Below are 144179 nucleotides of genomic sequence, written 5' to 3' on the forward strand. Positions count from 1 at the left end.
GTATGTATGTGTATACATACATACAGATATGTATGTGTTTATATAATATGTATGTGTTTATAACCAATCTTTTTTATTGGTTTTGGGACCACACCCAGCAGTGCTCAGGGTTTACTCATGACTCTGTGCTCAGGAAACACTCCTGGCAGGTTCAGAGGACCACGAAAGGTACTGGAAATCGAACCCAGATCAGCGGTGTGCAAGACAAGCATCTTACCCATTGTACTATCTCTGAGCCCCTATAATAACTTCTTTTTAAATAAATCCAGTCATGTCGAAGGGAATTTACCAATCTTAAAATAGCACTGCACTGTAGAACTGTCCTCCTTTGTTCATCGATTTGCTTGAGCAGGCCCAGTAACAATCTTAAAATATTGGTAAAAATCCCAAGAAAGATGAAACTCTTGAGCAGAAATCTCAGCTGCTGTCCAAGAGATATAATTTGTAGTGTGAGACCAAGTGGGTTAAAATTCAAAAGATAAATACACACAAAAATAACATTTTCCAGATACATAAGATCAAATTCAGACACCCAGATCATAATAAAATATTTTTAAATAAAAATATTTGCTCAAGCGGACCCGGCAAGCTACCGAGAGTATTCGATATGCCAGACACAGTAACAAATAAAAATATTATTCAATGAATAATGAAGACAACATGACCCATTCTCAAAGGAAAAGAAAAATCAATGTACAGCATCCTAATTTGAGTCAATCTTTTTTAATTTTTTTTATAAATTTATTTATTGAATCACCATGAGAGCAGTTACAAAGCTTTTGGGTTTAAGTCTTGGTCATACAATGATGAAACACCCGTCCCTTCACCAGTGCACATTTTCCACCACCAAAAACCCCAGTATACTCCCCTACCCCACACCTCCCCCTACCTGTGTGACAGATGATTTCCACATTACTCTCTCTCTACTTTGATTAAATTCAATATTTTGACACCAGACCCACCATTATTATTTGGGATTTTACCCCAACACTCACATTGTGCCAAAAACACAACACTAGACAATTTGTTTTCTATTGCTGATTATGAATAGCATATGATTTTGGAATTCTGAAATCTTAATAATGAAATCTGGAGGGATTTCTGCCAAAAGCCAGTGAGTTCTGAGATTTGTTTCTGAGTCTCTGGGGATTGTGGTTTAAGCAGCTTGTTGAGTAGCCAGAGAGTCCGTTGGGGGCAAAGACACCAATTTGAGTCAGTCTTGAAAGGGCAAAATAATATCAAACATTATAACCACATTCAATGGTGGAATAAGATCTACTTCTAAAGAACCAAAAGTAAATTTCAGAACTGAAAAATATCACGATCACGATCACGATCATCCTGTTGTTCGTTGATTGCCTTGAGCAGGCATCAGTAACGTCTCCTTCACCCTAGCCCTGAGATTTTTAAAAAGTGCCATATTCAAGGCTCTTTCAGGGTTAGGAGAATGAGACCCATCATTGTTACTGGTATTTGGCATATTGGGTACACCACGCAGAGTTTGCCAGACTCTGCCGTGTGGGCAGGTTACATTTGGTAGTTGCCAGGTTGTCCAAAGTAAGAATGAAATAACAAGATGTTGGGCAGCCGCAAATGTGGCCACGCGCTTCTGGGAGCTGGGTTTTATAGTCTCTGGGTCTTGGCTGTTGATGGGATTACATGGCGTGGGGGCGGGGAGGGCAGTTGGTGGGTGTGACCTCTGCCTACTGGAAGATGGAGGATCTGGATGGAGGATGCTCAGCCCCAATCCGAGCAGGCTTGGAGATCTCAGCCCCAGGACCCGCATGCCTTTGTTCCTCTGCCAGTACCTTCATGCATGTGGAGAGTGGTCTCAGCATGGTGGTGGCTGGTTCTGGAGGTCTTCAGCTGCGGGAGCTCTGCTTGGGGTAGGGAGGTAAATTCAACCCGCCCCCCTCCACAGGACCCCGGTGAGGACAGCCAGGCACAGGGGAAGGAGACTCTGCGTGGTTCTAATTTTAAATTCTCTGAATTTCATAAAACAGGAATAGAAAATTATTAAATTTAAAAATAAAGAATCCCCATTATCACTCTTTTTCTCTGCACATTTTAGGTTTCATACCTGCCACTTGCAAGTGGAGTTTCTTTTCCTTTTATAGAAATCCCTTGAATATTTCTTGGAGGGCTAGTTTAGTGAAGATAAGTAGCTTTAACTATTGTCTGAAAACGATTTTTCCCTTCCTTTATTACTCCTCAAACCTGGGTGATAACCAACCAACGGGGCAAAAAATTCTTTGGGGAGGGGCTGCCTGGAGCTGCTGGAAAGGCCCTGGGTGCAGACTGACCCTGGACTTCCATCTACAGAGCTGCACTGTCCTTTGAGCCTCTCTCCACACCTGGCACTGCACTTGAGAAGGTTTTTTTCCCACTGAGCATGTTAAATACCTTGTACCACGCCGTCTGTCCAGTAGTGTTTCTGTAATAGCATCTCTGTGTTTGATTTGTGCTATTTAATTCGAATGTACCTTGATGTGTTAGGGTGTATTTTGTTTGAAAGTCTATGAGCCCCTTTATCTGGATGTCTAGATCCTTTCTCAGTCTGCAGAATCTCTCAAATATTATTTCTTCAAGTAAACATTCTGTCCCTGGGGCCTTAGAGATAGTATAGAGGGTAAGGTGCTTGCCTTGCACGCAGCTAAACAGGGTTGGTCCACGGCACTACATATGGTTCCGCATCCAGCTGCAGTGGTCCCTGAGTACCACTGGGTGTGACCAAAACCAAAAAGAACACGGCCCCTTTCTCTCTGTCCTCATTCTGGAACTGAGAAGATGTAAATGTTCTCTGGACTCCATCCCGCTGAACTGTTACCTTCATTGTCTTTCTGATCTGTTTTGTTCCTACTGCTGTATCCCTGAACTTGCCAATTCCATTTCTGGTTCCATTCCAGTTCTGTTACTAAGGCCCTCTATCATCACTTTTTATTTCAGATTCTCTTTCCTTGGCGCTGTCATTTCTGCTTGGACTTTCCTTCTCTACTTTCTGTCACACATTCTCTCCAACTGATCTCATTTCAGTGGCGTTATTAGGACCACTGCTTTCGAGTTTACTTTGGGCAGCTTGTATAGTTCCACAGTGGAAGTAGTTCCTTCCGGGACGATGTTCCTGACCAATGGTGCAGGAAACTGCCAGCCCCCCATCATAATGTCCAGTACTCCCTGAATGTATGAACAGAGATTAGAAATTGGCAGTCACAGTTGCCAAGTCCTGGCTGTGGCACCAAGTTCAAGTGGGCCTGGGAGGTGACTGGGAGTCAAGATAGAGTAGCATCAGTCTGGGGACCCTGTGTGCCAGGCTCTGAAGGACGCCCAGGCTCTCATGTGGGCCTGAGTGTCCTCTGTCAAGTGAGCTGAGTGGAGTCTGGGGACCCTCCCAGAGGACTGGATTTAAAAGGAGCCCAGGGCTTAGTCCCAGCTGACCAAGGGGAAGATGCATGGTCTGGCTGGCAGTGGGCTGGCAAGGGAACTACCTGGTTACTCCTCAGAAGGCGGCCTACCGGGTACTTTCTGTCCTCAGGGCGCTCTCACTGGTAGCAGTCACATTGTAACTTGCAGGACCAGGTCTGTTTGGTCAACCCCAGCTAGCTCAGCTATCAGTGACGGACATGAAGCTCTCTTGGGGATTTTCCCTTCAGGGTCTGTCCACTGAGAATGAGGCTAATACAACATCTACTAATACAACATCTACCAGCACTGCTATCAGCTTAGGTGCAAGGAGTCATCAAGATGGTGCCCATTGGTAACTCCACCTCTACTGATGCCCCCTAACTGCTTACATCCCAGTCCAGTTTTGTCACTGTCACTGTCTTCCCGTTGTTCATCAATTTGCTCGAGCGGGCACCAGTAATGTCTCACAACAAATTGTGAGACTTGTTGTTACTGTGTTTGGCATATCGAATACGTCACGGGGAGCTTGCCAGGCTCTGCCGTGCAAGCAAGATACTCTCGGTAGCTTGTCGGGCTCTCCAAGAGGGGCGGAGGAATGGAACTCGGGTTGGCCATGTTGGCTGCGTGCAAGGCAAACGCCCTACCTGCTGTGCTATCGCTCCAGCCCATCCAGTTTTGTAAGTACAGGAATATAGGTGTGTCTGCTGGGTTAACGGCAACTGCCAACTGCTGCCACATAGGAAGTCCCACTCTTTACTGATATCTTCCTGACTTTTTAGCCAGTTCACAAAAAGGCATCACTCTGCCTCCACTCAGTCTGGGAGCTATTTTTATTTTTTGGTCTCAATGTAGAAGCTTCGCTATCAATATTTTGGGTCACTTTTTGTGTCATTAATCCAAGATTTAATGTGGCGATGCTGTGATCATGGGAGAAGGTAAACACCTTCCTGTTCACTACCATGGCCCTACCTATGATCAACGTAAAATATCTAACACCAGAAACTGTCCTGGGTGTCCAGGATACAAACACACACAAAATAAATAAAAAGTTTTCAGTTAATTTAACTAACAATTCTTAACTACCCATTGAAATTGATCCTGTATACAGTGCCAGTCTATAAATCTATAAATCTGTGTTAAATTTATATGCTTAGGTCAACCTTCCCTGACTCCACCCCCACCCCACTCTCACTGCTGAAAGCCCCAGCAGCTATACCCACAGTACGTGGCCATGCAACACCTCCAAATTCCACATGACTAACAGTCTACTTGAGCCTGGAGTCCGAGGTCACCAGGATCTCACCATTCTACACAGGGAGGTGATCACTGACATCAAGAGGGGTTCGGCAGGGTGATACCATTTCACCAAAACTCTTCAGTGCCACCGTCAAGAACGTCATGTGACGACTGAAATGGGAAAGAATGGGAGCAAAGATAGACAGTCAGCAACTACATCACCTCCTCTTTGCTGATGACATTGTTCTTATAACACCAAACATCAGCCAAGCGGCACAAATACTGGCCAACTTCGACCGTGAGTGTGGAAATATCGGACTACAGCTGAATCTCAGAAAGACAATGTTTATGAGAAACAGTCTCATAGTCTCGTTCTGACGCTCCATTCACTCTCAATGGGACGAACATGTCTGAATGCAACAGTTATGTGTACCTAGGTTGAGAAGTCAACATGACGAATGACCTGGCACCTGACTTGCACAGGAGGGAGAAAGCGGCTTGCAACGCCTTCAAGAACGTCGAAGAAATAGCTAAGAGGATGAAGAATCTCTGGCTCTGGGCACATCTCTTTGATTCCAGTGTTCTTCCTGCATGAACATATGCCTTAGACACCTGGGCCCTACGAAAACAGGATGAGAATGCTATTTGGGTCTTCCAAAGAAGAATCAAAAGAGCTATGCCTGGAGTAACACGCTTCACTCAAATGAGAAAAAGAATCTGGAGTTCCAACCTCCATCGACAGTCAAAAATCAGGGACACTGTCTTGTTTGCCAAAGCATCGAAAATCAGATGGGCTGGACACCTAATGAGATTTGGAGACGACCACTGGACTAGAGCCATTACCGACTGGATTCCACGGGACGTCAAAAGACCACATGGCCACCCACCTATGAGATGGCCAGACTTCTTCGTCAAGACCCTGAACGATCGGTTTGAGGCTCTTCATATTCCTAGAATGAGCAGACGCCACTGGGCTATGTTAGCACACAACTGGGATAAATGGAGACATTACTGGCGCCCACTTGAGCAAATCGATGAGTAATGGGATGTCAAGTGATCAAGTAACAGCCTAGTAGGGGCACACCAAATTAGAAGAGAAAATAACATAGGAAAGCTCAATAAACAAAAGCAGTAACACAGAAGGCTCAACTAGCAACAAACAGCTCAGTAAACCCTCAATCTTTAATGACCCCATTGTGAGATAGAATGATTTTCACAAATTTATTTAATCAAGTATTTTTTTGAAAATTCCACAGCCATTTTGTTGTAACAAGCAATATAAAATAAATCATTTTGTGCCTGCTAAGGGGACAGACTTTGGGGGTGGGTGGGAAACTGGGGACAATGGTGGAGGGAATGTCACACAATGTCAATGGTGGTGGGAACTGGTGTTAGAACAATGAATATCCAAAACAACTATATTATGAACAACTTTGTAAAGCACAGTCTCTCACCCTGTTCGTTCCATTCTAGGCCATGGGTCCCGATGTGAAGTTCTTCAGCTGATCTTCTCGGTCCTATCTTGGCATTAAAATCACCCACAATGATCTTGTAGAAGGTGTGGTCTTCTTTATAGAACTTCTCTAGCTCCATGTAGAACTTCTCGATTTCTCTTTCATCATAATGAGATGTTGGTGCGTAGACAACGAAGATAGAAACTGCAGGCAGTGAGCCACATCTATTCAAATGTAAACGTCCGATTCGGGTTGTTAGGCATTCGAATGAATCAATGCTCTTGGCCAAGTTTGTGTTGACAAGGACACCGACGCCTCCAACACCTCTTTTATCGCATGTTCCGAGGAACAATTCTTCTCCGGTGTCGAAAACGGCATGGTGAGATTCGTGCCTTCTTGTCTCGGTCAGACCAATGATGTCGTACTTGATCATTCGCGCTTGTACCATCAGGTCCTCAATGGATGCATCTGATGCTAGCATACGTGCATTGAAAGTACAGACGATCATTTTTGTCTTCCTTCGTTGTGGCAGCCTAGGTCGGCCTTGAGATTTTGTCGGCCTCTCCTTTCTCATCCTTCTCAGTGCTGCCTTGTCGGTGAAGCCTTCAGGGTCAGGTGAATGAGACCAGTTGTAGTTACTGGTTTTGGCATATCGAATACACAGCGGATAGCTTGCCAGGCTCTTTCGTGCGGGCGAAATACTCTCGGTAGCTTGCCAGTCTTTCCGAGAGGTATAGAGGCTCTTGGGGTGACCTCTAATCACCCTTGTAGGTGTTGCCATATTTGAACCCTATCAAATATGGTACGACAATTCCAGAAGATGGGTATTTAGTGTCTTATGATGTGTCGCGCGGCCGCAAGCGGCCGCGCGGGTCCGGAAACGTCCTGGAGTGTGGCGACGGCTGGGTAGTGGAAGTAGTGTCGAGAGTGGAAATCTGCCAGTGGGGTATTTATCTGGGTAGGGTGGGTCTCCTGTGCACAATTCGATCCCTGGGTGGTTGATGGAAGCAGACAGGGCAGGGTAGGGTGGGGCTCCTGATTAGAATCCCTTTGTCACCTGTGGTGGTGGGAGCAAGCAGAGAAGCTCTGTCCCTGGGTCCACCGAGCCTGGAGTCCAAGGTCTCAGAGAGTTCCACTTATCTTGTTCTGTGGGTCTTCAGTTGTGCGGGGTCTCGGCCGGAGCTGCCGCGCGGGTCTGGAAAGCGTCCTGGAGTGTGGCAACGGCTGGGTAGTGGAAGTAGTGTCTGAGTTCATCCTGTCGACCAAGACCATTCATGGTAACTCACAGTTCCAGAAGGCAGAATCTAAACGATGGACATGGGAGTCTCCTGGTGGACGATTCCACAACGAAATAGACCACATCATATTCAATCGACGGTTTTGCCTGACTGATGTCGCTGTTGTCCCAAAATTTCGAACGGGATCGGACCACCGTCTCCTTCGTGCAAAATTCTACTTCACAGAGCGGGGAGAAAGGGCTGCAAAGTTCAAAAAGAGAACTCCCAGAATGACCACCAACTGGGAACTCTTTGGTACTATTGCGGCAACATGGGAAGATACCATTGTTGACAACATTGACGAGGAATACGATCGACTGGTTCAGCACCTCCATGAATGTGCGAGGAACGCCAAGAGAGAGATAGCCACAAAAAGTCACCTATCTTCGAAAACTCTTGAGCTAATTCGCCAGCGTGGTTTGGCGCATGCCTCAGGCAACCGCAAGCTAACGTCCGAGCTTGCAAAGCAGTGCAGAGATGCGATCAAGGAAGACCTCAAAGAGAGAAGAGCAGAAGTACTGGTAGATGCGGCAGAAGCCGGGAAAAGTATTCGTAAGGCCCGCCTGTCCTTCGCCAACTATAAGACCAAGATGACTGCCCTCCCACGTCCTGATGGATCCATCACATCCTCCAGAACGGCAATGGAGAAGATTATCCATGACTTCTACTCAAATCTCTTCGATAGCCATGTCCACTTGCCGACATACCAAATTCCACAGGATGGGTATGTCGTTCCTAACGTTCTCCCTTCCGAAATCCGACACGCCATTTCGTTGGTAAAGAAGCAAACAGCACCCGGCCCAGACAAGGTCAGACCTGAACACCTGAAGAACCTGCCGTCAGTACTCATCAATACACTGGCTCGGCTCTTCACTCGCTACCTGTCTGAATGCAAGGTTCCGTCCCAATGGAAAACCAGCAGGACCGTACTACTGTTCAAGAAGGGAGACATCCATGACATTGGCAACTATCGCCCAATCTGCCTATTGTCTGTCATCTACAAGCTGTTCACTCGAGTCATCCTGAATAGGATTGGCAGAACACTAGATGAAGGACAACCATGCGAGCAAGCCGGGTTCTGCAAAGGATTCAGCACCATCGACCATATCCACATGGTAACCAAGCTCATTGAGGTTTCTCGGGAGTTCAAGATGCCGCTCTGCTTAACGTTCATTGATTTAAAGAAGGCTTTTGATTCTGTTGAGACGGAAGCGGTCATTGAAGCCCTAGCCAATCAGGGCATTCAAGCCCAATACATCAGGATCCTCCGTGAGCTGTATTGCGGATTCACTACCAGGATCTCACCATTCTACAAAGAAGTGATCGTTGATGTCAAGAGAGGGGTTTGGCAGGGTGATACCATTTCACCGAAACTCTTCAGTGCCACCCTCGAGAACATCATGCGACGACTGGAATGGGAAGGAATGGGAGTGAAGATAGATGGTCGGCAACTACACCACCTCCGCTTTGCTGATGACATTGTTTTAATAACACCAAACATCAGCCAAGCGGCACAAATGCTGGCCGACTTTGACCGTGAGTGTGGAAAGGTAGGACTACAGCTGAATCTTACGAAGACAATGTTTATGAGAAACAGCCTTGTTCCTGATGCCCCATTCGCTCTCAATGGAACGACCATCTCCGAATGCAACAGCTATGTCTACCTAGGTCGAGAGGTCAACATGACAAATGACCTGGCACCCGAGCTGCGCAGGAGGAAGAGAGCGGCTTGGAACGCCTTCAAGAACGTCGAAGAAATAGCTAAGAGGACGAAGAACCTCCGGCTCCGGGCACATCTCTTTGATTCCACTGTTCTTCCTGCATTAACATATGCCTCAGAGACCTGGGCCCTACGCAAACAAGATGAGAACGCCATTCAGGTCTCCCAAAGAAGAATAGAAAGAGCTATGCTTGGAATATCACGTTTCACTCAAATGAGAGAACGAATCCGGAGTTCTGACATCCGTCGACGATCAAGGATCAGGGACGCTGTCTCATATGCCAAGGTGTCGAAAATCAGATGGGCTGGTCACGTAATGAGATTTAAAGACGACCGTTGGACTAGAGCTGTAACTGACTGGATTCCACGGGATGTCAAGAGACCGCGTGGCCGCCCACCTATCAGATGGTCAGACTTCTTTGTCAAGATCATGAACGATCGGTTTGAGGCCCTCCATGTTCCCGGAGCGAAGAGATGCCATTGGGCTACACTAGCACGCGACAGGGACAAATGGAGACGTTACTGGCGCCCGCTCGAGCAAATCGACGACTAACGGGAAGTTAAGTGATTAAGTGATTGTAAAGCACAGCGTTAAAGGTTTTATTTTTAAAAATTTAATTTATAAGTTTGGATCACATTATATTTAGACCCCATCCCACTTTGGGATTTTATTCAACATACCAACTTCTGACATTTGCATTTAAGAAAAGCAGGCAACAAGGGGTTTTGTGTTTTTTGTTTTGTTTTTGTTTTGTATGGTATCTACTACCATACAGTTACAGAGTTTTATTATTGTCTACCTTAATGTAAATGAGCAAGTACTCAACCACAGGGAAGCCCTGAAAGGGGTCATTTAAATGCAAATGTCACAGGTCACGTGAATACTGTTGAGTATTTCAAGGACACTCCACACACCTCTGAAGCAGCCAAAATACAAAATTGAATTATTCTACTATTCAGAATAAATCTCTGAATCCTTTTCCCAATCTGGCATTCTGCTTCCATCTATATGATCCTAGTGGTCCACAATTTATCCATGCAGAAACTCTTGTCCAAGCACAAATCCTTGGAAGTTTTTAGTTGGAGTGTAATTTATGTGCCCAGTCATAATATCTTGAAAATATTAGAAAAAGTCAATATTATGAAAAGCTTTCCCTTGTATCTTTTTTGAAATTCTTTCTCCAGCTTAACCCAATTTCCTAAATCACTTAGAGACCTTTAAACAAAATGAAATCCTAATGATGTCTCTGCCATGAATAATTAATTGTTCATGTACAAGCTTCTCAACAAAATCCATTCTCATTCGATTAGAGGTATTCCCAAGATATGTGAGTTCATTATGGACATTTTTACCTCCTCTGTATATCTTTCTTTGTCCATCTTATCTGTGACAGTGATCTGAGGTTCCATCACCCTGGCAGTCGTCCAACAAGAAAGAATGGGAAGAAAGTGTGATCGAAGACTTTTGAGAAGTCTTACTTTAAAACATGAGTTTCTGAGAGCCAGAAGTACACCCTTGGCACAGGACTGGGTGTGGTCCAACAAAACAAAACAAAAAACACAAAACCCCTGGAATTTAATAGAGTAAACAAACAACAAAGAGTTGAACTTACCTGGGGAAGGAAAGGTAGTTTGGGTTTTCAGAGTGAGAAAAGATGTATTGATCTGTCTTAGAAACAGACTTCATCTGAATTTTCTGTCTTCCATGACCAGAAAGCCTTGAGAAAAAAACAAACATTCTAACAGAACAGCTTGTCACTTCTTTTTAGATGGAAAGAAAAGTTTAGTCACAAAGGGAGAAAAACTTTAGAGGCCATTCCCCTCCACACTATCCCCCCACCAACACACACACACACACACACACACACACACACACACAACAGCTGGGCACAGCTGGAAACTCTGTTCTAGGCCCTGGACAATAAAGTGCCTTGTTCTTATCCTTTCCATTCTTCTCTCCAACATCCCCATACACAAATGTATTCATTCATTTATTCATTCATCCCAACAGCATTACTGAAGTGAATCAGAATATTAAATCTGTGTTTGAATTTTAAGAACTAATCTAGAAGAAAAGGAACTCATACACAAATTAATGATCTGATTGGCAGGAGCCCCTCAGGGCATAGAAAGACTGGCTTCCGAGATCCTGGGGTCACCTGTAGGCCTCTTTTATTTTCTAGGTGTTTAAAACATTTCGCATTATGTAGTAATATATAAAGGTGAGGTTCCTACATTTTTTCTCATTAAAATTTGAATTTTGAAATGATTTCAGTCTTAACCAAGAAGTTGCAACAATAGTATAAAGACTGAAACTTTCCCAGCTTCCCCACACACTACTTTCTTATAGACACAGTACAGTATCAAAACAAGATGAGCTTTGGGGCTGGAGCGATAGCACAGTGGGTAGGGTGTTTGCCTTGCACGCAGCCAACATGGCCGACCCAGGTTCGATTCCCAGCATTCCATATGGTCCCCCCGAGCACCGCCAGGAGTAATTCCTGAGTGCATGAGCCAGGAGTAACCCCTGAGCATCGCCGGGTGTGACCCAAAAAGAAAAAAAAAAAAACAAGATGAGCTTAGAAGCAGTACTATTAAGTAGGCCACAGACCACAATCAAGTGTTGCCTTTTTCCATTCCTGGATCACCATTCATGACCATGAATTCAGGATCCATATTAGTTTATATTTAGATCATTTCATCTCCTGTATCCCCAGTTAAAGGAAGTTCCAGTCATCTTTCATTTCCTTTTTGAAGAAGAATCCAAGTAAAAAGTTAAACCTATTGAATTTATCTCCCCCCAGAAAGTGCCCCTAATTATAGTCTCCAAAACATAGGAAGGCCCTGGATGTGGATTCTAAAATCCAGACCAATCAGTAACCTCAAACAAGTCCCAGCAAAGGCAGGAGGTTGGTGAAAATGTGGCTGAGTGGGCAGGAAGTGCCCCATGTGGGATGCAGACAAACCAAGATTTTTCGTTTAGACTCCTCAGCATTTTCCAAACTGCCAGCCTCTAGACGACTAGAATCCTCACCTCTTTGGAAGCAGGGAAGGCCCATGGGGACAAATGTATGCCTAAGCCACTAAGTGAGGCTTGGGGTAGCCAGGTTCAAGCCAGGGCTGTGAGAGCAAAGCCGTGACTGTCATCTCTAATGTGCCAGAGCTGACCACAGCGTTCTCCAAGCTAAATTCTGAGGAATTTAGCGTCAAAAACCAGACTGCCAGAGCCAAGGGCTGGCTTCCTTTTTCCCCTGCTTTCTGCGAAGTAGCATTCTGCCCTCCAGTGCCCCAACTTTTAAGTGAGTCTCAGTGGGGCCGGGGCTGGAGACATACTTGGTGGTACACCACCACCTAGTGCTCAAAGGAATCAAGTACAAGCTTCCGCGTGCCCTCCCCCAGGCTGCTGGAGACAGTGGCACTTAGCAGAGGCCAACAAGCTTGAAGCAGCACCCTTGTCATTGATTAGCTTTGATTTGTTTGAAGAGGCAGTGTGGTTGAAAGGGAAGAGGCAAAGACCAGAAAAATATTCTTTCCCTATTCTCGTGGGACTTTCTCAACCTTTCCATGTCTCTGAGGCATATTTTCCTCATTTAAAATGGGTCATATAATACTTAAGGTTATTATAACACAGGTCAATACTGGATTCCTCAAGGAAAGCCTCTTCAACAAGTGGTGCTGGGTAAACTGAATAGCTACCTGCAAAAAAAAAAAAAATGAACTCTGACCTCTAATGCCAGGCACAAAAGTCTGATCAAAGTGGATTAAAGACCTCAATATCAGACATGAATTCATAAGGTACATAGAGGAAAATGTAGGCACTACTCTCCACGACATTGAAGCTAAAAACATCTTTAAGGACGAAACAGCACTGATCATGCAAGTGGAAGCAAACATAAACAAACGGAACTACATCAAACTAAAAAGCTTCTGCACTTCAAAAGAAACAGTGACCAAAATACAGAAAAAGCCCACAGAATGGGAAAGAATATTTACCCAATACCCATCTGATAAGGGATTAATACCCAGGATATACAAGACACTAGTAGAATTTTACAAGGAAAAAACCTCCAACCCCATCAAAAAATGGGAAGAATGAACAGAAGTTTCCTCAAAAAAGAAATACAAATGGCCAAGAGGCACATTTAAAAATGCTCCACATCGCTAGCCATCGGAGAGATGCAAATCAAAACAACAATGAGGTATCATCTCACACCACAGAGACTGGCACACATTCAAAAGAACAAAAGCAACCAGTGCTGCGTGGATGTGGGGAAAAAGGGACACTCTTTCACTGTTGGTGGGAATGCTCACTAGTCTAGCCTTTCTGGAAAAAAATATGAACAGTCCTTCAAAAACTAGAAGTTGAGCTTCCATATGACCCCGCAATACCACTTCTGGGAATATATTCCGAGGATGCAAAAAAGCACAGTAGAAATGAGATCTGTACCTATATGTTCATTGCAGCACTGTTCAAAATAGCCAAAATCTGGAAATAACCCAAGTGCCCTAGAACAGATGACTGGTTAAAGAAACTTTGGTACACTACACAATGGAATACTATGCAGCTCTCAGGAGAGATGAAGTCATGAACTTTGCTTATAAATGGATAGACATGGAGAGGATCATGCTAAGTGAAATGAGTCAGAGAGGAACAGACATAGAAGGACTGCACTCATTTGTGGAGTATAAAACAACATAACATGAAGCTGACACCTAAGGATAGTGGATACATGGGACAGATAAATTGCTCCATAGCTGGAAGACTGCCTCATGAGCAAAGGGGAGAAGGCAGCTGGAATAGAGAAGGGACCACTAAGAAAAAGATGGCTGGAGGAATCGGTCGGGATGGGCGATGTGTGCAGAAAGTGGATAAAGGACCAAAATTTATAACCTCTCAGGGTCTGTATTGCAAACCATAATATCCAAAAGTAGAGAGAGATAACGGGGAATCATGTCTACCATGGAGGCAGGGGGAGGGTGGGAAAGGGGGGGGTATACCGGGGATATTGGTAGTGGAGAATGTGCACTGGTGCAGGGATGGGTGTTTGATCATTGTGTGATTGTAACCCAAACATGAAAGCTTGTAACTTTCTCACGGTGATTCAATAAAATTTAAAAAAAAAAAATACTGGGTTCCTAGTAGACTTCCAAAAGCATGTATTCCCTCCTGTTCTCCTCTCCACCTGAATGTGCACGGAGAATTCCCATAATGACCTAGTTACCCAAATCAAAGATAGTTTATAAATGATGGTATTCATCCAAAAGTCCAATTGTAAAAAGTGGAGGCCACACTGCGCAGTGACTGGTGAGAGCAGCACGTACCAGGGTACTGCCCCACCTCAGTACCAGCACTGCTGAGCTTCTATCTGCAAAACCGCCCCCTGGGAGGCTGTGAGGATATCTGGACCTGCAAAGTACTTAGAACAAGAAGCACATTACAGTGTTCTATTACTAACATTTCTTAATTGTGCTGATCCAAAAAGGCAAGGGTGAGGGATCGGGGCTCTGAGCTAGAATTTAATCTATAAAGAAAATGTGATATTTATTGTCCTCTTGAATGTTTCCTCTTCCCCTACACACCATGCACACGTATGCACATACACCTGTTTCTTCAAACACTACTAGACTTGTTAGCTGTGAGAAATGTCGATGGATTTCTGCAGGGATGGGCAGTCTTTCTGATCTTCACAGACCGCTCAGATGTCTCCAGAAAGTGCCTCGTCCAGAGGAAGTGAACCAGGATTCTTGTCATTGTGAAATATTCCTCTTAGCCCTGAAAGCTTCTAATCTTCAGGTCTGCATTGGATCACACCAGCTTCTGTTGGCTATCACTTGATAATTCTTTCTCCAACCTTTTACTGGCAACCTTTTTGTATTATATTTAAGGTGTGCCATTTTAATGTCTCAAAGAATTTTTTATTCAAGCTGACAGTCATCAAATTCTAACATTTAGTCCACTTACATATGCTTGAAGTATTGATGCAATTAGGCTAAAACCTATCTTACTGTTTTCCATTTATTCCCATCTATTTATGCTTTCTTGCCTTCTTTTGGATTTTTCAGTCTCATAATACTTACATTGATTTATTCGTTTAGAATGATAGAAAGTGATGTGCCCTACTTTATTAATTTCTAATATAAAATAGTGCCTTCACCACTTCTACTCCCAATACATATTCAAAAACCTCCAAATATCAATTCCATTAATCTCATATTCATCTTACATGCTATTTTTTATCTTGAGTCTGGCACCTTGGACCATTCGGCCATCCTCGAGTTGGAGCGATAGCACAGCGGGTAGGGTGTTTGCCTTGCACACAGACGACCTGGGCTCAATTCCTCCGCCCCTCTGGAGAGCCGGCAAGTTATCGAGAGTATCTCGCCCGCACGACAAAGCTGGCAAGCACCCGATAATGCAATAATGTTACCCGATAAGCTACCTGATATGCCAAAAACAGTAACAAGTCTCACAATTTGTTGTGAGATGTTACTGGTGCCCGCTCGAGAAAATCGATGAACAATGGGAGGACAGTGCTACGGGACAGAGCTATCTTACTTAAGTGCTTCATATACTGGAGACCTCAGAAAATCAAAGTATTGCTTTGTGGAAATATTTTTAGATTTATACTTTCATTATTCTCTTGCTTTCTGAATTTCAAAGCTGTGATCTGTAATAACTTCCCTTTTCTACTAGTATGTCCGATACCTTGCAATGACAATGAAGTATTTTGTCTGAAAGCCTTTTAACGGATTTTTGCTGGTTTTCTTTGGATCCCTTAAAAAGATCACCTCTTACGTTTAACTGCCTTGAAAGTAATCTATATTTTTTCCCTGGCTACTTAAAGTAAAGTAAAGTAAAGTAAAGGCCCTCCCGTTGATCATCGATTTGCTCGAGCGGGCCCAGTAACATCTCCATTGGAGACTTTGTTGTTACTGTGTCTGGCATATCGAATACTCTCGGTAGCTTGCCAGGCTCTCCGAGAGGGGCGGAGGAATCGAACTCGGGTCGGCCATGTTGGCTGCGTGCAAGGCAAACACCCTACCCGCTGTGCTATCGCTCCAGCCCTGGCTACTTAAAAGACTTGTATTTGGCTTTGGGTCTTTTCTTTGAAGTGGGGTGGGTTTGGGGACGCCTGGTGGTCTTCTGTGCTTACTCCTGGCTCTGAGCTCAGGGATCACTCCCGGTACTATTCAGGTAACCATATGGGGTACCAGGGATCAAATCCAGGTCAGCTACCTGCAAGGCAAGCACCCTGTCCACTGTATTATCTCTCCAGTCCATCTTTTCAACAATTTTACTGTGACATAATCACATGTGATTTTCTATGAATTTATCTTGCTTAAATGCCAAAAGCTTTCTTAAATGTTTCACTGCCATAAATTCTGGAAAATTCTTAGCTGTTAAATAAACATTGTCTCTATTAATACTGTCTACCTCATTGTTCCTCAACATCCATCAGAACATTTTCTTACCTGTCACTTGTTTATTCTCTTAGGTCATCATCAAAGTCATCTACTGATCTCTTAAATTCAGACAGGGTCCTTTTGGTGAAAACTTGGGTCCTTCCCAGAGTCAGGATGGGCAATCTCCCCCTCATCTCTATAAACTCACTTCCAACCCCATAGAGACAGAAGCCCAGGCAGCCACACTCATCACCCCCACACCACATGAGCCCATCTACAGCCCTGCCCCAAAGATTCGTATTTACATCTCAAAAGAGATCAACTAGACCAGATACACTGACCCCAGCTGAGCCCTTCATGGCTATCTCAGGAGGGCCAAGTTTCCACTGCCCAGCAAAATACTGTGGATTTTCTGGAGCACTTGGCCACACTGAGGCTGTGACATCTGCAAACTCTCTAATCCTAACATCCCAGTAGAAGCACACAAGACTGGATGGAATGGAATGTAGAAGCCAACTAATCTCAACTAACAAGAATATTAACACAGAAGGTTCAAGTAGCAACAGTAGCTTAGTAAACCCTCAGACAAGGACTTAATGTCCCCATGGTGAGATACAATTTTCACAAATTTTTATTTACTTAAGTATTTTTTGATCATCCCATTATCATTTACTGATAACAAGCAATTTAAAATAAATTATTTTTGGCCTGCTATGGGGGCAGGCCTGAGGGGTGGTTGGAAAAACAGAGGTAATGGTGGATGAAGAGCTCAAAGGTGGAACTAGTGTTGAAAACCTAAATGCCTGTAACAAAAACATCATGAACAACTTTGTAAACCATGGCATTTAAAGAAAAAAAATTCAGCTTTAATATTTTTTTCAGCTCTAGAGTTTTTATATAGGTCCCAGTTCTCTGTTAAAAGTTTTCCATCATCACCTAGACCATTCTCACTGGTGTCATTTTGATTTGCATTTCCCTAGATAATGAGGTTTTTTTTTTCCCATGTACTGATTACCTCTATGTCTCTATGTCTTCTTTGGAGACATAAACTTGTTCTGCTGTTTTCCCCATATTTATTAAGTTTTCTTGTTTAAATTTTATTAGTTCTTTATGTATCTTGGTTATTAGTCCTTTGTCAGACATATAGAGTGGAAATATTCACTCCCATTCATTATAATGGCTTCATTTTAATAATAAATTCCTCTGACGTGCAGAAGCTTTTTAGTTAGATGTAAACCCATTTTTCTTTCTTTTTATTTCTCCTCTTCTCAAATCCAAATCCCAGGATGAAGGGAAGAGAGACATACTAAAGCCTATAATAGAGTGATTTACCTGTGTTTTTCTTCAATAGATTTTGTTGTTGTTGAGTCACATCTGGCAGTGCTCTGGGCTTACTCCTAGCTCTATGCTCAGTGGATCACTCTTTTTTGGGGGGTTGGGGTCACACCCAGAGATACACAGGGGCTACTCCTGGCTCTTCACTCAGGAATTACTCCTAGTGGTGCTCGGGAGACCATATGGGATACTGGGAATCAAACCCAGGTCAGCCATGTGCAAGGCAAACGCCCTACCCACTGTGCTATCACTCCAGCCCCTCAGGCATCGGGGACTTTATGTGGTATTGTGGATTGAACATGGGTCAGCCACATAGAAGAAAGCTCCCTACCTGCTGTACTATCTCTCTACCCCCCTTCAATACTTTTTATAGTTTCGAGTATAATATTCAAGTCTTTCATTCACTTTGAATTAACTTTTGTGTATGGTATGAGACAGGACATCTTTTTGTATGTGGATATTCAGTTTTCTCAACACCATTTACTGCAGAGATTTTCTTTTATTCTATGTTCTTTAGTATATGTGCTGCCGAAGCAAGCACGTTCTTAGTGGAGTATTATCATTTTTAAACTAAATTTTAAAAGCAATCTCTTTAAAATAATGTTTCATTAATAAGTGCCTTTTAATTAACATGTCAAGTCATTATATACAGAAAAATCTTTTATAGATTCTGCCATAAAGGTATTTTTTTCTCACCCCAACATTATAAAAGTATTAATGTTTTCTATTAGTATTCCCGATGGTTCAATTGTTCATACTTAATCCCATCTTGAATGAAATCTATAAACAGAAACCTAAATTTACTTTTCAAAGGGTTAACCTGTTTGTTTCATCTTGAAATGTTCTTTTTGGGTCACATCCGGCAGTGCACAGGGTTTACTCCTGGCTCTGCTCAAGAATTACTCCTGGCAGTGCTCAAGGGAACATATGGGATACTGGGTATTGAACCCAGGACGGCCTCATACAAGGCAAATGCCCTACCCACTGTACTATCATTCCAGTCCTTAAGGGTGCTTTCTTACCTCCTAATAATCAATCACATACTGGTTATCCCACAGAACTTTACATTTCATGAGATAAAACAGAAGGGCTTCTGTAGAAGGCTCTCCTCTCTTCGTGTGTTCAATCTGAGTTACCTGCCCTGTAAGATATCATTGCCTTCCTCATGAAATACTGAGCTGGATTTCACAGGCATTTTTTTCCCATATTGTCTGTTTATTACACATAAGACTATATATACCAAAAACAAAACAGAAAATGTGACTAGGACACAATTGTTAAATATATACATATGTGCCAACTGCATTTTTAAAAGAACTACTGAGAGCTCTGACTACTTGTAAACAAATAGCATCGGGATAGAAGTGAAAATAGCCTAGAAGACTTTAGTCAACCTTTCAAAACAACTACTGATTTTACACCAAATTTTTGCATGTGAAGAGTACATTATTAAAGAATTTGAACAAATCTCCTATAAACAGTTTTACCATAATTGACCGTTTATTTTTAAAAATTACAGGGAGTGATTTCCAACATCTTATTCTATAAAAGTACTGCTGTATCAAACATTAATCACTAGTAATTCCACTGAAGAGCTGCCTTACATCTGTTAAGATACTAATTCCAATTGATGGGATATATGCCCTTAAAATAAGTTTTCATTTATCCGAATGTCAAAACTAAGGAGACTTAACTGAAATGTACTGCTTTATGGCTAGGCAAAATGCTATTAGTATATTTTCGGTAAATAATATTCTTTATTTAAACTATGAAGTCACTGTTTATAACTTTCAGGACAATTCACAAAAAAATAGACACATTTATTCAAATTACACACTGAAGAGCAGGGGGAGGGCTACTGACTACAGATATCTCCACATGAAGCAGCTCCTTAAAGAAACCAGACATACAAATAGGGCATAATACGCATAATTAATAAAATCTTGAAGACCAATATGTTACACTATTGTTGTTAGAATTTTTTTTTAAAAAATCACACACTTAGCAGTCCATTGTGCTTAAAATATCCATATGCATGAGAAGCTCAAAGAAAAAAACACCTCTATACATGATGAAAAGAAAGTAATAAATTTTTTTGAAATTGCACTGTTATTTAAAACACTTTGCTAAAGTCAAGCCCTCCCTTTGCAGCTGGCACAGTTTTTCAGGTTTAATTGGCAACCTGGGGAGGCCCCTCTGGTATCAGTGAAGTAAAGAAGGTGGTGATAAAAGACCAAGCTGACGCCATCAGTCCAGGCCTCTGCACTGCACTGGCATCTTCACCTGCATCTTCTCCGCTGTCGTCTTCAAGCCCATCATCCATAAGACGTTCCTTCCAAACAAAACGAGAAACAGATTCCTAAGTAATCTGAAGAGATAGCACTGTCATAATAGAAAAGAGGTTCAGTTCTTCCTTGCAGAAAAAAGGAATAGGGACATGTAAAAAAAAAAATGTGGTACATGTCTGTTCATTACATATCTTTCAGTCCATATAGATCAGTTCTAAAAAAAACAAGAACAAAAACAAAAGATCAGTTCTTCAGTGTTCAAGATCAAAGGGGTAACTGCCAATTACTACAATAAATTGTCACCAGGTGCATCACTTTTTCAGAAGAAGATTATTAGCAGGGCTGGAGAGAGCTCAGTGGCTGGAGTGGAGTGCCTGCCTGGATTATGAAAGTTAAATCCCTGACACTGAGCACAGTGTCCTGGTCCTCCGAGCACAGCCAGGTATTGCCCTGAAGGCCTACGAGTACAACTGGATGTGTCCTGATCATACCCCACACTGCTGGGCCTGAGTAGCATCACAGAGCTGGGTTCAAGCAATGAACCACCAGGCTCACACAGCCAGGCCGAGTATCACCAGGAATGGCACTAAGCACTGCTTCAAAGACACCCACCACCCCAACCCCACAAAAAAGAATGTTAGCTCTTTCTTCCACTTAAATCTACAACTGATTCCCTGTCATACTCCAAGTTCTTCCTAATGAAACCACAATTTAAATGTCAATTTTTCTTCATGTGCCGTTCCACCAATAAATACTCAAGGGAACACACAGTGGCTGATCATGTTGATGCCACAGAATGCTGAGGAGAAACTTCTATACTGAAAAATGCGAAACCTCACTCACATACCATTTCTTCAAGTTCTAGATTGTTTGCATTTTGCCCCTCATTGTTAACTTCAGCATTATTGTTAGGAGCCTGCTGCTGACCACCTTCTTGCCTGAAAGGAAACCATCCAGCTTGGTGTCTGTTCAGTAAAAATGAAGAAGAAAGAAAGTTACCACAATTTTTATTTGTAACGCTAGAAATTTGTAACCCTGTTCTACTGGAAGTAAAATAAACAAAAGACCAAACTTCCTACTTTAGGCCAAGGACTGACACTCTGAGTATTGAGAGCATTATAAAAATCAATGTGAGTCTGAAAGTCTACCACAGTATTAACTCTTTATGCTAGCTAGTGAAGATTTATCAGGAGTCACATAAAATCTTTTGATATTTTTCAAAACAAAATTCGATTAGATATTTGTTTGAGCCCTGAGAAAAAAAAAGATAACAGAAACTAAAAAAAATTTTTTTAATCAGATCTATACCTAAAGGACTCAGTGCTGACAATAATAAAAAAAGACATCCTAAGCAAACGTACAAGGCGTATTTCCCGCAAGTTCTAAACAGCTGATGAGTGTGTCTCCATATAAATAACAACTGATATAATACGTGGAATGTGAACAGGTTCTAGGCAATTCTGATGAACATTCTTATGAGATTTTGTCCTGGATTTATCCATTATACTCCCCTGGTCTTAGCCAGATACCTAAAGCCTACTACTCATATTGCTCCATATTCATGACTCACGTAACATACATCACGCTCCATAGTGAAAGGTTCCCGAAATTAAAAGTCACAACGCAGTTAATGAGCATCACTCACAAATAGACCAGCAGCATGGCTCCCATTACCATGATGAACCGACTGAAAGAAGAGTAGAAGTACACGATGCTGAGGAGGATTGCAGCGCGTGAAAAGGTATACATCCAGTCCAGCCAGTCTCGATTAAAGTCTTCTTCATTCAGTACTGGACCTCCCTGGGCATTCATCTGAACATTTTCATTCATGGGTCGATTATCCTGGGCCATGAGGTTGGGAGCTGGTGGGGGCTCATTGCCAGGAACACGAGCCAAATGTAGAGGCTGGGAAACAGCAGGCTGAGCTGTACTGGCATTTGATGTGGCATGGGCCGAAACTGCAGCTTGACTGAAATAGTTGCCAAAAAATATTCAAAGAAAACAAAATTTTACCACATCATGTCCTATTTTCAAAAGGTTCCTAGGGAACTATACCTTCCCCCCCCCATATCTAATAGAGAACTGCCACAACTTTTGTACTCCATGTGGTAGAGAAGCACAAAGCCAAGTTCAACAGAACAGGAGAGACAAAAACAATGGCCAGCATAGGAAAGAACACGCTAGTGTTTCAGGAAACTAGTCTGGCAAATAAGAGAATTAATTACAGACTTGAAAATGTTTTCTTTAAAGAACCGAATCTGGTTCTATACTATGGTTAACTAAAATGGGTGGGGGGAGGTACAGAGATAAAAGCTGAAAATATTATTAAGTTTTTTCTCTTTCACTAAATTACTGTATGAGGGACAATGCTTTCCACTAAGGAACTCTTGCTACGGTACATCCCTACATCCCCCACACCTCCTTCAGACCCATGTTTTAAAATATTTGCCCAAAAACGTACATTATAATCCATCCTGTCTGCCTACTACTAGTGATAATAGTGTTGTTATTATTTTAAAATTGTGCTGTACTATGCAATAGCACACCAGATAAGGCGTTTGCCTTGCACGCGGCCAACATGGCCGACCCAGGTTCGATTTCTCCACTCCTCTCGGAGAGCCCGGCAAGTTACTGAGGGTATCTCGCCAGCACGGCAAAGCCTGGCAAGCTCCCCGTGATGTATTTAATATGCCAAAATCAGTAACAACAAGTCTCACAATTTGTTGTGAGACGTTACTAGTGCCCACTCGAGCAAATCTATGAACAACAGGAGGACAGTGCTACAGTGCTACTACAGCCCAGCTAACTCTTTGACTCAATCCTGACTTTAGAGAATTGCAGTGACTACTGGCAACAGAAGTCCTTGCCAATTCATAAAAACCTGTGGTTCTGAAGTCTGCTTATAGTTTGTTTGAAAGAAAAAAATCTTGTAAAATGATCCCCAGTAAAATAATTCATCTGTATTTGCTTTAAATTAACCAGCATAGTAGCATGAACTTGCAGTGAACTGATAATAAATGTGAAAGTGAGTGATAAGCACACAGGGAATAATTTTTACTATCCTACCTTTTTTAATATAATCTTTTTATGGGCTGGAGCGATACCACAGTGGGTAGGGCATTTGCCTTGCACACAGCCAACATGGCTGACTTGAGTTCGATTCCTCAGCCCCTCTGGGAAGGCCTGGCAAGCTACCGAGAGTATCTCGCCCGCACAGCAAAGCCTGGCAACTACCCATGACGTATTCAATATGCCAAACACAGTAACAAGTTTCACAATGGAGACGTTACTGGTCCCGCTCGAGCGAACAACGGGAGGGCAGTGGCAGTAGCAATCATTTTATAATTAAAAGGTTTGAAAAATTAAAGGTAAAAGGTAAAGGCCCTCCCGTTGATTGTCAATTTGCTCGAGCGGGCCCAGTAACGTCTCCATTGGAGACTTTGTTGTTACTGTGTTTGGCATATCAAATACTCTCGGTAGCTTGCCGGGGTTGGAGCGATAGCACAGCGGGTAGGGCGTTCGCCTTACAAGCGGCCAACATGGCCGACCCGAGTTCGATTCCTCCGCCCCTCTCGGAGAGCCCGGCAAGCTACCGAGAGTATTCGATATGCCAGACACAGTAACAACAAAGTCTCCAATGGAGACGTTACTGGGTCCGCTCGAGCAAATCGACGATCAACAGGAGGGCTACAAAAGCCTATTTAAGTCAAAGACCTTGTGTGCTAGTACCAGTCTCTGTATAGGGTTTCTCAGTTTCCAAAATGATCAATTCATAAATTTTGATTAACATGTGAGTTATACTTCATCAAGTGAGAGCTTGAGGCTCAAAAGTTAAATGCTATACATAAAATTATATTACTGAATAGTTAACTGCATAAGCCTCACTTATCTTACAGGTCTGAGATGTCTAAATGAGAACAGGGTTATAAAGTATCCAACAGACTACTGAACACAAAATGAATATGGTAACTACTAACATATTATACTATATATGTGTGTGTGTGTGTGTATACATACTATATATGTGTATATGTATATATACACACACACCATATTATATGGAGCAACAGGTAAGGTCAAGTCTTCCTAAATTAAGGAGTTATGCAAAACAGAACTAGGATGTGAAGTTCATAAAGTAGGTTATCCTTATGCTAGAGGTTAAGGAAAAATATCACAGCAGACAAGAAAGTCATTTGGGGGCTTGGAGAGTGGAGAGGAAATTACTAATTTAGTAGTAGTACTACAAAATAGAGCAAAGAGTCTAAAAGGAGAGTGATGAAAAGGTGTTTTCCATTTTTAAAAATAAGGAAAATGGATTACACAGAATACAAAATGAGTAATCAAAAAGGCAGAAAGAGGGGCCAGAGTGACAGTACAGTGGATAAGGCACTTGTCGTGCATGTGGCCGACCTGGGTTCAATCCCCAGCACCCCATAATGGTCCACTGTGCACCACTAGGAGTAATTCCTGAGCTGAGAGCCAGGAGTAACGCCTGAGCATGTCCAGGTGTGGCTCCAAAACAAAAACAAAACAAACTAAAAATAACAGCATCGTAGGCACAAAAAGCATAGAATATTAAGATGCTACAGATGTTAACTGGAAGACCAAAGAAAGCAAAGAAACTATACTTGGTGCTCTGACTATTCCATGCCCATCAGGAAGATTTAGAGAACAACCTGAGTGAGTACATTAACAGGAGCCTTACACATCAAGACAAAGCCTCTCTGAATTGCTCCACAGCTTAAAAGTTGGCTTCACATGCTGGGGGAAAAGGCAGTTCAGATAGAGAGGAGACCACCAAGTAAAGGGTTCTTAGAGGGCCCGCTCGGGATGGGAGATGCGTTCTGAAAACAGACTGTAGACCAAACACGATGGCCACTCAATACCTCTCTTGCAAACCACAATACTCAAAGAGAGAGAGAGATAGAGAGAGCAAGAGGGAATGCCCTGCCACAGAGGCGGGGCAGGGTGGAGGGGACGGGTTGGGGGTGGTGGGAGGGATGCTGGGACCACTGGTGGTGGAAAATGGGCACTGGTGGAGGGATGGGTACTGAGCATTGTATGACTGAAATGTAACCATGAAAGTTTGTAAGTCTGTAACTGCACCTCATGGGGATCCATTACAAAAAATAAATATAATAAAATAAAGACAAAGTGTTCCTGACATATTTTTTTTCTATACAGCTTTTTATTCCACTTCCCATCTCTTAATGTAAATTTTTTATGCCTGCCATAAAACTTTCCTAAGTTTCTTTCTTCCTCTTAAATAAATGCAATGCTATATTTAATAAAGCATCTGAATACTGCCAAGTATAATTAAGAGAAATAAAGCAGGCTTAGCTAATGTGAACTGGATGTCAAGGCATTTTGTTTTAATCAAATAATTTTAATATCTCCTGAGATATTTGCAAATCCCTTCTCAGAATTTTAATTCATTTATATATATGTTTATGTGTGTGTGTGTGAGAGAGTGAAATCCCAATTAATTGTAGAATAGAGAAGAAATTAAGGCAAACAGCCCAGTAAGAAAACGTACTCAAAATTACTTACTATTGCATATAATACTGCTGAGCATACATCTGTTGCCACCAAAGAATCTGCAGTGGGCTGAAGGCAGGATACACTGGGAATCCAGCTGGGATTGCTTGCCCCGGAAGCTGGTTGTCTACATTTCTGCAATGAAGAGGTAAAGTATAAATTTTCTAAAGGCGCAAAACATTTCTGCTTTCATTACTAAATAATCATGGAATTTTTCTTACACCATTAATGTACACTGAGTAAGTATTTACCTATTTTCATTTTTATTCTCCTTTACTCCAAACTCTGAATCAACTCCACAGTGTATAATGTTGACGTTTATAGAAATTTATCTATAGCAAGACATTTGCAAATTAATGCAGAATGAATATTTTTTAACTTTCTTCATATTGCTTGAGTTTTATTAGCTGAAATGAGTTTGGCCCACCCAGAGATGAGAATAATGAAGATTCATAAACTTTAATTTTATATTCTAGAAACTACTAAGACACAATTCCTAATAACTGATTATAGAAATCTAATTTTAGAAGAGCTTGGGAGGCAAAAATTTAGCAACAAACAATAGTTTTGGCAACTTGGTGCTAGCTAACGCATCAGCTCCCCTTCATATTACCTAAATCTCCCTCATCCTTGAAGGAGTGATGAGAGCCATACAATGACTCTCATTTTCAGATCTTTTGACTACCTCCTAACTCCAGCCCTCTACACTACCCAAGGTTTCCTTCACAGAAAATTATGGAAAAAAGCAAAAGCACCTAGGAGGCCTTTCCAGCCCTTGAGAACCATGTTTTGTAAGAGGAGGAAAATAAACTTAACCCGGACGATCCTTTCTAAAAATGTCAATTAGTAGGAAATCCTGAAAAGAAAGCCATACCACTGGAACAGAAGAGTATTACATCTATGCAGAATGATCTTGGGGGAGCCTAAGAATGATCTCAGGGGAGCCTAGAGAGATAGTACAATAAATGGGTTTCTTGTCTTGCCCAGGTTCAACATGGGTTCAATCTCCAGCACCCTATATGGTCCGCTGAACCTGCAAGGTGTGATCCAAGTATAGCCCAAAAAGACAATTTTTTTTAAAAATCAGAATTTTCATCAGCAAGCTGATACATCTGAGAATATATGAAAATTAGCTAAACATTATTACTAACAACAATGACTATTAATCTAGATGGAGTTTTAAATTTCCTGAGCATTCCCAAATAAGAACAAACCCATTTCCCTGAAAGTAAAACTTCACCAATCTCCGCTACCAGAAAAAAATATGCCTCACACAAGTCCACTATTTCAATTACCAAACAGGAAGGCTAAGCTTTGTCATTATTTGTAAAGGTAAAGGGAAGAAAAGGCTACTAACAATTACTTCAAAAAATTACTATGGTATTCCCACTTCACTTTACTGCTATCGAGAACTCAAAAATCACCAAAAACACACTGTCAAGAAACAAATAACTCCAATAACTGTCCCCAGAGACGTCCTCCCTTTCTTCTCCAATAAGTTAAACACTCCTTGATTACCTGATTACTTGGACAAACTCCAAGCCAAATTTGGCATACTGTAACTTTCCATTATCACTCTTCTGACAAGATATTATACTGTTGACACTCTCAAAAAGTAGTAATTTTTGATACAAAATTAGTTATTATTAAAATATACAATACTTTTTCACCAAGAGCCACCATATGACACAGCAATTCCACTTTTTGGTGTCTGCCCCAAGGACAAAAAACCATTCATTCCAAAGGGCATACACACACCATTATTCATTGCAGCATTCAGTGCAATGCTAAGATTTGGAGTCAACCTAGATGTACAACATCAGATCAGGGGGTCATGAAAATCTAGTATATGTATGCAATGGAATACTACTCAGCTGTAAACAATGATGAAACCATGCAATTTGCTGCAACATGGATAGAAATGAAGATATGTTAAATTAAGTAAGCCAGAAGAAAAAGGATAAATACATGACTATCACTTATATGTGGTATTTAGAATAACCAGACGAGGAAATGCAATGTTAAAGTGGGAATAAACCGCACTCTTCCATTTTATGAAATATAAAATGCAAGACCTCTGGTTACAGAATACAGGGTAGAGACAGAGAAGAAACAGGGGTCAGAGGTCAAGAGGATTTGGGTTTATTTGTGGTGTTAATAGGGGAAAGTTAAATATCTAAACCACAGAGTCAACAGCACTGAAAACATGAGACCCAAACTTTTACAACCAATATAAAAAGGTGCCTTTCAAGACAGCAGACTGCAGGTGGGAGGGGACCTGGGGACACCGGTGAAGGGAAGCTGTCACTGGTGGTGGGGTTGGTGCTGAAATGGTGTAAATTGTCCAAATCCCAACTACGAATAACGCTGTGAAACACTTTAATGAAACAAAAAATTTAAAAATGTATATGTACAATACCTAAGTAAACATGAAATCATTTAACATTCTATAGGCTCAATCATTAACATTAAAGAAAATTATTTGCAGCTCAGAAATAATTATCAATTTGGTAGTAAGGTAAAGGAGTTTAATGCTGCAATTTATTACAAATATTCAAATATGAGCCAGAGAAGAAGAAACAGTGGATAGGATGCTGGTTTTGCATGTAGTCAACCCAGCTTCAATTCCTGCAATCGCCGGCACCACTCCAGAAGAGATTCCTGAGTAGACCAGACTGGGCACAAAAGCCAAAAAAAAATTAAATAAATAAAGGTTGATCCAAATAGAAACAAGACATTTCAAAGACTAAAAGAAACAAAAACATCCTATTTTGTTACTTTATGTTCCCCAGATGAATGCAATCTTCCTATGTCTATCCCTTTCTTTCTGAGTCATTTCGCTTAACATGATACTTTCCATGTAGTACCACTTGTATGTAAATTTCATGACTTCGTCTTTTCTAACAGCTACACAGTACTCCATTGTGTAAATGTACCAAAGTTTCTTTAACCAGTCATCTGTTCTCGGGCACTCAGGTTTTTTCCAGATTCTGGCAATTGTAAAATAGGTGACTAACACCCAAGAATGGCCGAGATTAGTACCAGGAATTTTACTCCATGGCTTGGAGGCCAACCACACATGCTAGGGGAAAAGGCAGCTCAGACAGAGAAGGGAACACCAAATAAAGTGTGTTGGGAGGATCCTCCCAGGATGGGAGAAGCATGCTGAAAGTAGACTATAGACCAAACATGACTGTCACCCATTGCTTCTTTTACAAACCACAACACCCAATAAGAGAGAGAGAACAAAAGGGACTGCCCTGCCACAGAGTCAGGGGGAGATGGGGGTGGGGATGGGGGGTGGGAGGGATACTGGGATCCGTGGTGGTGGGAAATGGGCACTGGTGGAGGGATGGGTATTTGATCACTGTATAATTGAAACCCAAGCACAAAAATTTGTAAGTCTACAACTGTACCTCATGATGTCTCACTAATAAAAATTTTTAAAATTAAAAATTAATGAAAAAATAAAAACAAAAACAAATGAACTTGCATCAAGTATAAATCAATAGTACAACCATAAAGAATTAATTATTCTACTTCTATCATAAGAAACTGCTTTGAAACATCTCTACCTTTTACCTTATTACCTTAGGTGAGTGAATATGAGAACTTTTGCAGCCATAAGGTTGTTAAATTATATATAGTACAAATATGGAATAATAAAAACCACCTACATAGAATAATAAAACACTGAAATTGGACTAATATTGAGTAAGAAACAAACTTGTATGGTGTAAACACACAAAAATTTGAGTCAATTTGTTCTCTGTTGGTCACTTACCATATATTTCACAAAATGATTTTACAAATTCATAGCCGTATTACATAATCTGAAAGCAACTTATATGAGTTTATAGGTAATCTGGAGATACAGGAAAATACTACATGATAAAGAAAACCAAATATGGAGCACCATGGAAGATTAGGGCAGAAAAGTCATTAATTAAAATAGATAAAGCAATAACAGCAGTACACTGTCCTCCCATTGTTCATCGATTTGCTCAAGCGGGCCCAGTAACGTCTCCATTGTGAGACTTCTTGTTACTGTGTTTGGCATTTCGAATACGTCACAGGGAGCTTGCCAGGCTTTGCCATGCGGGCAAGATACTCTCGGTAGCTTGCTGGGCTCTCCAAGAGGGGCAAAGGAATCAAACCCAGCTCAGCAGGGCCGGCCGCGCACAAGGCAAACACCCTTGAGACTAAGGAACATCAAATATAGTATGACAATATCTTTGAGTACCAAGTCGATCAAAACAATAAAAAGGCATCTGAGTGTCACCATACATAGAGGCAGACTGGGGGAGTAGGAGATGAGCAGGTGGAAAATTGGGGGGTATTGAAACATTCTATGACTGAAAGCCAATCATGAACAACTTTGTAACTGTGATTACATGGTGATTCAATTGGGAAAAAAAGGCATCTGAAAATAGCTCAAAGAGCTGCGCACATATAAGGCATGTGTGGATCCAGTGTGATTCTCTGCATGGAGCAGTGGTCCAGCCCTAAGGTTCTCCGAGCACTGCTGGGATGGTCCCTGGTAGCCTGCAGTAGTACCAAACTAAGCAGCTCTCATCAGGTCCACATTGCAGGCCATGTACCACAAAGAGTGGCCCTTGGGCTCTGAGCACTTTTGGTGAGGCTCCCCAAAATATTTTAGTAAAGAAAAAAATGGTTACAAATTTAACTACTATAAAAATCGACATTTATATAACATTAAAGAATTTTTTTATATTGTTGAGTGTTTTAACGATATTCTATTAAAGTTTTTATGGCCTATTATCGATTAAAGATATATAGTAAAGTGTTTTCTGATAAAACAACATAATATCTAATTGTTTATCCCAGTTCAAGATTTAAAAAAAAAAAAAGAGGAGGAAGAGGGGGAAAAATCAGAATCTGTTAACAGTTGATGTTGGTCTTAGGCAAATCACTTAATCACTTAACTTCCCGTTAATCTACGATTTGCTCGAGCGGGCGCCAGTAACGTCTCCATTTGTCCCTGTCACGTGCTAGTGTAGCCCAATAGCATCTGTTCGCTCTGGGAACATGAAGAGCCTCAAACCGATCGTTCATGATCTTCAGGAAGAAGTCTGACCATCTGGTAGGTGGGCGGCCACGCGGTCTTTTGACATCCCATGGAATCCAGTCAGTAACAGCTCTAGTCCAGCAGTCGTCTTTAAATCTCATTACGTGACCAGCCCATCTCATTTTTGACACCTTGGCAAATGAGACAGCATCCCTGATTCTTGATCGTCGACGGATGTCGGAACTCCGGATTTTTTCTCTCATTTGAGTGAAACGTGGTATTCTAAGCATAGCTCTTTCTATTCTTCTTTGGGAGACCTGAATGGCGTTCTCATCCTGTTTGCGTAGGGCCCAGGTCTCTGAGGCATATGTTAATGCAGGAAGAACAGTGGAATCAAAGAGATGTGCCCGGAGCCGGAGGTTCTTCGTCCTCTTAGCTATTTCTTCGATGTTCTTGTAGGCGTTCCAAGCCGCTCTCTTCCTCCTGCACAGCTCGGGTGCCAGGTCATTTGTCATATTGACTTCTCGACCTAGGTACACATAGCTGTTGCATTTGGAGATGGTCGTTCCGTTGAGAGCAAATGGGGCATCAGGAACGAGGCTGTTTCTCATAAACATTGTCTTCGTAAGATTCAGCTGTAGTCCGACCTTTCCACACTCACGGTCAAAGTCGGCCAGCATTTGTGCCGCTTGGCTGATGTTTGGTGTTATTAAAACAATGCCATCAGCAAAGCGGAGGTGGTGTAATTGCCGACCATCTATCTTCACTCCCATTCCTTCCCATTCCAGTCGTCGCATGTTCTCGAGGGTGGCACTGAAGAGTTTCGGTGAAATGGTATCACCCTGCCGAACCCCTCTCTTGACATCAACGATCACTTCTTTGTAGAATGGTGAGATCCTGGTAGTGAATCCGCAATACAGGTCACGGAGGATCTTGATGTATTGGGCTTGAATGCCCTGATTGGCTAGGGCTTCAATGACCGCTTCCGTCTCAACAGAATCAAAGGCTTTCTTTAAATCAATGAACATTAAACAGAGCGGCATCTTGAACTCCCGAGAAACCTCAATGAGTTTGGTTATTGTGTGGATATGGTCGATGGTGCTGAATCCTTTGCAGAACACGGCTTGCTCACATGCTTGTCCTTCATCTAGTGTTCTGCCAATCCTACTTAGGATGACTCGAGTGAACAACTTGTAGATGACAGACATCTGACAGATGACAGACAGGCAGATCGGGCGATAGTTGCCAATGTCATGGATGTCTCCCTTCTTGAACAGTAGTACGGTCCTGCTGGTTTTCCATTGGGACGGAACCTTGCATTCAGACAGGTAGCGAGTGAAGAGCCGAGCCAGTGTATTGATGAGTACTGATGGCCGGTTCTTCAGGTGTTCAGGTCTGACCTTGTCTGGGCTGGGTGCTGTTTGTCTTAGGCAAATGGAGCTGGAAAATTATTATTTTCTGGGTTTTTTTTTCATGTTTAAAAGGTACCTTAAGTTTCATTTTTTAAGTTCAAGTCATGAAAATACACTGTCAATATACATAAATATCAGTAAGTTACTGACTCAATTATAGTAGTCTATATAATCGAATATAATGCATTTGATAAATAATGGGACAACTTGTGCCATGAAGTGTAGAATGAAAAATAGAGGCAAGGCCTGAGTGGGAAGAGCACTTGCCTTGCACCTGGCCTACTGGGGTTCAATCCTCAGTACCCCATATTATCCCCTGAAATCCTCCAGAAAAGATCCTTGAGAACAGAACCAAGGAGTAAACTCTGAGCACAGTCAGGAATGGTCAACAAAACAAAAATGCAAGCTACTGTGTATAATGCAAGCAGACCTGTAAACATAGTGTTAACACAATTTGTCTCTGAAGTAACACAGGGGAATAGTTATGACAACTATAAAACTAAAATATTATATACCATAATCTGCAACAACTGTAACAGTCACCTCAGAGAAAGACAGTTATGTAACTACAAAACAGAATAATGGCTTGCCTCTTTTTTAAAAATACTGTCGCCGTCACCATCCTCCCGTTGTATTACCCCATAGAAAGTAACAAAAGTTAAAAATTCCTGTTTACACTTCTGTTTGTGACAAAAACAGGGACTGAGCTCTGCTGATTACCACATCCCAGCATTTAACGTAAATTGGTGTGTTGAACATCTTCATATAAGCAGCAAGAAAATTATCAACTAATTATTGCTCTTAACTTGCATATTTCTTTTAATTTTTAAACATTAAATAAATGAAAACATAGTAAAAATTAACACAACTATCATTTCTTAATACAAAGAAAGGATAGTGGAAGAGCACTAAATGTTAAGTCATCTAAATTCTTTCTCCCCTAACTTGACTACTTTTTCTCCCCCAAAAATACTGTTTTTATAAACCAAAACAAGAGGGACTTGGGCATTTTGGGGGCATTTTTTAGGGTTTTTTGTCTTGTAGAGAGTCAAACAAAATACCAGAGATATAGGGAAAATCTTATTTATTATTTTATTCCAAGAGTTTGGGGGGTTTTCCTTGTTTCTGTTTGCAATTATTTCTAAACATAGAAAACATCGTGGTCAAGAGGACAATTGACACTGTTTCTATCTGCCTGGTTTTATGAGATGTGTTCTGTAAGCATGTCCATGACCTGCCTTGCACTATGTGCACATAAGAATCTGTAGAACTTCCTGTTGCTGGGGACCCTGCTGTGGCTGATCTCCACGTCCCAGGCATGTTGGGGTTTGCTCTGTTGATCCATCCAGCGTGTTTTAGGTTTCTCACCACTACTGTGTCACTATCGGTGTCTGTTTTCAGGTCTGTTAGCAGTTGTAAATATTTTGTTGGCCTGTGCTTCTCAGGAGCATGTATGTTTAGGAGTGAGTTGATGTACTGATCTCTTGATCATTAAGAAATGACCACCCTGTCCCATACAGCTTTTTTTAATTGGACCTCTATATTATCTCATTCAAATATGGCAGCTCAGCCTCTTTAAAAGAACTGTAACCACAATGAGATACCATCTCACACCTCAGAGACTGGCCCACATTCAAAAGAACAAAAGCAACCGATGCTGGCGTGGATGTGGCGAGAAAGGGACCCTCCTTCACTGTTGGTGGGAATGTCCACTGGTTCAGCCCTTCTGGAAAACAGTATGGACGATTCTCAAAAAATTAGAAATTGAGCTCCCATTTGACCCAGCAATACCACTCCTGGGAATATATCCCAGAGAGGCAAAAATGTATAGTCGAAGTGACATCTGCACTTGTTTGTTCATTGCAGCACTCTTTACAATAGCCAGAAACTGGAAGAAACCTGAATGCCCACGAACAGATGACTGGTTAAAGAAACTTTGGTACATCTACACAATGGAGTACTATGTAGCTGTTAGAAAAGATGAAGTCATGAAATTTACATACAAGTGGTACAATATGGAAAGTATCATGCTAAGCGAAATGAGTCAGAAAGAGAGGGATAGACATAGAAAGATTGCATTCATCTGGGGGATATAAAGTAACAAAGTATGAGATAATACCCAAGAATAGCTGAGATCAGCACCAGGAGGATTACTCCATAACTTAGAGGCCAGCCGGGTATCCTAGAGGAAAGGGCAGTTCAGATAGAGAAGGGAGCACCAAATAAAGGATGTTTGGAGGATCCTCCCAGGAGGGGAGATGCATGTCGAAAGTAGACTATGGACTGAACATGTTTGCCACTCAATTCCTCTTTTGCAGACCACAACACCCAAAAGGAGAGAGAGATCACAGGGGATTGCCCTGCCACAGAGGCAGGGGGGGATGGGAGGATGGGGGTGGGGGGGATATTATCCATGGTGGTGGAAAATGGGCACTGGTGGATGGATGGGTATCTGATCATTGTATAATTGAAACCAAAGCACAAAAAATTGTAAATCTACAACTGAAAAAAAAAATAAAATAAAATAAAATAAAGGGAAAAAAAAAAAGAACTGTTTGCCTGTATGATTATCTTCCAGTTTTGACTTTTAGCATATTTACTGACTGTTCAGATATGTCTCTTGTAGGCAGCAGAAAGCTGGGGCCGTTCTGATCCATTCTACCACTGTCTCTTGACTGGTGAATTCGGGACACTGACAATTACACAGACACTGAGTCACTGAATTTAGTGCCATCATTCTATAGAATAACATGTTTGTGAAGTTTCTCTTGTGTTTTGATGAAGCTGCTTTACTGCTTTTTGCAAAATTGGTTTCAAGGCTATGAACTTTCTAATCATCCCTTAAAATCTGAGTGAAAATCAGGATGGATAGAATAATTTTGGTGAGGATTTTATTCAACTGAGTTGTCGTACTTTATGCCACTATTCTCTTTTGACTTATAAAGTCTCCTCTGATCGACCTCTGAATCTTACATCTGAATCTGAATCCTTTGTATGTAAATTCCTTCTTCAATCTTGTTGCTTTCAATATTCCATCTCTGTAACTGGCTTTTATCTTTCTGATTACCATATATCTTGGAGTTTTTCTATTTGGGTCTATTTTGGCTGGGACCCCTTGAATCTAAGATACCTACACTGATCAATGCTAAAAAATTCTTAAGATTTTTTTTCTTTTTCTGTTTTTGTTTTTGGGTCACACCCAGCAATGCACAGGAATTACTCCTGGCTTTGCACTCAGAATTACTCCTGGCAGTGCTCAAGGGACCATATGGGATGCTGGGAATCAAACGCAGGTTGGCCGCGTGCAAGGCAAATGCCCTACCCTCTATTCTTCATCGAATTCCCCTTCCCCTTCCACAGGGACTCCCAGGGCTGCCTTCCTTTACTCCTGTGATACTCTTTAGTTGGGGTGCTCACAGGCCACCAATTCACACTTCCTGGTCATGGTGTTCACACATCTTTAGTGGTATTCATGGGGTCTCACTCAATTTAGCTGTGGTACTCAAACATCTGTGCGTGGGTGTGTGAGGCTGACCTGAAAGCACAATAATCTAGTTGTGGGGTTACTAGAAACCACCTGCGTCATAAGGCAACCTAGACAACAGGATGCCGGAATCATCACAATTGGCACATGTGACAGCACTGGGAACTGAACTCTCAACCTTAACAGTAAGTCATTGAGCTGGCCTCTGGACCCAGTGAATGCATTTAGTAGTTATTAGCTGTTAGAGAGTCCAGCCCAATGCCTATAGGTTACAGCCACTAAGTACTCAGGGCAACCAGGACAACTCCAAGTAGTGCTTTAGGGCCAAGGCAATGCTGAGGTCCTAAGCCAGAAACTCACACAGGCAAAGCATGTGCTCTGTCACTTTGAATCACATCCCCAGATCACAGTACAAGTTTTGGGGCAAGAGAGGTCATACCTAGCAGTGCTTGGGGACCATATACAGCGCCAAGAATTCAAGAGAATTGCCTTATCTCCTGTATTATCTCTCCAGTCCAATACAAACACTTTACTAAAATTTTGCAATTATCTTCAAGTCCAAAAGCCAGAACAACACTTTGACCTAGAAATCATCCCCTTCTCAGAATCTATTCTGAAAGAATAACTGCTAATACATAAGTACATCTAAAAATGCTAACTCTGATAATGTTCAGTGTGGAAAAATTATTACACCTGAACACTTATGATAGAAGGCTGCCCTCTTCTGTCACAGGATTAAACACGCACTCTTAGACATAAACTAACAGGGCAGCCAGATGCAAGCTCACACTGAGTTACAAAGCTGAGGAATTTGGTAAGCCAACCCCAACCTTTAGCATTCTGAGCTTGTTTGGAGGTTCTAGTGGGGACTGAGGCACTACTCATCCACCTCAATCACAGAATGCTGTGTGTGTCTAGGGAAGGTAAGCTTACAGCTTGAGGAAGGACAAAGATGAAGCAGTGAGGTAGCCAGCCAAAACAGTGAAATTAACCCAATGGTTAATGGAGTGACAGATGTTACAATCAGATTGTGTGCACATCCAACCTTTTATGTTTTAAAACTAGTCATGGTTAAAGTATTAAATACCAGAGAAATCAGCAGAAGCTACAAATTATCTTTATTTCTCCTCCAGAAAAAGACAGTTGTGAAGCATTTACCATCACAGCACTATAACTTGGAAATTCCTCCCCATTCCAACTCTGTGGAGCGTGGCTAGGTGACTTGTTTTAGCTAGTGGGATGGTGGTGAAATTTGACACATGCAGAGATTTTAAATGAGCTCAGGGCTTACTTCTCTTCTTGTTTTCCTGGCATCTGCAATTAAAAGAACATGTGATGTCCTAGAACATGTGGAGTTACTGGTCCACAAGAGAATGACAAGCAAGAAACAGACCTTAACTAAATCTACATTCTGAGGCAGAGCCGTCCTGAGTGACTAAACTTGTCAGTCCTTGAGCAGGAAAAAGAAACTTGTCGTATTAAGTCACTGCAATTCAGAAGTAAAACCAATAGATGAACTCCTCAATGACAGAGATGGACCAACTAGTCTACTCTGGTGATAAAGAATCATACAGACTTTAAATGCTATAGATGTTTATTTTATCTGGTATGTCCAGGTGATGTTGCAAGTTATTCTGTTTTCTGTTTGAGAAATTTTGGGGGGCGGGGGGTTGGTTTGTTTTTTCTTCTGGTTTGGGGCCACACCTGGCTGTGCTCAGAGCTTATTCCTGGATCTTATGCTCAAGGATCCCTCATGACAGGTCTCAGGGCACTATATGGTGTGCTGGGGACTGCATCTGGCTCGCCACGTGCAAGCACTCTAACCACAGTACTATCACTCTGGCCTCATGCTGCAGGTTTGGTTTTTTGGGGTTTTTTTTAAGGATTTAGAAAACAGTGATCTATTTTAAAAGTATACTTTAAAAAGCATTTTGAATATTACAAAAATGTCATAATGGTTATTTCTCGGCAGGGGTTATAAACACTGTTTTCTGAAAGTAAGTTTTTTGGTTTGCAGCAATCATTTTCTGAAAATAAAAGGTTTCTTATGTACTTTTAAAAAGGCTCAATCTCATCTATATACTTGCCTTGAGAGGAAAAGCTTCATACTTAAAAAACCGAACAAAAATGAGTTTTACTTTGCGATATATTAAGCCTTGTGTTTTCTACACTACATGAATTAAATGCTCTTGTGAAAGTATTTGCATATTTATGCTCAACATCCCATGGCTGCTCTTAGCTCTTACACTCCATTCTGGGGTCCTAGAAATATCTCCATTTCCAAGCTCACCATCACAGATTTGGATCATTGTCACATACTCAGTCCCATAGCTTGAGAGTCAATGTGGAGTGATCATCACTACGGATATGCATGCTTAAATTATTTTGAATTTGTCTGAACAGGGTATCCGGTAAAGTCCTTTGGTTTCAGACATACCCCTGACAAAACCATACTCTCCAAGGCCTTCTCTGAACTCTGAGCGCTGTGCTACCATTGTGGGCTGCATATACTCCCAGAAATGCCTCATTCAAGAGGTCTGCTATAACTGCATAATACAAGGCAGCCAAGATAAAGTGTTCTCAATATAAGTGTTAGTTAGCATATCCTTATACTTCATCGGATTTACCTGATGTTACTGAACCTGGCTGATCAGATACTCCTCCAGAACATCTTAAAATAGAGGCCACATCCACAGGCACTAGGGGCACAGAGCCACTCCAAGTAGAGCTCTAGAGGCAATGCAATGCCAAAGATTCAAATAAGTGCTTTGCCTAGGCAAAGCTTGTGCTCTACCACTTGGGGTAAAAAAAAAAGGTCTTTCCAGGCAAGACCTTTTTATTTTTTAAGAACAGATTATTATACCCCACTAAATGCTCTCATTCACACATCTATTCCCCAGAAAACATTAATATGAGTATTTAGTATACAAACACCTAAATCCTTGCTATTCAAGGAGTGGTGTAAGACAAGTATCAGCATTACCTGAGAGCTTCTTACAAATGCAGACGCTCCAAATCCAGACAGACAGAATCAAAGCACACCCTTCACACCCCTCACACCAACAGCCTATGGCCCTGGAAAGTGTTGCCCATGCTTCTGTGGTGTGTCCAGCCTTTGCACTACTCTACTTAGCCTTCTCAATCTCAAGCCTGACTAGCAGTGAATAAATGCTAATGAGCTCAGAAGAAACATCAGTAAGGTCAGATGAACTGATTTTTCCGAAGTCCACAAAGTAACTTTGCCCACTACTACACTCACCCTTGCATCACGTACGGGATCTGATGACTCTGTGCTGGGTCGGTTGGTGCTTGTGGAACAGTTCGTTGCCTCAACCCATCTGAGGAAGAACTGGCAGCTAAAGGCAAGTTTTCTTGACCAGGTGATGGAGCTGTTGATCCTGATTGATCTGCACTCTACAAAAATGTAATCAATTTTTCAAAATTTAATTAACTATAACCATGAGTACAACATATTGCTAAAAATATTTATGAAATTCCTCTGCAAAATGACGAAGTTTTAGTTTACAATCTGAATTTTGTACCAAGAGTAGACAGACATTTTAAGCGATGAAAATGAAAAGATTTCAGATTATCAAAACTACTTTGTTATACAACACTACGTTTTTCAATTAGGCTGAGTAATAACTATATATTTGAGAGAGAGAGAGAGAGAGAGAGAGAGAGAGAGAGAAAGAAAGAAAGAAAAAGAGAGAGAGAGAGAAAGAAAAAGAAAAGAACAGCTGGGGCCAGAGCGATAGCATGGCAGGTTGGCCTTTGCCTTGCCTGCAGCCAATTCGGATTCAATCCCCAGAATCCCACATAGTCCCTTGGGCACCACCACAAGTGTTTCCTAAGGACAGAGCTAAAAGTAACCTGTGATCATTGCCAGGTGAAACCCAAAAAGACAAAAAATAATGAAATAAAATAAAAATTAAAAAACAGCTTACTAAATTGTGACGATTAAAGTCACAGATGTTTAATACATACAGTGCTGAGCAGATGATACAAATGACTTTTTTAAATATGTTAGATGCCTGGGACTATGCAACAATGCTAGTGGTAACCCAGGGGTTTAAAATAGTAAGGAAAAATGCTTGGAATCAATAAAAACTCTCTAATGTACATGACCTACCATTCCCTTTCCAGGGAAAAAAGGATCCAGTGGCTGGGGCCGGAGCAATAGTAGAGTGGGGAGGAGTATGCCTTTTACATGACCAGGGTTCGATCCTTGGCATCCCAAATGGTCCCCCAAAACACCACAAGGAGTAACCCCTGAGCATCACCGGTGTGATCCAAAAACAACAACGACGAAGACCCAGTGGTCCCTGGAAACCTGAACAAACCAAAAGATGAACCTACCTGCCCTCAGGATCCTACCAAACTCCCAGAAGTTGTTTACCTCACCTGGGTGGTTCTGGTACTTCCCAGGGGCAACACTGTTCACTTTGGGAAAGAGTGGTCTGAAGCCTGGTGTTACGGAGCTACTGAGTCTTAAGGGTCCACATGAGCTCTCAAGAAAGTCTCAGCTTTCATACCAAAAAAAAAAAAAAAAAACCAGACTGAACTAGAATTTCAAGATTCCTTTCAGTTCATTTATGGGGTGGGGTTGTTCAATCAGGATTTTTTGTTTTCCATATTCAAATTCTGTCAGTTCTTCGCAACAGCTTTAAACCATACAGCCCCTTGATTGTCCTACTTGAGAGCAATCTGCCTTCGAGGGACGGGTTCGTTTGTAAATTTGTTATACGGGTTCGTTTCTATGTTCAAGGCGCAGCAGCAACAGCTACAGCCCTGTGCAGAGCTCGAGACAATGACACCTTGCACAGCTTCTGACCGCTACAGGCTGGGTCTGATTCTAGCACCCTCCCAAGTCTGCTCATAGTCATCTGATCTGCCCTGCTACCCTGTTTTTAAGAAGATGGCGTATGCTCTTGCATGTCTTGAAGCTTTGTCACCAAAAAGGACACTGGTCTTTTGCAAAATTAACGAAAGTTTTCTTTAAAAATACTATTCCACACAAAAAAGAGAACAAGTGCTTTATTAGGGAGTCCGATTCTTAGTGACATAAATCAGGAAAGACTTCTTTCTTGACAAGATTTCATCTTATACGGACCACCATAATATGGTAATCAGGGACAGAGAGATAATACAGGATATAAGGCACTTGCCTGGCACACAGCTGGCACCAGCATCACATACGGTCAGTCCCCCAAGCATCATTACCCCAAGAGTGACTCCTGGACAGAGCCAGGAGCAAGTCCTTAGTTATCATTGGGTGTGGCCCCCAAACTAATAATAGTAGTAAGAAGTTCATTTATGGGGCTAGAGCAATAGTATAGCAGGTAGGGCACCTGCCTTGCACGCAGCTAACCGGTTTCAATCCCTGGCACCCTATATGATGACCTAATCACCACCAGGAGTGCTTCCTGAGCTCAGAACTAGGAGTAAGCCCTGAGCATCACCAGGAATAGCCAAAGCCAAAGTAAAAAATAAGTTCATTTATAACTTAGGAGAAAAGCCCAGCCATTTGGCACCACTGAAAAGTGTCTTTAGAACAAATAATTTCAGACTTTATTAAGTAACTCATCCTCTATTCAATTTTCTTACTAAGGGGTACTGGTACTGGTACGGGAACTGGGGACGGCCATCAGAGCCAAGACTGACTGTGCTCCAGGGCCACACGGCCTACCTTTGGCACACTCTGACAGTCATACGGTGCTAGGAGTCAGACAGGGCCTGCACTCTACCACCAGGGCATCTCCACAGTCCCATTAGATAATTTCTAAAACATTTTTAAATCACATTGAAATTTCTCAACCACAAAAATTAATGAGAACTTAACTAAATTTGTGTTTGATACTTTATTTCCTAACAGTCCTTGGAAAGATAAATATAGACACTAATCACACAAAAATCATGGCTAACTTGAGTTGCCCAAAACATTAACTTTAGGCTTACTCTTCAAAACCCTATCCTCCCCTGAACACATATCACACTTGCCTAGTCTTTTTCTGGTTGTTTATTTTCACTCTGGAGCAACCTATGTTCTCTTTGAGCATGCACTTTTCTCTCCCTTTGCACCTTTCTAAATAAGTTTCAATAAAAACTATCTTGCTTCATACACACAGACACACACACACACACACACATACACAGAGCCCCAATCTCAAAAGCCAGTGGCTCCAGCTGCTATCTGTTATCTGTTGGGGTCTCAGTAGCCAACCTGAGACTTTGACCAAATCCCCTGTCCCTGAAAGCAAGAGCCGGCCCTGTTTACAGGTGTTTGCTCCAGCACTCCACACACTTAGGCACTCTGGTTGAGAATGAATGTCATAACAGTTACCATTTGCCTGAGCTGACACACCTGGCCCTGAGAGTGGGAGATGTAAATCATTACTAACATCTGTACTGAGTCAGACGAGGTGAATGTGATACACGTGGATTGTCCCCTGAAATGTATGTATAAAAACCCCTGTGTGAGAGCTAATAATAAACGGATTGCTGACTGATCACCAAGCTTTCCCCCCTCCACATGGTTCTTTCTCTGAGGGGGCTGGAGTCTGCCATTTCGCGGAGGGCCAGGGCAGGGGCTTCTCTCCTACCCACTCCCTCTTCTATAGGGAGTAAGTCCAGCAATTCCAGGGAATAGTACTTCAGTGTGCCGGGGTCAACTGGCCAGGGCCCCGACATCTGGCACCCGAACGGGAACAGTGTGGACGTGGACAGTGCAGATGTCGCTGAAGCAAGGTATGACCCCCTGATCGCCCCGAATCCATGCAGTAAAATAGGCGACTGCACTGGAGATACCCAGCTGGTAATTCAGGCAGGGGAATAAATGGGCACTGAGGCTCTGCCCCCTGATAGTGAGGTACACTATCAGAAGAGTCCTCCTCGAGACAGGACTATTTTGGTCAATTCCCATTTTGTTTTCGCTTTTCCCCCCACCTATGGAGTGCCTAGCATCTATCATATCCATGTTTCGCCGCAGGGGCATCTTCATCATCCTTCTTTTGGCATCTTGCCTCATTCTTGCTGTGTGTTTTTTCGAGCCGACAATGTCCACCTTTCTCCCCGCAGACACGGGTCGGGCACTTAAATGCCACTAGGGCTCCCACCGCTTGAAGATTCCCACAATAAGATAAGGGTGTCACAGCTGTGAGTCCCAGATTCACTCGCGTCCCCCCCCACCCCCCACCCTACCTCCCCCATCCCACCCCCGCAGAAGAAAAACTGTGCAACTGGCAGGTACTCGTTGACAAGCATTCCACTCGTCACCATTTATTGTGGACGCTGCTGAACCTCTCCTCTGTATTCTCTCCTTTGCCTCAGTGGTCTCCTAGTAGAACCAACAGCTATCCTGACCTTCTCGACCCCACTCAATTTCCCAGTATCATGGGCAACTCCATTCAGAAGGTGCAACGCCCAGGTTTGAAAGATTTGCACTATCTGCTCAAGAGCCAGGAGCTAGAATTTTCTGAAGATAGGGCATCTAAGATTTGGGGCTCTATCCTTAGTGTGTCTCCTTGAGTTACTACTGGGGACCTCTTCTCATGGGACACCTGGGACCAGGTAGAGAAGCTTGTTATAGAACAGGCCAAAAATACAGGCAAAAATCCCCCACCAGGTTTGTATGCGACAGTAGCAGCCCTAAAAGCATGCCTCCGGGAGGAAAGAGTGCATCTCTCCTAATACTAAGCAAGCAGCCTTTTCAGGGCCACCCTTCACTGATCAGGATATAGAGGATGAAATAGCCAACGAGATTTTTAGGGGAGACAGACCTGAACCCTCTCGCCCCACTGCCCCTCCAGAAGGAGCCTCTGCTCCCTTTTCCAACCCGAGACTGGAGGATTACTGGGGTGCTTTCTTTAAGGAAGAATGCCACACACAGGCAGATAGTAATTCTGGTGCCCAACCCCCCATCCCCATAACATATGGGCAGCTGTCAGGGACTGCAGATCAGTGGAGCACAGGCCTCCAGCAGGCTACCATCCCGAACCCTTATTGAGATTAGGTTCATGCTCTAGTGTTATCAGCCTGTTGGCAGCTTGAAGAGGATCCCACTGAGGCTCCCCCAGGTGGACTGCAACAAAAGATAGGGGAAGACCTCCTAACCTTTGTTAACAGGGTCCAAAAGAACATCGAGCACAAGTTTCCCCAGGGAATCTGAGAGATCAGTTTATCAAACTGTTGGTATGGGATGGCATGACTACGGAGCATAGGACCACTTACACAGGAATGAAAACCGGCTCCAGACAATTGGATATGTGCTACCCAAGATTTAGCATCATCTACGCAGCAGATCCAGGCGCTAGCCACAGCCTTGGAGAATCTTGGAGAATCAAAATGATGGCTTTACAGAAACTCTGGCAGGTGCAATGCAAGCTCAAATGGAGTCTATGACACACTCTCCCAGGCCTCTGTGTCACTAACACCTACCTAGAGATCCTCCCCACCCCGCCTCCACAAGGCAATGGAGAGGCCCAGACCCACTCATTATCTCTGGTCGAGGCTTTGGGTGTGTGTTCCCGATTTCTGAACCCTAACCTATCTGGGTGCCTGCAAGGGCCCTCAAATATGTAGATCCTAACAATACCCAGGGGTGTGATGATGCCCCTAAGGAGAATATCCCTTCTGCTTAATTTCTAGATGGCATTCCCCTTCTGGATCATGACATTCCTTGCTGTCACAGTAGATGCCACCTGACACCAGCCGTAGAAGCCACCTGACACAACCTCACCTGGAAACTCAGTGACAGATTGGTGGTCTCAACCACAGAACAACATCCGGCTAGGACCTGGTTCCTGACGATCAAATGTGATCTATGGATGTAAAGCTCCAGGGCCTAAAGTGGGGATCCAAAGGCATTTTTTTAAAAAAAAAAGTTTAATGAAAAAGACACAGCGCAACACAAGTGGGATGTCCAGGGGCCCCCAAAACCAGATCAACAGAACCCCTGTGGCCTTCCAAAGGGCAGACAGCAACCAGACTCCAGGTCCACAGGGCAAGCGGCCCCTCAAATGAGATCAGCAATGTTCATGGGCATCTCGTCGATCTGGGTGGAGTAGTACTGCTCTATGTCCCTGAGGATGCGGATGTCGTCATTCTTCACAAAGTTGATGGCCACACCCTTGCGGCCGTAGCGGCCCGACCTCCCGATTCTGTGGATATACAGCTCCCGGTTGTTGGGTAGGTCGTAGTTGATGATGAGGGATACCTGGGGGACATCCAGGCCCCGGGCCCACATGTCTGTAGAGATGAGCACGCGGCTGGCTCCCGAGCGGAATTCCTTCATGATGGACTCGCGCTCCTTCTGCGGCATGTCTCCGTGCATGGATGACACAGTGAAGTTGGCCTCGCGCAACTTCTGCGTCAGCCAGTCCACCTTCCGCTTGGTGTTGCAGAAGATGACAGCCTGTGTGATGATGAGCGTGTCATACAGATCACAAAATGTGTCGAACTTCCACTCCTCTCTCTCCACTGCCACAAAGAACTGCTGGATGCCCTCCAGGGTCAGCTCATCACGCTTCACCAGGATGCGGATGGGGTCAGTCATAAACTTGTTTGTCATCTCCAGGACCTCAAGGGGCAGCGTGGCGCTGATGAGCACCACCTGCGTGGCCGGGGGCAGGTAGCGGTACACGTCATAGATCTGTTCTTTGAAGCCTTTATTCAGCATTTCATCAGCTTCATCCAAAACCAGGATCTTGATAGCACGTGCCCTCAAGCTTCTGCGCCAAATCATATCAAAGACCCGTCCTGGTGTGCCGGCCACCACATGCTGCCCGTAGTCCAGCTTCCGGATGTCCTCTCCCACGTTGGTGCCCCCGATGCAGGCATGGCACTGGACATTCATGTAGTCGCCCAGAGCAAGCAAGCCCTTCTGGATCTGCACAGCCAACTCTCTCGTCGGGGCCAAGATCAGAGCCTGCGTCTCCCGGACCTGAATGTCCAGGCACTGGAGCACTGAAATACTGAAGGTGGCCGTCTTGCCAGTACCAGACTGAGACTGTGCGATGACGTCTCTGCCTTTGATGATCAGCTTGATGGCTCGCTGCTGGATGGCAGATGGCTTCTCAAAACCGTAGGTGTAGATGCCGCGCAGCAGGTCCTCCCGCAGGCCCATGGTGTCGAACGTGGGGGTCACGTCCACCTCCTCGCTTGTCTCGAACTCCACTTTGGTCATGCCCTCCTCCTTGCGCAGCCACTTTCGCACCGAGCTCGATGTCGCCATCATGGCCATGGCCTCCCTGATGTGAATCCGCCACGAGCGCGCGCAACCCGACCTGACTCCCAACAATCAAATTTGATCTATGGATGTCAAGGTCCAGGGCCTAAAGTGGGAATCCAAAGGCATTATTTTTATGTGTGCCCAGGAAAAAGAAACTATGGGAGATGTGGAGTTGTATCAGATTATGTATCATCTCGTATCTTAGGTTTAAGAGCTGGGACTGCATTAGTACTGGATATATAGGTCAGTAGCCACAGTCCAAAAATGATCTTATTAAGGTTTCAAAAACATAGGGTGGGTTAGATTGGGGAAAAATGTAAGGGAAAGTGTTTACCTGTGAAACTGAGCTTTACTGGGATAGGGAAAACAGCCACCAGCTGGTACTCCGGGAATACCTAGGGACTTAGACTGTATGCTACAGGCACCGATCCAGGTGTGGTGTTTATGCTGACCACACCGGAGCTGTATGTGATTCTACGGCTAAATTGCGAGATGGGTTCGCTAAGCAAAAAAGAGAACATGAGGCGCAAGAAGGATGGTTTGAGAGATGGTTTGGCATGTCACCCTGGTTTACCACACTTGTGTCTGCCTTGGCCAGGCCAGTCTTTACTATTGCTACTTGTAACACTTGGGCCATGCATGTATTGTAAAACGCTTTGTTCAGATAAGAACCCAATTTGGGGCCCTGGTGATGCTCAGCCATGCAGTAGATAAACCTGCAGACCCTCAACCAGGAGATGCGGCCTGGTTGTGTGTGGTCATGGAAAGTTCGAGAAAGTGCAACATTGCTGCCACGTGGGGAGAAATGCTGGGTCGAGAGCCAGAGACAGGTAAGGCCTCAGAGGAGGCAACCTAAGATAAGGCCCGATCCCCAGCGTGAGGCGTCTGGGTGGCCCTCGGCAGCTGGCTCTTATATAAAAGAAAAAAGAGGGAGATGTTGGGGTCTCAGCAGCCAGCCTGAGACTTTGACCAAATCCCCTACCCCCGAAAGCAAGAGCTGACCCTGTTTACGGGGCCCAGGGGCTTGCTGCAGCTCTCCACACACTTACTCACTCTGGTTGAGGATGAGGGCCGTAACAGTTACCATTTGCCTGAGTTGATACACCCGGATAGTACTCCAGTGTGCCGAGGTCGACTGGCCAGGACCCCAATAGTTATCTACACTTAGATTTTAGAAAAAGAAAGATAATCAGAAACTCAGATAACTCACAGAACTACTGCTGCTGGCCGCCAATGCTTCACAGCTTTCTCCACTGGTGCTGGACTCTGAGGAACAGCGAGGAAGCCGAGTAGTACACACTAGATGAAACAGATGATACTCATCTTGCTGAAATTAAAGAGCACATTTAAAGGCAACACTGGGAAATCCACAATTCACAAAAATCTTATCTCAAAACTTAATTTTCTTTATAAAATCACTTTATTTAGTGGTTATTTAAATAAATATTTTAGCATTTGGTGTTCTTGTGAATACTTTCACATTGAGTATTTATTAGGTACAATATTATTAGGTGTTAAGGACTCAATATATGCTATATAAAAAGTATTACTCTGCATACCAAGGAATCCTAAATAATGTTGTAAATCTGTGTCAAGAAAATTATTTTACTATACAAAACAACCATTCTGCTATTAGAACTGTGAGTCACAATGAAGTTTATGCCTATAAACTTTTGAATAGTAAAAATTTTTCTAAAACTTGATTTTATAGTTATAATTAAGTCAGTGATTTTAAGTGATTAATTAAGTCAGATACTTCACAATAATCTTATTTGCTTCCATTTTAGCAAGACACATAATTTTTCTTAACTCAAAACTTTTATCTGAGATAAACAAAAAGGGTATATCTGAATAACATGCATGTGTTTTCATAAACCCTATGGAATTTTCCTACGACTGAAAGAATTTAACTTAGCTCAAAACACATTTACATTTAAGCATAACACAAAATGGAAAAGGAGAATAAAAGACAGAAATCAAGTAGATAGCAACTTTAAAAAAGAAAAGCACAAGGTCTAAAAGATATAAAATCCTATTATTGATAGTACTGTAAGACTGTCAACTGCAGTTACTAAATAAAATAGTAAGTCCAAAAAAAAAAGTAAATCCAATAATAAAGGGGCAAAAAGAAAAGATGCCCAACTAATAAAAGAGAGAAATCTACTAGACAGAACTCAGCAGCCTCCTAGAATAACCCTGGACACATGCTTCCTTCTGAGGTAAGTCCAGGAAGTTCAAGAATCAGTTCCTTCCCATAAAAAGGCTCATGAGAATTATAAGGGTGAGAAAGACTAAGAGTACAATTCAAGAAATAAGTCTTTTACACAATGTGAGAAGCACAGGGGCTGGAGAAATAGTACAGTGAGTAGGGTGCTTGCCTTGTAGACAGCAAAACTGGGTTCTCTCCCCAGTATCCCATATGGTACCCTGAGCTTGGCCAGGAGCGATTCCTTTACACAGAGTCAGGAATAAGCTCTGAGCACTGCTGGGTGTGGCCCAAAAATAAAAACAAAACAGATAAATAAATCAGTTAATGAGATGAAACTAATAGCAGCATTTATCAAAAAGAGTAAAACAGTACACCACTGAGAGAAAAGCAATTCAGGTCTATTCAAAATGCAAACAAATTCAAATATCTGTTCAAAATTGAACTTTTTACAAATGCAGCTGTTTTGTCTGGCTTGGATTTTATGCCACGTCCAGCTGTGCTCAGGGCTTACTTCTGGTTCTGCACTTAAGGGTCACTCCTAGCAGAACTCAGGGAACCATATGGAGCACCAGAGATCAAACACAATTTGGGGGCTGGAGCGATAGCACAGCGGGTAGTGCATTTGCCTTGCACACGGTCAACTCGCATTCAATTCCCAGCATCCCATATGGTCCTCTGAGCACCGCCAGGGGTAATTCCTGAGTGCAGTGCCAAGAGTAACCCCTGTGCATCACCAGGTGTGACCCAAAAAGCAAAAAAAAAAAAAAAAAAAAAAAAAAAAAATCTGGCTGTGTGCATTGCAAATGTCCTACCCACTGTATTATTGCTCCAGTCCCCCAACTGCTTTACACAGTGTACAACAATCCTCTGGTGCTAGTATCCACCAAAAGGCCAACTGGCTAAGAAATGGTCCCTGGGTCCCCTGAGCACTGCCTTTCCCAAGAAAGGGTCTTTTGAGTCTTCTCCATTGTTTCATTTACATTTTTAATCTAAAAGTATGTGTGATCTATTCTCTTTTAAAAACAATTAGAACAATTTATAGTTTAATTGATCAACCAATGAATTAAGTTTTAGTCAATCTGGTTTTTTGATTGAATACCACTTCCGTCAGCAAAGACCTTTTTAGAGTATTCTTGTGAAGACTATCCCTGCTTATTATTTCAATAAAGATACAAAAGGGGAAGCATGAAGGAGGAAAAAAATAGACCAGGTAGCTCACAGATCAGATTGTTAAGGCAATGGAACTATTCTATACAATACTAAAATCCACAGAATATGCTACAGCAAGAGTGAACCCTAACAAGACTACAGGCTTTTAGGGTCAGAGCTATAGTACAACTGGTAGGGCGCTTGCTTGCCTTACACATGGCCGACCCAGGTTCAGTCTCCAACATGCTATATGGTCCCCCAAGAACCTCCAAGAGTGATCCCTGAGCACTGTCTGGTGTGGCCCAAAAACAAAAATTAAAAAAATAAAATAACTATAGAGTTCAGATGACCGTGACTAAGACAGTGTTGCTTAACCAATTCTAACAAATGAACCCGGAGGTGGAATGCTGACGCCAGGGAAGCTGTGCACAGGTGCAAGTATACTGGAAATCCAGCACCCCTTCTGCTCGTTTGCTGCACATCTAAAACTGTTCTTTCTCAACAGACTTTCAGTTTTTAGAACAGTTTTAGAGGAAGGAGGCAGAGAGGAAGGGAGTTATTGCAAATTCCACTATTTTTGAAAGAGTTTATTACCATTTGACAACCTGAAATTACATGACCAAAATAAAAACACTTTGGCAAAGTCACTCTGGCAAACTTAAAATGCCAATTATCAAGGCCGGAACTATTACAGGGGGTAGGGCATTCTTCTTGCACCCAGCTGACCTCAGCATCCCACATGGTCCCCTAAAGCACTGCCAAGGGTAAATTACTGAACAAAGAGACAGACGTAACCACTAAGCATCGCCTGGTGTGCCCCCCAAGCCAAATAAGTTAGTTAAATGTCAGCTACCTAAACAGAAGGGTCAAACTGGCCTGAGTTTAAGTTCTCCACAGGTAGACAGAAACACACAGGAAAGGATAGAGATTTTCTAAATCAAAAGCCTGATATCCAGAACATTAAGAACAAAGCCAGAAGCCTGCATTTGTCTTACATGCAGCTGACCCCAATTCAGATCCCAGGCATGACATATGGTCCCTGAGCACCAACAGGGGTCAGCTCAGAGCCAGGAGGAAGCCCCAAGCACTGCCACCCAGTGTGCCCCACCCACACACCATTAAGACAAAGGGGTCAGCTCGGAGCCAGAAGGAACACACACACACACACACACACACACACACACACACACACACCATTAAGACAAAGGGTCAGCAGCTCGCAGCCAGGAGAAAGCCCCAAGCACTGCCACCCAGTGTGGCCCCCTACACACACACACACACCATTAAGACAAAGATTTATAGCAAAACACAAAAATTAATGTTTTCAATTTTCTGCTACAATCACAAACAAAAAGCACCTCAAATGCAGAAATGTTCTAGGAATATAAATCCCTGTCATGAATGTAAGCTAAAAATAGCCATGAAATTAACTATCATGAGATGACTGTTAAAAATGCATGTTGAAATACCTATTAGTTCTGAGCACCAGCATTCAATGTTTTCTCATTAGACCAAAATTTTCCAGACCTGAAACTCCTAAGCAACTCACATTAATGTGTCCAAGACAGGGCTCCATAGCTCAGGGGTTAGAGCACTGAGTCTTATGAAATGTCCAACATGCGAATGCTGTCAATGAAATCCTTCCCTAATAAATACTACTCTTGTACTAATTTGATAGTGTTTTCTTGTACAAGATGATCAATAACTAAACAAAAACATGTAATTCTATATAAAGATTTAACTATCAGATGTATATACAAAACTAAACCAGAACTAATCCAGTTTAAAGAGTATACAATACTTACTTTTCTGAGAATGTCTTTCAGCTGCAGATGATCTGAAAGCAATCTGCCCGAGTACACCAGCCTCTGATCCTTTGGTGGCTAAGAAATTAAACAAAGAATTCAACTTTATCTAATCATTCAAACTGGAGATTGAGAAAAGCCTAAACAGGAGTAAAGTTCACTTTATACAAAAAACAAGCAGTCAAACATAATTTAAGAATTCTCCCCCAAATTCCTCTTGATCGTCGATTTGCTCGAGCGGGCCCAGTAACGTCTCCATTGGAGGCTTTGTTGTTACTGTGTCTGGCATATCAAATACTCTCGGTAGCTTGCCGGGCTCTCCAAGAGGGGCGGAGGAATCGAACCTGGGTTGGCCTTGTTGGCCGCTTGTAAGGCGAATGCCCTACCACTGTGCTATAAAATGATGGCTTATCAATTGTAGATAAACACAATTGAGATAATTACACTTTGAAGCAAAAAGAAAAAAAGGGCAAAATGGTAGTCTTTTCAGTCGAGGCATATGTTTGACTATGCGGAGATATTCTAGACTACAAAGGATGGCTGCACTTCATTGCTAATGGGCTAAGGTCACAAGTCAGAGCTGATCACAAGTCCTGAGCAGGACTTGGGACACAAGCCTTGCACACACCTATGTTGGCCTCGATTCTTAGCACAAGCCACCACCCTCCCACTATAGCCACGTGTAGCCCCAGAAGCCCCAAGTATCACTGGGGTGGCACCAAAGTACCACATACTCAGGTGCTAGTATCCACCAAAAGGCCAACTGGCTAAGTAAACAATGAGAAATGGCCCCTGGGTCCCCTGAACACTGCCCTTCCCAAGAAAGGGTCTTTGAGTCTTCTACATTGTTTCATTTACATTTTTAATCTAAAAGTATGCATGATCTATTCTTTTTAAAAAAACAATTAGAACAATTTATAGTTTTAATTGACAAACCACTGAATTAAAAAGTTTTAGTCAATCTGGTTTTTATTATTTCTGCTATCATTATCACTATCACTATCCTCCCGTTGTTCATCGACTTGCTGGAGCGGGCCCAGTAACACTGTGAAACTTGTTACTATGTTTGGCATATTCCTTTTTCAGGAATCTTTGAAATTTTGTTTTTTAATATTGCACATCTTTGAGCATTATAAGGGTCCCTTTAAGATGGCGACTGCCTTCTGAGTCTGATTATTCGGGGGAGACTGGGAGCCACACCCAGAGTGCTCAGGGCTCCAGCACGAAGAAAACGCACTTGGGTGCTCAAGCTCTCCAGTCCCTGTAGTTCTGAGGGCCTCCACAGTCCCCACCAGGCTGACCACAGCCTCTTCTGCATTCAAAAAGAGCACACAGGTTCATCCTCCATATTGCCTGCTCCAGAGGCTTGATGCTTTCTCTCCTTTTCTTAGGGGAGAGGCTGAGAAATTCAGGCCACTCCTTTACCAGCTACTCTCTGGTTTTATTGTTTTGTTTTGCGTGCTAAAGAACCAACCCATAGACCCCAAGACATGTATGCAAACGGGTGCTACAGCTGTTCTGGTGACCTAACATGCTCAACAAGTAAGGTAGCAAGCTGCAACAAGGAAGCACCTTGCCCTCGGTACTCTCCATGCCTCGGTGACTTTTTAAATAGAATGAATCTACATATCCGCTTTCTACATGGCAATCTACAGTTTACTATTAAGTTTAATGGCAATAAATCATGTACTTTATCACAACTATCACTTGTGAACAGGATGAAATTAAAATATGCCAGATAATGACAGAGTCTTCAAAGAAACTCATAACTGGAGAACTGTCATGTAACTCACTTTTAGGACAATCAGCTAATAAAGAGGAATTGAAATCACTGGTAAAACTTGTATTAAGAGACAGTATAGCAGGTAGGGCACTTATACAGCCACCTGTGTTCAATCCCTGGCACCACGTATGGTCCCCCGATTACCACCCTGAGTGTTCTCTTGAGTACAGAGTTTGAAGTAAGTCCTGAGCACTGCCAAGTGTGACACAAAAACAAACACAAAAACAAATCAAAGATTTTAAAGAACTAGTCCTCAAACTATAGACCCAGTCTGAAATATACAAATAATCACATAGCCTTTAATAGCTCCAAATCTATTTCATCTATAATACATCTGACTAAAATAGCATTCATTACCAGTAACCCAGAAATGTTAATCCCTAAAGTCTTACTTTTTAAATAGTCTTCCACTAAATAGAAAAGCAGGGGTATGGTTAAGCAAGTTTCTGAGCAGGAGAAGGAAAAGACCCAATGGCTCCAAGCAAAAGGTTCTGACTAAAAGAGAAGACAGGGCAAGTGCATCAGCAGCCTGACCTAGATCAAAAGCTGCAGTTAATATCGGACTGGCGCATGGCTGAACAGACTGGGGTAAACCGAAGGGGGTCGGTTGGTCAGGGGCCCGCCCAAGCAGGGCCCCCGGCAGCCCCTGCTTCCACAATCCAAAAATCACCCCCATACTCTCGGCCTGACTCCACCTTATGAGGATGGACCTCACCAAGAGAGAGAGGTGTGGTGGCAGTAGGGAAATTGGGGCATTGGTGGTAGGAAATGTACACAGGCTAGACCAGTGTTGGAACATTGTAGGACTGAACCCAATCAAGAACTCTGTAACTGTATCTCATGGTGACTCAATTTTTTAAAAAAATTAAAGATATATGCATACCTATAATCTTCACAGTGCTTATAAGTACAATCAGGAAATAATCCAAATAAATTTCCATTCCATTATACAAGCCAGAGTTCTTCAGAACTCTTGGTGGTGGTACAGTAACAATGCCCATCAAAACATAAAGATTTCAACCCTACTGTAACAACCACGTTTCCTAAACTATAATAAAAATTAAAAAACAAATGCATATATATCTGCAGTGGCACTCAATTCCCAATTCTACAAATCTTTCCTTCAGTAGGAAAGATCCCACTTTCATAATATGAACTACAGGCTGTAATTATGTTCATGTTTGTTTCTGTTGGTGGCACAAAAAGTGTCAAAAGTCCAGAATCAATATCTGTATCATTATCTTTGTTCTCAAACCCAAGCACTGTGCCTGACAAAGAGGCTAAAAAGTAATTTGTTTAAAGAGGTTCTAGATTCCAAACAGTTGTAAGAATGGAGATGAAACAGCCATAAAACACAGTATTTGAATATTTGCTGGTACAAAATTCATCTTGTTCTTTTCAGTAAAGGGTACTGATATTAGCAGACTGCCCTCAAGAAGCAATCATGCACTATTATCTTTGCCCTAATTTTTCTCTAAATCAATACTTAACTCCAAGTGAACTTTTCTCTTTCCAAAATATATCAAAAACAAAAAAAATGGCTGACAAAGTGAAAAAACTGAAACTCTTATAAACTGCTGGTGCAAATCTGAAATACAAAACCTGCTGTGGAAAAGCTGGGCAGCTGCTCAAAAAGTTCAACACAGAGTTACACTATGACTCAAAAAACATACCCAATTTCATTCCGAGGTATCTACTAAAGACAATAAAAACATATGTCACACAAAATCTTGTATAAGATCATCATAGCTTCATTCATAATAGCCAAGAAGTAGAAGCAACCCAAATATGGACCAACTGCTGAAGCTGATCCCACAAAATACATACACATACACAATGTAGTACTATTCAGACATTCAAAGTGTCACAGTACTGATACACGCCATATAGCATGAACCTTGTCCATGTTTGGCTGAGTTAGAGGGTCAGATACTATAGGACATATAGACAATCACATTTACATCTGCAGCAGTGTCCTCCCATTGTTCATCAACTTGCTCGAGCGGGCACCAGTAACGTCTCACAAATTGTGAGACTTGTTACTGTGTTTGGCATGTCACATACGTCACGGGTAGCTTGCCAGGCTTTGCCGTGCAGGCTGAGATACTCTCAGTAGCTTGCTGGGCTCTCCAAGAGGGGCAAAGGAACTGAACCCAGGTGGCCAAGTTGGTCACGCGCAAGGCAAATGCCTTAATTTCCAAAATAGGAAAATCTACTGAGAAGGAGATTTGTGGTTATCAAAGACTAGGAAATGACAACAATGAATGACTGCTAAAAGAATGTTTCTTTGGGGAGTAATAAAAATGTTCTGAACTAGAGTTATTATGCAAGTATATCTGAGCACTAAAAATCACTGATTTGTATACATTAAAGGGTGAGCTTTATGAAATGAGAATTATAACTCAATAAGAAATTACACTAATGCTAAGCCATTCATAGACGGCCTGCTTCTGGGTTACGGTTTCATAGTAGCAGAACAGCTCCCTCGCGGTAATCCACTGAAGGTCAGCCCTTGACACAAGAGTTTGCAAAGAAACAAACCAAAGGAAAAAAAACTACACTGAATTGCAAATGAACACAGGTAATCAGATGTTGTAAAAGACTTTTCATTTTACCATAATTAAAACCAGAGAAAAAAATTGACATGCCGAAGTTATGTCAGATGATTTGGATGTTTTTTTTCTTGTTTTGTTTCAGGGCTACGCCAGAATAAACTTGGAGCTTATGCCTGGCTCTATGCTCAGGTAACATTCCCAGCAGTATTCAGGGGCCATAGAGAGTACCAGGGATCAACCTGGGTTTGGCCAAGTGTAATGCAAGTGCCTAAAACAACACCCCCCCCCCCCATAAGACTCTGGTCCAGGGTGTTTCTTTAATCATTTGGGCGGGGGGGCGAGGGGGGAGTGTCACACCCAATGATGCTCAGGAATTACTCCTGGTGGTATAGGATGGACCATATGGGATGCCAGGATCAAATCCAGGTGGGCCGCATGCATGGCAAATGTACTACCCACTGTACTATCATTCCAGCCCTGTTTTTAATCACTTTAAAAAAGAAAAAATAAAAGGAAAAAATCTCTTTAGCTCAAATTTTTTGACTTAGTATCACTGTCATCCCGTTGTTCATTCATTTACTAAAGCGGGTGCCAGTAACGTCTCCATTCATCCCAGTCCTGAGATTTTGGCAACCTATCCTTACTTGTCTTTCCCAATGCTGCTGTATTGGAGGCTCTATGAGACCCATTATTGTTACTGTTTTTTTGGCATATCAAATACGCCACAGGTAGCTTGCCAGGCTCTGTCACACAGGCGGGATACTCACAGGTAGCTTGCCGGGCTCTCCAAGAGGCATATATATATTTCCCTCTATGATTTGTTGCCTACTGTCTGACTCCCATCAAATATGGTATAATTATGAAAAATGGGTAGGTAGGGAGTGTCTTTTGATGTGTTGCGCGGTCGACCGGGGCTGGAGTGATAGCACAGCGGGCAGGGCATACCAGGTTCAACTCCCAACATCCCATATGGTCCCCTGAGCACCGCCAGGAGTAATTCCTGAGTGCATGGTGATTTATTACATAAAAAATAAAATTTAAAAATTAAATTTACTTATATTTCCTCCTAATATAACCAGAAAAAATTATTCAAATACATCAAGCAACTGGAATTGTAATTTTCAAGAATGGGAAAACTCAAATTCTTGGTCTGCTTTCCTGAAATTATCTGTCAACTTCTAAGGCCATCTTGCCAAGATCACTTTACACAAGAGCTGCATCTCTAGAGAGAAATTATTCTAATTATTCTACAACAGTTTGTATTCTAACTACACATAAGTAGAGTCTTTGAGAGTTTCTCATTATTCTGCATACACACTCTTAGGATGCTAGGGTCTTTAGAGAGGGCTTTCTAAACTTCTCCACATGGAGCCCCTTTTTGCCTGAGAAAGGTTGCACAGGCAAGTCCTGCCAGAAACAGCTCAGATTCATGATGCAGTTAATTTTGGACTGATTGTTGATCATAACACATTCAGAAACCTTAAACTACTGTCACCATACTCAACTCTGCTATCCCCTATGGGGTCATGAACTACAATTTAAGAAGCTAGACTTTACAGCAGAGGGTTGTTTTAAGGATATTTGTTTTGTTTCTTTTGCATGTTGAAGAAAAGAAAGCACCTCCTGTAGAGCTCAAGTGTCGCCCAGCACCACAAACCAAAAGCATTTGAGTGTTATATTTCTTTCTGAGTGCTGAGTATGAGATGATGTCTAATGATATACTTACATTTAAAGTATTAAAGAATTCAGTAGATTAAATTCAGCTGGTAAATCTAAAGTGCTTATTAAATTATCAATTAAAGGTCTCTACTAAAGAGATTAGCTACACAGATTTTCATACTGTATTCTTTCCGTTACCATCACCAATTTTCTTCCTGTCACTCGCACCCTAATCCAAGCCAACAAATCCTTTCTCAGATACTGCCTCTCACTAGCTACCTCTGCTGCTTTACCCTACATGAGCAGCTGATGGAGTAAAGCACAGAAACCAAACAACTCTATCAGGAACATCCTGCCCAAAAGCACTGAATAGTCCAAAGACAGGAATTACAGCATTCCAGATAAAAGCAACATTCCAGCTGCTTTAACCTAATTGCCCAAAAAGTTCTATTGCCCAATTAAAATTACTAAAACCCAAGGTAAGAAAAGTTTACCTGATACCATCATCATGAACTGGTGCACTTCCCAGTTTTTACACCAATTATAAACACCACTGGAAGACAAAACTGCACAAATGTTCAAGACTTTAGGGACTTTTATATGACTGTAAACTTTTATAGAAAGGGCAACTTTCTTACTTCATTACTGGAAAATACCCCCCCCCCCCCTTTTAGAGCCCATTGTGGATCTTTTAACAATCATTAGCATATCTTTAGCTGGGGGGTGGGGGGGAGGGCAAGCACTACCGTGATTCCTGAGCAAGAGAGATAGTACAAGGGTTTGAAAAAAGCACTTGTCTTGCACCCTGGTGGTATCCCTGACAACACATATGGTCCCCTGGACACTGCCAGGAGTAATCCCTGAGCACAGAGCTAGGAGTAAGCCCTTGTATCAAAGGGAGTGGCCGAAAACGGAAGGAAGAATGAAAGGAATTCTCCTGCTTGCCTAAAATTATGTCCCTGTGAACCTTTTCTTTAAACAGCTATATAAGCTCACCCTGACTCCATACCCTGACCATACCCTTCTGGAGTCCCTCCAGCACACAGTACATTCCTGTGTAAGTCACATAACAGACTTAAAGGTCTCTATTTCCCAATAAACCTGAACTCTGTAATTTAGGTATCACGGAGATCACAGCACACAGGACACTTGTCCTGCGAGCGGTCAAGCCCAGGTTCAATCATCAACACCACACATGGGCAGATGCACATAAAATATCACTGTGCCAATTATCTGTAATCAAATCAGCATCTAAGTATAAACTTTAAAATTTACACAGTTACATGTGCAACAAGATTCCATTAGCAGCATACAGTCAACGCCTGATTCTTGCAGCGCGCCTGGAACAACTTCTAATCTCCTTCCTTCTTCCTCCTGAACCTCCTAGTCATTTCCCAACGTGTCGCTGTCCATTCCTGTCCCATGAAGACCCTTGGAAGCATACTGAACACTGCCATCAGTCTTTCTCCTTTCTGGAGTCCTCTGCCGTGACCCAGCAGCAATGAAGTCCTGAGCCTGCTCCCCCCTCTACCACCCCTATCAGCCCATGTTAAGAAAAGATCTGTTAAATTCCAAAAAGCACTTGGACACCTAAGCTCAAAACCAATCCTTAGTCACTGCAAGTGATAGGACTTAAACTTCCTTTACCTGTTAATGTTGCAAAATGTTCTTCTAAGCAACCTTGTAAAGCAAACTTTTTTTTTTTTGCTTTTTTTGGGTCACACCCAGCAATGCTCTGGGGGTGCTCCTGGCTGTGCACTCAGGAATTACTTTTGGCGGTGCATGGGGGAACCATATGGGATGCCGGGGGTCAAGCCCGGGTTGGCCACATGCAAGGCAAATGCCCTCCCCACTGTACTATCGCTCTAGCCCCCCCGTTGAGCAAACTAACACTTCAATTCCAATGTCCAAGATTTCAGGGTTTATTAAAGAGTTAATCTGCTGAAACAATACTTCAATTCCCAAGTGATGAGTTAGGATGTAAGCTAATCAAATCTAGTAACAATATAAGGTTTTCGGTAAAGCTCTAAGAAAATAACCTTCCCCTGATCTACCCAATCTTATTAACCTAGAAATTAACTAGATGTCACTTAGAGAAAACTTGAAGAAAAAAAGTCAGGTTTGCACAAGGTTAGATAATCAATAAACTGCAGATTATTTGATCCAGATTAAGTGTCCCCAGTATGTACAAGTAGCAAGAGTGACACAGTGGGGGTGTAAGGAAGTTTCAAACTGATCTGGTACCCGACAGCTGACTTACCCACACCCATGAGCACCAACATGCCTCCAGTTGTGTGGTTAGGACTGAACTCTTTGCCCAAAAAGCCAAAGTAGGTAAGAGTTACACACTTTCAGGCGTTTTCATAAAATAAAAAGTTTCAGAATAGGGAAACATCTTGGTCCATCCACATCAAGTTCCTTATGGTTTAATTACACAATGAAGACACATAAATAACTAATGAGGTATTCCAGCTATATTACAAGCTACCTTTAACTTTCGATTCTAACTATTCTTTGAAGTCAAAGAGCTGTGTTCCACTTCAAAGCTAATTATATGCGGTAGAAAATCTTTTGTAAAGCAAAAAAATTTATAACAAATTGCTATCCTGTAAATCTTAATTTTTAAAGAATAAATCAAAGTCCACAAGATTGTCCCAAGTATTAAACACCTTAAGGGTTGGGTTTTTTTTTTTTTAATTTCCCTGCTAAGAGCTGACAGGACAATACAGGAGTTAAGGTGGTTCCATTGCGCACAGCCAAGGGTTGGATTCCTTGCATTACATATGGTTCCCCAAGCTCAGTCAGGGGTGATACCTGAGCACAGAACCAGGAATAAGCCATGAGCACAGACAGACAAGTACCTATCTGGAGGTGACTCCCCATCAAAAATTAAATATTTCCCTGGTAACATTTGTATCCCATACTGCTGACAAATCCAGCTAATGCCAACTGTTTTCTAAATCTCCTTTTTTGTTTTGTTTTCAGCATAACTGCCCTATTCTTAACCTATAAATCTCCAGGCTTAACTAAATTTATGATGTATTTTAAATTTGGGGGTCACACCCGGCCATGCTCGGGGGTCACTCCTGGCCCTGCACTCCGGAATCACTGACGGTGTTTGGGGGAACCATATGGGAGGCAAAGACCAAACCCTGTAGAGCACCTGCCAGACATATGCCCTCCCCGCTGTACTATCTCTCCAACCCCAAAAGGCCTAACTAATTTTAATATGCAATACTGACGAAGCTCAAACTCATGAATAATATCTTCATGTAGGCCAGGCACATCCTCCTTTTCTTACGTGCACTAAATAAGTTAAGCCTGAAAAGCCGTCACCTTCCACCAGATTCCGCTTCAATAACCGTGACGAATACCAGTATCTCCCACCCCCAAATCCAAGCCTATTAATTAAATAATCACTGAGCAACGGTCATTCAGAATGAAGGTCCTCCACCACGGAGGCTGTGACCTCTCCAACTCTCATCTACTCTAGCACACCCAACGATTCCAGCGCGTCCTCCGAGCCAGCCGTGTCCTTTCCAATCCGACTGGGGACCTAAGACTCTGCTGGACTTACCCAGCCACGTTCTCAGAGGGACCAACAGCATCAGTCTTATTTATACATAGTCCGGTCATCTCAAAAAGATGCACACGATGGTGGAATTAAACGGACCCAATTCCTCTGCAGGAAAAATCGCGGATGGGGGCCGGGGGGGGGGGGGGGCGTTAGAGACGCAGGACCACGAGCCTCACGCCCACCCCGAGGACAAAGCGGCGGCGCGAGGGCCGCCATGCCGGGGCGGGTGGTCGCGGGACTTACGGGCCTGTTGGGGTACACGTGGGACAGGTGCGCCTTGAGGCGGCCCACGGTCCAGTCGGCGAAGCAGCGAACGGTCTGGTCGCGGAACTTGTGATTCGGCGACTTAACGACGAGCGTCACGGGGCTCTGCGGCCCGGCGCGGTCCATGGCGGCCCCGGCGCGCCGGGCGGATGACAGCGCTGCGGCGGGCGGCGCTCAGGGCGCAGCGTCCGAGCGGCTCCGGCGGGCGGCGGGCGCGACCAAGGCCATCGCCGGCGGCGGGGGTGGTGGGCAGGCGCGCCAGGTCCGGACTGCGGGGTCGGCGGCGGGGCGCGACCCGCCCGCCCAGACGCAACAAGGCCCGCTACGCAGCGCGCCCAGCAGCAGGCCCGCGCCGCCGCCCGCCGCGCCGCGCGGCGCCTCGGACACGCGCCCGGGCTCCCGAGCCCCCGGCCGGCCGCCGCGACGGCGGGGCGGCGCCGCTCGGGCGGCCGCGGAGCGGGGGGGCGGGGACGGACCGAGCCGCTCGGGCTCGGGGCGAGCGCGGTGACGGCTCCCGGCCCCCTCGGAAGCCGGAAGGCGCCCGGCGGAAGTGCGTCACGCGCGGCCCCGCCGCTCCCGGGCGCTCACGCGGCACTTCCGGGTTGGCTTCGGCGCTTCCGCCCGGCGGCGCTCGGGCCTCGAGGCGCTTCTTGCAGTCGTGGCTGCTTCCCCGTGGCCCGCGGCCGGGAGCTGCCGAGGCCTCGCTCTGCAAAAGATGATGCCCGGCCGGCCTGCTGCTGACTCCCAGGGGTTCAGGGGCCCGCTGTAAAGTGGGGCGTTGGCACGATTTCTTGTACGCATGGCAAAGCACCTAGGAGGTGCCAGGGTGCTTTGTTGGAGAGCTCGGAACCCGACGCGCTCATCTGCAACCCGCCCCTCCTCCGTTTCCCGGTGATCCCGGCCAGCCTCTGAGGCTCGGGCCACGTCTGTCTGTGGGCGTGCCAGTCTTGCTTGGGGCAGGGACCGGCTGCACCGACCCCGCTCCTCCGTGTGGCCACTACCGTTTCTTTGTCTAGACCTTCCCTTTCCTGGGCTCGCAGAGCTGAGTCCGCGCACACTGGCCGGTTTGACCGTAGGAGCGGTAGACTGGCGTGCATTCCCCTAGCTCCAGGCTTTTGCTCAGGAGAAGGTGCAGACCCTTGGGGCCTTTGGAGAATCTGCACCTACAAGGGCAGGGGGTAGAGGCTCCACTGGGCTGGAGACCCAGAAGGAAAGCAAAAACCCTTTCCCTGCCGGCCTTCGCACTCAGCTACTAAGGACAGCTGTCAGCCCTCCCGTGCCCAGGCTCTTCCCAACCTAGTGGAGGCTCCTTTATTATGCTGTATTAGAAAACCCTTCTACTATCTATCCTTCCCAGTTCTTCAGAAATGAAGGAGGCAGGAGCTTCTTTTTAAACCATCGCGGTGGTGCATATAAGAGGCAAACTGACCAGTCTTTATCAATCTGATAGGTCTTTAGGTGATCTGATCAGATAATGCAGCGGGTAGGGCATTTGTCTGGCGCACATCTGATGGTTCGACGCTCACGGTTCCACCATGGCACCCATATAGTCCCCTGAGCCAGGACCAAGCCCTGAGCACAGCTGGGTGTGGCCACAAAACAAAAACTTTCCGTGGGAGAGCTGCTAGAGAGAAGCTGCTGTTGACAGCTGCTGGGATCCCTGTTTTAAACACTGCTGTAAATAAAGAGCTGTGTAGCACTGAAGAAAACTAGCTGTTGACTGTTCTTACCAGAAGCCAAAAGCTAGACGTTTTGCATTGTAGTACTTAGTGGAACCTTAACTTAATTCCACATAAAAATATTCGAGACCCCCTTGCATTGAGGGGCAGGTTTTGGCAAGGTCTAGCCAAGAATAGAAATGCTGTGGGACCGTCAAGAGGTCTTAGTTCTGCAGACCAGAGTCCATCCTTGTTCCAGTCACTTCCTTCCTGGAGGCGGATAATGCCCAGAATAGCAAAAGCTCTGGTTTAGTGGTGAAACAGTGGATGAAACAGTGGGTGATACAGGATGCAGAGAAGAAAAATGGAAAAAGGATCTTTTATATAATCTTTATGCACCGGGAGTCCAGGCTGCCTGCCCTGAGATCTTTTTTGTCCAATTCCTATTTAACCCCTGAACTCTCCAGGACCACCGCCACCCAACTCCATAACTTATCTGTGATTGTTGATATTAAATAAGTTTAACTATATTAGCTAGCTAATTAGCTAGCTAAATCAGGGTAACTTTTACCCATAGAGTAGCCTTCTTTGTTAACAAAGTAAAATAGAATTTTAAGAAAATTATGAAGAAAAATTGATTAACAATAACTATGGGGTGTTTATTTACTTCAGATTCTTTTCTTAATTTTTGGGTAGAAGAACCCCTAAAAAAATTAATGTATCCTATGCAATTTCAGTTTATTTGAATTTATTTAAATAAAGTCGTTATTACTGAGTTTTCCTTAGTTAAATTTGAATTCTTCCACACACAAAAAAAAATACTTGTATGGTGTGTATAATATGCTTGCCATATTTTGTTTTGTTTGTGGGTTTGGGATTTATTTATTTAGCTGGAGCAATAGCACAGTGGTAGGGTGTTTGCCCTGCGCACGGCCCGCCCGGCCTGGCCGAGCCAGGTTCAATTCCTCCGCCCCTCTCAGAGAGCCCGGCAAGCTACCGAGAGTATCTCGCCAGCACGGCAAAACCTGGCAAGCTACCTGTGATGTATTCAATATGCTAAACACAGTAACAAGTCTCACAATGGAGAGGTTACTGGGCCTGCTCTAGCAAATGTATTTATTTATTCTGGATAGCTATCAGAAGGGAAAGCTTCAGTCAAGTAATTGTTCCTCCAATTGCAAGTTTTAAAGATATGAGCCTCTAATTACCGATCTGTTTTCACATACTTGTCTTAAAAACAAAAAAGATGCTGTACCATAAAGCATCCAATCACATTTTAATCAAGTTTATTATTTTAAAAATGAAATGTGAAGTCTGGCAAATGAACTCATTTCAGAACTATACTTTCCAGATCTTAATTCACCCCAGATGTTTGATTATAAAGTATATTGTAAAAAAGGAAAGAAGGAAAACCACACATACTTTAAATGTCATATGGATGATGTGTGAATGATGTCATCTAATGAATTCTCAGGACAGTACTGAGATGTGCTAAGAACAGAGAAGCTTAGAAAAGCTGAGTCTTGCCCAAACTGAAACACACAGTTTCACACTGTGAATGTCACACAACTAGTGACTTCCAAGTCAAGTTATAAGTCCACTATAAGGTACAGTTTTGCTACAGTAAATCTTATTTGAAGATCTTTATATCAGAACACATTCAAGAGGAAAATTATTTCAGTACCAACATCTTAGGGGTCATCTAAATCAATTTTCAGTCTGTATAGATAGTATAGCAGTTTGGATCCCCAGCACTGCATATGGTCCCCTGGCACAGCCAGGGCTGATACCTGAGCACAGAGCTAGGAGCTAGAACAGCCAGTTGTAGCCCAAACCCTCCTGTCCATCTCTGCAAATAAATAAATAACTTTTCCATATACTGTGAGAATCACCACATCTCTGAAGGCCAACCAGCCAACTTAACAAACCAGTGTGGTTTAACTCAGTGTTGGTGCATATGTGGATGCCCCGTTATACAGACGGCATGGCTAAAGATGTCTCACCCTTGCATGTCCCCTATGCACAATCATTTGTAAAATTGGTTTAGTGAGAAGGAAAAACTTGAAAATTAGCTTGTTGATCATTTCAAACTTAATTTATATTGGGGAAAAAAGATTTATTTCAATTCAGTAATGTATAACTCATGATTATTAAGTGGTAGTTTTTGTCTGGAATAAGTCATTTATTTTTATGCCATTTTAAAAAACATTTTATAGTGCTGGCTGGCCCTCCCAAAGGTGGCAAACGTCTCTTTTAGATTTTTTTATAATGACACTTCTACCTTTATTTTCAAATAAGGATTTATAATATCCCCTACATTATTTTCACTGATCAATTCACTTTATTTTATTTTTTTTCCTTTTTGGGTCACACCTGGCGATGCACAGGAGTTACTCTTGGTTCATGCACTCAGGAATTACTCCTGGTGGTGCTCGGGGGACCATATGGGATGCTGGGAATCGAACCTAGGTCAGCTGTGTGCAAGGCAAACGCCCTACCTGCTGTGCTATTGCTCCAGCCCCTGATCAATTCACTGTAATGAGTCAAGAAAATAGGTAACTTTTTCTCTAGGTGTTTGTTCCAGACAAGTCATTTCTTAATGTAATTATTTATAATGAACTGATGGATAACTCTTTCTCTAAATGTTAAAATATTAAATAATGCACCTCTGATGTTTATTACTACTCATTTATAAGTGAAGTCCTGCATACTATGTCACAACTCTTCTGTACCACTTAAAATTATTTACTCTTACTGTACCACAAATAGTTTTTTCTTTCTGTAAATGTTTCAGTCAAAAGGACACTCATACAATAATTGCAAATATGAGATGCTGAAGCCATCTGACAATTCCATCACAATGTTGTGCACATGTGTCTTCACTATCTTTGCATTTTTTTCTGGCATAAATATCGTTATAGTAGATACAGATACTCATGGCAAAGACAGTTTATATAAATTTTTTCCATATCTACCTATTATTCTATCCCTCTGGCCCAAGTTATTTTGGTCTCAATAATATATATATTATTTATATATATTATATATATAATATATATATATAAACAAACTGTCCTCCCATTATTCATCAATTTGCTCGAGCTGGCCGAGTATTGTCTCCCTTTTGAGACTTGTTGTTACTGTGTTTGGCATATCAAATACGTCACGGGTAGCTTGCCAGGCTTTGCCATATGGGCAAGATACTCTCGGAGGGATGGAGGAATCAAACCCAGTTCGGCCGGGCTGGCTGCGCACAAGGCAAACTCCCTACTCACTGTGCTATTGCTCCAGCCTATATATATATATAGGCTGCCCTCGGGGCTGGCTGCCCTCAACGGGCCCCCTTGTAGAGGGGCAGGTTGAGTTTCCCTCCCCGCCCCGAGGATATCCCCAGCAGCTGAAGACCTTCGGAACCAGTCACAGCCATGCTTAAGACCACTCTCCACACGTTCAGACGAGCCTCACGCATGAAGGAACCTGCAGGGGAACCCAGGTGTGCAGGATCCAGGGCTGAGATCTCCAAGCCTGCTGGGATCAGCACTGGGCCTCCTCTACCCAGATCTCCCATCTTCCAGTTGCTAGGCGTTACACCCACCAACTGCCCCCAGCACCGTGTTTTATTTATTTATGTATTTATTTATTGAATCACTGTGGGAAAATTACAAAGCTTTCAGGTTTAAGTCTCAGTTATGCAATGATCAAACACATTTCCCTTCACCAGTACTTATTTTTCACCACCAAGAACCCCAATATACCCCCCCTGCCACCCCTACCAATGCCTGTGAGGCAGATGAATTCTACCTAACACTCTATCTACTTTGATTACATTCATTATTTCGACAAAAGATGCACCATTATTGTTTAGAGTTCACACCCAACAATCAGAACTGCTAAAAGGCATTGTGAAATAATGTTTTTTCTACAGTTAGTTATAAGAACCATATGATGTTGCGCAGCCACGATAGCAGCAGCGCGAATTTGGATTTCTGATATTTAAGTAAAATATTAAGCCTGGAGGTATTTTGCCATGAGTCCAATTATGAGATTGGTATCTTTGGCTCTAGAGCCATGACCATGCCAGAGAGCCACTTGTGTGGGGCAACTTGTGACCTCAGTAGGGCGTGAAGGATGAGCCAGGAATGCCTCCGTTTCCACGAGGTTTCAGTTGCCCTTGTCACCACCAGCTCATACCTGGCTTTCCAAAAGGCTCCGAGGAGGCCGCCATCTTGCTGTACAGGGGGAAAAAGGCAGAAGGGAGCAACATTCCTTCCCTCCCGGGCAGGCATGGTACCGTTAACATATAGTCCATTCATTTTTCTGCCGCAACCTGGCACCGTGTTATCCCATCAATGGCCAAGACCCAGGAACTATAAAACCCAGCTCCCATAAGAAGACCACATTCGTGGCCTCTCACTCTTGGAGAACCAGACAGGCTAACGAGTGAATCCTGCCCACAAAGCAGAATCTGGCAAGTTCCCCATGGTGTATTCGATATGCCAAAACCCAGTAACAATGATGGGTCTCATTCCCCTGACCCTGAAGGAACCTCCAATGTGACACTTGCTAAAATCTCAGGGCTAGGACAAACGAAAAGGTTACCGAAGCCTGGTCAAGGAAATCGAACAAACGAATCACAGTGATACAGTGATATATATTTCCTCTTAGGGTCACATCCAGCTATGCTCAGGGGTTACTCTTGGATCTGCACTCAGAGATTACTCCTTGAGGTGCTCAGGGGAACATATGGAAGACCGAGGATCAAACCCAGGTGGGCCAAATGCAAGGCAAATGCCCTACCCACTGTACTATTGCTCTGGCCCCTCAATATTTCTTTTTCTGGCCTGCAATTATAGTTTTATTAGATGAACTGTCTTATTTCCATATCAATACCTATATTCAAAATGGCAAAACTTTAATTAAAAATGCTAATGACTATGTTTATACATTTATTTGCTACTCAATAGGGCAATAGAAATAAATTATATAGACATAATGTTATAATGTGCGTTGTAGTATAGTGTAAATATAAAATAAAATATAAAATTATAAGCTAAATCAGTCAACAATTCCAGCAAAAGTAGCAACAGAAATGGCTGTTCTTCCAAAATTTTTTACATTTTAGTAAATGCCATCCTACAAAAGTAGAGCACTATTCATTGTGCATATTCAAACAATAAAATACAAAAGGACCTCGCGGCTCTCTTACCCTGTTTTCGGTAGTCTCAGCTGCTTCCCCTTTGGAGTTGATGGCGAAGGGAGGGCGAAGGAGGAAAAGAGGGCCAGGCTGGTTGGTATCAATTGCTGTTTATTCCAATCTCCTCTCTATTCTCCTCTGATTCTCCTTCGGCTTCTCTCTCTCTCTGAATTCCCCCAGCCCACTCTTACAGCCTAGTTTATATAGAAATCATGTAGGGTGGGGATACAAAGGTGGGGTTGAAGTTAACAAATCAACAAAGAGAGGTAAAGCCACTCCTCCAGGAGATTAACTCAAGGACAAAATCTCATCTAAGGAGATTACTCCACCCTAGATCCACCCAGTGGATCTCCACCTTGAGATCCACTCAAGGGTGGGATTCCATTCCGGGTATGTTGCTTTCTTCTTTCCCCAGCTAGTAATCCACTTAAATAGCACTGTAGCACTGTCCTCCAATTGTTCATCGATTTGCTCGAACGGGCCCAGTAACGTCTCCATCGTGAGACTTCTTGTTACTGTGTTTGGCATATTGAATACGTCACGGGTAGCTTGCCAGGCTTTGCCGTGTGGGCAAGATACTCTTGGTAGCTTGCTGGGCTCTCCGAGAGGGGTGGAGGAATCGAATCCACTTAAATAGTTGTAGTAAATTTACTTTTAATATTTCTAGCAATGTCTTTTTGTATGAGCACAGTGAGAGATATATCAAACTTAAAGTTTGGTTCTTTCTGAGGACATCTCCCTATATATTCCAGACCACAGTCCTCAGGCCCGGTTAGTCTTCCTAACCCCTGCAGGGTCCTTATTCAGTTACCTCTTTTGGGTCATGACAAAATGTGTGCATGACCATGCTCTTGACTTATAATTAAGTATTGTGGCGCTTTGGCTGGCCCATTTCAGTGCCAGGATAGCTCACAGCTTGCCCTGGGTACATTCAGTCCCTCATCGGGACCCTGCTTTTGGAGTGCTAGGCAACTAAGGGCACCTGAGGCTTAAGTAAAGAAAGCAGATGTCTAGGAGTGAATATTATTTGGAGTCCATTAACTCCCAAGTTACGAAAGCATAATATTAACTGTTTTCCTGTATCCATACAAAAAGGACATTGCTCTAAAGTAAACTATGCAAAATATTGGGAAAAGCAATATATTTCTTTAATTTTTATTAGTGAAACACCATGAGGTACAGTTGTAGATCTACAAATCTCTGCACTTGGGTTTCAATTATACAATGATCAAATACCCATCCCTCCACCAGTGCCCATTTTCCACCACCACGGATCCCAGTATTCCTCCCACCCCCATTCCCCCCCTCCCACCCTGCCTCTGTGGCAGAGCATTCCCTTTTGTTCTTTCTCTCTTATTGGGTGTTGTGGTTTGCAAAAGAGGCATTGAGTGTCAATCATGTTTGGTCTACAGTCTACTTTCAACATGCTTCTCCCATCCTGGGAGATCCTCCCAACACCCTTTATTTGGTGCTCCCTTCCCTATCTGAGCTCCCTTTTCCCCTAGCATGTGTGGCTGATCTCCAAGCCATGGAGTAAACCTCCTAGTACTTATCTCGCTACTCTTGGGTGTTGGTCTCCTATTTTGTTACTTTATGTCCCCCAGATGAATGCAATCTTTCTATGTCTATCCCTCTCTTTCTGACTCATTTCACTTATCATGATACTTTCCATGTAGTACCACTTGTATGTAAATTTCATGACTTCATCTTTTCTAACAGCTACATAGTACTCCATTGTGTAGATGTACCAAAGATTCTTTAACCAGTCATCTGTTCTCGGGCACTCAGGTTTTTTCCAGATTCTGGCTATTGTAAAGAGTGCTACAATAAACAAACAATTGCAGATGTCACTTCGACTATACATTTTTGCCTCTCTGGGTTATATTCCCAGGAGTGGTATGCTGGATCAAATGGGAGCTCAATTTCTAATTTTTTGAGAATCATCCATACTGTTTTCCAAAAGGGCTGAACCAGTCGGCATTCAGTGTCCCTTTCTCACCACATCCGAGCCAGCACCGGTTCCTTTTGTTCTTTTGGATGTGGGCCAGTTTCTGTGGTGTGAAATGACATCTCATTGTGGTTTTGATCTGCATCTCTCTGATGATTAATGATGTAGAGCATTTTCTCATGTGCCGGGAAAAGCAATATTTAACTTACAATATGCCAAACACAGTAACAACAAAGTCTCACGATGGAGACGTTACTGGGCCTGCTCGAGAAAATCGATGAACAACGGGAGGACAGTGACACACACTGACAATACAAGTTCAGTTTCCTTAGAAGGATCTGACCTTACAAGTTAACAAAATCTGATTAGAGGGAAAAGGTGATTAACGGTTGGGGAGGAAAGCACAGAGAAGAGGTTACAGATAAAGAAATGGGAGTGTCTCCAGAGCATTTAAACCTAAGCTCTCTGTGGCAAGGGAGAAAGGACATACTAATGTTTTCCTAAAATGTTTAGAGCTATACTCCAACAATGCATGAGATGTCAGATGGTCAGAAACAAATCACAGTGTAGGCATCAATGTGTCCAGAGAGAGACCAAGCACTGTAATTCTCACCGTGACCAGTTACTCAACAGCCATGCTCATAGTAAGCGAATTAAAATTTGCATTCCTATAATTTGTCGTTAGGTCATTTTTCTCCTCTTGATCAATCTATATTTTATCCCACATGCTTTACATTTTTAAAATGAATTCAATATTCTCCATCTTCTGAATAAATGGTCCAAGATCCTTGACTATCTTTAAAGTTTCTAAGATACACAATACACTAAATCACTTTGGGACACTATAATTTTTATATCATTCACAAAATGTGGTAACTATCGTAAGCATTAACACATTGTGATTTTCCTAGAATAATCTTCATAATTTCTGTATTAGTAGGAATTTTTATAAGCAAGATTTTCTGCTTTTTAGTAACTAGCAAGTTAGCACTTAGTAACCATTTGATTAATACAGGGTCTAATTAATCTGATGATTCAATCTACTGATTTATAATAATGTTTGGGAAAAGCTGTGATTAAATAGCATCTCTCTGACTTTCTTTAGGTGACCAGAAAAATTGAAGGTGAGGAGAGGCAAATATCTTACATTTCTACTTTTTAGAAAAACATTGCTAAAGAAATCATGGTCCACTGTTTGGGGAGCATAACTGTAGGTTCTGTTTTGGGTCTCAATTTGTCAGCTGGCACTCAGCTATCAGAAAGATTGCCAGAGCTAAGCAATGACCTCCCATGGAGGCTCACTCACTAAGCTGCCAAGTCAGGTGGGTTATTGGCATAAACTTTAGTCTCTGCCCACATGGGCCTACCCACAAAATTTCCTGAGTGAGAGCGTGGTAGCTGAACTATCCCAGAATGAAAGAGCCAGGAAACCAAGGCAGAAATAACAGTGCCTTTTATGACTTCACCTTGGAAATCACACGTTGTCACCTACTTGGTGTTCTACTGGTCACAAAGCCCAGTCTCAGTATGGGGAGAGCACACGGTCAGGCACGGTAAGCACATGGTAATTTCCCACAGAGCCCTTGGTAGCAGTGTCCTTCACCTCCATGTTCCAGGAAGCCTCTCTTGCACAATTTTAGGAAACTCCTATAAAAAACTTTATTGTGGGACACCAGTACAACATCTTCCATGGATACTTTTCTTTGAAACCCTTTAGGAAGCTCTGCAAATTCAGTGAACTTCTTTAACTCCAACTAAGTCACAACTTCCAGACTTCTTCAATGAAGGCCTAGCTCACTCAACGAGCAGAGCTAATCCCTTATCTGATCACGATCAGGATCACGATTACAATCATCCTGTTGTTCGTCGATTGCCTGGAGCAGGCCCCAGTAACATCTCCTTCGTCCTAGCCCTGAGATTTTAAAGTGCCATATTCAAGGCTCTTTCAGGATTAGGAGAATGAGATTCATCATTGTTACTGGTATTTGGCATATTGGGTACGCCATGGGGAGTTTGCCAGACTCTGCCATGTGGGCAGGTTACATTCAGTAGCCTGCCAGATTGTCCAAAGAATGAGATAATAACCCACTTCCGGGAGCTGGGTTTTATAGTCTCTGGGTCTTGGCCATTGATGGGATTACATGGGCCGGGGAGAGGGGGAGGGGGGAGGAGAGTGTCAGTTGGTGGGTGTGACCTCTGCCTACTGGAAGATGGAGGATCTGGGTGGAGGATGCTCAGCCCCGATCCGAGAAAGCTTGGAGATCTCAGCCCCGGGACCCTCATGCCTTTGTTCCTCAGCTGATACCTTCATGTGTGTGGAGAGTGGTCTCAGCATGGTAGTGGCTGGTTCTGGAGGTCTCCTGCCCCCACGCCTGGCTGTCTTCACCGGGGCCCCTTGAGGGGGCAGGTTGAGTTTCCCTCCCCGCCCCAAGCAGAGCTCTGGCAGCCAAAGACCTCCAGAACCAGCCCTTATCTGGTACTATGACTTTATTCTTTAGAATACTCTCTGCTCCTTGCTAGCCATCTCTTCATCGTGCCAATTTCTATTGTAAGTAATAATGCTTTAGATTTAACCTGTCTGTTCAGAACACTGATTTCTGTCTTTTGGATGGATCGGGACTGGCAAAGTACTAGCATCAGTATCAGTCCGAAGAGATAGACAATAAATTGGCAAATTGCTTTGGTCATGCTTTTTGGCTGAGTTCCTCCTTGGCAGGAAGTGAGCTGAGGGTATTACAGCAGGTCTTTGAATATGAACATTTGAATCACAGTATAGTTTACTATAGCATTGATGAGAAAAGCCCATCTAGGCTAACACTGACAAAATGCTTATATTCGAGAACATGATTTCATGAGTTGACTTGAAGTTGCAGTTTCCAAAAACTTATCAATGATATTAAGTGAGAATTTGGTGTGGTTGTGGTAACAAACCAACAGAAGCAAGGCCTTGTGCAGTGGTCACTGTCCTCAAACATTAGTGCAACTGAGATGAACACAAGGACAGCAGTACAGGACAGATTCTTCTCAGCATGCCTTAGTACTTACAGAAGGAAAGCAGGCTACTGTAAACTCTCAGCTAAGCCATAGCCTAAGACCAAAATGCTTTCATGACAGCTATCAAAGAAGCTTCTAGCTCTTCCAGGGACTAGGGTGATATAGTTTCCAACTATATCAACTATATCAAGTACAAATTTTTATGGTGTGGGTTGGTTAATAATAGCGGGTTTTGTCCCAAAAATTTTTGGTGCAAATTAGTGCACTAAATGGGATAATGGAACTAAATAGCTCAAGCTCGAGGCCCTGAGTTTGATCCCTGGCATGACATAATCCATGAGCAGTATACTTCACAGAAACAGATGCATGTACTATCCAGGAAGGTATAAGCTTGCAAACAAAATAGTATAAAGCTACACAGATTAAACGTTCTAATCTATGTCAGCAGAAATCTGGGGAATATGCATGGGCTGTATCCTAAGAGTGTTAGATATGATGGGAGTGGGGTCCCCGGGCGACATGTGAAGTGGGGAGGAGCCAGGCATAGCTTAGGGAAGGGAATCGACTGCTTTCTCTCCATCCACCTCTCCCACCAGGGGAATAGCTGGGAAATCTAGAATTGATGAGTCTGCTATGAGGCTCAATTTTTTGAAGAAAGAAGTCAGTCCTAGGCCTTACCCAGGTCTTTCAGGTTCTGGCCTTTTCCCCAGAGTAAAGAATTTTAGGAGAAAATGAGCTATGAAGTATAACAGGTTTTACTTGGGAGTTTTGAGGAAGGAGAAAGAGAAAGAGAGAGAGAGAGAGAGAGAGAGAGAGAAGAGAGAGAGAGAGAGAGCGGGAGAGAGAGAGAGAGTAATGTGCTTGAGAGAACATAGGCTCCTCCAGAGTAGAGAGGGAGTCTCAGAACACATCCCATCATTAGATACAGAAGTATGAAAACACACATCTCAAGAGCAGAGATGCTGGCTACACATGTGCTCAGGTACCACATGTGCTAGGCAGTGATACATGGGCACAGGCAACACCTGGGCTAGGGCAGCAGGTGCACGTGCTCTTTTGTTCAAGTTGGCTTTTGTAGGGCTTTCCTGGCCCACTCCATGTTGGGTTCTCTGTCTTGGTTACAAGTCCACTGGCAGAGTGGTTGCAATGTAAGAAATGGGAGCAGTGGATGGTCTTTGAAATTCCTTTCCTGGATCCTGCTTGAGCTTCTCACGGAGGGGGTCCAGCCTTCTCTGGGTCTGTACTGGCACCAGCTAAAGATCTAATATGCCTTAGTTCCTGTGTCCACAAGGTGCGTTTGGGGGCTATTGGTTTTATTACTTCCCCAAAATTCATTGTTGAGGGCAGGGCGCCCTTCTCGATAAATCTGCTTACTTGCTTCAAGCAGGTGAGGATAAAATAAAGTACAAAGTTGTTTCAAATTAATTGATATGGCATACTTCCTGGTGATTTCAGATTAAGTTTGCTGACTTATTTAGCTGAAGATAGCTCTCACAATTTTTAAACAATTTATTGACTGATGTACTTAAACCTAGATTTACCCATGGTTTACATTTAATAGATCCGAGATAGCAGTTTTCTTGGCATAATAGAGACAAAAGATGGCTTAAGGAGAAAGAAATATCATTGTGTCATATATTGCCTTCATGCCAACGGATTTCTTTCAGTGTTCCCCGAGAAGGTCTGAAGATATTACTTCACTGAAGCATTGAAGCATTGAAGCACTGAAGCACTGTATGCTGAAGAGCAGAAAGTCTAAATGTCTACATTTACACTAATAAGATTTGTTCTGGGAACCATGATAAAGGAGACTAGTAATTTTAAGATGCAGCTGCATCTAAAGAGTTTACAGGTTTAGAGAAACAGTACAGATACACAAGTGATTGAGTGTAAGATAAATACAGTAAGAAAGTGTCCCAGGTCCCTTTGCAAACCCAGACTATTTATGACTCGACCAAAAGTAGAAGAGGAAAGTGAGGGAAAGGTATGTGATTTGCTGAATCAACGTGGGTGGGAGGCCATTGCAAAAGGCAAAGAGTTTAACTGAATGTGATTCTTCCTTTCCTTAGCCTTTCTTAACTTTTCCTCACACTTACGTTTGATGTTTATGTTGAAGGAACGTATTCATGTAGGTTATATGTTCCTTAAAACTCTGTTTCGGATGTTTGGGTCCCCAAGTCTCAATACAGTCATAAGGTGGGAACCAGTTGCACTCCGGCGAATGTTACCCCCATGACCAGATTACGTGTTTCCTCTCCCTTTCAATGCCTGCATTTCACTCTGCCCTGCTGTAGGGCAGCCACCTCATCATATGCTCATTATCATATTTTTTTATTTTGAAATTTTTATTAGTGAAACACCATGAGGTAGAGTTGTAGACTTACAAATTTTTGTGCTTGGGTTTTACTTATACAATGATCGAGTACCCATCCTCCACCAGTGCCCATTCTCCACCACCACTAATCCCATCCCCCATCACCCCATCCCACCCTGCCTCTGTGGCAGGGCATTCCCCTCTGTTCTCTCTCTCCTTTTGGGTGCTGTGGTTTGCAAAAGAGGAATTGAGTGGCAATCATGTTTGGTCTATAGTCTACTTTCAGCATGCATCTCCCATCCTGGGCGGATCTTCCCAACACCTTTATTTGGTGCTCCCTTCTCTAGCTGAGCTGCCTTTACCCCTAGAGTGTGCGGCTGGCCTCCAAACCAAGTCTCTTTATTTATTTATTTATTTATTTATTTATTTTACAGTTATAGACTTACAAATTTTTGTGCTTGGGTTTCAGTTATACAATGATCAAGTACCCATCCCTACACCAGCGCCCATCCTCCACCACCACGGGTCTCAGCATCCCTCCCACCTCCCATCCCTCCCATCCCACCCTGCCTCTGTGGCAGGGCATTCCCCCTTGCTCTCTCTCTCTTCTTTTGGGTCCTGTGTTTTGCAAGAGAGGCATTGAGTGGCGATCATGTTTGGTCTATAGTCTACTTTCAGCATGCTTCTCCCACCCTGGGAGGAACCTCAACAACACCCTTTATTTGGTGCTCTCTTCTCTATCTAAGCTTCCTTTTCCCCTAGCATGTGTGGCTGGCCTCCAAGTCATGGAGCAAAATTCCTGGTACTAATCTCAGCCACTCCTGGGTGTTAGCCTCCCATTTTGTTGCTTTATGTTCCCCAGATGAATGCAATCTTTCTGTGTCTGTCCCGCTCTTTCCAACTCATTTTGCTTAACATGATACTTTCCATGTAGTACCACTTGTATGTAAATTTCATGACTTCATCTTTTCTAACAGATACATAGTGCTCCATTGTGTAAATATACCAAAGTTTCTTTAACCAGTCATCTGTTCTTGGGCATTCAGGTTTTTTTTCAGATTCTGGCTATTGTAAAGAGTGCTGCAATGAACAAACAATTGCAGATGTCACTTGGACTATACGTTTTTGCCTCTCTGGGGTATATTCGAGGGACTACAGTAATTTCATATGTTAACAATACCTTCCTATTTATTTTGCTAAAATTGTGTGACAATCTGGGATCAACAGAATAATTAATTAACTTGGCTGTCAGGAAGGAGAGACAGCGGGGCTGGAGCGATAGCACAGCAGGTAGGGCTCCTGTCTTGCACACAGTTGACCCGGGTTCGAGTTCCAGCTTTCCATATGGTCTCCTGAGCACTGCCAAGAGTGATTCCTGAGTGCAGAGCCAGGAGTAACCCCTGTGCATCGCCCGGTGTGACACAAAAAGAAAAAAAAAAAGGAGAGACAGCTAAATCAAACACACCAGAAAGTTTGACTCCTTCATTCACACATCCAAAACATATGGAACTTGAGAGATTTTGTACTTTTTATCTAATCTGGAAACTTTTTGCCTAAAATATGAATATAAAATTTTAGTTCCAAAACTGGTCGAGTGCAAAGGTCAAAGGTCCTGAGAAGAACGTGAAGAATGTTTGGCTGAGTCAAAAAAGAAAAAAAAAGGTTGTATTTGTTTGTTTGTTTGTTCGTTTTGCTTCTTAGTTTCTTTTGGGGGGCATTACTCTTTGTAATGCCCAGTGGTTTGTAAACTAGTTAGCATTGAAGTACCAAGCTAATTTTGACTAACCAAACAGTGCTAAATTTCAGACTTTAGAGAATAGCAGGACAGTGCTTGAGTACAGTAGTTGCAATATTGGTTCTGGAAGAATGTAGGCACTCATCTCCTGGAAGGGTTCCATGTTTCACAGCCTTGACAATGCACAGGGTCAGAAGCTTGGTCATGTTTCAAGAATCTGTAACTAGCGTTACCCTGCAATGAAGACAAAGCAGGGGCTGCTGCTAACGGCAGAGTGGAGTGCTGTGTGCTGCTGGATCTCTCCAAACCCCTGCAAAATAACCCCTGACCCCACATTCAAGTTATCCTCCTGTTCTTCTCTATCTGTGCTTTTACAGGAAAACCATTGTTTTTATCACAGGATAATTTTCTCTTGGTAAGTCAGTCTGTCTTCCTGACTAGAATGTGAGTTCCCTTAGGCTCGTTTTAGGTTAATTACACTTCATAACTCTCCACGGTTTGCCACTGGTAGTCTTTAAAATACTAAAAAATAATCCAAAGCTTGTTAAATTCCTTAACTGTTTTTTAATCACTGCTGACTGGTACAATCCATGTTGCATAATTTAGTATCTACTACAACGATAACGCCTTTATAAAGAACTGGGAAATGAGCTGCACAGAAGTAATTGGAACAAGGTCAGCCACTTAGTAATTGATAAAGCTGTTGATAGGACCCAATTAATTTCATAGTACTTCCTATTTGTAGTTAAGACAAGACTACATTTAATTTCCATTGATCCGTGAATTTTATTCAACCATCTTAAGTCCTCACTCCTGTTCAGTAACAGCTGGGAGACCTAGAGAATTACAGGATAGAAATGGGTGGGTCTTATTGAGATACATCACAAGTTTGGCACAAAGGCCAGAGAACCATCAAGGGAACAAAGCTCAGAAATGATGGAGGAAGGAAGTCCCTCTTCAGGCATTTCCTAGGATTTTTGTTTTGTTTTGCTTTGTTGTGTTTGTATGTTTGCTGGGGCTGAGAGTTTGGGGGACACATTCAGTAGTGCTCCTTGCTGCTGCTGGTGGGGAGTTCAGAGCTCTCTCCTGGAGGTGCTCAGGGGACCATGCAGTGGTTGGGACCTGCATGCAAAGCACACAATCCAGTCTGCTGAGCCATCTGTTCAGCCCTCTCCTAGGACTCTGTGCGTCTATTGTTATTGTACATAAAGCTGAAATATCTACAATTGTGCAAATAGCACAGCGGGTAGGGCGTTCGCCTTACAAGCGGCCAACATGGCCGACCCGAGTTCGATTCCTCCGCCCCTCTCGGAGAGCCCGGCAAGCTACCGAGAGTATTCGATATGCCAGACACAGTAACAACAAAGTCTCCAATGGAGACGTTACTGGGCCCGCTCGAGCAAATCGACGATCAACGGGAGGGCCTTTACCTTTACCTTTACCTTATCTACAATTAATTATGTTTGCGGTTTCTTAATGTGTCCTGCAATTCACATTAATTCTCGCAGCTAGCACAATGCACAAACCGAGTGATCCACCACTAAGAGTCGGTGGATCACTGACTCCCCGCCCCGACCAGGGTTCCGGCAGCAAAGACCTCCAGGACCAGCCACCACCATGCTGAGACCACTCTCCACACACCTGAAGGTACCGGCAGAGGATCAAAGGCAAGTGGGACCGGGGGCTGAGATCTCCAAGCCTACTCGGATCGGAGCTGAGCATCCTCCACCCAGATCCTCCGAATTCCAGTAGGCGGGGGTCACACCCACCAATTGGTCCCCTGGCGCCGTGTAATCCCATCAACGGCCACGACCCAGAGACTATAAAAACCAGCTCCCGGAACCGCACGGCCGCATTTGCGGCCACGTGACATCTTATTATGACATCTTATTATGACATCTTATTATCTCATTCCTACTTTGGACAAACTGGCAGGCTACTGAATGTAGCCTGCCCACACGGCAGAGTCTGGCAAACTCCCTGTGGCGTACCCAATGTGCCAAATACCAGTAACAATGATGGTTCTCATTCTCCTAAAGAGTCTTGAATATAATCTCAGGGCTAGGATGAAGGAGACATTACTGGGGCCTGCTCGAGGCAATCGACGAATAACAGGATGGTCGTGATTCGTCGTGATTCTATTTTCTGTCTACTCGCTGCTTAACATAATTTTTAGCATTTTATAAAGTTAACCATCAGGAAAGAACAATGTTGAGGCACCTTCCTTTAAAACCACCTATATTTTAGGGTACCAAGGAGCTAATGAAAGTAAGCTTAAATAAAAAGAAAAGTCAATATAAATTGGTACTTTTCCTTGGATTCCTGAGAGATGATCTCTTGATTTTTTCTCCTTTCTACAGTTGTGCACCAGTTTTTTTTTCAAAAATCTTTTTAGAAACCTCTTTTGGATACAAGGTCTTATTTTTGCTGATTAGTTCTTTCTCCTTTTGATCACTAACTACTTATTTCCCCCTATTTTTTGGTTCACACCTGGCAGTGCTCAGGGATCACTTCTTGTAGGGTTCAGAGGAACCATATGTGGTGCTGGGTATCAAACCCATGTCCAGCACATTCAGGGCAAGTTCTTTACCTGCTCTACTATCTCTCTGGCCCTTAGTCATTTATTTTGTGGGAAGGATATAAGAGATTCTGAGTCCCAAGTTTTCAAAAATAAAATCCTTCCACTCAAGTTACATCTCCAAAGAAAATATACAAGAAGCCTGGGTAAGGCAAGTCAATGAATGAACGTTATTGTCAGGAGGCTTTTTTGCAAACACCACTAATTAACAAAATGCAGAGAAGTTATTAAGAATCTGAGGCATTGATGGAGGATGCTGACCCTGGTGGGGGTGCTTGAAATCAGAACACTGGATGCTTGAAACTCTATTATCAACAACTTTGTAAATTGTGGAAGACGGAGTGGAGGAAGAGACTAGACTCTGGAATCATACTAATTGCTGTGTGTGAATGTGGCTCTGTCACTGTTTAGTCTTGTCTTATGTAAGGAATTTCATGTGTAGGACCCTTTGTATAAAACAGTTATGGAGTCAGAGAGAGAAAGAGAGTTCAGTGGCAACCTGGGTTCAATCTCTGGCATCAGGTAGTGGCCCGAGTACCACTGAGAACAATCCAGAGCACTAAGTCATGTGTAGTCTCCCATCCACCCCTACTGCACACATGAAAAAAGAAAAGAGAGTAACTTCTACTGCATAATGCTATGAAGTTTAAAAAATGTGCCCAAAAGTCAAAAAATAAAATAAAATAGAAGAAGTACCTGGCACATAGTAAGTGCTAATAGGTGGGAATTGCTTGATGAGGATGCATATATGACCTCAAACATTGTAGCAACCACCCAAAGAAAAGGGGGCATAAAAATTAATGATAAAAGTAAAAAGAAATCCAGAGGGTAGGACAGTAAGTAAGATGCTTGTCTTGCACACAGCCAATCTGGGTTTGATCCCTTGCACTGCATATGGTCTCCTGAGGTTCACCAGGGGTGATTTCTGAGTGCAGAGCTAGTGGTAAGCTCTGAGCGTCACTGGGTGTTGCTCCAAAACAAAAAAAAAACAAAAATGTTTACAGAAATCCTTTGTAAGTGAAAAAATAGATTTCTAAAATTATGCACGAATACTATAATTACTAATTTTTAAACCAATATCAGTACATGAAATAATGATAAAAACATGTTGCACTGTAGCACTGTCCGCCCATTGTTCATTGATTTGTTGGAGCAGGCACCAGTAACATCTCCAGTGTGAGACTCGTTTTTACTGTTTTTGGTATATCGAATGTGTCATGGATAGCTTGCCAGGCTTTGCTGTGCGGACGGAATACTCTCAGTAGCTTGCTGGGCTCTCCGAGAGGGGTGGAGGAATCGAACCCAGGTCGGCCGCGTGCAAGGCAAATGCCCTACCCACTATGCTATTGCTCCGGCCCATAAAAACATGCATAAAATAAAAATGGCGAGATATCATAAAAATGGGCTGGAGCGATAGCACAGCGGGTAGGGCGTTTGCCTTGCATGCAGCCAACAGGCCGACCCGAGTTCGATTCCTCCACCTCTCTTGGAGAGTCCGGCAAGCTACTGAGAGTATCCTGCCCGCACGGCAAAGCCTCGCAAGCTCCCCGTGACACATTCAATATGCCAAACACAGAAACAAGTCTCACAATGTTACTGGGCCCGCTGGAGCAAATCGATGAACAATGGGAGGACAGTGATACAGTGATCATAAAAATAATTGTAACATGAGGTCAGAGAGATAGTACAACAGAAAGGTGCTTGCCTTACATGTGACTGACCCAAGTTCGAAGCCCTGCACCCCAAGTAGCCCCCCAAGCTCCATCAGGAGTGACCCCTAAGCACAGAACAGGAGTAAACCCTGAGCACCACTGGTTGTGGTCCAAACATAAAACAAAACAAAACAACTAAGAGAGTGAGATTATACAAGTTAGATTAAAATTTTTAATAAAGTCCAGTTCAATTTGTTTTAAATAGTGGCTAGAGCAATAGTACAGTCGGTAGGTATTTGCCTTGCATGTGACAAACCCAGGTTTGATCCCTGGCTTACCATATGGTCCTAGAGCATCGCCAGGAGTAACTCCTGAGCATTATCAGGTGTAACCCAAAAACAAAAAGCAAAAAAAAAATAATTTTGAATAAAAGAAAATCATAGTGGTTATAAAAATCCTATGAAGTATTGATTTTATAATGTTCTTTAAAGGATTGATTATAAAGCATACTTCTAATAAAGGAATATTAAAATTCTAACTAAAAGGCCCTTGTTGTCAAGCTACTCAAAAGAAAGAGGCTAATTTTTTATAGGAAAAGAATAATCTTTTGTTTTCATTGATATTTACAGGTAAAGAAAATTGAATTTTAATTGTATGGCATATCCACACATCTTCACCCATTCGTCCATACGGCTCCATCATGGCTCTCTGGTTGATATCAGTGTCAACATCCAGCCCGCACAACCCTTGGTCTCCAAGGGCCACATCAAACGCCAGCACAGCATCTGCTGTCAAGGAAGTCACCCTCCAAGAAGAGCACGAACCCGAGATAACGTTCATGAGCTACAGCCCGTCCCTGAGCGCACCTTCCCAATCACTGCCAGCAGACCTGAGCCCCGCTGACCCATAGGTGCATGGGGAAGGTGGCTTCCCTTTTAGGACAGCGCAGGCCCTGCCGTACTTCATAGCTCACAATTCTGCAAATCGTCACAGGCAGTGAACTCGCTAAGAGCCAGGGGGCAAGAGTGCGATGGACTGAGCGCACACTTGTCCCAGCATTGAAGCCCTTACGCATCCCTGTACCACCAGGACCCCTTGAGCCGGAGCTGAGAGCAGACGATCCCCACAGCAGCACCACTGCTGTGTGTAAGTTCTAGAGAGGAAACTCAGGTAAGGTTTTAGCACTGTCACGGGATAGTGTGGGCGGGATACTCTCAGTAGCTTGCCAGCTCTCCGAGATGGATGGAGGAATCAAACCTGGGTCCTCTGCGTGCAAGGCAAATGCCCTACCCACTGTGCTATAGCTCCAGCCCCCCAAAGTTAGATCTTAAATAAATTATTTTGTATTGTTTGTTACAAAAAATCCACTAAAAATGATCCAAACAAGTTTCCTTAGAGGAAAGTGAGTGAAGATTGTTGTACCTCACCCTGGAAACATTAAGCTTTTGTATAACAGATTACTAACACGTTGTTCCACTGTTCCAGGTTGGGCCTTGTGTGCTAATATATATATATATATATGTATATATATATATACATATATATATTATATACACACACATTATCAAGACCGGTTACCTTCTACTTTACACCCCATCAAATGTGGTATGCTACTCCTGGTACATCAGTGGCTTAAAGAATGAGATGTAGCTCCAGGAATTCAAAATTTTAAATAGGTTGACAGAGCTGGAGTTAAATGTTTAACTGAATGGTGACTTTGGAATCCGGAGGCATCGCTGCAGCTTGTGACTCTCTTCCAAGATTCAATATAATTTATATGATTTGCATTTCTCCTTATGTTTTGAGGATCTATGCAGCACACAGTTGTGTGTGTGTGTCATTTCCCCCTTCTCGTCCCTCTTGTTGGGTTCATGACAGGAAAGCTGGAAGTCTGCTTCGGTGCACAGGAGATTGTACACTTTGCTGTGGCACCAGCAAATCACAAATGGCAGTGCCACTGGGATTGTACCCAGCATTCAGAGTAACCCTGGGACTCAAACTAGTCACCTCATGCCAGCTAGAGAGGTGCTCTGCCACTAAACTATATCCCTTTGCCCCCAATACATTATATATAATGTATGCATTATATATATATATATATATATATATATATACACTACCTCCACTACCCAGCCGCCGCCACACTCCAGGACGCTTTCTGGACATCATAAGACACTAAATACCCATCTTCCGGAATTGTCATACCATATTTGATAGGGTTCAAATATGGTAACACCTATGAGGGCGATTACAGGTCTCCCCAAAAGCCTCTATCCCTCTCGGAAAGACTGGCAAGATACCGAGAGTATTCCACCCACACGGAAGAGCCTGGCAAGCTATCCGTTGTGTATTCGATGTGCCAAAACCAGTAACTACAACTGGTCTCATTCACCTGACGCTGAAGTCTTCACTGACATGGCAGCACTGAGAAGGATGAGAAAGGAGAGGCCGATAAAATCTCAAGGCCGAACTAGGCTGCCACAACGAAGGAAGACAAAAATGATTGTCTGTACTTTCAATGCACGTACGCTAGCATCAGATGCATCCATCGAGGACCTGATGGTACAAGCGCGAATGATCAAGTACGACATCATTGGTCTGACCGAGACAAGAAGGCACTAATCCCACCATGCCGTTTTCGACACTGGAGAAGAATTGTTCCTCAGAACATGCGATAAAAGAGGTGTCGGAGGCGTTGGTGTCCTTGTCAACACAAACTTGGCCATGAGCATTGATTCATTCGAATGCCTAACAACCCGAATCGGACGTTTACATTTGAATAGATGTGGCTCACTGCCGGCAGTTTCTATCTTCGTTGCCTACGCATCAACATCTAATTATGATAAAGGAGAAATTGAGAAGTTCTACATGGAGCTGGAGAAGTACTATAAAGAAGACCACACCTTCTACAAGATCATTGTGGGTGATTTTAATGCCAAGATAGGACCGAGAAGATCAGCTGAAGAACTTCACATCGGGACCCATGGCCTAGAATGGAACGAACAGGGTGACAGACTGTCTGAGTTCATCATGTCGACCAAGACCATCCATGGTAACTCACAGTTCCAGAAGGCAGAATCTAAACATTGGACATGGGAGTCTCCTGGTGGACGATTCCACAATGAAATAGACCACATGTATTCAATCGACGGTTTTGCCTGAACGATGTCGCTGTTGTCCCAAAATTCTGAACGGGATCGGACCACCGTCTCCTTCGTGCAAAATTCTACTTCACAGAGCAGGGGAAAAGGGTTGGAAAGTTTAAAAAGAGAACTCCCAGAACGACCACCAACTGGGAGCTCTTTGGCACTATTGCGGCAACATGGGAAGATGCCATTGTTGACAACATTGACGAGGAATACGATTGACTGGTACAGCACCTCTATGAATGTGCGAGGAATGCCAAGAGAGAGATAGCCACAAAAAAACGCCTGTCTTCAAAAACTCTTGAGCTTATTCACCAACGTGGTTTGGCGCATGCCTCAGGCAACCGTAAGCTAACGTCCGAGCTCTCAAAGCAGTGCAGAGGTGCGATCAAGGAAGACCTCAAAGAGAGAAGAGCAGAAGTGCTGGTAGATGCAGCAGAAGCCGGGAAAAGTATTCGTAACGCCCGCCTGTCCTTTGCCAACTACAAGACCAAGATGACTGTCCTCCGACGTCCTGATGGATCCATCACATCCTCCAGAACAGCAATGGAGAAGATTATCCATGACTTCTACTCAAATCTCTTCGATAGCCATATCCACTTGCCGACATACCAAATTCCACAGGATGGATATGTCGTTCCCAACGTTCTCCCTTCTGAAATCCGACACGCCATTTCGTCGGTAAAGAAACAAACAGCACCCGGCCCATACAAGGTCAGACCTGAACACCTGAAGAACCTGCCATCAGTACTAATCAATACTTGAGCTCAGCTCTTCACACGCTACCTGTCTGAATGCAAGGTTCCGTCCCAATGTAAAACCAGCAGAACTGTACTACTGTTCAAGAAGGGAGACATACATGTCATTGGCAACTATCGCCCGATCTGCCTATTGTCGGTCATCTACAAGTTGTTCACTCGAGTCATCCTAAATAGGATTGGCAGAACACTAGATGAAGGACAACCATGCGAGCAAGCCGGGTTCTGCAAAGGATTCAGCACCATTGACCATATCCACATGATAACCAAGCTCATTGAGGTTTCTCGGGAGTTCAAGATGCTGCTCTGTCTAACGTTCATTGATTTAAAGAAGGCCTTTGATTCTGTTGAGACAGAAGCAGTCATGGAAGCCCTAGCCAATCAGGGCATACAAACTCAATACATCAGGATCCTTTGTGAGCTGTATTGTGGATTCACTACCAGGATCTCACCATTCTACAAAGAAGTAATCATCCATATCAAGAGAGGGGTTCGGCATGGTGATACCATTTCACCAAAACTCTTCAGTGCCACCCTCGAGAACATCATGCGACGACTGGAATGGGAAGGAATGGGAGTGAAGATAGATGGTCGGCAACTACACCACCTCCGCTTTGCTGATGACATTGTTTTAATAACACCAAACATCAGCCAAGCGGCACAAATGCTGGCCGACTTTGACCGTGAGTGTGGAAAGGTCGGACTACAGCTGAATCTTACGAAGACAATGTTTATGAGAAACAGCCTCGTTCCTGATGCCCCATTCGCTCTCAACGGAACGACCATCTCCGAATGCAACAGCTATGTGTACCTAGGTCGAGAAGTCAACATGACAAATGACCTGGCACCCGAGCTGCGCAGGAGGAAGAGAGTCGCTTGGAATGCCTTCAAGAACATCAAAGAAATAGCTAAGAGGACGAAGAGCCTCCGGCTCCGGGCACATCTCTTTGATTCCACTGTTCTTCCTGCATTAACATATGCCTCAGAGACCTGGGCCCTACACAAACAGGATGAGAACGCAATTCAGGTCTCCCAAAGAGGAATTGAAAGAGCTATGCTTGGAATATCACGTTTCACTCATATGAGAGAAAGAATCCTGAGTTCTGACATCCGTTGACGATCAAGAATCAGGGATGCTGTCTCATTTGCCAAGGTGTCAAAAATCAGATGGGCCGGTCACGTAATGAGATTTAAAGATGACCGCTGGACTAGAGCTGTTATCGACTGGATTCCACAGGATGTCAAAAGACCGCGTGGCTGCCCACCTATCAGATGGTCAGACTTCTTCATCAAGATCATGAAGGATCGGTTTGAGGCTCTTCATGTTCCTTGCACGCAGCCAACATGGCTGACCCGAGTTCGATTCCTCCGCCCCTCTCGGAGAGCCCGGCAAGCTACTGAGAGTATTGGATATGCCAGACACAGTAACAACAAAATCTCCAATGGAGATGTTACTGGGCCCGCTCGAGCAAATCGATGATAAACGGGAGGGCCTTTACCTTTACCTTACCATGTTCCCAGAGTGAACAGATGTCATTGGGCTACACTAGCACGAGACAGGGTCAAATGGAGATGTTACTGGTGCCCGCTCGAGCAAATCGATGACTAACAGGAAGTTAAGTGATTAAGTGATATATATATATATACATATAAAATATTTCATATCTCAGCCTGATGGAGCTGGGACAACCAGAACCATCTGGAGGTACTGGAGGGCCATGCAAAGCTGGAGAACTCAGGACTGGAGTAAGGCATTCTGCGCACCAGTCTCTGTTTTGGTTCTTTTGTTTTATTTTCTTTTGCTTTGTTTTGGGATTGCTCAGCAATGTTCAGGAATTACTCCTGGCTATGCACTCAGAGATCACTTCTGGTGGTGTTCAGGTTACCATATGGGATGTTGGGAATCAACCCAGGTTAGCCGTATGTAATGCAAATGCCCTCCCCGCTGTGCTATCACTTCAGCCCCTGCACCCTAGTATCTGAACTCACTCGTTTCTCCCTGATTCATCTTTCACTGCTATCACTTCACTTAATCACTTAATCCCCGTTATTATTCATCAATTTACTCGAGCGGGTGCCAGTAACGTCTCCATTCATCCCGGTTGTGTGCTAGCGTAGCCCAATGGTATCTGTTTGTTCTAGGAACATGCAGAGCCTCAAACCGATCATTCAAGGTCTTGACGAAGAAGTCTGACCATCTTGTAGGTGGGCGTCCACGTGATCTTTTGATGTCCTGTGGAATCCAATCAGTAATGGCTCTAGTCCAGCGGTTGTCTGTAAACCTCATTACATGTCCAGCCCATCTGATTTTTGATATCTTGGCAAATGAGACAGCATTCCTGATTCTTGAGCATTAACGGAGATCAGAACTCCGGATTCTATCTCTCATTTGAGTGAATCGTGATATTCCAAGCATAGCTCTTTTTTTTTTTTTTATGCTTCTTTTTTTTTTTTATAATTTATTTATTTATTGAATCACTGTGGGAAAAGTTACAGAGCTTTCGGGTTTAGGTCTCAGTCATGTAGATACCGAACACATTTCCCTTTGCCAATACTCATTTTTAACCCCGAACCCCAATAGACCCCCACCTTCCACCCCTCCCAATTCTTGTGAGGCAGATGAGTTCTAGTTAATACTCTATCTACTTTGACTAGATAGATTATTTCGATAGAAGATGCACAATTATTGTTTAGAGTTTACGACCCACCCCCCCCCCCCAATCAGACATGCTGAAACAGCGTTGTGAAATGATTTGCTTTCTACAACTTGGTTTAAGAATAAAATAATGTCGCGCGGCCGCGATAGCGGCCGCGCGGTTTTAAATTTCTGCTATTTTACTTATTGACCCTGGAAGAATTTCTATTAAAAGTTAGCTAGTTAAGAGATTGGTTTCTGTGCCCTGGAGTCGTGGCCGTGCCGGAGAGCCGCTCGTGGGGGGCAGCTGGCGACCTCGGTGGGGCGTGGGGGACGGCCCACAGAGCCCCCCTTCCCATGAGGTCCCCGCCGCTCCCCCCCCGAGCCCGGCTCAAACCTGCTTTCCACAAGGCTCCCGTGCGGCCGCCATCTTTCTTTCCAGAGAGGAGCGGGCGGGCTGGTCAACGCCCTTCCCCCTCCGGGCAGGCTTGGTGGCGCGGATCAACACAAGTCCATTTCAAGCATAGCTCTTTCGATTCCTCTTTGAGAGACCCAAATAGCCTTCTCATCCTGTTTTCGTAGGGTCCAGGTCTCTGAGGCATATGTTAATGCAGGAAGAACAGTGGAATCAAAGGGATGTGCTCGTAGCTGGAGGTTCTTTGTCCTTTTAGTTATTTCTTCAAGGCTCTTGAAGGCATTCCAAGCCGCTCTCTTCCTCCTGCACAACTCAGGTGCCAGGTCATTCATCATGTTGATTTCTCGACCTAGGTATATATAACTGTTGCATTCGGAGATGGTGGTTCCATTGAGAGCAAATGGAGCGTCAGGAACAAGGCTGTTTCTCATAAACATTGTCTTCGTAAGATTCAGCTGTAGTCCGACCTTTCCACACTCACGGTCAAAGTCGGCCAGCATTTGTGCCGCTTGACTGATGTTTGGTGTTATTAGAACGATGTCATCAGCAAAGCGGAGGTGGTGTAGTTGCCGACCATCTATCTTCACTCCCATTCCTTCCCATTCCAGTCGTCGCATGATGTTCTCGAGGGTGGCACTGAAGAGTTTTGGTGAAATGGTATCACCATGCCGAACCCCTCTCTTGATACGGATGATTACTTCTTTGTAGAATGGTGAGATCCTGGTAGTGAATCCACAATACAGCTCACGAAGGATCCTGATGTATTGAGTTTGTACGCCCTGATTGGCTAGGGCTTCCATGACTGCTTCTGTCTCAACAGAATCAAAGGCCTTCTTTAAATCAATGAACGTTAGACAGAGCGGCATCTTGAACTCCCAAGAAACCTCAATGAGCTTAGTAATCGTGTGCATATGGTCTATGGTACTGAATCCTTTTCGGAATCCGGCTTGTTCACATGGTTGTCCTTCATCTAGTGTTCTGCTAATCCTATTCAGGATGACTCGAGTGAACAGTTTGTAGATGACAGACAATAGGCAGATTGGGCGATAGTTGCCAATGTCGTGAATGTCTCCCTTCTTGTATAGTAGTACAGTCCTGCTGGTTTTCCATTGGGATGGAACCTTGCATTCAGACAGGTAGCGTGTGAAGAGCCGAGCCAGTGTATTGATGATTACTGATGGTAAGTTCTTCAGGTGTTCAGGTCTGATCTTGTCTGGGCCATGTGCTCTTTGTTTCTTTACCGACGAGATGGCATGTTGGATTTCGGAAGGGAGAACATTGGGAACGACATATCCATCATGTGGTATGTGGTATGTGGGCAAGTGGACGTGGCTATTAAAGAGATCTGAGTAGAAGTCATGAATAATCTTCTCCATTGCCCTTCTGGAAGATGTGATAGATCCATCATGATGTCGGAGGGCAATCAACTTGGTCTTGTAGTTGGTGAAGGACAGGCGGGCATTACGAATGCTTTTCCCAGCTTCTGCCGCATCTACCAGCACTGCTGCTCTCCTGTTTTTGAGGTCATCCTTGATGGCTTCTCTGCATTGTTTTGCCAGCTCGGATGTTCGTTTGTGGTTGCCTGAGGCATGTGCAAAGCCACGTTGGCGAATAAGTTCAAGAGTGTTCGAAGAAAGGCGGTTTTTTGTGGTTATCTCTCTCTTGGCATTCCTCGCACAATAATGGAGGTGCTGAATCATTTGATCGTATTCCTCATCAATGTTGTCAACATCTTCCCATGTTGCTGCAACAGAGCCAAAGAGCTCCCAGTTGGTGGTCATTCTGGGAGTTCTCTTTTTAAACCTTGCATTCTTTTCTCCTTGTTCTGTGAGGTAGAATTTTGCACGAAGGAGATGGTGGTCTGATCCCGTTTGGAATTTTGGGACAACAGCAACATCGGTTAGGCAAAACTGCGGATTGAATATGATGTGGTCTATTTCATTGTGGAACCGTCCATCGGGAGACTCCCATGTCCAACGTTTAGATTCAGCCTTTTGGAACTGTGAGTTACCATGGAAGGTCTTGGTTGACATGATGAACTCAGACAGTCTGTCACCCTGTTCGTTCCATTCTAGACCATGGGTCACGATGTGGAGTTCATCGGCTGATCTTCTTGGTCCTATCTAGGCATTAAAATCACCGACAATGATCTTGTAGAAGGTGTGATCTTCTTTATAGAACTTCTCCAGCTCCATGTAGAATTTCTCAGTTTCTCTTTCACCATAACTGGATGTTGGTGCATAGACAACAAAGATAGAAACTTCCGGTAGTGAGCCACATCTATTCAAGTGTAATCATCCGATTCGGGTTGTTAGGCATTCGAATGAATCAATGCTCGTGGCTAAGTTTATGTTGACAAGGATACCGACACCACCGATGCCTCTTTTATCACATGTTCCAAGGAAGAGTTCTTCTCCAGTGTCGAAAACTGCATGATGTGATTGATGTCTTCTCGTTTCGGTCAGACCAATGATGTCGTACTTGATCTTTCGCGCTTGTACCATCAGGTCTTCAATGGATGCAGCAGATGCCAGCGTATGAGCATTAAAAGTACAGACGACCATTTTTGTCTTTCTTCATTTTGGCAGCCTATTTCTGCCTTGGGATTTTATCATCCTCTCCTTCCACATCCTTCTCGACTCTGCCGTATTCAGGGTCAGGGGAATGAGATCCATTTATTACTGGATTTGGCATATCAATTTGGTCTATTTGGCATAGACCACGGATAGCTTGCCAGGCTCTGCCATGCGAGTGGGATATTTAAAGGTACCCTGAAAACTTAGAGAAAAGTAAATAAATAGTCGCGCGGCCTGCAAATGCGGCCGCGAGCTCCCGGGAGCTTGTTGTGATAGTCTCTGTATCCTGGCCGTTGTTGGGGTTACACGGCAGTTGATGGGTGTAACTGTCTAGCTACTGACAGGTCCAGTCCCAAACCGTGCAGGCTTGGAGATCTCAGCCCCGGGTCACACACACCTGGGTTCCTCTGCCAGTTATTTTATGCGTGAGGCTCATTCAAGTGTGTGGAGAGTGGTCCCAGTATGGCCTTGGCTGGGGCCTGGAGGTCTTCAGCTGTTGGGCCCTGACGAGGACAGTCAGGCACAGGGTAGGATGCTATAGTCATCTAAAATCAGTGCCTCTTATGTTTATGTTTTCAAACTCCCAAGCAAGACTTGGACCAGGCCTCTACTGACAATACTGAGCCTGAGCCTGATGGCTGGTTCCTGGGGTCAGCAACACTGGGAGCAGGGGGAGCCACACCCAGAGATAAGTGTAGGCTCCCTGCATGTGAGGAATCAGACTTGGTGCCTTGAGCGTCTCCCTAGACCTAGTATTCATTTCTTTGCTCTCACGATGATCTAAAATCATTGTCTACATCTATTTAAAAAACAATGATTTAAAGTGAATAACTAAGTAAGTACATTTATTTATCTTAATTTCTTTTTAATTGAATCACTGTGAGATAGACCCTTACAACACTGTTCATTATTGGGTTTCAGTCATACAGTGTTCCAACACCCATCCCTCCACCAGTGTACATTTCCCAGCACCACAAGTGTCCCCATTTTCCCTCCCATCAGCCCCCCCAGCCTGCCTCTATAGTAGATGCTTCTATCTATCTATCTATCTATCTATCTACCTATCTATCTATCATCTATCTCCTTCCAGGCATTGCGATTTGCAATACACATAACTAAAGGTTATCAGATATATATCCCTTTACCTACTTATAAGGGCTGGAGCGATAGCACAGCGGTGGGGCGTTTGCCTTGCACGCAGCCAACATGGCCGACCCGAGTTTGATTCCTCCTCCCCTCTCGGAGAAGCCTGGCAAGCTACGGAGAGTATCTCGCCCGCACGGCAAAGTCTGGCAAGCTTCCTGTGACGTATTCGATATGCCAAACACAGTAACAAGAAGCCTCACGATGGAGACATTACTGGGCCCGCTCGAGCAAATCGATGAACAATGGGAGGACCGTGACCATGACCGTGACCTACTTTTAACACTCAGTTCTTGTCCAACATGACAATTTTCAGCTCTTATTTTCATACTGGTTCTTTCTCTATCTTACCTACCCTTCACCCCAAACACCCTTGTGGTTGATTCCAATCATTGACCAATTCTCCTAGTCCATGTTTTCCCTAGTCATGGATATTAGTCTTCTAATATCTATCAATTTATCTACCTATCTACCACAAATAAATGCAGTCATTTTATATCTGTCCCTCTCCTGATTCACTTCACTCAGCATGGTACTCTCTATGTCTATTCATTTATGGGAAAATTTTATGACTTCATTTTCCCTCATAATATTCCATCGTGTAGATGTAAAATAGTTTCTTTATTCAGTCATCTGTTCTTGGACACTCAGGTTGTTTTCAGATTCTGGCTATGGTGAATAGTGCTTTAATGAAAACTGGAGTGAAGATGGTATTTCTTCTGTGTGTTTTTGAGCACACAAGATATATTCCCAGAAGAGGTATTGCTGGGTCAAATGGAAACTTAATTTCTAGTTGTATGAGGAATGTCCATATTGTTTTCAAAAAAAGCTGGAACAGTTGGCATTCCTACCAACAATGAAGGAGAGTCCCTTTTTCCCCGCATCCCTTCCAGCACTGGTTGTTCTTGTTCTTTTCGATGTGCCAATCTCTGTGGTGTGAGATGATTCTCACTGTTGTTTTGATCTGAACTTCCCTGATAATTAGTGATGAAGAGCCTTTTTTCCTGTGGTTTTTGGATATTTGAATTTCTTCTTTGAGAAAAGTTTCTGTTCATTTCTTCACCTTTTATTTTGATGGGGTTGGATTTTTTTTCTTGTAGCGTTCAACAGTGCCTTGTAAATATTTGATATTAGCCCCTTATTAGATAGAAGGTTTGGGGTGAATAAACTTTCCCATTATGAAGGCTGTCTTTGTATCTTGGTCACTTTTTCTTTTGAGGTGCAGAAGCTCCTTAGTTTAAAGTAGTCCAGTTATCTTTGCTTCCACTTGCTTGATCAGTGTTGTTTCATCTTTGAAGATACCTTTAACTTCAATTTCATGGAGGGTTTTGCATACCTTTTCTTCCATGCACCTTATAGATTTGGGTCTAATGTTGAGGTCTTTAATCCATTTTGATCTGACTTTTGTGCAGGGCATTCGATAGAGGTCTGAGTCCATTCTTTTGCATGTAGCAGTCCAGTTTTGCCAGCCCCACTTGTTAAAGAAGCTTCCCTTGCTCCACTTCATATTTCTTGCTCCCTAATCAAAGATTAAATGATAATATATTTGAGGGTGTATGTCAGGATATTCAACCCCGTTCCATTGGTCTTCAGGTATGTCTTTATTCAAATACCATGATGTTTTAATTACTACTGCTGTGTATTACAGTTGAAGTTGGGGAAGGTAATGTCACCCATCTTCTTTTTTCCCAAGAATTACCTTAGTTATTCATGTGGGTTTATTATTCCATATGAATTTTAAGTCTCTGGTCTTGGCCATTGATGGGATTACCTGGCACCGGGGGCAGTTGGTGGGTGTGACGCCTGCCTACTGTAAGATGGGGGATCTGGGTAGAGGATGCTCAGCCCCGATCCAAGCAGGCTTGGAGATCTCTGACCCGAGACCTACATGCCTGGGTTCCTTTGCTGGTTCCTTCATGCATGAGGCTTGTCCGGACAGCATGGCTGTGGCTGGTTGTGGAGGTCTTCGGCTGCCAGGGATCTGCTTGGGGGTGGGGAGGGAAACTCAACCCGCCCCCTCCAAGGGGCCCTGGTGAGGACAGCCAAGCGCAGGGGCAGGAGACTCTGTGCTGTTCTCTTCTGGGAGCTGAGTTTTATATCAACGGCCAAGACCAGAGACTATAAAACCCAGCTCCTGAAAGTGCGCTGCCGCATTCACGGCCATGCAACGTCTTATTTTCTCGTTCTTACTTTGGACAACCTGGCAGGCTACCAAATGGCAGAGTCTGGCAAACTCCCTGTGGCATACTCAATATGTCAAGTACCAGTAACAATGATGGGTCTCATTCTCCTAACCCTGAAAGAGCACTTCTCAGGGCTAGGATGAAGGAGATGTTACTGGTGCCTGCTTGAAGCAATCGATGAACAGCAGGATGACTGTGATCGTGATGAATTTCAAGAAAGTTTAATCAGTTTCTTTGTTTTGTTTTGTTTTGTTTTTGCTAAAAAAAGGTCACACCTAAAAGGTCACACCCGGAGATGCACAGGGGTTACTTCTGGCTCATTCACTCAGGAATTACTCCTGGCGGTGCTGAGAGGACCATATGGGATGCTGGGAATTGAATCCGGGTTGGCTGCGTGCAAGGCAAATGCCCTACCCGTTGTGCTATCACTCCAGCCCCCTGTTTGATCAATTTCTTTGAAATTTATTTTTTATTAAAACCAGAATCTCCTGCCCCTGTGCCTGGCTGTCTTCCCCAGAGCCCCTTGGAGGGGGGCGGGTTGATTTTCCCTCCCTGTCCTGAGCAGAGCCCCAGCAGCTGAAGACCTCTGGAACCCACAGCCATGCTCAAGACCACTCTCCGCATACTTGGACAAGCCTCATGCGTGAAGGAACCAGCAGAGGAACCCAGGAGTGTGGGACTGGGGCTGAGATCTCCAAGCCTGCTCGGATCAGGACTGAGCTTCCTCTACCCAGATCCCCCATCTTCCAGTGCCTAGACAGTTACACCCACCAACTATTCCCTCGCCGTGTAATCCCATCAACAGTCAAGATCCAGAGATTATAAAACCAAGCTCTAGGAAGTGCGAGGCTGCATTTGCAGCCATGCAACCTCTTATTGTCTAGTTCTTGTTCTCTGAGAGCCTGGCAAGCTCCCCGTGGTATATTCTATATGCCAAAAACAATAACAACAAGTCTCACAATGGAGACATTACTGGTGCCCGCTCGAGCAAATTGGTGAACAATGGGAGGTCAGTGCTACAGTGCTACAGTGCTACCTTTGGGGCATATTTGGGTGGTGGTGTTGAAATTCAAAACAATGATGGTGAGAAGGTGTAATGGTGGTAGGATTGGTGTTGGAATATTGAATGTAATAAATTATTGTGAACAATTCTAAAAAATAATAAAATTAAATTAAAATTTTAAAAATGTTATATTGAACAAAATCCCTTTTTACCTAAAAATTGTGTTATAAGTTCAGCAACTATATAATAGTAGGTCAGCAGTCATCTCAAATGCCTTGCATACTGCCCCACTGATCACCTGGCTTTGCAGATTTAGCACTGTAGCCCTACCTGGGGCCCTCTTCCACTAGCTGCCTATGTCCCTCACACAGGCTGGTGATTCTCCAGAAAACTTCTGAAGAGAAGCACAGGAAACCCTAAACAACTGGTTAGGGATGGCAAATGCTCATAGCAGCACTATTCACAATAGCCCAAGTCTGGAAATAAGACCTAGTGTCCAAGAACAGATGACTGGATAAACAAACTCTGCTGCATATACACAGTAAAATAGTGCATGGTCATAAGAAAAGATGAAATTCTACAATTTGCTGCCACATGAATGGAGCCAGAGATGACTTTGCTCAGTAGAGAGACACCAATGGTATTTCTCATCTGTGAGAGATCACTTGATCACTTGACATCCCATTACTCATTGATTTGCTTGAGCTGGCGCCAATAACATCTCCATTCATCCCTGTCGTGCACTAATGTAGTCCAATGGCGTATGCTCGTTCTAGGAACACAAGAGCCTCAAACCAATCATTCAGGGTCTTGACGAAGAAGTCTGACCATCTCATAGGTGGGCGGCCACGCAATCTTTTGACGTCCCGTGGAATCCAGTCGGTAGTGGTTCTAGTCCAGGTAATGGTTGTCTCCAAATCTCATTACGTATCCAGCCAATCTGATTTTCGATGCCTTGGAAAACAAGACAGCATTCCTGACCATCGACAGAGGTCGAAACTCCAGATTCTTTCTCAGATTTGAGTGAAGCGAAAGACTCCAAGCATAGCTCTTTTGATTCCTCTTTGGGAGACCAGAATAGCGTTCTCATCATGTTTGCGTAGGGCCCAGGTCTCTGAGACATATGTTAATGCAGAAAGAACATTGGAATTGAAGAGATGTGCCCGGAGCTGGAGGTTCTTTGTCCTTTTAGCTATTTCTTCAACGTTCTTGAAGGCGTTCCAAGCTGCTCTCTTCCTCCTGAGCAACTCAGGTGCCAGGTCATTTGTCATGTTGAGTTCTCGACCTAGGTACACATAACTGTTGCATTAGGAGATGTTCGTCCCATTGAGAGTGAATGGAACGTCAGGAACGAGATTGTTTCTCATAAACATTGTCTTCGTGAGATTCAGCTGTAATCCGACCTTTCCACACTCATGGTCGAAGTCGTCCAGCATTTGTGCTACTTGGCTGATGTTTGGTATTATAAGAACAATTCGGGTTGTTAGGCATTCAAATGAATGAATGTTTATGGCCAAGCTTGTGTTGACATCACTGAAGCCTCTTTTGTCCCATGTTCCGAGGAATAGTTCTTCTCTAGTGTTGAAAATGGCATGATGTGTTTGATGCCTTCTCATCTCGGTCAGACCAATGATGTGCTTGATCTTTTGCACTTGCACCATCAGATGGATGAATCCGATGTAAGCATACGTGCATTGAAAGTACAGACAGTCATTTTTGTCTTTCTTCATCGTGACAGCCTAGGTCAGCCTTGAGATTTTATCAGCTTCTCCTTCCTCATCCTTCTTAACGCTGCCATATTGGTGGCTCTTTCAGGGTCAGGGGAATGAGACCCATTGTACTTACTGGTTTGGGCATATTGAATACACTTGCTTGCCAGGTTCTGCCATGTCGGCGGAACACTCTCGGTAGCTTGCCAGGCTTTCCGAGAGGGATAGAGGCTATTAGGGCGGCCTCTAATTGTCCTTGCAGGTGTTCCCATAGTTCAAACCACATTTCAACGCAATCAAATATGGCGCGGTAATCTTGAATTAAGTGTTTTATGATGTGTCCGGAAAGCGTCCTAGAGTGTGTCGGCGGCCGTGTAGTGGAGGTAGTGGAGGTAATGGAGGTCTGCCGGGCTGCTGGGAGCAGGCAGAGGATCTCTGATCCTGGGTTCATTGAGCCTGGAGTTCGAGGTCACAGAGTGAGATATAAAGAGACAAAGTAGAGGAGAAACCCATGCCCAGAGGCAATAAAAGGAAGAGCAGGAGAATTGGCATTGAACAGGAAGCTTGCCAGTGGGGTGGTGAAGGGAGGGTCAGGGAAGAGAACCCTATGACAATGGAGAAGGGAAATGGTCACTGGCCTGAGGAGTGCAGTGCTGGAAGGTGGGAAAGCATTATGCCTTATCAGTAACAGGGCTGTAAATATTACAGCATCTATAATTAAAAAAAAAAAAGTGCTTGTCATAAACACAGGGTGAGGAGGGAAACTGGGTACGTTGGAGGAAAGTGGATACTGGAGAAGTAGACACTGGAAGTGGACACTGAATTGTCAACACTGAATTGGTGTTGACATATTGTATGCTTGAAACCCAGTCATGAAAAACTCTGTAATTCATGGTGACAAAATGAAAAATAAGATTTTCTTTTTAAGGTTCATCATACATATTATTAAGGAATAGTTTCTGAAAATGTACAAGTCAAAGTATTAATAGGGAAATTGTGGTGAGAATTTTACATCTTTTTGCTTATTAGATTTAAAAATTTTAACAACAGCATGATCGTGATCATGATCTATTTGATATAAAAATGTTATATTTTATATTTAAATTTTTATTTTGGTTTTGGGCCACATTTGTGTTGCGCAAGGCTTCCTCCTGGTTCTAAACTCAGGGATGACTCTTGGCAGTGCTGGGAGACCATTTGTGGGCATTTATAATTTTTTTTTTATTAGTGAAACACCATGAGGTACAGTTGTAGATTTACAATTTTTTGTGCTTGGGTTTGATTATACAATGATCAGATAGCCATCCCTCCACCAGTGCCCATTTTCAACCACCATGGATAATATCCCCCCCACCCCATCCCCCCATCCCCCCCTGCCTCTGTGGCAGGGCAATCCCCTGTGTTCTCTAACTCCTTTTGGGTGTTGTGGTCTGCAAAAGAGGCATTGAGTGGCAAACATGTTCAGTCCATAGTCTACTTTCGACATGCATCTCCCCTCCTGGGAGGATCCTCCAAACATCCTTTATTTGGTGCTCCCTTCTCTATCTGAACTGCCCTTTCCTCTAGGATACCCGGCTGGCCTCTAAGTTATGGAGTAATCCTCCTGGTGCTGATCTCAGCTATTCTTGGGTATTATCTCATACTTTGTTACTTTATATCCCCCAGATGAATGCAATCTTTCTATGTCTATCCCTCTCTTTCTGACTCATTTTGCTTAGCATGACACTTTCCATGTTGTACCACTTGTATGTAAATTTCATGACTTCATCTTTTCTAACAACTACATAGTACTCCATTGTGTAGATGTACCAAAGTTTCTTTAACCAGTCATCTGTTCTTGGGCATTCAGGTTTCTTCCAGTTTCTGGCTATTGTAAAGAGTGCTGCAATGAACAAACAAGTGCAGATGTCAATTCGACTGTACATTTTTGCCTCTCTGGGATATATTCCCAGGAGTGGTATTGCTGGGTCAAATGGGAGCTCAATTTCTAATTTTTTGAGAATCGTCCATACTGTTTTCCAGAAGGGCTGAACCAGTCGACATTCCCACCAACAGTGAAGGAGTGTCCCTTTCTCGCCACATCCGCGCCAGCATTGGTTGCTTTTGTTCTTTTGAATGTGGGCCAGTCTCTGAGGTGTGAGATGGTATCTCATTGTGGTTTTGACCTGCATCTCCCTGATGATTAATGATGTAGAGCACTTTCTCATGTGCTCTTTTGCCATTCGGATTTCTTCTTTGAGAAAGTTTCTATTCATTTCATTGCCCCATTTTTGGATGGGGTTGGATGTTTTCTTCTTGTGGAGTTTAACCAGTATTTTGTATATCCTGGATATCAACCTCTTGTCAGATGTGTACTCGGCGAATATCCTTTCCCATTCTGTAGACTGTCTTTGTATTTTGGTCACTGTTTCTTTGGAGGTGCAGAAGCTTCTTAGTTTAAGATAGTCCCATTTATCTATCTCTGTTTTCACTTGCTCAGCCAGTGGCGTGGCATCTTTGAAGATACCATTAGCTTCAATGTCATGTAGGGTTTTGCCAACTTTGTCTTCAATGTACCTTATGGTTTCTGGTCTGATGTTGAGGTCTTTAATCCATTTTGATCTTACTTTTGTACATGGTGTTAGGCAGAGTTCTGAGCCCATTTTTTGCATGTAGCCGTCCAGGTCTGCCAGCACAATTTGTTAAAGAGGCTTTCCTTACTCCACTTCACATTACTTGCACCTTTATCAAAGATTAGATGATCATATGATTGAGGGGAGATGTCAGTGTATTCAACCCTGTTCCATTGGTCTGCAGTTCTGCCTTTGTTCCAGTACCATGCTGTTTTAATTATTACTGCTTTGTAGTACAGTTTGAAGTTCGGGAGGTTGAGTCCTCCCATTTTCTTTTTCCCAAGAATTGCTTTAGCTATTCGTGGGGGCTTATTGTTCCATATAAATTTCAGGAGTGTTTGCTCCATTTCTTGGAAGAATGTCATGGCTATCCTTATAGGGATTGCATTGAATTTATACAATGCTTTCAGTAGTATTGCCATTTTGACAATGTTAAGTCTCCCGACCCATGAGCAGGGGATATCTTTCCATTTCCTCATGTCCTCTTTTATTTCCTGAAGTAGCGTTTTGTAGTTTTCTTTGGACAGGTCCTTTACTTCCTTAGTTAAGCTGATTCCTAAGTACTTGATTTTCTGGGGAACAATTGTGAACGGGATTGTTTTTTTCATGTTGCTTTCTTCTGTCTCACTGTTTGCATATAGGAAAGCCATGGACTTTTGGGTATTGATTTTATAGCCTGCAACTTTACTATACGAGTCTATTGTTTCTAGGAGTTTTTTGGTGGAGGTTATTGGGTTCTCTAAGTATAGTATCATATCATCTGCAAATAGTGAGAGCTTGATTTCTTCCTTTCCTACCTGAATGCCCTTAATATCTTTTTCTTGCCTAATCGCTATTGCAAGTACTTCCAATACTATATTAAACAGCAGTTGAGAGAGTGGGCATCCTTGTCTCGTCCCTGATCTTAGAGGGAAGGCTCTCAGTTTTTCCCCATTGAGGATGATGCTTGCTGTAGGCTTGTGGTAGATGGCTTTAATTATGTTGAGGAAGGTCCCCTCTATACCCATTTTGGCTAGGGTTTTCATCATAAAGGGATGCTGGATCTTGTCAAATGCTTTCTCTGCATCTATTGATATAATCATATGCTTTTTATCTTTTCTTTTGTTGATATGATGGATTATGTTGATTGATTTCTGAATGTTGAACCATCCTTGCATCCCTGGGATGAATCCAACTTGGTCATGGTGTATGATCTTTTTGATGAGTAGTTGGATTCTATTTGCTAGTAGTTTGTTGAGGATCTTTGCATCTGTGTTCATCAGGGATATCGGCCTGTAATTCTCTTTCTTTGTGGTATCTCTGTCTGCTTTCGGTATCAGTGTGATATTTGCTTCGTAGAAACTGTTTGGAAGTGTTTTTGATATTTCAATTTCGTGGAAAATCTTAAAGAGAATTGGGAGTAAGTCCTCTTTAAAGATTTGGAAGAATTCACTAGTGAATCCATCCTGGCCAGGACTTTTGTGCTTGGGGAGACTTTTTATTACCATTTCAATTTCCTTGATGGTGATAGGTCTGTTCAGGTATTCCAGGTCTTCTTGGTTCAGCCTTGGGAGTCTGTAGGAGTCTAGGAATTTATCCATTTCCTCGAGGTTTTGATGTTCCGTGGCATACAGTTTCTCAAAGTACTCCCTGAGGATCCTTTGAATTTCTGTAGTTTCTGTTGTAATGACCCCCTTCTCATTTTTGATTCGGTTTATTAGAATCTTCTCTTTCCCTTTCTTTGTGAGTTTTGCTAGAGGCTTATCGATCTTGTTAATTTTCTCGAAGAACCTTGGTTTCCTTGATCTTTCAGATTGTTTTTTGGGTTTCCATCTCGTTAATCTCTGCTCTGAGTTTTATTATTTCCTTTCTCCTGTTCGGGTTGTGCTCCTTTTTTTGGTCCTTCTCCAAGCTCTTAAGCTGTTAGGTTAGGTTATTTATGTGTGCTCGCTCCTCCTTCCTGAGGAATGCTTGTAGAGCTATAAACTTTCCTCTTAACACAGCTTTTGCTGTGTCCCATAAGTTTTGGTAACTCGTGTTTTCATTTTCATTCGTTTCTAGGAATCTTTTGATTTCCTCTTTGACTTCCTGTCTAAGCCACTCGTTGTTCAATAGAGCACTGTTTAATTTCCAGGTGTTTGATTTAGTTTTCTCTTTTTGTATGTGATTTACTTCTAATTTCAGCGCATTATGGTCTGAGAAGATTGTCGATACAATCTCTATATTCTTAATTTTTTGGAGGCATGTTTTGTGGCTCAGCATGTGGTCTATCTTGGAGAATGTTCCATGTACGCTTGAGAAGAATGTGTATTCAGCTTTTTGTGGATGAAGTGTCCTGTATATATCTACTAAGTCCCTTTCTTCCATTGTTTCCCTCAGATGAAGTATGTCCTGCTAAGCTTGAGTCTGATTGATCTATCAAGAGGTGACAAAGCAGTGTTGAAGTCTCCCACTAGTATTGCGTTGCTATTGATGTCTTTTTCCAAATCTATGAGTAGTTGTTTTAAGTACTTTGCTGGTCTCTCATTAGGTGCATATATTATTATTATTGTAAGTTCTTCCTGTTGTACAGATCCTTTGATCAATAAGAAATGGCCTTCACTATCTCTTATGACCTTCCTCACTCTGAAATCGATGTGGTCTGATATTAGGATGGCTACTCCAGCTTTTTTATGGGAGCTGTTTGCCTGTAGGATTGTTTTCCAGCCTTTGACTCTGAGTCTGTGTTTGCTTTAACTATTGAGATGCGTTTCTTGCAGGCAGCAGAATGTTGGGGTCAATTTTCTAATCCATTCTGCCAGTCTATGTCTGTTAATTGGTGCGTTTAGCCCATTGACATAGAGAGAGATTATTGTTATGGGATTTTGTCCCATTGTTCTGTTGAAATTTGGTGTATTTGAGGGGCCTTTCTTGCCTTAAAGTAGCCCATTTAGTTGTTCTTGTAACCACGGTTTTGAGTCTATGAAGTTCCTGAGCTGTTGTTTGTCTGTGAAACTGTGTGTTGTTCCTTCTATTATGAATGAGAGTCTTGCTGGGTAAAGTATTTTTTGGGAGGCATTTATTTCATTGAGTTTTTTCACTATGTCCCACCACTGTTTTCGGGCCATAAGGGTTTCATCAGAAAAATCAGCTGTGAATTTTAAGGATGCTCCTTTGTAAGAGATTTCTTTCTTCGATCTTGCTGCTTTCAGAATTTTGTCTCTGTCTAAGGTTTTGGTCATTTTGATCAGAATGTGTCTTGGGGTATTTTTATTCGGATTTCTTCTAGCTGGTACCCTTCGGTCCTCCTGAATATGGTTACAAGTTTTCTTCAGCTCTGGAAACGTTGTAGCAATGATGTCTTTGACAGTTTCTTCTTCATCAAGGTTTTCTTCCTGTACCTCTGGGACTCCAATAATTCTTATGTTACCCCTTTTGGCTTCATCACGATCTTCTCTTGCCATCTGTTCCCGAATTGTGAGTCTCTTTTCCATTTTCTGCTCTTTTCTGGAGAGTCTCTGAACTTCATCTTCGAGCTCACTGATTCTGTTCTCAGCAGCTGTTACTCTGCTGCTGAGGCCTTCCACTGAGTTTTTCAATTCGCCTACAAGATTTTTCAGGTCTGACATTTCTGATTGCATTTTCCTCATTTCTGCCTTCAAATCCTCTTGTATTCTATTGGCATTGCTTTCCATTGTTTCTTTTAGTTCCCTAAGCATCCTAAGTAGCTCCCTCCTGAATTCCTTGTCTGAGAGGTTGTCAAGCACTGCAGTACTGTTGGTGTCATCTGGGCTAGACTCTTCAATAAGAAAGTTTGGTGGGCTTTTACCTTGCTTTACCATTGTGAAAAGTGTGGTTTAGTCCTTCACATTCACTGTTACTATTCTACTTGATATGCAGTGTGAGTTAAGATAGGCTTATGAGTTATTGGCTACTGTGTTTCTAGTGACTGAGCTAAACTAGAGAAGTTTCCATCTAAGAAGGTAGCTTATGGTTCCTATGGCATATGTAGTGGGAAAATATTTCGCGGCCGCATTAGTGGCCGCGGCTCCGGAAAGAGTCCCTGGCACTGAGCCAGGAGTTGGGAACGTTGATGGAGCTAGCTGTGCATGCGCAGAGAGGGTCCCAGGCCCTTGGGGGTGGGCTGTACCTGGTTGGAATAGGAGCCGTTCAGCTTGGTTGCCCAGAGCTGGGCCTCCGTGCCCATCCCACGCAGATTAGGGGAGAAAACCGGCTTTCTAGGAGGTGGAGCTAGTTGTGCATGCGCACAGAGGGTCCCAGGCCCTTGGGGGCGGGCTGTACCTGGTTGGAATAGGAGCCGTTCAGCTTGGTTGCCCAGAGCTGGGCCTCTGTGCATTTATAATTTTTTAAATGTTCACTTATCCTTTGATTAACTTGCAGGTCTTTGGGAATTCTCAGCTTTGACCTTTTAGATTTTTTTTATGTAGGAGTACTGCATTTATTGACCTTTTAGATTTTTAAATAATATATATGTCTTATAAGAACAAGTTCTCCTCAGATGAGCTCATATTCTGAATAATTAATATTTTGTTTATTGACAAATTTGGTGTAATAAGATGACCTCGGACTTTAAGTCTTATGTTTCAGTCTATAAAGAAAACTTTCTATAAAAAAATTCTTCTTCAATAAAAGTTGGCATTTCTAGATAAGTACCAGGAGATTTACTCCATGGCTTGGAGGCCAGCCACACATGCTAGGAGAATAGGCAGCTCAAATAGAGAAGGGAGCACCAAATAAAGGATATTGGGAGGATCCTCCCAGGATGGGAGAAGCATGCTGAAAGTAGACTATAGACCGAACATGATTGCCACTCAGTGCCTCTCTTGCAAACCAAAGGACCCAAAAGGAGAAAGAGAGAACAAGGGGGAATGCCCTGCCACAGAGGCAGGGTGGGATGGGGGGGATGGGTTGTGGGAGGGATACTGGAATCCGCGGTGGTGGAAAATAGGCATTTTGGAGGTATGGGTACTTGATCATTGTATGATTGAAACCCAAGCACAAAAAATTTGTAAGTCTACAACTGTACCTCATGGTGTTTCACTAATAAATTTTTTTTTTAAAAGTTGGTATTAAAAGCCCATGAAGGGGCCGGAGTGATAGCACAGTGAGGAGGGCATTTGCCTTGCACGTGGCCATCCCAGCATTCCATATGGTCCCCCCAAAACCGCCAGGAGTAATTCCTGAGTGCAGAGCCAGGAGTCACCCCTGAGCATTGCCCGGTGTGACCCAAAAAGCAGGAAAAAAAAGTCCATGAAGGGGCTGGAGTGATATAGCACAGCGGGTAGGGCACAGTGGGGAGGGCGTTTGCCTTGCACGTGGCCAACCGGGGTTTGATTCCCAGCATCACATATGGTCTCTCGAGCACCACCAGGAGTAATTCCTGAGTGCAGAGCCAGAAGTAACCTCTGTGCATTGCTGGGTATGACCCAAAAAGAAAAAAGTTTTAAAAGTCCATAAAACAAAAAAACTGCCCACACCCACAGCTACCCCATTCCTACTTCTGAGGCTTCCATCCCAGAATATGAATATAAATGTTCTTCGATTATTTTTTGGGCCATCCCTGGCTCTTTTCAAGACCAACTCCTGCCTCTGTGCTTAGAAATCACTCTTAGTGAGGATCAAGGAACAAAAAAACTTTTGTCAAGAACAAAAGTCAGGTCCAGATGTGTTCGCTTAGTGAACCTTAAAAAAGAACTTACTACCTCTACCTCTGACGCACTTCCAAAATGTCAAAGAATCAGGAACAATTACTAAACAGCCTTTTTAAAACCAACATCATCCTAGTTCCAAAAACAAAAGAATTAATAAAGAATAAACTTCAGGCCAATATCCCTGATAAATATTCATGGAAAGATTCTCAACAAAATTTTAGCAAACTTCTGATGGGTGTGGTGTTAGAATTATATGCATGAGAAACCATTATTAATAGCATTGTAAACAACAGACTCTCAACAAAAAAAACTAATTAAACTGAATACAACAATATATAAAAAAAATCAAGCACCATGATTAAGTGGGATCCCATGATAAAAATAGGATTCAATATTTACAGATCAACGTACTTACAAAGTGATGCACCATATAAACAAAGGAAAGATTGAAATCACATGACCATACTTATAAATTCAGAGAAAGTTTTCAACAAGATTAAAATAATTTATGATTTAAAGTAACCACAACAAAATAGTAATAGAAGGAACATGCTTCAAGATATTAACAGCCATTTACAATAAACCCTCAGCCAACACTCCTACTCAGTGGTGAAAAATCTGAAAGTCTTCCCTCTGAGATCATGCTCAAGTGAAAAATGTCTACTTTTTCCACAATTATTTAATATAGTTTTGAAAGTCCTCACCATGGCAACCAGGCAAGGTGAAACAACAACACCCAAAAAAATCAATGGCATCCAAATTGAAAATGAAGTTACTATCACCATGCACAAATAACATAATAATATACACAAAACACACCTCCACTAAAAATAAAAATTTTAAAAAGCCTTTTAGAAACAGACCAGTTCAGCAAAGTATCAATTTACAAAATACACAAAAATCTGTTGCAATTCTATCCACTAACAGCAAACTAGTAGAGAAAGAAACCAAAAAGATGACACTTTTAAAAAGTGTGCCAAAGCTTCAAGTGCCTAGGAATCAATTAAACAAAACAGGTGAAAGACTTATGGTAGAAAACTGAGTCACATTTAAAAGAATTAAAGAGGACACCAGGAAACAAACGCTTGTGGATTGGAAGGATTAATTTGTCAAAATGACCATCCTTACCAAAACATTAGACAGATTCAATGTCATTTCCATGAAAATTTCAATTGCATTCTTCAAGAACTTGAAGCAAATGCTGCTAAAACTTGTATGGAATCATCAAACTCCCCAGATAGTCAAATAAATTCTGAAAAAAAAAAAGTGGGAGAAGGGAGAGAGTAACTTGAGTGAAACATGCCCTGCAGGCAACCAACTCCAATTCAACTCCAGTGCTCTCCTTGACACTGACAGAAGTGATCCCTGAAAGTAATGCAAGGAGTATCCTAAGCACTGCAGGTGACCCCCCCATAGATGATGAGAGGAATTGCATTCTCTGATCTTAAATCATACTATCAACGCAGTGTGATACTAGAATAAAGAGACTTTCAAACTGATGGAATAAAATCGAGTCCAAAGCTAAAACCTCAGATTTATGAACAGTTATTCTCCACCCAGATCCTCCATCTTCCAGTAGGCAGGGGTCACACCCACCAACTGACATCCCCCCCCCCCCCACCCTGTGCCAACGGCCAAGACCCAGAGACTATAAAACCCAGCTCCCAGAAGCACTCAGCCACATTCACGGCCATGCGACATCTTATTATCTCATTCTTACTTTGGACAACCTGGCAGGCTACTTGAATGTAACCTGCCCACACAGCAGAGTTTGGCAAACTCCCCGTGGAGTACCCAATATGCCAAATATCAGTAACAATGATGGGTCTCATTCTCCTAACCCTGAAAGAGCCTTGAATATGGCACTTTAAAATCTCAGGGCTAGGACAAAGGAGATGTTACTGGGGCCTGCTCGAGGCAATCCATGAACAACAGGATGATCATGATCGTGATCGTGAATCTCTAAAAAGGATCTGAATTCATGAAGTGAAACAAAGAAAATCTCTTCAACAAATGGTGTTATGTAAATAGGAGAGCCACACAAACAAAATTAAACTGGTTCATATCTCATATCATACTTGATCACTTGATCACTTGACATCCTGTTACTCATCGATTTGCTTGAGCGGTTGCCAGTAACGTCTCCATTCGTCTCTGTCAAGTGCTAGTGTAGACGATGGCGTCTGCTTGCTCCAGGAACACGTAGAGCCTCAAATGATTCGTTCAGGTTCTTGACAAAGAAGTCTGACCATCTTGTAGAAGGGCAGTTATGCGACCCTTTGACATCCCGTGAAATCCATTCAGTAATGGCTCTAGTCCAGCGGTCATCTCCAAATCGCATTACATGTCCAACACATCTGATTTTCGATGCCTTGGCAAACGAGACTTTAAAATGATGTCTTGATTCGCAATCGTTGATGGAGGTCGGAACTCCGGATTCCTTCTCTCACTTGAGTGAAGCATGATACTCCAAGCATAACTCTTTCGATTCCTCTTTGGGAGATCCAAATAGTGTTCTTATCCAGTTTTCGTAGGGCCCAGGTCTCTGAGGCATATGTTAATGCAAGAAGAATGGTGGAGTCAAAGAGATGTGCCTGGAGCCGTAGGTTCTTCGTTCTCTAGCAATTTCTTCAACACTCTTTTTTTTTCTTCATCTCTGGCCTGTGTTTATTTTTTTTAAAGTGAAAGTAAGTTATAATGGCCTAAGAGAGTTGCAGGTTAGGGTTTTTTGTTTGTTTGTTTCTGATTTTTTTTTTAATTATTTATTGGATCACTGTGGGCAAAGTTACAAAGCTTTCAGGTTTAGGTCTCAGTCATGCAAATATCAAGCACATTTCCCTTTACCAATACTTATTTTTTACCCCGAAGAACCCCAATAAAACCCCACCCCCCACCCCTCCCAGTGCCTGCGAGGCAGATGAATTCTAGTTGGCACTCTATCTGCTTTGCTTAGATTCATTGTTTCAATAAAAGATGCACCACTATTATTTAGAGTTTACCCCCCCCCCAATCAGACATGCTGAAAAAGCATTGTGAAGTGATTCGCTTTCTACAGCTGGGTTCAAGAATTAAATGTTGGTTTTGGATTTCCGCTATTTTACTAATTAACCCTGGAAGTATTTCTACTGAGAGTCAGATAATTAAGACATTGGTTTCTGTGCTCTGGAGCCATGGCCGTGCCGGAGAGCCGCTCGTGGGGGGCAACTGGTGACCTCGGTAGGGCGTGAAGGACGGACCAGAACGCCCCCCTTCCCATGAGGTTTTAGTCGCCCCCAGCACCCGGCTCATACCTGCTCTCCACAAGGCTCCCATGCGGCCGCCATCTTTCTTTCCAGAGAGGAGAGGGGTTCGGGTGCTGTTCACTTCTTGACCGATAAAATGGTGTGTCAGATTTTGGAAGGAAGAATGTTGGGAACAACATATCCATCCTGCGGAATTTGGTATGTGGGCACGTAGATGTGGCTATTGAAGAGATCAGAGTAGAAATCATGGATTATCTTCTCCATTGCCCTTCTGGAAGATGTGATAGATCCATCACGACGTTGAAGGGTAGTCATCTTGGTCTTGTAGTTGGCGAAGGACAGGCGGGCGTTGCGAATGCTTTTCCCAGCTTCTACCACATCGGCCAGCACTGCTGCTCTTCTCTCTTTGAGGTTTTCCTTTATCACTTCTCTGCACTGGTTTGCGAGCTTGAACATTCTCTTGTGGTTTGCCTGAGACTCGCGCCAAACCATGTTGGCGAATGAGCTTGAGAGTTTCTGAAGACAGGTGTCTTTCTGTGGCTTTCTCTCAGCATTCCTTGCACAGTCATGGAGGTGCTGAACCAGTCGATCGTATTCTCCAATGTCATCAATGATGGCATCTTTTCATGTTGCCACAATAGTGCCAAAGAGCTCCCAGTTGGCGGGAGTTCTGGGAGTTCTCTTCTTAATCTTTGCAGCCCTTTCTCCCCACTCTGTCAAGTAGAATTTTGCAAGGAGACAGTGGTTCAATTCCGTTTGGAATTTTGAGACAACAGCGACATTTGTTAGGCAAAACTGTTGGTTTAATATCACGGTCACGGTCCTCCCATTGTTCATATATTTGCTCGAGCAGGCCCAGTAACATCTCCATCATGAGACTTATTGTTACTGTGTTTGGTATATCGAGTACCTCATGGGTAGCTTGCCAGGCTCTGCAGTGTGGGCGAGATACTCTCGGTAGCTTGCCGGGCTCTCCGAGAGGGGCGGAAGAATCGAACTCAGGTCAGCCATGTTGGCTGAGTGCAAGGCAAACACCCTACTGCTGTGCTATCGCTCTGTGGTCAGTTTCGCTGTGGAACTGGGAGAGTCACATGTTCAACATTTAGATTCATCCTTCTGGAACTCTGAGTTACCATGGATGATCTTGGTCAACATGTCTCTCATCCTGCTCCATTCTAGGTCATGGGTCCCAATGTGGAGTTTTTCAGCTGATCTTCTTGGCCCTAACTTGGCATTAAAAGCTTCTTGGCCCTAACTTGGCATTAAAATCACCGACAATGATCTTGTAGAAGGTGTGATCTTCTTTATAGAACTTCTCCAGCTCCATGTAGAACCTCTCAATTTCTTCTTTATCATAATTGGATGTTGGTGCGTAGGCAATGAAGATAGAAACTGTCGGCAGTGAGCCACATCTATTCAAGTGTAATCGTATGATTCGGGTTGTTAGGCATTCGAATGAATCAATGCTCATGGCCAAGTTCGTGTTGACAAGGACACTGACACCACTGATGCCTGTTTTGTCACATGTTCCAAGGAAGAGTTCTTCTCCAGTGTCGAAAATGGCATGATGTGATCGATGCCTTCTTGATTCAGTCAGACCAATGATGTCGTACTTGATCTTCCGTGCTTGCACCATCAAGTCCTCGATGGATGCTTCCAATGCCAGCATACTTGCATTGAAAGTACAGACAGTCACTACCTCCACTACCCAGCCACTGCCATGCTTCAGGCCACTTTCCCGACTGCTCCGGCCAAGTCTCACGCATGAGTGAAGCCCCACAGAACCAGGTAAAGCGAAACTTTGTGACCTTAGACTCAAGGCTCAATGGGACCCAGAAACAGAGATCCTCTGCCTACTTCCACCAGTCTCCAGTGACCCAGGGATCACACCCAGAAGCCCCACTCTGCCAGAGCCAGATAAATACCTCACCCGCCGACCTCCACTATCTCCACTACCCAGCTGCCGCCATGCTCCAGGCCACTTTCTGGACCGCATCACTTGATCACTTGACTTCCTGTTAATCGTCGATTTGCTCGAGAGGGCGCCAGTAACGTCTCCATTTGTCCCTGTCGCGTGCTAGTGTAGCCCAATGGCGTCTGTTCGCTCTGGGAACATGAAGAGCCTCAAACCGATCATTCATGATCTTGATGACCATCTGGTAGGTGGGCGGCCACGCGGTCTTTTAACATCCTGTGGAATCCAGTCGGTAACAGCTCTAGTCCAACGGTCGTCTTTAAATCTCATTACGTGACCAGCCCATCTGATTTTCGACACCTTGGCAGATGAGACAGCGTCCCTGATTCTTGATCGTCGACGGATGTCAGAACTCCGGATTCTTTCTCTCATTTGAGTGAAACGTGATATTCCAAGCATAGCTCTTTCTATTCCTCTTTGGGAGACCCGAATAGCGTTCTCATCCTGTTTGTGTAGGGCTCAGGTCTCTGAGGCATATGTTAATGCAGGAAGAACAGTGGAATCAAAGAGATGTGCCCAGAGCCAGATGTTCTTCATCCTCTTAGCTATTTCTTCAACGTTCTTGAAGGCGTTCCAAGCCACCCTCTTCCTCCTGCGCATCTTGGGTGGCAGGTCATTTGTCATGTTGACTTCTCGACCTAGGTACACATAGCTGTTGCATTCGGAGATGGTCGTTCCGTTGAGAGCGAATGGGGCATCAGGAACGAGGCTGTTTCTCATGAACATTGTTTTCGTAAGATTCAGCTGTAGTCCTACCTTTCCACACTCACGGTCAAAGTCGGCCAGCATTTGTGCCACTTGGCTGATGTTTGATGTTATTAAAACAATGTCATCAGCAAAGCGGAGGTGGTGTAGTTGCCGACCATCTATCTTCACTCCCATTCCTTCCCATTCCAGTCATCGCATGTTCTCGAGGGTGGCACTGAAGAGTTTCGGTGAAATGGTATCACCCTGCCGAACCCCTCTCTTGACATCAATGATTACTTCTTTGTAGAATGGTGAGATCCTGGTAGTGAATCCGTAATACAGCTCACAGAGGATCTTGATGTATTGAGCTTGAATGCCCTGATTGGCTAGTGCTTCAATGACCACTTCCGTCTCAACAAAATCAAAGGCCTTCTTTAAATCAATGAACGTTAGACAGAGCGGCATCTTGAACTCCCGAGAAACCTCAGTGAACTTGGTTATCGTGTGCATATGGTCGATGGTGCTGAATCCTTTGCGATCCGGCTTGCTCGCATGGTTGTCCGGACCGCATAAGACACTTAATATCCATTTTTCATTATTACCGCACCATATTTGATGGGGTTAAAATATGGTTTGAACCATGGGAATACCTGCAAGGGTAATTAGTGGCCACCCTAAAAGCCTCTATCTCTCTCAGAGAACCCAGCAAGCTACCAAGAGTATCCCGTCCACATGGCAGAGCCTGACAAGCTATCTGTGGCGTATTCAATATGCCAAAAACAGTAAATACAATGGGTCTCATTCCCCTGACCCTGAAAAAGCCCCCAATATGGCAGCGTTAAGAAGGATGAGCAAGGAGAAGCTAATAAAATCTCAGGGCCAAACTGGATTGCCAAAACAAAGGTAAAGGTAAAGGCCCTCCCATTGATCGTCGATTTGCTCAAGCGGGCCCAGTAACGTCTCCATTGGAGACTTTGTTGTTACTGTGTTTGGCATATCGAATACTCTCGGTAGCTTGCCGGGCTCTCCGAGAGGGGCGGAGGAATCGAACTCGGGTCAGCCATGTTGGCCGCTTGTAAGGCGAACGCCCTACCGCTGTGCTATCGCTCCAGCCCGCCAAAACAAAAAAGGACTAAAATTACTGTTTCATACCATACTGTCACTGTCCTCCCATTGTTCATCAATTTGCTTGAGCACATTGTGAGACTTGTTACTCTGTTTGGCATATCGAATACGTCATGGTTAGCTTGCCAGGCTTTTCCATGCAGGTGAGATACTCTCGGTAGCTTGCCAGGTTCTCCGAGAGGGGCAGAGGAATCGAACTCGGGTCAGCCATGTCGGCCACATGCAAGGCAAATGCCCTACCCGGTGTGCTATCGCTCCAGCCCAACACAAAAGTTAATTCAAAGTAGGTTACAGGGGCTTATCTTGCATGTGGCCAACCCAGTTCAATCCCTGGCACTTCATATGGTTACCCCAAGCTTTCCAGGAGTGATCACTGAGCACAGAGCCAGGAATGAACTCCTAGCTCCACCAGGAGTGGCCTCCAAACCAAAGTAGAGGAAAACATAGAGGAAAACATAGGCAGGACTCTGCAGGATATGAACCTCAGAGGGGTCATAAGTGAATAGACATCCAGAGGGGTAATAAGTGAGTAGACATCATTGGAAAAGACAACAAGAACTAAATTAACAAATGGGACTACATCAAACTCAAGGAATTTTGCACAGCAAGGCAAATTTGAACTAAAATCAAAGAACACCCTACTAAATAGGAAAAGAAAACTGCACTAAATATATCATATGAAGAACTAATATCCAAGATATATAAAGCACTCACAAACTCAACAATTACAACAAACAGTAATCTCATAATAAATGGAAAGAAGAAAGTCTGAGAGTGTGTCATTCTGAAAACGGGGATCATTTGCAAATGTCCCTCACTGATGCAACTGGTTTTTCAATACCTTTTCTAAGTTTGATAAACGTCATCTCATAAAAGTGTCAGAAATGATGGGGGGCCAGTATAGGGGGTCAAACTCTTGCATGCTCACACATACAAGGCAAGTATACTCTATGGATAAGCTGCATTCCTGGTCCTAACATATGTTGGGGTTTTTTATTTTGGGGTGGGAGAAGGGGCACCAAACCCAGCAATACTGGGGACTACTCTGGCTCAGGGAGGCAGGCCCCTCATTACACATGCTTTCACATTTTGACTACCCTTGAGGGTTATGGGGGAGGTTTCTTGAAACTCTGCAACTATAAAACAACAAGTTCAACACTATTGCAAATTACAATACTTCAGTTTAAATGATCAATCAATCACAACTTATTTCATGTCCTTGGACACTCATGATTTTCATTTGATCGCATTTCATAGGAATGGAAAAAGGCTTTTTGTTTTAGATGAACAGCGCTGTGCTAGGCAAGTTCAGTTTGTTTCAGCCGCCTTCAGAGTCTGAGGAGACCTGGAGATGCAGCTCCAAAGGCTGAGGAGGTGCCCTTTGTGCAAAGCAGGAGGCTTGGATTGGGTCTGGAACCACACGGCCCCAGGGCGCTGAGGGAGCAACCCTGAGCACAAATTCAGAAGTAGTCTGTGAGCATCACTCAATGTACCCCAGCTCCCCCCAAAAGAAATCGTATGAAGTATAATGATTGTACTTGAATATAGCTTGCTGATCATTTTTATAGAGGAAGGTGGTTGTAGCTTTTCATATTTAAAGAATACAAATGCACAGCTTCCCTTTTTTATTTTTAAAGCCAGAAATGTGTTCTGCATATCACAAGTAGCTACTTCAAGGATAGTCTTTTTTAATTATTTTTATTTTTATCAAATTTATAATTAGCTGTATTTAGTGGCTTATTTTTAAGAAGATATGTGTGAAACACCATAAAATACACCATGAAAATCTCTCGTTCTGCAGTTAATGACTTTGGCCACTGAGTGGCGCCACTGCATCACACCATTCTCCCTGCCTCTGGCAGCGTACTGGGAATACAGGACCCGTGGTGGTGGAAAATGGGCACTGGTGGAGGGATTGGTATTTGATCATTGTATAATTGAAATCCAAGCACAAAAATTTTTAAGTTTACAACTGTACCTCATGTTGTTTCACTAATAAAAATTTTTTAAAAATTTAAAAATAATAAAAAGCACCACTAGCCACAGTGAGGACCAGACATAGCATGCCAAAAACAACAACAAAAAAGAAGATGCAGAGCAAGGTTTTGTTGAGAGGATACTCAACTGGGATGAGAGGCGGCATTTACATTTTAGACATTTTACTTGGAAAAAGCTCTCCGCTGATGTATGCAAGTTGTATTATGTTCTTTGATAAATGGACAGTTGGCATGCTGAGCGGAAAGAAAAACTCAATTTTCCGCCTCAAGTTCCTAGAGCAATTTCTTACTCCATTTTTAAAAATCAAAACTATTTTGCCTCTTCCCTGAGTATGATAATAAAAGAACTCAGTGGAGAGCAGGACAAGCTGCCAGATATAGGGATGGAGTTGTTCTCCTTTGGGAAGGTAGAAGGCTCCGTTGCTGATAGCCTGTATTCTGATAAGGCTAGAGCCAAAAGAATGAGAACACCCCACAGACAAGGTATGTTGCCTTCTGGTAAGGGATCTCTCAGGCTGGCACTACCTGGATAGCAGTTCCAGGAGCAGCCTGACTTTATAGTTCCGGATGCCAGTGTCTAGCACGTGAAGCATTTATGCTAAAGTGTTCCTCTATCCTCTTTAACTGTAGTTTGTCTATCTCAAGCCTATCACTTTCTTCTGTAATCTTTGTTCTTTTTGCAATATCTTCTTCTCATTTTAATATTTTCTTGTCCAGTTCTGAGTGTTTGGTCGAGCATATAATTTCTGAATGAGAGTCATTGTTTGTTAAAAAAAAAAAAAACTCTGCTTCAGCCCTGAATCATTCCATCAGAGGAAAGGAATTCCAGAAATCTAATATAAATGGTTGGAAGTTTGAGATAGCCCTAACTGTGAATATAGTTAAATACTCGAGCAAGTAACCACTGCTTTTTAAAACATGAATTACTGCTTAAGTCATTTACTGACCCTCTTGGGGATACTAATAGATGAGATTAAGTTTCAAAAAATATATTTGAAGTTAAATGGCAGTGAAATTAGAGAGAACATGTTTTTGATTCTACAAACTATAAATAGAGTAACTAAAAACAGAACTTGGTCTAGAGGACAGAACTTCAAGTGAGAAAGTGAAGTTTAAATATGAGGTCGCCTTATCAGTAAGAGTCAGTCATGAGTTAGAGAAAATGTCATTTTAAATATACACAGCTAATGAGGGAGAATCATTAGTGCTGGGTCTCAGATCCTGGGTTTGCGGATGATCTAATAACCTATGATTCACAGTTTTCTGCAGCAGGGGAGAGGAATGAAGAATCTGATAACTGATTAGGAAAATGGATCTCAGCTATGCTACAACCAAAAGAAAATAAATTCAGCAAAATCTCAACATCCCGACCATGGTTTATATTTTTGGACAGGTCAAATCTGTTTTCTGGACATCACATCTATCAATAGTAATATATATTGGCCACACCCAGCATGACTTAGGACTTTCTCCTGGTTTTGCACTCAGAAAAAAATTGCTCAAGGGACCATATATGGGGCCAGGAAACAAACCCTGTTCAGCCACAAGCAGGCAAGTGCCCTTCCTGCTGTACTATCTCTCAGACTCCGTAAATGTTTTTGGAATAAGATTCAGCATAGACTGAGTCCATTGGGAAACCAGTTTATATTAGGGTTATCAAGCTCTTGATTGGAACTTAATCAATAATAGTCTTCATTCCTATCCTGTGCTAATTAAAAACTTATGAATGTTTTATCTTAAATATTTCTGAATGTCCATTGCAATTTGTGAAAATGTGCAGTCTCTCAGCAACTTAGGTCCTCAGTTCTTTTTCTCTCTTCCTCCTTTCTTTTTATTTTAATAATGTGGTGCTTCCAGAACCCATAAAGAATCATAAAAGAACTTCCAGTACTAGTACACATCATTCAGTCAAATTTTAAGCTTTTCCTTATTTGCTTAGATTATTATTTTAAACAAAGAAAACATTCCAACTGCAGATGCAGTCCTTGGTACAATCCTCTCTCCTCTTCTGCTTTCCTCATCATCCTTTCCTAGAAGTAAACAGTCCAACCTGTTTTTCTCCATTCATCATCAATCTTCATTTGTTCCCATTTAGACCTGCAGCTCAGGTTTCTCTGCTGTGGTTCAGTTCGACTGAGCAAACATTCGCCATCTAGTGGAAAGAATGAGGAATTTCAGTCTTTCAAGGGGGGGGGGGGGGACAATAAAATTTTGTCAAAAAAACACATGTTAAAGTTACAGATATCCCTTGCTGCTCCACAAAACAGCCTTAATCATATAGACTTTGCAAACTATAGCTAACCAAGTAGGCAAATTCCTTTTAAAATTTTATTAGGAGTGATTCTTGGGAGGTATTTATTAATGAAGCGGGATGGCTTCTTAAGCTCTCTCATACAGCATGTAGGGCACGCACTACCCAAAGGGGAGGACGCAGAAGACTGGATCTTGTCGGGCAGAACTCTCGGACACCGTTTTCTCACTCCCGGAGGCTCTCATCTCATTCCCACACACCTTTGATTTTAAGTTTGGGGGTCACACTGGGTACTCAGGGCTCTGAGCTCAGGGATGGCTCCTGGTGGGTGGGCTCAGGGGGCCCGATGCAGCTCCGGGGTTGTACTGGGTTTAGGGGCCCATGAGCCGAGTGCTGCCCCTAAACCGTCTCTCCAGTCCCTGTTTATTCTTGCTTACTCCTCGGAATCACTGCGCTTAGATTGTCTCAACCCTTTCCTGTAGCTCTTTCCTTGTAGTCAGTTCCCGGTTCCCCACTCAGACTTAGTCACTCTGCTCTATCTCTGGGTGTATTTTGCTTGAAGCCATAGACTGATGAACAGAGAAAACACTTTCAATCCGTTCCCCAGATGCTGCCATTGTGGAATTTACCTAATAACATCCCAATAACGTCCTAATACCTAATACCGTCCATGTGAGGGGCCTGGCCAGGAGACCTGCCCTGCACGCCCAGCTCTAATGCCACTGCAAGGAGACCGTGAGAAGCACGAGGCACCCCTGGAAATTCAGAGAGCAGGAGACAGCACTTGGGAAAGGGAGCCAGGTGTGGGAATCCTCAAAGAAAGGGTTGTCGAGGTTGGAATCCCCAGCTTAAGTGCCAGCACTAGGCCCGGAGAGTTGGGAAAAGGGCCAATACGGGTCAGACCGAGAGGAGACACCATGGTTGGTTCTACCTGTATGTGGTCGCAGACGTGTGCCGGCAAAGGCGCTGACAGCTGTCGCGAGGGGCAGAGGACAGGAGAGCTGGAGAAACACAGCAGCGGAAGAAAACACCAAGGGAGAGCCCCGAGGTGCGGCCGAGGACGTGGACAGCAGAACTGGCAGAGGCGCTGGGCCAGGCCAGCCCCAGGCATGGTGCAGAGGTTTCAGAGGTGGAGCAGGGGCAGCTTCTGGCAGGCCAGGCCAGATCGGCCAGTTCGCAAAGGTGGCCCTGGGCTCAGACTCAGGAAGTTTGCGGCAACCGAGAGGGAACCAACAGGAGGCGAGCCCGGGTGGTGATGGTCAGGGCTAGCAGAGATGGGCAGCAGATGGTGATTCTGTGTGCCCGACTCTCCTCAGCAGAGCCAGGCGAGAATCTGAGTCCATCCAAGCCCGAGTGGATTCTAATCTCATGCTGCACAGGCTGCTCACCCCCTGGCTGCACTGGCAGCGTTCCTGCTGAAACGGGGCAGGCTGACCTGGACATGTCCAGCAGAGGGACAGGGGAAGGCAACACCATGAAATGGCTCTTCACAACTGGTCCACATGGATGAAGGCTGGAAAACCTCAAGGACATTTAACTGATAGTGTTGAGATTTCCCTAGCTTGGTATTAAGAAGCCATTTTCCAGAGACGATTCATTTCAATGATCATATTTGTATCTATTTTCCACTGAATTTAACTTATATTAAATGGTACTTGCTGATCAGTACCATTTGAGCGCAGTCTTTTTCTTTGTACAAAAAATTTAAAGATTATTCATGTCCAGACTGAAAATTAAACAGGCTAAGAGTCTTCATCTAAAACCAAACAATCGGCAAATCATAAGTTAGAATTTACAGTTCATAGTGAAACAATAACTTGTTAGCAAAAACAAGATGGTCAGCAGGTAAAGAAGGAAACCCTTTCTCAGTTGTAACTACAGATGGCAAATTTTGTGTCATTTCACATTTTTTCCAAGAGACATTTATGACTTTCCTAAGACAGAAAGACAAATTAAATGGGAAACAACCCTAGTTGATTAATAATAAACTCATTGTACTCCCTTCTTATGGCATTAATATGAAATCTTTAACTAACCTGTGATACAGCCGAACAGTATGATGAGCACACACTTTTCAAAAGATTTTTTTTAAGTTTCTGTTACTTCATTCTAGCTGAGTATTACTACGTCTTGAGTCATGGCAGCTGGGAATCTTGTCAGAACAGCAAGTTAGCTGCTATTCGCAGAATATCTGGTCCTTCCCACCCCCAAACATACACAAAAGATTTTTGTCATTCTTGGCATCAGACAGTAGACTAGCAAGACAAGCCTGCAGAACTCGACACGCAGAATGTCCCTCCACCTGTTTTGTGCTGTGAGACAGACTCCCAAGTGTCAGGCTCTGTGGAAGGCTGTTTCCCTGAATGGCAGCTGAATGTGCCAGCAGGATCCTTGGCAGCCATGCCAGCTACTGAAGCTGGGCATTCAGGAATGATAAATAGAGAAAAGAAACTCGAGCAAACAGCTTCCTGGAACACTGAGAACCTGAATGGGAAACTGAAAACTACCAGATTCTCCCTATTCTTACACCAGTTGAGGTCAGATTTCCAAGATCGTCTTCATTCTAATCTCTCCCAGCCCCCCTACCCACCACACATATACTATCCTATGGCAGTGTGTGATGTTAATAAAAATTAGTATAAAAATTAACTCCATAAACTAAGGGCGAGAGATTGTTTTCATCTCAGAAGAGTGTTCTGGCTGTCATGCCCTTGCTAGGGAACTCCCCAACCCCCATTTGAAAGGTCCAACTTCACACCATGAATCAAGTCAGACCAAGATGGAGAGGCCCAGTCGTCAGACAAGCACCTCCTTATTATGGACCTCGAAGGGACCATTCCTTGGCTGAGTGGTCTTGGCTACTGAATTGGGTTTTATTCTCTGTGATTTCAGAAAACCAGGACTAGTTTGGCCACTGCCCGCATGGCAGACAAAGTCTCCTCCCTCAGGTCATCCTGAGAGTAGGGGACACAGTCAGGACTGACTCAGCCAGACACTAATACCTTGTAAGGTGGGAGCAAAGACCTGGGAGACTCTAGCTTCCATATGCTATTCTCTCTGGCGTCCTTGTAACACCGGTTCCACGCCCAAGAAGCTTAGCTGCTCAGGAAGTTAACAACCACTCTTGAGAGGTCAGAGGAGAAATTCAACAACTGTTTTCAGATGTCAGGAAGCTCCAGAATAATTATATGTTTAAGGAGTCAGAGCGATAGCACAGCGGGTAGGGCGTTCGCCTTACACGCGGCCAACATGGCCGACCCGAGTTCGATTCCTCCGCCCCTCTCAGAGAGCCCAGCAAGCTACCGAGAGTATTCGATATGCCAGACACAGTACCAACAAAGTCTCCAATGGAGACGTTACTGGGCCCGCTCGAGCAAATCGACGATCAACGGGAGGGCCTTTACCTTTACCTTTAAGGAGTCAGAGATAGCAGAGGATACTTTGGTCAATCCCAGCATCACATGACCCCAACCCACCCCCCAAAAACATTGCTGTGTGCCCTAGTGCTGCACCCCAGACTGCTGGCCTTATCCTAGTGAGCACTGTGAGAGGGGGCCTTCACACCTGCCACCAGCCCCCAGAGAGAGACAGAGAGAAAGAGAGACAGATAGAGACAGAGAAAGAAAGAAAGAAAAAAGAAAGAGAGAGAGAGAGAGAGAGAGAGAGAGAGAGAGAGAGAGAGAGAGAGAGAAGCAGAGGGTTCTCCAGAGAGGGAAAAAGCCCCAAATAGTAATTGTTTACTCAAACTAAAGCCTTAAAGCCTCAACTATGACTTATAGTTAAAAGAAAAATCTTCATCCCTTGTTTTCCTCTTGGGAAGATGGGTTTATTATAATTTGACAAATACATTTACTTATAAACAAAATCCTTCCTACAGAGTCTCGGTTGTAGTGCTTAGAAACACAGTCATCTGGAAAGCTTGTTTTCCTAGAATATTTACAAACAGTGACTGCCTTTCTGTTCTATGCTGTATCTATTCTAGTCAGAGTTAACACTTTGGGAAGATTGTTGGGGAGAAAGCAAGGAAACTTCCTGAGCTGCTTACACAGCCTCCTCTGAGGGCCCCAGGTCCCAAACACTGGCTCCATCTGCCGGAACTGGAGACACCAGAGAAATCAGGAAGAATTCAGCATTGCTGCAGGGGGTGAAGTGCCAGAGCTGAGAATTTTTCTAAGGCTTGACCAAGCAGAGGCAGAATCAATGCTCGGATCCAGACCTGAGACAGGAGAAGAGCAACCCTGGTGTCAGCCCGCTTCTCTTCCATTAGCCAGAACAACACTGCTTGTTTTCCATTGGCACAAAGACACACTTATTTGTCAGATCATCAGTCATCGCTCCTGGAGCTCCCGAATGTCAGATTCTCTGCCAAGCGCTAGGCATACAAAGACTAGCCAGACTCCTGGTGCCATCACCAGGATGGTCAAAACCTGACATTAAGTGACTCTTTGGTGGCTGCCTGGTGAGCCAGAGTTTCATTTTCCAGTGGCAGAAAGAGGGAAAGGGCGCCACTAAGGGCCTGTGTAGGCTGCCCAGGGGAGCGTGGGCACTGGTGGGGCTGGAGCAGCTCTTGAACACACCTGCCTTCAGGCCTCCCTCACCATAGGATACTTGAGTGTGTTTCCTCTCTTGGTTTGTGCAAACATGCAAGGGCTGGTGTAAGATCAAAAGACACTGGTTGAGACAGCACCTTGGAAAACCCAGTCCCAGGCCTCTGGTGCTGGCTCACTCCAGGCTGCGCCAGGCGACCGGGCCACACCCAGAGGTCTGGGGGTGGGGGCACAGGGCCCCGGAAGGCTGTGAGCCGTAAGTTGTGCCAGTCTTGCACCCCAGGCTTCTCAGTCCCACTCTGCCTTTAAACTGGGACAGTTCGCAGGTTGATGCTCATTCTGAGTTCTCAAAGAGAAGATGCTCACAAATGAAGACTAGGAGAAAGGCCAGGACAGACACAGGGGTGTGGGAACTGTGGGTGATGGGGTGCAGTGACTGTGCATCAAGGCCAGGAACACTGACAACATGTTTTCTGAACTAATTACAATAGTGGAAACCACATGCCTTAGGTGGGGTGGGGGTGGGGTGCTTGGAAGGAGGATTGGGCCATACCCAGCAGTGCTCAAGGATTACTTTTGGCTCTAAGCTCAGGAATCACTCTTGGAGGTGCTTAGAGGACCATACGGGATGCTGGAGGTGGAAACTAGGTTGACCACGTGCAAGGCAAGCTCCTTACCCATGGGATTATTGCTATGACTCTGTTTTTGTTTTTGGGTTTTGGTTTATTTTTTATCATCATTTAGGTAATATGGTTATCTAGCTTGCTTCTTTTTGAGGGAGGGGATACAATCAGCTGGATTCAGGACTTGACAAGACTAGTAGTCTTGACAAGACTAGGGAGGGGTAACAATATATGGTGCTGGGGATTGAATCAGGGCTGTGTACATGCGAGGCAAGTGTCTTCCCCACTGTACGATGTCTCTAGCCCCAAACTTAGTACTTTGTTTTAAAACCAAAAACCAACTGTTCTGTAGCTTGAGATGAATATACATACCTACACACATGATAAAGTTACATAGAACAACTTCATGTAAAATGTAATACCTGTTATATTGGAGAAATCTAAATTAGATCAACTGGATGATATCAAAGTCAACTTCTGGTTGTGAAAGGTACTACAGTTTTGCCTGATATTAGAGTCAATCAGATATACAGTATCTCTGCATTATTTCCATCCAACTACATGCCAATCTATAATTACCCCTAAACATCATTTGAATTAAAAATAAGTAAATCAATCAGGCTCTTAGTGTGAATTTTCATCCTGTCATTTTCCTCTTCCTAAAATCTCAGAGTGCCCAAACAATTGTCTACTTATGGTCACCACTGAGCTCATATAGCATCCCTGTTAAAAACATATAAATTCTACTAGGAAGCTTTTTATCAGAAGTAATAGAAAATAGAAAAGTAACAGAATATATTCCACACTGAGACATTCTGGGTGCGCTGGCTCATTTGTTCAGCTGCTCAGTAGCAACCACAAGATTCCCTGCTTTCCACCTGTCTCCCCAACCATCCACAATACCTTCACTTGTTCTTCAAGCTCCCAAAGGACCCTCAAGATCACTGTTATTGTGTATGTTCCATGTAGGAGTAAACATTATTTTTTTCATAAGTCCCATTTTCAGAACAATGAAATATTTCTAATAATCTGTCAGTCTTTTTTGCCCACTCATTTTTGTTGACCAGGACTGGGTTGAGGTAGGAGTCACTGTCACTGTCCTCCCGTTGCTCATCGATTTGCTGGAGTGGACCCAGTAATGACTCCATTGTGACAATTGTTACTGTGATTGGCATATCACATACGTCACGGGTAGCTTGCCAGGCTTTGCCGTGTGGGCGAGATACTCTCGGTAGTTTGCTGGGCTCTCCGAGAGGGGCGGAGGAATCGAACTCGGGTTGCCCATGTTGGCCACTTGCAAGGCAAATGCCCTACCCGCTGTGCTAGAATATAAAAGTTACTGAGAGAGACAATTACTAGAAGAGGAAAGAAACACCCAGAATTTATGCAGTGACGGACTTCTGAGAGTGAAGAAACTCAGGAGAGTGCTAATTGGTCATGTTGCATGCTCAGTGATCACACCTTTTTCCTCATTAAGGTTGAAATATACACTTATTCACACACTCCCCACCCACTTCAATAGCCGCATGAAAGGGAAATAATGATACACCTTATGTGTAAGCAAACCTGCAATCTCAGTATGCCACTGGGGGCCAGCACCACCCAGACTAGCCCAGCCACCCCATGACTATTCCCCGCCTTAGTGTCACCCTCTAAAATCATTGCCCCAAATTCCAGCAGGCAGACCACGCCTGAGAGGACTGTACACAAACCTCAGGTGTGTTACACTTAATAACCCCTTTTACTTTCTATATCCACGCTATCTTGTCTGAGAAGTCTGTCTTGAAGGAAGACAAACATCCTGGAGCCCAGTTAGAGGCCCCACAAGTCCCTTTCCTTCTACTTGAAGAAGTAAAACTGTGGGACCAGAGCTATAGTGCAGTGGAGAAGGCATTTGCTTTGCATCTGGGGTTTGATCTCTGGCACCGCATACAGTCCCCTGAGTCCACCAGGAGTAATTCCTAAGTGCAGAGCAAGGATGAGCCCCTGAGCACCACTGGGAGTGGCCAAAAAGAAAAGAAAATCTGTGAAACCTCCCCCCCCCCCAGTCTAGTCTGCAGCTCCCCGACATTTTAGGCTCCTGGGTGGAGAACATGTTTCCTGGCGTGCAGATCAAGTGGGATTGAGCAGAACCAGAGATCCCTATGCAGAGCACTTCCTAGAATGAAGAAGGCCAACCTGGATTCTTCTTTAATTCCTCTGGCCTCCCAGAGACCGGACATCCAGCAACAAAGCTATATGCACATCCTTGGGGAGTCGCTGGCCAGGAATGGAGTCCTTTAGGTGGGAGACAGTCACAGCTGAGAAGACCAGGCCTTGCCAGACACCCATTACCACAGCCCGCCACCACAGGGATGGCAGCTGTCTCCTGAGTCCCAGGCACTTCTTTCAATGACACAGCCAGTGATCTGGCCCAAGAAACTTCAGGGCAAGCACAGAAGATGAAAACTGAGTAGGCAGCAAGGGAGACACGACTATCAAAAGAGTACTTTTATGGCCAGTTCAACACCCTGGGACAGAAGGGTCTGACTTGCCACATTTTCTGAGTTCTGGGAACTCAGAACTTGGAAGGGAGCAACGGAAAGAAATTGCCATGGCAGAACCCAGACAATGCAGAATGTGCTTCCTCCCTGGAAACTCATGGACTATCCTTGGTTAGAGCCAGGAATGTTCAACACTTGTTCTGTATGGATGCATGGACCAGGACTTGGCAACATGCTCTCTCTCTCTCTCTCTCTCTCTTACACACAGACACACTCAGACACACACATGCATGTTAATGTGTATACATACAAGCATGCTCACACATGCACACACAAGCATGCACAAGCACACACACTATTTTTTTTTAATAATGTAAAGGTACTGCTATTTGTTCAGCCATTGATTAAGCTGATTGAATTGGGCATAAACTCCACATTAATTTTTTTAAAATATATCACCATGAGATAGACTTTTTAAAATTGTATTTAAATTGTATTTTAAATTTTTAAAAATTGTATCACCATGAGATAGACAAAGCTTCCATGTTTGAGATTCAGCTATACAATGGTGAAACATCCATCCCTCCACCAGCGCATATTTTCTACCACCCACATCCCAGTCCTCACCCTGCCTACATGGCAGACAATTTCCCCAATACTCTAATTTTGGGCACTATGTTTTGCTTGAAATTTCCCACCACCATTCAAACCTACTTGCCAGGGGCAGACACTAGATAATTTATTTTCTATTGCTCATCTTGAATATCATGAGAGCTCGCACGGCCACGATTATAAATGTAAATTTCTAGATTGTAAATGGTTGGGTTCCAGAGACATTTCTATTTGGCAGAAATCCATTTTGGGAACTGGAAGTCTTTGGGCCAGGGCTGTTGGTGCGCTAAGGTGACATCCAAAGGCAAATTATAGGCGTGACAGCCAGTCTTCTGGGCATGTTGGGACCCAGGGAGGGGCAGCCTGGATCATCTGCCACTATGTGGCCTGGAGATTTAGTACTGGAACCCGCATATGGTGTGTGTGTGGGGGGGGGCTTGTTTGTGGAAGCTCTTGGTTACCGGGATTCCATCTGGAGTAGGTGGGGAGAACATACCTGCTCCATCTGGGGTGTCCTGGTGAACTGGCTCGGTATGGGACCAGGAGAGATCTCCGGCACTACACGCACACTAGGTTTAAAGGTAAAGTTTTGCTTGCATGGGGTTGAATTAAAGTGAAATAATAGCAATTTTTATCTGTTTTGGTATTTTGGGGGGGGGGTCACACCAATGGTTCTCAGGGACTACTCCTAGCTTTGTGCTCAGGAGTTGCTCCTGGAAGTGCTCCAAGGACCATATGTGTTAATGATGCCAGGAATTGAATGTAGATCTCCGCAGTGCAAAGCATGCACTCCATGCTTTCTTTCCGGCCCCAATGTGACATTTTTTGGGGGGGATGAGGGGGTGAACACCCAGTGGTGCTCAGGAATTACTCTTGGCTCTGCACCCAGGAATCACTCCCAGGGCAGGGTGGGGAGTGGTGGTCAGGGGACCATACAGGATGCCAGGAATCAACCCTGGGTCAGTTGCATGCAAAGCAAAACACTTTACCTGCTGTACTATCACTTCAGCCTGTGAGTTATTTTCATTAATAAAAATCTTTTAAGAGTGAGAAAATGTAACAACTACTTTTCAGATTTCTGCTTTCCCCAGCCTGGTCACTCAAGATTTTCTTTTTTGTTTTGTTTTTTAAACTACAACTAATGGGATTTAGAGTTTACTCCTACTTATGTTATCAAGATCACTCATGGCATTGCTCGGGGGACCATAATAGACAAGTTCCAGGGATGGAGCAGAAATCACAGGCCAAGTGGCCATATGAAAGGCAAGTGCCTTCCCCTGTACTGTCTCTCCAGACCAAGAACTGGTTTTAATAGCCCTAAGCTTCTGACCTATGAGTCTAGCATCGAATGCACTGTTTGCCACCTATTCTTTACTGAACTGTTGGGCCAGATACTACTCTAAGGCTTTGGAGACAAAATTTGAAAGATATGAAAACCTGATCAGAGGCCAAGAAAGTCTCTCATCCACTGAACTTGACACCAGGCAGTGGAGCTGCTGAAGGCAGAGCATGTCTGAGAAGGTCTCACCAGTCTGGTCAGGAGGCAGGGGTGCAGTGCTGTGCAAGGGAGAGACTCATCTTAAAGTGAAGCAAAAATAATTCTATGTAAAGAAGTTTACTTAGAAAAATGTGAGGGGAAGAGAGAGAGAGAAAGAGAGAGGGGGGGAGAAAAGAAGAAGAAGAAGAAGAAGAAGAAGAAGAAGAAGAAGAAGAAGAAGAAGAAGAAGAAGAAGAAGAAGAAGAAGAAGAAGAAGAAGAAAGAGGAGAAGGAGGAGAAGGAGGAGAAGGAGGAGGAGGAAAGAAGAAAGAAGAGGAAGAAGGAAGAAGAAGGAGGAGGAGGAGGAAGAGGAGGAGGAAGAAAGAAGAAAGAAGAAGAGGAAAAAGGAAGAAGGAGGAGGAGGAGGAGGAGGAGGAAGAAGAGGAAGAAAGAAGAAAGAAGAAGAGGAAAAAGGAAGAAGAAAGAAAAGAAAAATATGTAAGAGAGAACACGAGCTTCTCCAGCAGGGGAGAAAAACCTGTGATTGCCTTCCCCACTGCAAAGTTAGCCTCAGGAAGGTGAAAACTCCAAGACTTCCCAAGCTTGCCACAGAGCCGATGTGCAATGAATATTGATGGGACTGTGATTTTCCTTCTTCCACATCCTAAAAACCTTCAAAGCATATTCTTGCTAGACCACAGCCAGGAGACACTTGGAAGGAGCTGAAGATGTCTCTCAGTCATTCTCTGTAACTCTGCAGCTCCATGTACAGGGCTTCCTATCAGGACCCAAGCCCTGAGAAATACCGGCCTGCCAAGACAGCAAAATGTTAGTGCAAGCAAAATGGTGGGCAAGACAGATTCCCCAGCTCCAAAACAATTATCCATGCTCATGAATGAATGGGATGGAGTGGCTAAAAATCTGGCTGTCCAAACAAGACCAAGTGTTAATGTCCCGAAACCTGCAGGCCGTGGTCATAACCCCAGGGTCTGGTTAATGCAAGATACGTGAAAAGTTCTGATGATCTCAGCTATGCTTCAAAAGGAAGGAGGGGGCATTTTCTTACCCCAAATTCACAAACACCCCTGGTAAGTGACCCTCTCCAGACCTATAGATGGAGCCTGTAATTTTGCCCAGTGGCTTAAGGCACCTGTCCAGCTGGCACGGGGTCACAAGGCCAAGATCCTCCTTATTGCCTTTTCTATCTCCTCCTCTTCCTCCATTTTGCATTTATTGTCTTGCCTTCTCTTCTTCTCTACTTTTGTTGCTCTCTTCTCTCTTGCTTCCTCTGAAAATCCTCTTCCTCCCCTTGGGATATGGATTAGAATAATAAATATAAAGCATTTATTCTTTTTCATAAGATTCTTTAGCCTGTTACAGACAATGATTCTTCTATTGTAAGTTGATTTTCATAATTACCTAAAGTCTCAAGGATCCAAAGAGATGAAAATGTAGTATTTTAAAGGTAAAAGTTCATTTGAAGATCATTAACTTTAATCACTCTAGCTTTGACTATTTTAAAATTTCACCATATTCCATTCATATGAGAATTCCTAAAATTACTACCATCATCTATTTTTTGCAGCCTCCCTTTATCTAAACAAACATTTCCTATTCCGGTTTCTATTTCCCCAGTCACCATAACTACTTACTCTTTGGGGTTTGAAGTTTTACTGTAGGTGAAAGTGGGGAGGAGCCTTTTAAAACTAATCTGAACTCAAATTTTTGAAAATTGGTGGAGGAAGGCAGGAAGGCATGGCATGCCATGGGCCCTGGCAAGTCTTTTGTCCCAGTTCACTTTAATATGGAACTAACTTCCCACTTAATTTATAATTAGCTTCTGAACCAGGTTTTCCAAAACTAAGTGTGTCTGTACACAACTTGTCTACCACACTTGCACATACTATGCTGATTCTCCAAACGTAGGGCCACAGGCCTAGGTCAGCAGCTGTGCTTCACATGTACTGGGTCGGTTGATGCTTCCCGCCATCCAAGGCAGGTGCTGCTGATGCCGGTTCAAGCTGCCGTCACAACACCCCAGAAACTGCCTCAGAGGCAGGTGTCTATTTCCTCCCTGTTCTAGAGCCTAGTGCAAGACCACAGTGCCTGCTGTGAGGGCCTGGGGGCCACTCCCCCATCAGCTGGCAGCCACCTGCCATCTCCCTCCTCCCTGTGTGCTTACAGGCTTTATTCTCTGGCAGAGAAAGTAAGCAAATAAGGTCTCTGGCATCTTTTCTTTGGTTGGATTGATCCTCAGAGCCCGCATCAGCTCAATTACTTCCCTAGTGGGCCTATGTCCAAATACAGCCACACTGGGGGGGTGAATGTTACAACATCTGAAGCTTAAACATTCCATTCATAAAGCCAGCTACTATTTTCTTCCCATATTCCAGATGAGGAGACCGAGGCCCAGCTTGTTGGGTGATTTGCCCATTGTCGTTGAGCTGATGCGCAGCACTAAGAGAACAAAGCCTTGTGTGCTCTCTATCCACAGTACCGGGCTATTTCTTAGCATGGAGTAAAGCTTGACTATAGCAGTAACACATTCCACCATCAGCGTCCAGTCTACCATAGAGCTTTGAGTCTGCTGTATAATTGTCAGAGTTTTACTATGCTGCCACTGTTTCCCCCCTTAGTGGTGCCAGGGATGGAACCCAGGGCTTCAATACAAGACAAGGTCTCTACTCCTAAGGCCATCCATGTCAGATATTTTTTCTTCTTAGTTTCCTTGTAAAACAGGAAATAATCCTCACAGCGATGATCTCAGTAGAAATAAGCATCTAGCGTCTCATATTTGGAGGAATACTCTGATTTACTATAATCGTGCTTTGAAAATGCTCGCACATCTAGTAAAAATTTAGGTTAAGGACCAAGTAATACAATGGTTTAAGGTGCTTGCCTTGCACACAGCTGACTCAAAAATGAAGGGGAAAAAGTTCTACTATCATAAATAAAAAATTGAATATTGTAAACTATGGCCAGTGGGCTGTGCTATATGTTCCCACGAGTCATTTACCTCACTAATAGCCTCTGATCACCTCCACCCAACATGACCTCCCCCCTGGCAATCACCAGTCTGTCCTATTTTTCATTTTCATTTCTTTTTCTATTTTTTTTTGTGCCACAGCTGGTTGTGCTCAGAGCTCAGTCCTGGCTCTGCACTCAGGAGTCACTTCTGATGGGTGGGCTCAAGGGACCTGGTAGTGCCAGGAATCAAACCTGGGTCAGCCAGGTGCAAGACAAGCACCCTACCTACTGTATTATCTCTCCAGCCTATGAGTATCCTTTTCAAATTGATTTATCATTCATTTACAGCATTAAAGAATTCTAGGGATATCGCTGAATACAGGTTCCACTGTCATCTGTACCCATTCCTCCCACTCACATTCCTTCCACAAATCATTCTGTGTATGTGTGTGCATGCATGTGTACATGTGTGTGTGCATGCATGTGTTCACGTGTGTGTGCTTGTGTGTGAGTATGTTACTAGGAGTGAAACCCAGGGCCTCCCTCATACCAGACATGAGCTTTACCTCTAAGTTACATCCTGTAGCTCTTTTTTCGTTTCTGTGAGTTCAGCCTTTTTTAGGGGTCAACATAGAAATGAAACTCATACAGTATTTCCTTTACTCCGATTTATTTAACACAGTGCCCTCAAAATCATTTTTTAATAATAAAATTGTAAGTGGGTGTTTAACATTTTTCCTTTTGTTCCTCTGTGCCATAGACAGGAAGGGGTGCGGTGAATGTAAAATAAAAGAATGATAAGTATCCTGAGAGTTCAGTACCCCACCAGACTCAGTACTTTTAGTTTCTGTAGAAAACAGTGGAAGTTCTTTCCACTTCGAGGTGAAACGGCCTCACAGTGGCAAGAGCATTGCTAGACCACAGACTTTGCTTTTAAACCATAGCCACACCCTAGACTGACCTGAGAACAGAGAAATACCTCTTCCCCCTTCTCACAATAAACAAGCCCCGTCTTTTGTTTTTTTCTTTTTGGGTCACACCCGGTTATGTTCAGGGTTTGTTCCTGGTTCTGAACTCAGGAATCACTCCTGGCAGTGCTCAGGCGACCTATGGGATGCTAGGAATCGAACTCAAGTTGGCCGCATGCAAGGCAAAGGTCCTAACCACTGTGCTATCGCTCCAGCCCCACAAGCCCCATCTTTGCAGTAATATGTTTGAGTCATCTGACAAAACGGTGTGTTTCATGTTTTTAGAAGACACTGTGATCTGGAATGTATTTTTGTTTCAGCATCTATTGAAAAACTGTCATTTTCAGCTATTGGGTAGACTGAACCCATGAAGCACAGCCTACATTTATCTTGGCCAGCTGAGCTTAAACTTTAGGCTGTTGGTTTGACCCTGATCAGTACAACCATCACCAACCCTCACCATCAGACAGGGAAGTAACTTCTTCCCTCAACTGGCTCATTTAGGAAGTTCTATTTTGTGACTCGGGAGATGAACAGATGAACCAGCCATAGCTGCTGGTGTGCAGAGTGTATAGATTCTTTGCCCATCTTGATGTTCACACGTGGTTTTCAGTCCCACTAACTAGATAGGTGAGGATGAGAAAGTGGTGAAGAGCTTAATGATCATCATTGTAGCTTCTGGCCCCAGGGGACAATGTGGCCCAAAGCTGAAAGGATCACGTCACTGTCCCAGCAGGCTAGAGAAACCTGCTTGCAGGGACAGCCCAGGACTCGCAGATAGGTTACAGCAGCACCAATGATTTTCTTCTTGGTGCTGCAGAATACAGAGCAGGAGAAAAGGAATGAAATGGGTCTGCATGTCACCACAGCTGGTGGGCCAGCACAGATGACACACTCTGCTGGGGACATCCAAAAATAGCTGGAGGACACTGAGGTCAAGTGAACATTCTCTTGTTTCTTTTGTAATTTGAACATCAAAAGACAAGGTGGCCTGATTTTACACAGTCTGGGAAACCTGGACAGAGCGTAACTGAACTCACTGCAATTAATGGGCTCCTTCAAATGTAGCCTAATTTCATAGACTCAGGCATGGCTTGCAGTAAATGAAGACTGGTGGTTGACAGCAAAACAAGGAGATGACAACTATTGCCGAGATCTATACAAATCAGGAATACTAAGGCATAAGCAACATAGTTGTATGAGGTTAAGCAGAAAGAAAATATTTTAGAAATTGGGAAGAAAGAGACTTGCTTCATGGACTATCTATTAATTGTACGTTCCAGCATTGCCCAAGAGCTTAGCAGTGGAAACACAGATGAAAGAAGACCAACAGCTTGTCTTGGGCATTTAGGGGCCACTCTCCTGGACTGAGGAAATGTCCATTGTTCCCATGGTTGGCAGACATAGCTACCTTTGGTATGACTGCTAATCCCAGGGCACCATTTGCTTTTGAGTCACTTCCAAATCAGTGTTGTCACAGGACACATGACACTGATTTCCTGTCAAGGAAGCCAGCATGTCTTGTATGTATGGCTTCTCATCACAGCCCCATGACGGGGCAGACACAGGGCCTGCACTGTGGGGAGGATGGTTCCAACACCAGAAGACCATTTTCACATTCTGCCTCCTCCTCATTGGCTCACACTCCACCGTGGGTTTCCTGATGAGAAACCTTTCAGCAAACTCTCTACTTTGAGCAGCTTCCCTAGAATAGAAGCAGAGCAGCAATCAGAGGCAGCCCAGCCGGACCACTCCTGAGGCCCGCCCGGTCCCTCCTGAGCTCAGCGTTATCTGCTCAACCTCCAGCCTTCAGCGGCACAGTCACTTCCTTAAGGCAAGGCAGCCTCATCTTCCTACCGCTCTCTCTGCCTCTTTCTAATAAATACAGAGAATTTAATTTTAATTTTTATTAGTGAAACACCATGAGGTACAGTTGTAGACTGACAAATTTTTGTGCTTGGGTTTCAGTTATACAATGATTGAGTGCCCATCCTTCCACCAGTGCCCATTCCCCACCCCCAGTGCTCCCAGCATCCCTCCCACCCCCATCCCCCCCACCCCACCCCACCCCTGTGGCAGGGCATTCCCTTTTGTTCTCTCTCTCCTTTTGGGTGCTGTGGTTTGCAAAAGAGGCATTGAGTGGCAATCATGTTCAGTCTATAGTCTACTTTCAACATGCTTCTCCCATCCTGGGAGGATCCTCCCAACATCCTTTATTTGGTGCTCCCTTCTCTATCTGAGCTGCCTTTTCCCCTAACATGTGTGGCTGGCCTCCAAGCCATGGAGTAAACCTCCTGGTACTTATCTTGGATATTCTTGGGTGTTAGTCTCCTATTTTGTTACTTTATGTTCCCGAGATGAATGCAGTCTTTCTATGTCTGTCCCTCTCTTTCTGACTCATTTTGCTTAGCATGATACTTTCCATGTAGTACCACTTGTATGTAAATTTCATGACTTCATCTTTTCTAACAGCTACATAGTACTCCATTTTAATACAGAGAATTTAAACCTGATAATTCCCCTACAGGTAATGCCAACAGGGACGTGTCCATAGTGTACACTGGTGCTGGCCACAGAAGAAACCAGATACCTATTGAACATTAAATATTGGTTTCATTTGCAGAGCTTCCTAGGATGGCTTAAAATTCTTGGGTGAAGCAGTTAAGGTGTTACTTCATTCATCCTTCTATTATCAATTTTTAAATAATTTATTTTGTAATATTGTAGGAGCAGGGATTGCAATAGCTGCTGGAGAGATAGGTCAATGGGAAGATGGCATGATCTACATGCAGGAATCTGGAGTGACCCCTGGCACCATATGATCCACTGAGCACAGAGCTGGGGCAGCCCCCAAACACCCCTAGGTGTAGCCCCGAAATAGACAACAATACTATATGTACTTACATGTGTCACTGTCCTGTGACTGTTCTCCCATTGTTCATTGATTTTCTCGAGCAGGCCCAGTAACGTTTCCATTGTGAGACTTTGTTGTTACTGTGTTTTGCGTACCGAATACATCATGGGTAGTTTGCCAGGCTTTGCCGTGCCAGCGAAATACTCTTGGTAGCTTGCCGGGCTCTCTGAGAGGGGTGGAGGGATCGAACTAAGGTTGGTCATGTTGGCTGCATACAAGGCAAATGCCCTACCCACTGTGCTATCGCTCCAGTCCACATATATGTGAATATATATAAATAATAGACCAATATACAGTTTCATAGTTTAAAAAGTGTAATAACACAAACCCAGGGAACACTATAGTCTGACAAGCATAAATTTGCTCAATAAAGCTAATTTAGATATCTCAAATCCTGGGACTGATAAGTAAAATTTGTATTCAGAGGTATAAGGACTCAGTTTCTATCCCTAGTATCACATGGCATGTAGAGTACTGTTGAGGTGGTCCCTGAGTATCAAGGGACTTAACTAGCTCCGGATGTCCAGGTTCTAGCACTGAGTCAGCTAAGTGTTGGTTGAATAGTTCCAGGTGAACCTGGAGACCCAGAATACCATTTGGAAGCTCCCCTCAAAAAGCTCCAACTCTTACTCAGTCCCAATTTCTTTTCCCCGTCATAAAACCATCATTAAAAGTGTCCTTGTACGTTCTGGAGAGATGGTACAGGGATGAAGGCAATAGCATCACATCCTGCAAACTCTGGTTCTATGCCTGACACCACATATGGTCCCCAAGCATGGCCAGGGGTCACTTCTGAACCCAGAACCAGGAATAGCCCCTGAGACCACTTGGTGTAATCTAATGCTTCTCCCCACCCCTCCAAAGAAAAACCTCCAAGAAATAAAATAGTGTCCTATGTAAACTCCAGGTCTTCTTCTGTGTATTTTCATACATATATTCTTATATTTATAAAGTATTCCCTTATTCATATACTTGTATAGACACTCATAAATATGAAGGACACATACACAAGGTTTTAGCCCAATCAGAAGGCAGAAGTTACACTAGCTACTAAAGAAGGGATTTATACAGGTGGTAGAGGAATTGTGGAGGGATCAGGGAGTGGCAGGAAGCCACTCTATCCTGGGGACAAAAGAGGGACAAAGGGGGAAGACCCAGCTACTGGAGCTCTGAGATACCTGGAAGAATCTAGAACCATAGGAAGACTGTTAGACAGAGGAAGGAAGTATAGCAAGAGGAGCCAGTATTACCAGATGCCTTCTGGAGGAGAGGAAGGAAGTGATAGCTGGCTCCTGTCCTCCTCCATTATCCAGCTTTCAAAACAAGGGCTCCCTCAAGCCCTGTATGCAAAGGATGCAAATCCCAGGACAGAACGATAGAGAACAGATCCGAAAGCAACCAGACAGAAAAACGAGCATATGTAGTTAAAAATAACACAGATGAATAGCTTCATCATATATGTGGCACTCTAAATTTATCACATAATTCCCATCGAGATGAAATATGCTTTAAATGGCCACTGAGCGCAGGCGTGATCCACAAATACCAGGGGATCAGAGGACAGCACAGAGGCAGGCAGAGAGAAGTCGCAGGAGAAAGGCTGGCCCAGTGGAAGGAAGGCACTGCACAGGCAGGTCCCAGGTACTTCCGGTGGGTGTGACGTTGGCCCCCAGGTAACTGTCCTGGCCTTCTCTGCAGAGAGGATGAAGGAGACGGGGCTACAAAGATTCGGAGATTTTAAGAGTCTGGAGGGAGTTTAGGTCTTGCATTTTCACTCTTGTCTTTTGCAGCATAAGGGACTAAAAGGCAGAGAGGTAAAGTGCTGGATACCAGCAACCCAAAGGCTCTTGGGCCTTTTATTTTTTTTTTGTCTTTTTTTGGTTTAGAAGGAATGGTGAAGTAGGTGTCGGGGAACAGTTTACATTAGTTCCTCCTCTTCCTGTTGGGTGTTATTGAGGAAGCAGCCAGCAGATAAATGAGTAAATTTCTTTTTATATTTTTTTTGTGGGGGTGGTGATGTGCACCCAATGGTGTTCAGGGCCTACCCCTAACTCTGTGCTCAGGGGCCACTCCTAGCAGTGCTCCATGAGTGTCTGGGATCGATCGAGGTTGGCCAATTGAAGCAAATGCCCTAGCTGTTGTGCGATAGCTCCAGCCCTGAAATGAGTCCATTTCAAAACAACTGCTACAACATGGCCTGATTTGTAGGTTGTATCAGGCATCTGCCTTATCCTGTAAAGGAATTTGCCGAAGAACATCTTTTCCTTAAAATTTCCTCTAGCCTCCAGGGTCTGGTTTTTGTTGCTAAAATATCCTGTGTTCATCATGCTCGACTGTGTTGGATAGAAAGACGAATAAGACACAATAATATATGTTTATTCATTACTTATAAACTTATCCATATGCTTCCAAGACTTTTAAATCTCAGAGGGGATCAGATGTAAATAGCAAAAGTGATTATGATGCAATGTTATAAATGTATTAAATTCTGTAGGACAAATAAATCAGTGAGTAATTCCTGGGGAAAAAAATTCACAGAGATAGAAAGAGGAAAACTTTACAAGAAAAAGTATGAAACAAAAGTGTAGAATGATTAGGAACTGCTCAGATCTCTAACTCTAAATTTAAAATAACAGTACTAAACTATTCTTATTCAACACGCCACTAATAGGGACCAGAGAGATAATACAGAAGATAATGCACTTGCCTTGCATGCAGCTCACCCTGGTTCAGTCTCTGGCACCAAATGTCCCTGAACACAGAGCCAGGAGTAAGCCCTGAGCAATGCTGACTATGACCCCAATCTCCTCCCACTCCTAGGTACCACTACTCTTGCTCTAGGATTTATAATGAAACACTTCTTGCACTACTTATGTCTTATTATATAATAGAAACAATACACACACATACACGCATGCACACACACACACACAGAGCCGACTTATGAAAGTAAGTGGAAGACACATGAGTCAGTGTGCTGACTTCATCACCTGCAAGACCAGATTAAGACTGTCTGAGACTGAAAAGTTGATGATGTTCCTACAGATGATTTCATACCCAAAAATGTCAAATGCCTGCGCAGGCATCTTCAACTCTACAATAGCACCTTTTGCATGTTTTCTAAAACATCAAATGACCAAGTATTCCCCCATGGAATGTTTTTTTTTAATTTATTTATTTATTGAATCACCGTGGGAAAGGTTACAAAGCTTTCAGGTTTAGGTCTCAGTCATGCAAATATCAAACACATTTCCCTTTACCAATACTTATTTTTTACCATGAAGAACCCCAATAAAACCCCACCCCCCCACCCCTCCCAGTCCCTGTGGGGCAGATGAATTCTAGTTAACACTCTATCTGCTTTGATTAGATTCATTGTTTCAATAAGAGATTCACCACTATTATTTAGAGTTTACCCCCCCCCCAAATCAGACATGCTGAAAAAGCATTGTGAAGTGATTTGCTTTCTACAGCTGGGTTCAAGAATTAAATGTTGGTTTTGGATTTCTGCTATTTTACTTATTGACCCTGGAAGTATTTCTACTGAAAGTCAGATAGTTAAGAAATTGGTTTCTGTGCACTGGAGACGTGGCCGTGCTGGAGAGCCGCTAGTGGGGGGCAACTGGTGGCCTCGGTAGGGCATGAAGGGCGGACCGAAACGCCCCCCTTCTCATGAGGTTTTAGTCGCCCCCACACCCCCGGCTCATACCTGCTGTCCACAAGGCTCCCATGCGGCCGCCATCTTTCTTTCCAGAGAGGAGAGGGTGACTGGGGCAACACCCTTTCCCCTCTGGACAGACCTGATGGCCTGGATTAACGCATAGTCCGTTCACTTTTCTGCTCCAAGCTGCCGGGTTCTGCATTAAGTCCTTGTGCTTCTGGGGCCGTGGCCGTGCTGGAGAGCCGCTCGCGGGGGGCAACTGGTGACCTCGGTAGGGTGTGAAGGACGGACCGGAACGCCCCCCTTCCCAACCCCCATGGAATGTTTTATCGTGATTTTGGTGCCTCTCCTTGTAAAGTCCCCTGTTTGACTGGCCTGTGAGTGATCTTGATTTGAAGAAGCCAACCCTTCCCACTCCAAGAAACTGCTAGTAATGTTAACCTCAACATGTTCATATTCGCTTTCTTAACCAAGTGAACTGAAAGATGTGTGTGACTATACTTCCCCCATTATTGTTTATTCTTTGTTCTATTCTATCAGTGAAAAGGAAGGGACCTGAAGGCCTAGTGGTTTGGCTGACCCTAAAGAAAGGTTGATAAGAAGAAACATTTACACTGAGCTTAGAAGTGCCTACCAAGAGGAAGACAGCTTTACAGTGGAAGGTGTATGAACACAGGCTTTGAAACAGACATGGCAGCACTCAACACTGACTCTTCCACTTCATGTGATCTTAGCTAGGTAACTTTGGAAGCCCAACATTCATCACTGATGGATCATATCGTCCAACTCATCAGGCCATTCTTTCAGCAAATAGTCAACATGTTCCTACTGGATTTTATCTTATTCTTTCTTTTAAAAAATATTCTTTTAGTAATTTAATTCACACAAAGCATATCCTCAGAATATAATAGAATTGTACTGAAAATCAATAACACAAATATTTTCTAAACACTGATAAATGAAATAATACACTTCTATTTCAAGAGAGGCAAGGGATGTTTCCAAAAATGATTTAGAAACTGTTCTGAACTATTTTGCATCTATTTTTAACTTATGTCTTTCCTCCTTCCCTTCTCTTTTGTGGCTGTTGTTGTTTTGAGCATGGGAGGGCAGAGCACACACAGATGTAGTGCATCAGAGACCGCACAGCTTGAGGTCGCATTGGGGATCCAATGACAGAAGTAGCAGGAACTTGAGCCTAGAGGCCAGTAAGAGGGGATTCAGGGTAGGGGCTCTGACCCTAAGTCATATCCCTGGACCCTATTTTGAAATAATTTGAACAGAGTTTTGAGAGAGAAATTCATAGCATTATGCTTATATTCTTTTCAGAGAGGAACATTTTATATCAACAATCTGTATTTCCATCCCAGTAATATAGAAAAGAGAGAGCAAATAATCCCCATTTGAAGCAGAAAGAAGGAGCAGGACATTTGAGAGCAGAAACCAACAAAACTGAAGGCAGGACAACAATGTAGAAAATCAATGGACCAAAGTATTTTTGAAAATTCAATGAAAGTGATGAATCTCTAATAATAAAAGAAATTCTAAGAATCAGATATAAAGCTCTCACTCTAAATTGCTTTTTACAGATATAAAAAACTATAAAATAATATAATGAGCAGATTTTAATTGGATAAAATCAATCTATTCCTAGAAAACTACAAACTAGCAAAACAAACCCAATAAAACAGTTATTTTGAAGTGTCCTAACATAGTTCTTAACAAAAATAAGATATTTTTAAAGAAAAATAAAATTTAAACCTGTGAAATACAATTTATGAAATTTTAAATTCTCTAAATGCAACAAAGTAGAAAACAAGGAAAGAATGATTCAACTTGAAAATAGATAGAAGTCCCATTATTATTCATGTGTGTGTGTGTGTGTGTGTGAGTGTGTATCTGTGTGTGTGCATGCAGGTGTATAGCTTTGCACTCTACTCAGGGATCACTCTTGGCAGATTCAGGGGACCATATGGGGTGGGGATCAAATCTAGGTTGGCCACATGAAAGGTAGGTGCCCTACACACTGTACTTTAGCTGCTTCCCACCCCTGAACTTTTTAAAATAAAAATCCCTCAAGCATTTCTTGGAAGGTCAGTATAATGGTGGTAAATTTAACTTATTTATCTGAAAGGCTGTTTACCCCTCCCTCAGCATTTAGTGGGGACCATGCTGGGGAGAGCACTCTTGGTGGAGTCTTCTCCGCATGACCCTTTGCATAGATCGTGTCTGAGTTGTGCTTGCTGGGAAATGTGCTTGGGGGGTTCCCTTGTTGTGACCCTCTGCTTCTCTCTTGCTGCTTCTGTAATTCTTTTATCTTTGGAGTTGGGGATTTTGAATATGATGTGCTTTGCTTTGCATCTCTTTTTAACTCTTGAAGATTCCTCGATCCAGGTATCTAACTTGGGGAAATTCTTTTTCTTTTTTTTTTTTTTTAGCAGTGAATAAACAGATTTTATTGGAGGGTTTTTAAGGTGTGGAGAGGGAAAGAGTATGAGAGAGAGAGTAACACACTCAAGAGAGAACAATGGCTTCTCCAAGTGCAGAGAGAGCCCCTACACACATCCTAGCATTAGACATGAAAGCATGAAAGTACAAATCTCAAGAAGGGAGACACGGGTGACACATGTGCTCGGGGACACATGTGCTCAGGCGCCACATGTGCTTGGCCACGTGGGAGCAGGCAGCACATGGGCTAGGGCAACATATGCGCCTTGGGGAAATTCTTAATGACTATTTCCTCGGGAAAGAATTCTGTCCCTTTCTTTCTCTCCTCCTTTTGAACGCCTATGAGGTGAATGTTGTTTCTCTTCACACCATACAATAGAGCTCCTAAGTTATTTTTCTTTGTTAACACTTTCCTGTCTTCACTAGTCTCCTAAGGTCAGCTTTTATTATTTTACCATTAAGCTTACTAGTTTGATTTTCAGCCTCCTCCATTCTGCTGAGTCCCTCTACTGTATTTTTAGAAGACACTCAGAGCTTTCCATTTTTGCTTTTCCTTCCCTCTGCTGTGATGACCTGAAGTTGCACACACATTTGGTCACAGTTTGCACACTCGACTACAGGGCTTTCCACAGGCTGGGCTTCACTGAAGCTTTCACATTAGCAATCCACAGACATTGTCCACATGGCCTTGGAGTCGGTTCATCTGACTCACTGTGGTGGGCTAGGGGTCAGACCCTTTCATTATGTGAATACCAGACTGCGTTATAGCTGGAATCTCTTGAAGCTTGGGGCCCTCAGATAGCAGAGCTGCCAAAGCCAGGCTTGGCGCCATGGTGACATCAGGGATCAAACTCCCAGCATTCCACTTGCAAGGCAAACACGTCCACCTGGTCCCTGGCTCTGTGATTTCTATTGACACTTTTCTCAAACTTTCTCTTATACTTTTTCTGACTTTGTTGAAGTTCTCTGCCACTGATGTATTCATTTTGGTCAGTATGAAATGAGACTTTGGGTTTTTTTGTTTGTTTTTTTATATATTTTTAAAGTTTTTTTTAATTGAATATCCATGAGATAGATCACTATAAAGCTGTTCATGGTTTGGTTTCTGTCGTACAATGATCCAACACCCCTCCCTCCACCAGTGTACATTTCCCACCACCAATTTCCCTGGTTTCCCTCCCACCATCCCCAACACCCCACCCCTCCAGCCTGCCTATATATGGAAGGCACTGTTCTTCTTTCTCTCTTTCTTTTTGTGTATTATGGTTTGCAATATAGGTACTAAGAGGTCATCATGTTTATTTAGGGGATTCAATATTTTTATTGGGAAGTTAAGGCTGGAATAGCTTTTTAACTTGGTGGTAGCTTTGAGCTGTGGATGTGACTGCTGAGACTTCTGGAAGTATAGGGACGTGGGGGGAGTAGCCCATCTTGACCCCAAGAAAGCCTGGGGATTTCAATCACAAAATCCGCACACCAAAATTTTCAGCAGATTACATCTCAGACCCAAGATGGTTGAGTCCAGCTGTGTGCATAGCTGCAATTTTAGATTGTGGAAACAAGCAGCTGCTGTGTGATCTACTTGGGTAGGCACCAGGCTGACCCACCACACTCCAATCTACCCTGGTCTGTTCAATCCTGCAGTTTTCGATCTCTTTTCAGATTTAGTTATGAATCTCTGAAGCAAGATTGATAGAAGAGTTTACACGGTGGCGCTGGAGTTGGTTTGTTGGGGTAACTGCTGGTGCTTCCAGGAGTATAGGGAAGTGAGGAGAGGTAGCCCATCCAGACCTGAGAAAGTCTGGAGATTTCAATCACAAAACCCACATATTCAAATTTTCAACAGGTTAATATCTCAGTGAGGTTCGTCCTGTGACAGTGGAGTCTGGCTGGGGGCATGGCTGCAATTTTAGATTGTGGGAGCAAGTGGCTGCCAGGGGTTCTGCTTGGGTGGACACCAGGATGATCCAGCCCCCTCCAATTTACCTTTGTCTGTTCAGCCTTGAGAGGTTCCAAGATTAACTCTGGCTGTTGATCTCTTTTGAGATTTATTTATGCGTCTCGGAAGCAAAGCTGACGTAAGTTTGTATAACTGAGCTGGAGGTGATTTGTGCCCATGGCTCCCACATACCTAACTTTTGGCCATTTAATTTATCAGAAAACTTGGTCCCAAGTTCTTGGGATCCAACCAGAGGCACAACAGCAATTTGGGGGTATCAGGAAGCCTGAAGGCACCATCAGGCTTTGATGCACTTGCTCCACAGGTAGAGGTTGACTGCTGGCAGCACTGCAGCCTTGAGATGAGACTTTCTGGAAAGCTTCCTCATTGCTTTGAAATCTTTCCCAGGTAATTGGCACTGCTTTGTTACATCAGTTCTTTCCAGATGTCCTGACCTATAAGGTTTGGTGTGTGCCTTCATGTTCCCTTATGTCCAGTCCTCCACAACACCTGTTCCAGAATGGGATCTGGTTTCTGTAATCATCAGCCTTGCTTTGGCTTTGATAGCAAGCTTGAGCAGGCCTGGATCACAACCAAAGCTTTAGTCATGAGATTTAGCACTTGCCAGATGCTCAAACTACTTTGAAGAGGGATGAACAAAAGAGTAATGAAGAAAACAAAACCTCTTTCCTTACATGTAGTTTACATCCTTGGAGATTATAGACAACAAAAATAAGTAAACAATGATATATTATGCTAGAGGGTAAAAGGAATGAGGGATCACTGGGAAACATTCTGGTTCAGAAGGAGGGACCAGGAAAACCTGTCTGAGGAGGCGGCTTGATGGGTGCAGATCACGGAGGGAAAGTTTCTAGGCTGAAGGTACTGCCTCAGCAGCCCTTGTTTGAGGAGCAGTAAAGGGTGGTGACAGAACAGAGGGAAATGAGGCCAAAGATCTGAGGGCAGAGGAGTGGCCTGCTGACTCACAGGTGGATAGGATTACTTAGGCAGCTGGGTGGAGACCCGACATGGGAGGGTGAGGGTGAAAGCAGGCAAACTGGTTAGCAAAGCACCACAGTGACCCAGGTGAGAGATGAAGCACACTGCATCCTTGCCTTACTGCCTGGCATGAACCACTCTTAGATGCTGAGGCCCATTGGACCCTTACTGTGGCCTGAGGCATAAAGATTAACTGTGGGAGGGAAATCTCGGCTTTGTTCTCCTTTCTGCATCTCTCTCAACTGTTCATAACTGCTATCATGCTCTTTAGTCATCACACTGCTGGAATTCTTCCTCTCTTTTTCTTCTCTCTGCCTCTTGCTCACTCTGCCATCTGCCTTTTGTTACTCTTGTGCTGGTTTGCTTTTCCAGTCTGGGATGTTTGTTCTAAACTTTGGGAGACAATCATCTTTCTTTCTGTGTGGTGGGGTGTGAGCCCAGGGCCTTATGAATGGGAAGCCAGCTCTGTGCTGAGTCACATCCCTGCCAACAATGCATATCGTGGACTCTGAGCTCCAGAGGGTATATCAGAAAACCAGGGAGCAGAGCAGGGCTGACAGGCAGAAGGTAGCTGGGATGCTACAGGCAAAGCTTATATACTCCAGTCAGACTTCATGCAGGAAAAAATCTTTCTTGGTGTTGCATAGTTACAGAGATACAAGTGCTCAACAATCCAAGAAAACAGTGAGGTAAAGATCATATTCAGGAGTCAAGGAGATTCAGGTACATCAGTGGTGTTAAGGAATGATAGAGCTAAATATCCAAATTACAGAGTCAGCAACACTGAAATCATGAGACCCAAACTTTAATAAACAAACTTAGAAATGTGTCTGTCAAGAGGGCAGACTGGAGGGGGGAGGGAGGGAACCTGGGGACATTGGTGAAGGAAGTTAACACTGGTGGTGGGATCAATGCTGGAACATTGTATGTTTAAAAGTCAGCTATTAATAACTTTATGAATCACTGTGCTTTAATAAAATAAAATATGTTTTAAAAGATCACTTTCAAGATATCAGCAAGCATAGAAACTATAGGGAAACCACATCATCATTTCCTTCAGTCCCAAAATAGGTGATTTTCTGAACGAATCTTTTGATTTCTTGCTGTCCAAATGCCAGGTAGTTTGTCCCCATGGGTCACAGGGGTATTCTCTTAAGTTTTCTGACACTAGGACAACTATCTATGATTTATCCATACATACAAGTGTCTGAAAGTCACAGGGATATATCCCAAGGAAGCCAAAATTGGTGTGTGCCCTATACAATACACCCTCAACCAGAGCCCTAAGAAGCCAGTGGCCATTCTACTTGCTCAAATGGCACATGGGGACTCACAAGGGAAGATTCAAAGTTATAATTAGCTATGGCATAAAATTTTTACTTTAGGATTCAGAAAGATAGCCCAGGATAGCCCAGCTCATGCCTTGCATGCAGCCAAAACTACTTCAGCCCTCGGTACAATGTGGTCCCCTGAGAAGTGCCAGGTGTAGCTTTGAAGGTCCCTAAGCATTATCTTGGGAGGCCCTCCTCAAAAAAAAATACCTTAACTAGTTTTACAAAAACATAAACCCTCCTGTACACACAATATTAGCCCCTACCCCTCCCTTAGTCCCTAGAAGGTTTAAGTATATATGAGTGAAACACATCAGTTTGTAAAAAATCTGCCTCTGCCTAAAGCAAAAGTGATTTGATTTCACCGTTATGAGCTGATCTTGTAAAAGGAAGGGGCTTCTGGGTAGTGTGAATGGGTGAGCAGACAGTTGTTGGGTAGGTGGGTAGATGGATGGATAGAAAGGTGGGTGGATGACAGACAGATGAATGGGTGGGTGGTTGGGTGGGTGGACAGATGGGCATACAGAAGGATAGATAGACAGATGGTTGGGTGGATAGACATAAGGATAGATGGATGATTGGGAAGGTGGGTGGATGGATGGATGGATGGATGAATGGATGGATGGATGGATGAGTGGGTGCATGGGTGGAAAGATGGATGATTGGGTGGGTGAGTATACAGATGGATGTGTAAGTGTGTAGATGAATGATGGATGAAATTGCTAGTTGTGTAGCAATCATGCTTTTTATATGGTCTATAATTAATCAAAATAGTAGATTATTTACTAAATTAATGTAAATTTGAATGAGTGAAAAATATCTCACCTACTTTATGTATGTAGCACTGTCCTCCCTTTGTTCATCAAGTTTCTCGAGTGGGCACCAGTAACGTCTCCATTGTGAGACTTATTGCTACTGTTTTTGCATATCAAATACACCACGGGGAGCTTGCCAGGCTTTGCCATGGGGGCAGGATACTCACAGTAGCTTGCCAGGCTCTCAGAGAGGGGCGGAGCAATTGAACCCGGGTTGGCCGCATGCAAGGCAAACACCCTACCCACTGTGCTATCGCTCCAGCCCACTTTATGTATGTATATTTTAATTTTGGAATCACCCCCCCACACACACACACACACATACACTTTTAAGCCAACATACCCCACTTTTGTCAGTGTAGCAAAATAAATTGAGTTTCTGATGTGCGGGGATGGGGGTCTGTGTGCTAACTCATGATGGTGAAGG

General features: G+C 43.5%; 2 protein-coding genes across 3 annotated transcripts; both read right to left on the bottom strand.

The window, feature by feature from the left end:
- Positions 1–19304: 19304 nt before the first annotated feature.
- On the bottom strand, positions 19305–60964 carry HERPUD2 (HERPUD family member 2). Of its 2 annotated transcripts, none has more exons than XM_056118250.1 (8): positions 60788–60963; positions 50971–51048; positions 47014–47134; positions 38839–38986; positions 25667–25789; positions 21762–22085; positions 20964–21081; positions 19305–20160 (listed from the first exon to the last, which is right to left on the bottom strand). In XM_056118250.1, exons 1-8 carry the CDS (start codon positions 60932–60934, stop codon positions 19999–20001), a joined length of 1221 nt encoding a protein of 406 aa, XP_055974225.1. In that variant the 5' UTR covers positions 60935–60963; the 3' UTR covers positions 19305–19998. The 2 variants fall into 2 exon arrangements, with proteins under 2 accessions (XP_055974225.1, XP_055974226.1); XM_056118251.1 differs by lacking the exon at positions 19305–20160 and adding an exon at positions 20167–20330 and having other exon boundaries at positions 60788–60964.
- LOC130027457 (eukaryotic initiation factor 4A-III-like) lies at positions 44546–45826 on the bottom strand. Its single transcript, XM_056118249.1, has one exon. It carries the CDS (start codon positions 45817–45819, stop codon positions 44593–44595), a length of 1227 nt encoding a protein of 408 aa, XP_055974224.1. The 5' UTR covers positions 45820–45826; the 3' UTR covers positions 44546–44592.
- Positions 60965–144179: the final 83215 nt, after the last annotated feature.

Source organism: Sorex fumeus, unplaced genomic scaffold (genome assembly GCF_029834395.1).
Source record: "Sorex fumeus unplaced genomic scaffold, SorFum_2.1 ptg000037l, whole genome shotgun sequence".
Lineage (NCBI taxonomy): Eukaryota > Metazoa > Chordata > Mammalia > Eulipotyphla > Soricidae > Sorex > Sorex fumeus.

Coding starts and splice junctions, on each gene's coding strand:
- LOC130027457 (XM_056118249.1), bottom strand. CDS start 45,819: ATGGCCATGATGGCGACATCGAGCTCGGTGCGAAAGTGGCTGCGCAAG.
- HERPUD2 (XM_056118250.1), bottom strand. CDS start 60,934: ATGGACCGCGCCGGGCCGCAGAGCCCCGTGACGCTCGTCGTTAAGTCG. Junction 25,790..38,838: donor ATCCCGTACGTGATGCAAGG/GTGAGTGTAGTA, acceptor TCTTCATTGCAG/AAATGTAGACAACCAGCTTC. Junction 22,086..25,666: donor CAGCAGTATTATATGCAATA/GTAAGTAATTTT, acceptor CAACTATTTCAG/TCAAGCTGCAGTTTCGGCCC.